Source organism: Symphalangus syndactylus, chromosome 12 (genome assembly GCF_028878055.3).
Source record: "Symphalangus syndactylus isolate Jambi chromosome 12, NHGRI_mSymSyn1-v2.1_pri, whole genome shotgun sequence".
Lineage (NCBI taxonomy): Eukaryota > Metazoa > Chordata > Mammalia > Primates > Hylobatidae > Symphalangus > Symphalangus syndactylus.
In genome coordinates this window covers 67,920,042-68,064,220 of record NC_072441.2, presented here as the reverse complement: position 1 = coordinate 68,064,220, position 144,179 = coordinate 67,920,042, and the positions used below count along the sequence as shown (strand labels likewise).

Here is a 144,179-nt window from a genome sequence, read left to right as displayed (position 1 = left end):
CTTGTTGAATGGCTTTGACAAAAATGCTGATAGTGATATGAACAATAAGATCCAGGTTGAGGTGGTCTCAGATGGAGATGAGAAACTTGTTGGGAAATGGAGCAAAGGTGACCCTTGTTATGTTTCAGCAGAGACTGGTGGCATTTTTCCCTGCCCTAGAGATTTGTGGAACTTTGAACTTGAGAGAGATGATTTCAGGTATCTGGCAGAAGAAATTTCTAAGCAGCAAAGCATTCAAGAGGTGACTTGGGTGCTGTTAGAGCATTCCACTTTATAAGGGAAGCAGAGCATAAAAGTTTCAAAAATTTGCAGCCTGACAATGTAATAGAAAAGAAAACCCCATTTTCTGAGAAGAAATTTAACCCTGCTGCAGAAATTTGCATAAGTAAAAAGGAGCTGGATGTTAATCCCCAAGACAATGGGGAAAATGTTTCCAGGGCATGTCAGAGGTCTTTGTGGCAGCCTTTCTCATCACAGGCCTGGAGAAATAGGAGGAAAAAAATGGCTTTGTGTGTGGAGCCCAGGGTCCCCATGCTGTGTGCAGCCTAGGGACTTGGTGTCCTGCATCCCAGCTGCTCCAGCTATGACTAATAGGGGCCAAGGTACAGCTCAGGCAGTGGCTTTACAGGGTGCAAGCCCCAAGCCTTGGCAGCTTCCATGTGGTGTTGAGCCTGTGGGTGCACAGAAATCAAGAATTGAAGTTTGAAATCTGCCTAGATTTCAGAAGACGTATGGAAACACCTGGACAACCAGGCAGAAGTTTGCTGTAGGGGCAGCATGCTCATGAAGAACCTCTGCTAGGGCAGTGTGGAAGGGAAATGTGGGGTCGGAGCCCCCACACAGAGTTCCTACTGGGGTACTTCCTAGTGGAGCTGTGAGAAGAGGGCCACCATCCTCCAGACCCCAGAATAGCAGATCCACTGACAACTTGCACCATGCACCTAGAAAACCCACATATACTCAATGCCAGCCTATGATGGCAGCCAGGAGGGAGGCTGTACCCTGCAAACCCACAGGGGCAGAGCTGCCCAAGACCATGGGAACCCACCTCTTGGATCAGCATGACCCAGATGCAAGACATGGAGTCAAACAGATCATTTTGGAACTTTAAGATTTGACTGCCCTGCTGGATTTCAGACTTGCATGGGGCATGTAGCCCCTTTGTTTTGGCTAATTTCTCCCATTTAGAATGGCCGTATTTACCCAATGCCTGTACTCCCATTGTATCTAAGAAGTAACTAACTTGCTATTGACTTTACAAGCTCATAGGCAGAAGGGACTCGTCTTGTCTCAGATAAGACATTGGACTGTGGACTTCTGAATTAATGCTGAAATGAGTTAAGACTTCGTGGGGACTGTTGGGAAGGCATGACTGGTTTTGAAATGTGAGGACATGAGATTTGGGAGGGGCCGGGACAGAATGATATGGTTTGGTTGTGCCCCCACCAAAATCTCAACTTGAATTGTATCTTCCAGAATTCCCACGTGTTGTGGAAGGGACCCAGTGGGAGGTAAGTGAATCATGGGGGCCGGTCTTTCCCATGCTATTCTCGTGAGAGTGAATAAGTCTTATGAGATCTGATGGGTTTATCAGGGGTTTCCAATTTTGCATATTTCTAATTTTGCATATTTCCAATTTTGCATATTTTCTCTTGCCACCACCATGTAAGAAGTGCCTTTCACCTCCCACCATGATTTTGAGGCCTCCCCAGCCTTATGGAACTGTAAGTCCAATAAAACCTTTTTTTCTTCCCAGTCTCATGTCTTTATCAACAGCATGAAAACGGACTAATACATACCTCCAGTTCAACTTTGAGACTACAAGATTTCTACTCGTTCTTATTGCTCTTACCTCTTAAATTTCTCCCACAGCAAACATCTTTTTTCTCAATGACACCACATTATTGTTAATTTGCTTTATCCCTCATTATGCACAGTCTTAGAATAACAATATTACCACCATAGCTTACTGAAAATAATCTAATTTTTTAAGTTTTTTTATTAGTTTCTTTTTTTTTTTTTTTTTGAGACAGAGTCTCTCTCTGTTGCCTGGGCTGGAGTGCAGTGGAACGATCTCGGCTCACTGTAAGCTCTGCCTCCCAGGTTCACGCCATTCTCCTATCTCAGCCTCCCAAGTAGCTGGGACTACAAGCGCCAGCCACCATGCCCATATTAGTTTCTTTTTTGCTTTGGGGTATAGGCACATGACTGTGCTTTAAAGTCACCTGGAATATAGTTTCTTAATGTTGTTTATGTGCCCAAATAGAGGCACATCATTAGACATTGCTTTTGAAAATTTAATTCATGTTTATAATATTTAAAATATTTACAAGTTTTCAAACTTAAGTTTACACAGAACATAAATTCAAAAAAGTCTAACTTCTCTATCCTTTCCTTATTCCCATCCAGTAACCAAAATTTAAAAAATGTTATGGCTTATACTTCAAAGCATTAAATATAAACATATATGTATGTGTGTGTATATGTGTCATCCATTCCTTTGTGAAAGTGGAATATTATACATACTTTTCTTCACCATGCCTTTCTTTACTTAACAATATATTCTGGCGATCACTCCAAAGTAGTATGGTAGTATATGGAGAGTCCTCATTCCTTTATACAGGTGCCTAGGGTTCCACTTATGGTCATAGCATGGTTTATTCAACCAGTTCTTTAGCAATGGATATTTGTGTTATTTTCAGTCTTTGCTATTACTAATAGTGCTATAATGAATTGCTTTGTGCATATATCTTTTCATAATTTTATAGTTGTATCTTTGGGACAGATAACTAGAAGCAGATTGTAAAGACAAAGGGTAAATGCATAAATAATTTTACTTGATTATGTCAAGCTGTCCTCCATAGGGGTTCAACCTTTTGTAGACACACCAGAAATTTATGAGTGCCCACTTCCCCACAGAATTGCCAACAGAATTTGTTACTAAACTTGAATTTTTGTGAATCTGATAGCATGGTTAAATTTCAATTTTCTTATTATGTTTAGGGTTGAGCATCTCCTCACAACTTAAGAGCTATTTGTACTGTTTTGGTCAATGGTCTATATTTCTAGCTCATTGTTCTATATGATTGTTGGCTTTTTTCTTCCGCATTTGTATAAACTATATTATTGTAAATGTAAGTTGCAAATATTTTTCCTATTTTATCTTATCTTTTATTTTACTTATGATGTATTTTCCATATAAAATTTAAATTTTTTAAATATCACAGTTTCCATCTTGTTCCTTAATCAGAGTTAGATTAAGTTTTCACTGCTCTTAGATTATAGAGGAATTCAACTATGTTTTATTTTGGTCCTTTTATTTGTATAATGTATTTGGAATTTATCCTGGTGTACAAGGTGAGGGATTCCATTCAATTTTATTTTTTCCATGTGGCTATCCTATTATTCTAACACTACTTTTTAAAAAGTTGACCTTTTCTGCCACTGATTTGAGATGCTGTCCTGATTGTATTGTAAATACCCACATGCAGTTGGATCTATTTTGAGATTTGTTTTCATTTGTTCTATTAGTCTGTCTGTCTATCCACACACTAACATCTAACTATTTTAATTATAAAGGCTTTCCAGTACATTTTAGTGTCAAGTACGGCAAGACCAACTCAATACTCTTCTTTTCCATACTTATTTATTTTCCCGCTGAACTTTATAATGAAATTGTCTATGTTCAGAAAACAATCTGGTTGCATTTTATTAGGATTGCATTGTATGCATAAATGAACTTAGAACTGACATCTTTACAAATTTGAGTCTCTCTAGACAAGAACATGGTATGTCTTTACTATTCAGGTCTACTTTTATATCATTCAGGAGAAGCTTATAGTTTTTCTCTTATAGGTTTTGGACTTTTCTTGTTGCTTTTATGCCAAAGTATTTTATATTCTTATTCGTTATCATAAATGGATTCTCCTCTTCCATTATGCCTTTGGGTTTTGTGTGTGTGTGTGTATATATATATGTATATTATATATATGTATATATATATTTGCTTTTGATTTCATGTTAATTTTTTCACTTTCTACTTGCTAAATTATTTTATTATTTTAATAGTTTTTCATTGATTCTTTTATATTTTCCAAATATATAATCATGTTACCTAAAATTAAAGATACTTTTACTTATTTCTTTCCAATTCTTATGCCTCTAATTGCTTTCTCTTATTTACACTGATTACTACCTCTAATGTAATATTAAATAGTCAAGACTTAAAACGTAACTAACATCAATGTCAGAAATGATTGTTCTATATTTAAAACAAACTCTGTCTCCAAGTGACACCTCTGGCAGTAAGGTGCTCTCAAAGGGCACTATGTGGTTTCAGACGGATAAGCCAGAAGCAGAATGCTCATATCAAAGCAGAGAGATGGCTGCCTAGCCTAGCCACAGGCCACCAAACACTGAAGTTGTTCTTGGGTTTATTATTCAGTAATTGTGGGTAACTGGCAAAAATGAAGGGAGCAAACCTCTTTTGTCAGATCAATTTGCATTAGGTCAAATCTCTGTAATAAATGACATATTCTATATCAATCAAGTGCTATTATTGCCCTGATCAAACATTAATTGATATATGCATTGGTACTAAAAATGGATGCTATTGTAACAAAACTTAAACATATAAGTCAGGGATCTCCAGAGCACAGGATTCAGAGGATATAAATACACAAGAGGAGATTTGTTATGGGAATTGGCCCATGTGATTGTGGAGGCCAAGAAGTCCTGTGATATGGCATCTTCAAGCTGTAGAACCAGAAAAGCCAGTGGTGTAATTCAGTCTGAATCCAAAGGCCTAAGAACCAGGGAAGATAATTATGTAACTCTCCATTCAAAGCCAAAGGCCTAAGGACCAGAGAGTAGTGGAGATGCTGGTGTACGCCCCACAATCTGAAAGCCCGAGAACCTGAACCTCTCTCACATCTCAGGGCGGAAGAAGGATATTCCAGCTCTAAAAGAGAGAATGAATTTTTCCCTCCTCTGCAATTTTTTTCTATCTGTGACCTCAACATATTGAATAATGTCTGCCCACATTGGGAGCTCAGATCTTCTTTCCTCAATCCATTGATTGAAATGCTAATCTGTTCTGGAAATAACCTCACAGATACACCCAGAAGTAATGTTTTACCAGCTATCTGGGTATCCCTTAACCCAGTCAAGTTGACACACAAAATAAATCATCATAAGGCAGTCCCTTGTCAACTTGGCACCCATATGCATCTACTTAAAGCATATTCAATCTCCAGATAAGATAATAACATAACATTAATCATTCCACTTAACATGTTACAACTATTTTTCATACAGCCAAAAATGCACAAATTCCTTACCTAGAAGAGGAAGTAATCCTTGAGTGGTGTTTAGTCTTTTCCTGATATCCAGTAGCTTAAATACTAAAATATGGAATTAACAATGCTTAAGTACTGATGCTGGGAACATAGTAACACCAGTAAATTCCATGTGCATGTGTCCACTGCTGCACTTCTTTAGCTGTGAAGTGAGCTCCTTGGTCAAAAGCAATGCTGTGTAGAATGATGGTGGATAAGGCATTCTGTAAGTCCATGGATGATAGTTTTGGCAGAATCATTGCAGTCAGGGAAGACAAATCTATATTCATTTTGAGTGTCTATTGCAGGAAGGACAAAACACTACCCCTTCCATGATAGAAACAGTCCAAAGTAATCAACCAATCTTTGAATTGCCTGCCAACAAAAATTCAACACTGTTTAAAATACGACAAAATCCAGTCAATACATCTTATGTTACATAATAAGGAAATAAGAGAGTAAAGAAAAGAAAGATATTTGCCTAACATATGTATATATACACACAAAATATATTTCTAACAAAATAAAGAGGAAATATTCATGACAATTGTAATCCTCATTTCTGTAACTGGTCATGTGGTTGTAGCTGGTATTTATAACTACCTTCTTCTACTACCCATTTTGTATTTTCTTTACCTGCAGCAAGCACCTCAGCTGGGTATGATTCTTCACCTGGTGGGGTAACATAAACCTTCAATTACTCAGGGGCTGAGCTATTCATAGTCCTGCCCGGATTAGGTTGTCATAGTTTTCCATTAACCTTAATCACAGTGCATGGTAATATTAAGAGATACCCTAAAGGTTCTCCTGTATTCTAGAATACTCTTCCTTAACTCCATTGTGGAATAGTAGTCCAGTTTCCCCTGGACTACTATTAATAGTAGTCGAGATTAATAACCCCAGCCAAAGCCATAACTTCCCTCTTGGGTTGTTTACTCAGAGGAATGAAGAGCCCAAAGTGGCCAGGTGGCAGTCTTAACTTCCAGTTTAATGGAATCATTGTTGTGTCTACTCGTAGAAGCATTCCTCCCTCTGAAACTATGACTTCTGGGATGGAAGAGCATAAGGTTGCAGAAACAGGAAGTAAAAGTTTTGCTAGTTGTTCACTAGTGGTAATAGTGAGTGGTGCCACTCCCATTTCCATCCCTTGATTATGAATCTGTGAGTCCTTGCTATCAGAGAAATAGTACCATATATTGGATGTTGATTCAGAGCATATACAGCTTCTGGAGAACCTTGCTTCAGCCCTGCAAAATATTGCTGTCTCACTGGCACTGTAACAGAGTCTTCAAAAGGCCATTTTTTTATTATATCAAGCCAGTTGCTTCAGGATGCTGGGAACATAGTAACACCAGTAAATTCCATGTGCATGTGTCCACTGCTGCACTTCTTTAGCTGTGAAGTGAGCTCCTTGGTCAAAAGCAATGCTGTGTAGAATGATGGTGGATAAGGCATTCTGTAAGTCCATGGATGATAGTTTTGGCAGAATCATTGCAGTCAGGGAAGACAAATCTATATTCATTTTGAGTGTCTATTGCAGGAAGGACAAAACACTACCCCTTCCATGATAGAAACAGTCCAAAGTAATCAACCAATCTTTGAATTGCCTGCCAACAAAAATTCAACACTGTTTAAAATACGACAAAATCCAGCCCTCAACAATATAAAATTCACTGTATCTAGCATCTACTCTAATATTGCTAACATACAAAAAAAAAGAAATAAAATGACCCATGACTAGGTCAAAAGTCAGCTAATAGACACAGAACTAGAAAAAACAGTGTTGATGACATTAACAGGAAAGACACTAAAACAACTATTATAAATATGCACCTTGCTATGGACTGAAGGAATAAAGATTTCACCTGCTTAATATGCAGATAATTATCTGATTTTTAAAATCAATTTAAGAGAAAATGGATGGTTTAAAACAAAATCAATAGTGTATTGGTCCTGGAGCTTCCGTTCCAAGATGGCCGAATAGGAACAGCTCCAGTCTGCAATTCCCAGAGTGATTGATGCAGAAAACAGGTGATTTCTGCATTTCCAATTGAGGCACCTGGTCCATCTCACTGGGGCTGGTTTAACAGTCTCAGTTCAAACCCTCAAGCTCTGAAAGACATCAGGGCAAGCCAAAGCAGGGCAGGATGTCGCCTCACCCGGGAAGTGCAAGGGGTCGGGGGATTTCCCTTTCCTAGCCAAGGGAAGCCATGACAGACTGTACCTGGGAAAACGGGACACTCCCGCCCAAATACTGTGCTTTGCCCATGGTCTTAGCAACTGGCATACCAGGAGATTCTCTCCCGTGCCTGGCTTGGTGGGTCCCATGCCCATGGAGCCTTGCTCACTGCTAGCTCAGCAGTCTGAAATTGACCTGTGAGGCTGCAGCCGGGAAGAGGGAGAGGTGTCTGCCATTGCTGAAGTTTAAGTAGGTAAACAAAGCAGCTGGGAAGCTCGAACTGGACGGAGCCCACTGCAGCTCAGCAAGGCCTACTGCCTCTACAGATTCCACCTCTGTGGGCAGGGCATAGCTGAACAAAAGGCAGCAGAAATTTCTGCAGAGTTAAACGTCCATGTCTGACAGCTCTGAAGAGAGCAGTGGTTCTCCCAGCATGACATTTGAGCTCTGAGAACAGACAGACTGCCTCCTTAAGTGGGTTCCTATCCCCTGTGTAGCCTAACTGGGAGACACCTCCTGGTAGGGGCTGACAGACACCTCATACAGGTGGGTGCCCCTCTGGGACGAAGCTTCCAGAGGAAGGATCAGGCAGCAATATTTGCTGTTCTGCAGTATTTGCTGCTCTGCAGCCCCTGCTGTTGATACCCAGGCAAACAGCATCTGGAGTGTACCTCCAGCAAGCTCTAACAGAACTGCAGCTGAGGGACCTGACTGTTAGAAGGAAAACTAACAAACAGAAAGGAATAGCATCAATGTCAACAAAAAGGACATCCACACCAAAACCCCATCTGTAGGTCATCAACATCAAAGACCAAAGTAGATAAAACCACAAAAATTGGGATAAACCAGAGCAAAAAAGCTGAAAATTCTAAAAACCAGAGTGCCTTTTCTCCTCCAAAGGATCGCAGCTCCTCGCCAGCAAAGGAACAATGCTGGACAGAGAATGACTTTGAAGAGTTGACAGAAGTAGGCTTCAGAAGGCTGGTAATAACAAACTTCCCCAAGCTAAAGGAACATGTTCTAACCCATTGCAAGGAAGCTAAAAACCTTGAAAAAAGGGTAGGCGAATGGCTAACTAGAATGAAGAGAAGACCTTAAAAGACCTCATGGAGCTGAAAACGATGGCATGAGAATTTCGTGATGCATGCACAAGCTTCAATAGCTGACTCGATCAAGTGGAAGAAAGAATATCAGTGATTGAAGATCAAATTAATGAAATAAAGCGAGAAGACAAGTTTAGAGAAAAAAGAGTAAAAACAAATGAACAAAGCCTCCAAGAAATATGGGACTATGTGAAAAGACCAAATCTATGTTTGATTGGTGTACCTGAAAGTGATGGGGAGATGGAACCAAGTTGGAAAACACTTTTCAGGATATTATCCAGGAGAACTTCCCCAACCTATCCATGCAGGCCAACATTCAAATTGAGGAAATACAGAGAACACCACAAAGACACTCCTTGAGAAGAGCAACCCCAAGACACATGATTGTCAGATTCACCAAAGTTGAAATGGAGGAAGAAATGTTGCCCTTGCAGCCAGAGAGAAAGGTCGGGTTACCCAAAAAGGGAAACCCATCAGACTAACAGTGGATCTCTCGGCAGAAACCCTACAAGCCAGAAGACAGTGGGGGCCAATATTCAACATTCATAAAGAAAATAATTTTCAACCAAGAATTTCATATCCAGCCAAACTAAGCTTCATAAGTGAAGGAGAAATAAAATCCTTTGCAAACAAGCAAATGCTGAGAGATTTTGTCACCACCAGGCCTGCCTTACAAGAGCTCAGGAAGGAAGCACTAAACATGGAAAGGAACAACTGGTACCAGCCACTGCAAAAACATGCCAAACTGTAAAGACCATTGATGCCATGAAGAAACTGCATCGATTAAGAGGCAAAATAACCAGCTAACATCATAATGACTGGAACAAATTCACACATAACAATATTAACCTTAAATGTAAATGGGCTAAATGCCCCAATTAAAGACACAGACTGGCAAATTGGTTAGAGTCAAGACCCATCAGTATGCTGTATCCAGGAGACCCATCTCATATGCAAAGACATGCATAGGCTCAAAATAAAGGGATGGAGGAAGATCTACCAAGCAAATGGGAAGCAAAAAAAGCATGGGTTGCATTCCTGGTCTCTGATAAAACAGACTTTAACCAACAAAGATCAAAAGAGACAAAGAAAGCCATTACATAATGTTAAAGGGATCAGTGAAACAAGAAGTGCTAACTATCCTAAATATATATGCACCCAATACAGGAGCACCCAGATTCATAAAGCAAGTTCTTAGAGACCTACAAAGAGACTTACACTCCCACACAATAATAATGAGAGACTTTAACATCCCACTGTCAATATTAGGCAGATCAATCAGACAGGAAATTAACAAAGATATTCAGGACTTGAACTCAGCTCTCGACCAAGCAGACCTAATAGACATCTACAGAACTCTCCACCCCAAATTAACAAAATATACATTCTTCTCAGCACCACATCACACTTATTATAAAACTGACCACATAATTGGAAGTAAAACACTCCTCAGCAAATGTAAAAGCACCGAAATCACAACAAACTGTCTCTCAGACAACAGTGCAGTCAAATTAGAACTCAGGATTAAGAAACGCACTCAAAACCACACAACTACATAGAAACTGAACAACCTGCTCCTGTTTGACTACTGGGTAAATAATGAAATTAAGGCAGAAATAAAGATGTTCTTTGAAACCAACGAGAACAAAAACACAACATACCAGAATCTCTGGGGCACATTTAAAGCATTGTGTGCAGGGAAATTTGTAGCACTAAATGCCCACAAGAGGAAGCAGGAAAGATCTAAAATTGACACCCTAACATCACAATTAAAAGAACTAGAGATGCAAGAGCAAACACATTCAAAAGCTAGCAGAAGGCAAGAAATAACTAAGATCAGAACAGAACTGAAGGAGATAGAGACACAAAAAACCCTTCAAAAAATCAATGAATCCAGGAGCAGGTTTGTTTTTTTGGAAAGATCAACAAAATTGATAGACTGCTAGCAAGACCAATGAAGAAGAAAAGAGAGAAGAATCAAATAGATGCAATAAAAAATGATAAAGGGGATATCACCAGCAATCCCACAGAAATACAAAATACCATCAGAGAATACTATAAAAAAAATGGATATATTCCTGGACACATACACCCTTCCAAAACTAAACCAGGAAGAAGTTTAATCTCTGAAGGGACCAATAACAGGCTCTGAAATTGAGGCAATAATTAATAGCGTACCAATCAAAAAGATTCCAGGACCAGATTGATTCACAGCCAGTTTCTACCAGAGGTACAAAGCAAGCTGGTACCTTTCCTTCTGAAACTATTCCAATCTATAGAAAAAGAGGGAATCTTCCCTAACTCATTTTATGAGGCCAGCATCATCCTGACACCAAAGTCTGGCAGAGACACAACAAAAAAAGAGAATTTTAGACCAATATCTCCAAAGAACATCGATGTGAAAATCCTCAAAAAATACTGGCAAACCAAATCCAGCAGCACATCAAAAAGCTTATCCACCATGATCAAGTTGGCTTTATCCCTGAAATGCAAGGCTGGTTCAACATATGCAAATCAATAAATGTAATCTATCACGTAAACAGAACCAATGACAAAAACCACATGATTATCTCAATAGATGCAGAAAAAGCCTTCAAAAAAATTCAACAGCCCTTCATGCTAAAAACTCTCAATAAATTAGGTATTGATGGAACACATCTCAAAATAATAAGAGCTATTTATGACAAACCCACAGCCAATATCATACTGAATTGGTAAAAACTGGAAGCATTCCCTTTAAAAACCGGCACAAGACAAGGATGCCCTCTCTCACTGCTCCTGTTTAACATAGTGTTGGAAGTTCTGGCCAGGGCAATCAGGCAAGAGAAAGAAATAAAGGGTATTCAATTAGGAAAAGAGGAAGTCAAATTATCCCTGTTTGCAGATGACATGATTGTATATGTCTCATTGTCTCAACCCAAAATCTCCTTAAGCTTCAGCAAAGTCTCAGGATATAAAATCAATATGCAAAAATCACAAGCATTCCTATACACCAATAACAGACAAACAGAGAGCCAAATCATGAGTGAACTCCCATTCACAATTGCTACAAAGAGAATAACATACCTAGGACTCCAACTTGCAAGGGATGTGAAGGACCTCTTCAATGAGAACTGCAAACCACTGCTCAATGTAATAAAAGAGGATACAAACAAATGGAAGAATTTTCCATGCTCATGGATAGGAAGAATTAATATCATGAAAATGGCCATACTGCCCAAGGTAATTTATAGATTCAATGCCATCCCCATCAAGCTACCAATCACTTTCTCACAGAATTGGAAAAAACTACTTTAAATTTCATATGGAACCAAGAAAGAGCCTGCATGGCCAAGACAATCCTAAGCAAAAAGAACAAAGCTAGAGGCATCACATTACCTGACTTCAAACTATACTACAAGGCTACAGTAACCAAAACAGGATGGTACTGGTACCCAAACAGATTCATAGACCAATGGAACAGAACAGAGGCCTCAGAAATAATACCACACATCTACAACCATCTGATCTTTGGCAAACCTGACAAAAACAAGAAATGGGGAAAGGATTCTGTATTTAATAAATGGTGCTGGGAAAACTGGCTATCTATATGTAGAAAGCTAAAACTGGATCCCTTCCTTACACCTTATACAAAAATTAATTCAAGATGGATTAAAGACTTAAATGTTAGACCTAAAACCATAAAAACCCTAGAAGAAAATCTAGGTAATACCATTCAGGACATAGGCATGGGCAAGGACTTTATGACCAAAACACCAAATGGGATCTAATTAAACTAAAGAGCTTCTGCATGAAAAAAAAATCTACCATCAGAGTGAACAGGCAATCTACAGAATGGGAGAAAATTTTTGCAATCTACCCATCTGACAAAGAGGTAATATCCAGAATCTACAAAGAACCTAAACCAATTTACAAGAAAAAAATAAACAACCCCATCAAAAAGTGAGCAAAGGATATGAACAGACACTTCTCAAAAGAAGACATTTATGCAGCCAACAGACACATGAAAAAATGCTCATCATCACTGGCAATCAGAGAAATGCAAATCAAAACCACAATGAGATACCATCTCATGCCAGTTAGAATGGCAATCATTAAAGAGTCAGGAAACAACAGATGCTGGAGAGGATGTAGAGAAATAGGAATGCTTTTACACTGTTGCTTGGAGTGTAAATTAGTTCGACCATTGTGGAAGACAGTGTGGCGATTCCTCAAGGATCTGGAACCATTTCTGGTCAATGGTATCTCTACCATTTGACCCAGAGATCCCATTACTGGGTATATACCCAAAGGATTATAAATCATGCTACTTGTAAAGACACATGCACACATATGTTTATTGTGGCACTATTCACAATAGCAAAGAATTGGAACCAACCCAAATGTCCATCAATGACAGACTGGATAAAGAAAATGTGGCACATATACACCATGGAATACTATGCAGCCATAAAAAAGGACGAGTTCATGTCCTTTGTAGGGACATGGATGAAACTGGAAACCATCATTCTCAGCAAACTATCACAAGGACAGAAAACCAAACACTGCATATTATCACTCATAGGCGGGAATTGAACAGTAAGAACACTTGGACACAGGGTGGGGACCATCATACACTGGGGCCTGTCAGGGGTGGAGAGCTGGGGGAGGGTTAGCATTAGGAGAAATACCTAATGTAGATGATGAGTAGATGGGTACAGCAAACCAACATGGCACATGTATACCTATGTTACAAACCTAGATGTTTGTATGTTACAAACAATGTCACAAACATTGTGCACATGTACCCTAGAACTTAACATATAATAAAAAAGTCAACAATGTATTGTAATGTTTATAAAGTATGTAAAAATAAAAAGTATGACAATAGCATAAAGAAAAGAGGTAAAAGGGAAATAAATAATGGTAATATACATGAAGGGTATAACATACGAAGGGTATAACACTATTAAATAATAGTGTTTTTTAATAATATACATGAAGGGTATAACACTATTAAATAATATACATGAAGAGTATAATACTGTTTGACTAAAATAAGCCAAAAATGTGTATTGTAAACCCTAGAGCAACCAGTAAAGTAATGAAACAAATAGGTATAGCTAAAGCCTATACCTTTCCAATAGTGGAAAAAAACATAAATCATAAACAAATACTTAAGCAAGTTTTAAAATAAAGGGCTGGTGGGGAACGTAGAAAACAAATTACAAGATGTTAGGTTTAAACCCAACTATATCACTAATTATGTTAAATATAACTGATCTAAGCACTCCAATTAAAATGGAGAGATTGTCAGATTTGACTTTAAAAAAGAAAAATTCAACTGTCAATCATCTGTGAAATACTTACTGTACTATAAACACACTGATAAATTAAAAGTAAAAGAATGAGAAAAAGTATACTATACAAAAAATAAAAAATAGAGTGTGAAGTGAGTATAAGAATGTCAGAAAAAGGAATTGTTTCAAGTATAAAGAGGAGCATTTCATAATGATAAAGCGATTAATTGATCAAGCAGATGTGCAATCTTAAATACATATGCACCTGATAAAAATTTTTTAAAGTGCCGGGCGCGGTGGCTCATGCCTGTAATCCCAGCACTTTGGGAGGCCGAGGCGGGCAGATCACGAGGTCAGGAGATCGAGACCATCCTGGCTAACATGGTGAAACCCCGTCTCTACTAAAAATACAAAAAATTAGCCGGGCTAGGTGGCGGGCGCCTGTAGTCCCAGCTACGCAGGAGGCTGAGGCAGGAGAATGGCGTGAACCCCGCAGGGCGGAGCCTACAGTGAGCCAAGATTGCGCCACTGCACTCCAGCCTGGGTGAAAGAGCGAGACTCTTTCTCAAAAAAAAATAATAATAAAATAAAATAAAATAAAAATAAAAAAATTTAAGTAAAAACTGATAAAACTGAAAGTAGAAATAGACATCCATTATCTTAATTGGAAATTTCAATATTCTTCTCTCAGTTATTTATAGAACAAGTAGACAAAAGAATCACTAAGGATACAGAAGACTTGACCAATACTGTTAGTCAACCAACCTAATCAACATTTATAGAACACATCACCCAACTAGAGCAGAATAGACATTATATTCAAGTACACATAGAACATTCACCTAGATTATACTCTGGACACTTAAATAGGTCTTAATAAATTCAAGAGTACTGGAATTACACAAAGTATATTCTTTACTGCAGCAGAATCAAACCAGAAATTAATAACAGAAAGTTAGCTGGGAAATCCCCAAACATTGGGAAATTAAACCATAGAAGTAAAAATAAACCATGGGTCAAATGAGAAATCACAAGGGAAATTAGAAAATATTTTGAACTGAGTGAAAATGAAAACACAACATATCAAAATTTGTGAGATTCAGCTAAATCAATGCTTAGAGGGAAATTTACAACATTACATGATTATATGAGTGGGGGAAGGGTCTTAAATCAATTCTCTAAATTTCTACCTTAAAAAGCAAGAAAAATAAAAGCAAATTAAATTTGAAGTAAATTGAAGGACACTGATAATGTAAATGTGGAAACCAATAAAATAAAAAAATGGACAAGTAATAACAGAAAAAGCTATGAAGCCAAAAGTTGGTTATTTCCCCATTGATAAGCCTGTAGTTTAAGTTAACAAATTCATTATGACTTGCCTGGGACTTTCTCAGTGTTAATACCAAACATTTCACTTTTCAGGAAACCTCTCAGTCCTGGGTAAACTGGGAGCATTGGCCACTTTACTGTAGCCAGATTGATTAGAAAAGAGAAAGAGAAAACACAAATTACTAATTTCAAGAATGAAGGAGAGACATCAATATATATCCGAAAGAGAGACATCTATATATATCCTAAAGACGTTGAAAGGATTATAAAAGAATATTATAAACAACTTGATACCAATAAATTTGACAACTTAGATGAACTGTACAAATTTCTTGAAAGAAAAAACACAATACCAAAGCTTACTCAAGAAGATAATTTGAATAGCTCATTATCTAAAAATAATAACAAAAATTTTAAAAAGAAGTTAAATTTATAGGTCAAAGCTTTTTCACAAAGAAGTTTCTAGATCCAGATGATTTCACTGATAAAGTCTACCAAACATTTTAAAAAGTATTAAAACCGGCCAGGAGTATTTGCTCACAACTGTCATCCCAGAACTTTGGGAGGCCGAGGCAGACTGATCACCTCAGGTCAGGAGTTTGAGACCATGGCCAACATGGTGAAAACCCGTCTCTACTAAAAATACAAAAATTAGCTGGGTATGGTGGCGGGTGCCTGCAATTCCAGCTGCTCGGGAGGCTGAGACAAAAGAGTTGCTTGAACCTGGGAGGTGGAGGTTGCATTGAGCCGAGATTGCGTCATTGCACTCCAGCCTGGGCAACAAGAGTAAAACTCCATCAAAAAAAAAAAAAAAAAAAAAAAAAAAGCATTAAAACCATTTCTACAGAAATGATCCCATAAAATAAAAAAAGAGAAAAGAATTTCTAACTCACTTTCTGAGGCTAGCATTGCTCTGATACTAAAAGGAGACAAAGACATTACAAAAGAATGAAACTATATAGATCAATATACTGCTTGAATATAGATGTCAAAATTCTTAACAAAAATTTTAGCAAATCCAATCCAGCAATGTATAAAATAGATAAGAAATTAAGACCAAGTTAGTTCTATCCCAGCAATGTCAGTTTGACTTAGCATTTAGAAATGATTAGTGTAACGCTCATCATATTAACAGACCAAAATAGAAAAAAACTCTATCTCAATAGATGCAGAAAAAGCATTTCATAAAATTCCACACCTATTCATGATAAAAATTTTTAGCAGCACGGGAATAAAAGGGAATGTCCTCAATCTGATAAAAGGTGTATAGGAAAAGCCTACAGCCTATGATACACCTAACAATGAAAACAGTAAAATATTGAATGCTTTCCTACTAAGAAAAAAAATGCTGTCCTAACACTTATTTCTATCTGACTGTGCTACACAATGATACAATACTAATATTCTGATCCTTTGCAATATAAGCTTGTGTGAGTATGACCCCAGACACAAATGGTTAGAACATTTAAGTCTAAATTGAGACTCCCTGACTTAACTCTCCCCTGGCCAACCAGGAAGAGACAATTCAGGTCTTCCTATGTGTAATAGGTTGCTCTTTCTGAAAGCAGCTACTGAGGCAGAATTTGGGGTGCTAATACCTATGAAAGGAAGGGAGAGAAAGCAGGATTTGGCAGAAGGAGAAGTCAAGCCACATTATAGACCCAATCAAATCCTGGTCAACCCAATGAAGAACACTGGAGCAAATACAACCCAGCAGAGCAGACCAGGGTGGCTGAAATAACAGAGCTTTCATATTCCCACCTCACTTAGTGAGCAGCTGAGGGTTGACCTAGGAAGGGCATGACCTTTAGCAGGGAAACTCTGCTGCTGAGGCAGCCCTGAGTTGCTGACAGCTAGAGGCTGCCTGATGACTATATCATGTGGCTGAGGAGAAGTTCTTTCCTCGAAGTGGGGATCTCTCTTGAAGTGGGGTGCACCTCTGCATCCACAGCATTGTATACCCTCTTAGAATGCGTCCTCGTGGCACTGCAATGTTACTAAATTATCCCCCACTCCTCCCAAAAGTTCATTTTTTTAAAGCTTATAACATATTATTTCAACGGACATTTCGATAGTTAAAAAAAGTGAAGTCTAGAAAGTATTGTCTTAAACAATGAACTAATATCCAGAATCTACAAGGAACTCCAACAAATCATCAAGAAACAAACAATCCCATCAAAAAGTAGGCTAAGGATATGAATAGACAATTCTCAAAAGAAGATATACAAATGGCAAACAAGCATATGAAAAAATCCTTAACATCACTAATGATCAGCGAAATGCAAATCAAAACCACAATGTGATACCACCTTACTCCTGCAAGAATGGCCATCATTTAAAAATCAAAAACTAGTAGATGTTGGCACGGATGTAGTGAGAAGGGAACACCTTTATACTGTTGGTAGGAATGTAAGCTAATACAACCACTCTGGAAAACAGTGTGGGAATTCCTTAAAGACCTGAAAGTAGAACTACCATTTGATCCAACAATCCACTACTAGGTATGTACCCAGAGGAAAAGAAGTCATTTTATATGAAAAAGATACTTGCACACCCATGTTTATAGCAGCACAATTGCAAAAATATGGAACCAGCCTAAGTGCCCATCAACCAACGAGTGGATAAATAAATTGTGGCATATATATATATATATATATATATATATATATATATGCATACATACACATACACACACACACACACACACACACCATGGAATACTACTCAGCCATACAAAGGAATGAAATAATGGCATTTGCAGAAACCTGGATGAAGACCATTATTCTAAGTGAAGTAACTCAGGAATGGAAAACCAAGTACCGTATGTTCTCACTCATAAGTGAGAGCTAAGCTATGAGGATGCAAAGGCATAAGAATGATACAATGAACTTTAGGGACTCAAGGGAAAGGGTGGGAGGCAGATGAGGGATAAAAGACTGCACATTAGATACAGTGTATACTGCTTAGGTGATGGGTGCACCAAGATCTCAGAAATCACCACTAAAAAACTTACTCATGTAACTAAACACCACCTGTTCCCCCAAAACTTATTGAAATAAAAAAAAGAAACTGTTGTCTTATGAAACTTGCTTTAATGATTTGAAACAAAAACCATTTAACATAATATCAATATTTAACTTGCAACTAGGTGCTACAAAGAATAATAAACTCAGTTATCTTATCATTATCTTCCATTTACTCATCTAAAGTGCGTAGTACACTCCTTCTATACACCAGGCACTCTAGTAACTATTGAAGAAACGAAAACAAATACAATACGGTAAGAAAAAACAAATAATCTAAAAGACATGCTTCCTGTCCTCCAGAAGTGTATAGTTTTCCATGTGAGGACAATAAGGAATTAAGCAACAATAAAGCAGTGTGCTGCCTGGACTTGGGGCAGATGGAAGAGAAGACTTGGTGGCATTTGAGATGGTCCTCAGGACAAAATGTTGGATAGAAAAGGATGGAAGGACATCTTAGGCAGAGTTGGCAACATAAGCAAGGTCGGAAGCATGCGTAATCCAGTTTGACTATTGTGTAGGATAGGACTGACAGGATGAGGGAAAGGAGCATAAAAGGCTGGCTGGGATGGCTTGAGAGTGGTCTTGAACATCATGCTAAGGAGGCTAGATGGATCCCATGGAGGCTCTGGATAGACCAACGCAAATCCATTCCTAGGACTGGACAGCTTGATGCATATGTCCTTCCAGGTTAACAGCATCCTTTTTTTTTTTTTTTTTTTTAATTTAAAAAAACCCAAACTTTCTTTGGTCCTTGTTTCAGGCCTTACCCCTACATATGTTTCAGGACTCTTGATTTGTTTTCTTTTCAAATCCATCATGTTCTTATTCTTCCATGTTATTTCTGTCCATGGCTTCTAAAAACATGACCCTCATCCCTTTGTTAAGCAAGACAGGGATTTCAGGCCACATCAGTAATAGCAAAATCTTTAGCTACAACAGAAACCCATCATCCTACAACAGAATACCATCATCCAGTGGGCAACAGACAAATATGCCCATGCCTTCATCTCGTCCTTCTCTTTTGACCAGTGCTGAAAAGAAGGGGTAGCATTGTCCCTGCGTTTTATGCTTTCTAGGTTTTGTTTTCTCTTTCAAATTTCTGCTCTCCTTTCAACAAGACTAGATACAAATACTTTATTTTGACACAATCCCTTAGAAATCAGGAGAAATCGAACGGATTCACTTAACTCAATCAATTTCTAGAAAATCTGCCTCTGAATAACACAGCTGATTTACACATGGTAAGTAAAACAGGAATTAGCAAATATTTTCTGAACTTGTAAAATGTTTTTAAGACACTCTGATGAGTCATTGTTTAATCCCTTCTCCCATAAATAGAATGAAATATCTTTGCCATGTTTCTCTTAAGTAAATATATTTTAAAACTGTGCCTACATAGTGTTCCAATTTTCTTTTCAGCTGTCTCTGTGAATGGACATAGCAGCTGGAATGAAGGAGAACACATCACACCTCAACTTTGAATTTCCTGCCTTTTGTTTTCTTGAATCATAGCCTTGATGTTGTTTAAATGGTGTGCTATGTATTTAATTTCATTCTTCTCTTCACAAAGACCAAACAATTTTTAAAAACCACCCCATCTTTCACAGCGGGTTATAAAAGTGTTCTTGAGTTGAAATTGAACTGGTCTCTTATTTAAACATATAAATATATATTTAGGCATTCTAACCCATGGTCATTTATTTTATTGGTTGACTACTTAAGCAGAAATGTATTTGTGCACATTTTATCCATGTCGTGTTCTTTGTATTTAAAGATAACACCGCTGATATTGGCTGCTAATTGTGTGCACAGATGGTTGAGCAAAGAACATGCATCTTCCAAGGTACATGTATGCAAAGTCTGTCCTTCACTGTTAGCAGACTGTGTTGTTTGTGACTCTCCTTCTTCTTCTCAGGTCCTCCCAGAAGAGCCAAAGATATGTGGAGTTAGAAGGGCATTTAGATATTATTAAGCCTGACTACCAGCTGAACCAGGCACCCAACACTCTCCAGCCTCTGCTTTAACTTTCAGTGTTAAAACATTCAACTCTTCAAAAAGGCAGCCCATTTCATTGTCACTTATCTCTAATTATTAGAAAATGCTCCCTTTAATTGAGCCAAAGATTTCCTTCATCTAACTTCCACCTATTTGTAGTGCCCTTTAGACCTACACAGAATAAGTACAGAGGAGTCTTCTCACATCTTCTCTTTTGTCTTCTCCAAATGAAGATTTATCATTTCCTTAAGGAGTTCCTCATTTTCCTGATAACTGCATCTGAACCCATATCAATTTGTCAATTTTCCCCTTTGATGTAGCTCCTGAAACTCCTGGTGTGGCCTGACCAATGTAGTAATACAGAGAAAGCCACACCTCTCCCTTTCTTCTTTAATTCTTGTATAACTAACTTATACTTCAAAGCTTTTATATATTTTTCACATGTAGTTAAGTAATATTTATTACAGCTAGTGTTTGTCTATTTGTATATTGGATCTAAAATGTAGGACTTTGCAATTAAATCTCATCTTGCTTCCTGCTTCCTATTTGTCCAGAGTTATTTTTGCCAGTTCTATCAACAAACACTTTAGTTTTCCCTTTAAGCTTGGTTTCATCTGAAAAGCTGAAAAACATAGCTTTTATGCCTTCATTTAAGCCATGGATGAAACATTGCATAGTGTTGGGCTCAATATGGAGCTCCTTGATCTGGTATCAAAGGCTCCTACCTCTCTTAAGTTTGTATTAATTTATTAATCAACTCACCCCATTAATATTCCTTCAGCCACTCATCTCTGGCCAAATATCTGTCTTATTCAAAAATATATAAGAGAAATTTTATCAAAAGGTTTACTCAAATTATGCTAAATCAAAACAACACTTTCTTGACCTACAAATTAACAATCCAATCACAAGTGGATTAGATGTCCCTCCTAAGTGCTTCAATAGCAAACTATACTTATGCTTGTTACAGCAACTAATATGTTGCATTGTAATCATGTATTTATGTATATTTTTGTGCCAATTAGATTTTAGGTTCTTTGGTGGCAAGGAGTAACTCTTTTTTATTTACCTTCATATTCCTATTACTTACTGGTGGGTAGTAGATACTCAATAGATGCTGGTTAAGTGAATGAATAAATTAAGAGTGGGATAATGTAATAGAAGAAGTCGTTTGGCAGGATAAGTTGAGTCTAAAGTGTCTGTACGTAAGTGGAGTAGATTTCCACCTTAGTAGGTTAGGTGAAATTAGGAGAAAGGGTTGCCTTGACAATATGGATTTTAGAATAATTAGGATTTTAAGTGAAATTAAAACCAAGACCATGAGTAGATTGCTTAGGAAGACAGTGTTGGGTGAAAATGACAGGGATGCAATAAGGCATATTGAATAAGGAGATGAAATTCTAGCGTGAAACTGCCTGAATATAAATAAGTTCTGCCACTTTCTTGGACAAGTAATAACCTCATGGGCTTCGTATTAGAAGATGCTTCTGTCAAGATGCAGCAGGAGAAGCCTGATTTCAGTGGCCAGAGGAAAGGCTAGGAGGTAAGCAAGAGGAGACAGCATGTATTGATGATTCTTGCAAAGGTTGACTGTTGAGGGAGAGAGGACAGAGGCTGAACATGGGAGGAGGTCAAGGAATTTATTTGCTTGTTGGTAAGACAGGCTTGATATGCACAGGGTTATAGGCTGGGGAGAAAGTAGTATTTGAGAACAAAAGAATTTGGAATTACAGAATAGAAAAAAGATAATTAGGTAAGAACGAGACCCAAGAATAAACAGGAGGTAGGAAGAAGTCTCAAAAGGAAAAAAGAGAGACCTCTGTTCCTCATCAGCCCATCACATCCTTGATTACAAAGGAAGTATGGTACTTATCTTTGTATAGCAAGTGGTTAATGAATGCTGAGGCCATTTTCTAGGGTAAGAAGAAAGGGAGATAGTATGGTGTGCATAGCTGTAGGTAGGTGAGGGCAGCAAGCCAATGAGCTCTGTATGCTCTGTGGGATGAGCAATGATGACATCTGAGAAAGAAGACTCTAGCGTTGAGTAGTGAGCTTGAAAAGAACAGTTGAGGGGGTACCCAGAGGGAGCAGACCAGGGTCAGTATGAGGATAATTAGTGGAAGCAAGACAGGGGTTGATTATTCAAAATGCAAACTGTGTTTATTGAGCACCTACTATGTGCCAGGCACTGTTCTAGCTGAACAGTAAACATAGCAGTGAACAAAACAGAGATTTTCCCTGCCTTCACAAAGCTCACATTTTAGTGGATGACATAATCAAGTAAACAAATATGGATAATTTCAATAGTGTGTTATGAAGGAGGTTAGCAAGGTAATATGACTAGACTAGACATTGACCAGAGGTGGAAGGGTATAGCATTTGCATGTACAAGTATTCAAAGAAACCCTCACTGAAAAAGTAACATTTGAGTTAAGCTGAAGGAAGAGCAGGGGGGTCCTGATTAACTCACTCTCAAAAGAGAAGAAAGAAAGCCTCGATTTGTAGGTTTGCTGATTTTCATGGTGTAAAATTACAACAGCCAATTTCCAGGCACTAACATACATGACATTACTGAATGCAGAGCTGAGAAGAAAGGCACACATTTAGTCCTGGATCTAGATGAAGAGCAGGTCAAAAGACACTGCAGCAGGAAGGAACTCAGGATGATTGGAAATAGGAAATAGGCTACTGGGGAGGGAAGAGTGTGGAGAGTCAGAGAGATTAGCAAATGCTAGATTTTCCACTTAAGAAGCTGGATGGTATTTTAAATGAAATGGTATTAAATCTAATTTACATTGTTAAAAGATCATTCTCATTGTTATGAGGAGGATGAATATGGGCAATAATCGAAGCAGGTAGCCATTTAGGGGTTATTGAAGTTGTCCAAGCAAGAATTAGAATGAGGAGGTGAGAAAGAAATGATGCAAATAAATTTGGGAACATATTTTGGAGGCAGAAAAGAGGAATTATTGGTGGATTGGACATTACAATTTAAGGAAGGGATCACAAAAGAATAATTCCTAGGTTATTATCTTGACCAACTGGGAGATTTCTGATGTCATTTATTGAAATGTAGAAGAGTGGGGGAAAATAGGTTTGGGTTTTGAAACTAATTTAAGATGCATATTAGGCATTCAAGTGAAAATATCAGGTAAGCATTTAGATACATGAATCCAGAACTGAGGGAAAAGATATAGATTTCCAACTCATTTGCATAAAAGATGACAGTTGAATGGCTGGACTGGTTGGAATTAAGTAGAGTGTGTTGGTAGAGTAGATTAATCCCTGAGGAGCTCAAGTATTTAGTGGTCAGCTAGAAAAGAAGTCAGCAAAGGAGACCAGACAGAATGAACAATGAAAAAAGAGAGAAATGGGTCATTGTGCTGTCACAGAAGCCTAGAGGAGAAAGTATTTCAAGAAGGAGGGAGTGGTCACTGTATTGAATGTTGCTGAAATGTCAAGTACCACGTAGACAGAGAAGTGCTCATGAGTGAAGCAACATGGAGGCCATGGATCATCTTGAGAAAAGACATTTCAGGCCCTGGTGATGCAGAGTGAATCAGGGTGATATCATCAAGTCTGACATGGCAAAGCAGAAGCTTACTTAGACTGCTCTATCCCAAAGGTCCTCTCTCCCCTGGAGAAGCTGATAGAAGAGAGCAGGAGACTAACAGGTTCTCTCAGTCCACCCACTAAATAGCTGTGCAATTCTAGCAAGCCAAGAAACCTCTCTGGACTTTCTTCTTCTCATCAGTAAAATTAGATGCTCTGAAATTCCATTTAATCATTTATTTATTCAGCAGATTTGCATCCAGCAGCTGTTCTATGCCAGGTCCTGAGTATGAAGAAGACCATGTCTCTGTCTCTGAATGATTGTCTCTGATGTACGGACTTGCATCATAAACTTTTTTGTGTATATATGTGGCTTACCGTCTCAATGACATGGTAAGGTCCTTGAAACTGTATCTTCTTCATCTTGAAATCTCCCATAGGCCCTCATACAGTGACTGGCACATATTGTGCACTTAATATTGGGGTCATAAATATAATGTTGTACTATTAAAAATATTTATTTTTTATGATTAATATACAAATCCTGACTCTGTCATTCATTATTTGGGCAAGTTACTTATCTTCTCTATGCCCCAGTTTCCTTAAGTGTAAAATTGGGATAATAACATCAAAATCATAATATATTGTGGGAATTAAAATGGGAGTCTGGTATATAATAAGCTATTATTCTTAATAATACATAGTCACGGTAGAAAAGCCAGAAAAAAACAAAATTTATAAAGAAGTAAACTAGATTTTTGTACAACTTCACAACTAGAGATAACCATTGCTAATATTTTGGTGTATGTCCTTCTCACTCTTTCTCTGAATGATGCAATGAGTTATATCTTGCACTCAAGTGGCTCAAATAGCAATTGTAGATGATGGTACTTTTATTGGAAATAGCATATAGAGCTCTTAATGTCATGTCTTTTGCTTTGCCTTCATGCAAAAGAGATGTTATGTCCATGCTATTACATTTTAACATATATAATAAAAACTCCCAATTATCTGAGTGTTTGCAGTTTCAATTCTAAGCATTTAATATACATTTTCTTATCGACTTGACATAATAATCCTTTGCCATTTTATTGATGAGGAAAATGAGGGTTAGGGAATGCGGCATTATAATTGTTCATTGGTATCCACTTCTGTCTTCTTTCTGCAGACATGGAAGTAGCTATGCTCTGCCATATGGATATTAGTTGTGGTCATATGAATTCTGTCCAGTGAAAAGGAAGCAGAAGTAATGTTGTTTTTCCTGGATAGGAACATTTAGTTGTTGATGCTTAATTCTCCACTTAACCTTTCTTGTGCCATGGTGATCCAGGAAACCAGTGTAGATGTGAAGGGTTAATGCTGAGCCATCATGAAGAGAACAGCTGTGCTAGAGAGATGCCCACACCTGTATCAGACTTTGCTTAAGCAAGAAATAAACGTTTCTTGTTTTAATCCATTGAAATTTTGAGATTGTTTTTTACTGCAGCGTAAGCTGGCCTATCTAGACCAATAGAGGGCACTTAAAAGACTCCCCAAGGCCACAAAGCTAGTAAGTAGTGCAGCCAGGATTTGGATCAAGACATGTGTGACCCAAAGCACATGTCTAATAGCTTATCCAAGAAGAGCCAGGTAAAGATTTTGTGAGAAACAGATAATAGACCTACTCTGGCATTTACTGTCTTCAGCTTTCTTATGTCACTGTGAATGTGATGATAATAGCATTATCTTTGAAGTTATGTAGGATTTCTCCAGGTCTGCACATATTGGGGAAAAATAAGCAAAACAAAATGACCTTATCACTGATGATGGGATAGATGTTTTAGACATGTGAGAATAAGGGAAAAAGTTATGTTAAAGTTGTGAAGAAAAAGAGGGCAGATAGCAAACATGGTAGAGTATCTCTGGGAAGCTAATTCAAGGATCAAAGTGAAAGAAGCAAAGGTGTTAAAATTGGTTAAGTCAAGCAGTTGGTTGAAAGGTTTGAAACACAGAAATTGCTGAATCCCAGCCAGGTTGAATGATTAAAAGAGGACAAAACAGGCAAAATACAAAATCAAGATAGTTTTCAGACAAAAACTGTTAAAACAGAATCAAGTCCTGTGTTGTATGAAGAACTATGACAGTAATCCCATAACTTGTGGAAAGAGTCCTTCACCACCAGCATCTAATTGCTGGCATGTCTTTTCCAAGAATGGAGGCAGAAGCTGTAGTTAACTTTTGTCTACTTCATCCTTCATAATGGAAGATCTATTAAGATTGAATATTAAATTATTCAAAGAAATTAAAGACAGCATCTTCTTATTGTCTCTTACCCATGAGCACAGTCTGATCAAATTAGTAATTTCTTAAAACCAGAACATAAATAGGAAAAGGAATCTCTTTCTTAGGTCAGCAGACAAGGAAGAAAATGGCTCCAACTGCCTATTTCCCTAATCCCAGGACAGGATATTTTCATAGTCCTTGCACTCTCCCTTTAGGGATAGATGTGATGGGTGACAAATGAGGTGTTAATGCCTCCCCCTAGACCAAAGTTTAGATGTTTGTGAGTCTCTGCCAAGGCTCTTGTCCAGGGAGAACCAAAGGAAGGGGATTGGGTCTTGGTGCATCATTCAAATAGAATGAATGTAGCATCAACTACAATAACCCTGGGCCATGGCAAGGGTTCCAGCATCTTCTAGTGCTCCTCGCCAGCTCCATTCATGAAAATTAGGCCTACTCCTCCCACAGCCATCTCTGCCATGGCTTCATCAGCACTGGTTTAATTGCTTTATCTAATATAAAACATTTATAATTAAGAATTTAAAAAATTGTATGGTCAAGTTGTGCTGAGCATTACAAGGTTGTCTCTAATGTCCTGACACTCTAAACCCATAAATTATCAAGTGCTAAACTCAAAAATGTTTACTCTACCTTTCCTATTTTGGAGACCGTCATAATATTGTATAAGGAGTTCCTCACAATAAGGATGTGCTTTTGCCATCTTGATGGAGACTCCTTCTGCTGGTACAGTGTGTAAAAGTACTGTGGTCCTGCATCAACCCTCCTTATGAGTGTAAAGAGAGTCCCATGTGGCTGGGCTCAGTGGCTCACGCCTCTCATCCCAGCACTGCGGGAGGCCAAGGCAGGAGAATCACGAGGTCAAGAGATCGAAACCATCCTGGCTAACACAGTGAAATCCCATTTCTACTAAAAATATGAAAAATTAGCCAGGCTTGATGGCATGCAACTGTAATCCCAGCTACTCAAGAGGCTGAGGCAGAAGAATCACTTGAACCTGGGAGACGGAGGTTGCAGTGAGCTGAGACTGCGCCACTGCACTCCAGCCTGGGTAACAGAGCAAGACTCCATAAAAAAAAAACAAAAAAAAAAAAAACAGAGCCCCATGTACTACAGATCTGTTTATAATTTCCTAGCTTGTTGGCCTAAAGCACAGCTTGGGTTTCCAGAGACATAGAACAGGCCACTAACTGGTGGCTTGGTGACATTAAGTCTCTCCAACTAAAAGTCACAACTTGCCTTCAGTCAGAGTTCTTGTTCTTCCCAATCAGCTCTCAGCATTTCTCTGCTCACAAAAGGAAAATCCCAATTTCTATGCTGGCAAAAAGTATATGAAGAGTCCACATTTGTTCAACAAACATTTATTAAACACCTACCGTGTCCTGGCCTTGTGCTAGATAGTAAGGGCTCAGACTCAAATTATACCTCCTTCCAAATAAGTAGTAAAAACTTGGAGTTGGATAGAACTCCAAGATCTGTTTGGAATTTTGGCTTTGTTTTTTACTAGCTTTGTGACTTTGTGCTAGAAACAACCTCTCTAAGCTTTTTTTTTTCCTATCTCTAAAACATGGACAATAAGAGTGTTCATCTAATTAGGGTCATGTGACTATTTAATGAATGGACATAGTGAGTTAGAACAGTGCCTAGCACATAATTAGATCTTATCAAATGTTAATTCTTCTCACTATTGTTATTCTCATCTTACAGGGAAGCTGAGAATGAGAGAAATGAAGTAATTTGTTAGTACGATCAAGAGCTAGAACAAACTAGGTCTACCTGAAACCATGCTAGATCCTGTTTTTCCAACATTAACATGTAGGAAGGCCTAAATGTTTTCCATCTCTCCATTCCAACATCCACATGGCTGTTTCATCCTAAACCTGGTTCATATCGCAATTGTAGGATGGCTGATGTGGAAGTCAGGACTATGTCATTCCCGGTTCCTGTCCACTTGGAGAAAAAGATTAAACCCATCCATGTGTCTGTCATTTGAGAGCAAGAAGAAACATTCACAGCAAACCTATCTTGCCATCACTTTGGTCAAAACCAGGTCACATGGCCATTGAGCCACTCGTTTATAGGTGGAGTGGAAATGTCCTCGGAGTTTTGGGCCCCTTGAAATTTTCAGGGCACATCCTTACTGATTTCCTTACTCACTTACTTACTTTATTTATATTCCTTATAACTTTTAAGACTGGAAAGATTTAAGTATGTTTAACTATCTGTAGTTCAAGCTGTGATCGATAATAGATTGTAACAGAGAAAGATGGTAAAAGTGATAGCATAAAGTTCCCATAAATGAGGAAGAGGATAGGAGCCAAAGCATTGGTGGGGAATGGGGCGAGTTGTTCTCAAGTGAGAGAGGGACCCCCTCCTCCATTATAACAGGAGACACAGAGCAGACGGGTCCCCATCTAGGCAGGTGACTGGCCAACCTTGCTCCCTTCAGAGGTCTGAGTCAAAGCCACCCACTGCAAACTTTTAGCTGAATCTACTTCCAAAGGGACAAGTTTTTTGCTGTCTAAGCAGGTGTGTAACCCACCAGAGGAAATGATTGAAAAGTGTGTCCTCACCCACAGTGTAGCATTTCCAGCTGGGCTTTTTTTTTTTCTTTTTTTTTTTTTTTTTTTTTTTTTATTATACTTTAGGGTTTTAGGGTACATGTGCACAATGTGCAGGTTTGTTACATATGTATCCATGTGCCATGTTGATTTCCTGCACCCATTAACTCGTCGTTTAGCATTAGGTATATCTCCTAATGCTGTCCCTCCCCCCTCCCCCCACCCCACAACAGTCCCCGGAGTGTGATGTTCCCCTTCCTGTGTCCATGAGTTCTCATTGTTCAATTGCCACCTATGAGTGAGAACATGCGGTGTTTGGTTTTTTGTCCTTGCGATAGTTTACTGAGAATGATATTTTCCAGTTTCATCCATGTCCCTACAAAGGACACGAACTCATCATTTTTTAGGGCTGCATAGTATTCCATGGTGTATATGTGCCACATTTTCTTAATCCAGTCTATCGTTGTTGGACATTTGGGTTGGTTCCAACTCTTTGCTATTGTGAATAGTGCCGCAATAAACATACGTGTGCATGTGTCTTTATAGCAGCATGATTTATAGTCCTTTGGGTATATACCCAGTAATGGGATGGCTGGGTCAAATGGTATTTCTAGTTCGAGATCCCTGAGGATTCGCCACACTGACTTCCACAATGGTTGAACTAGTTTACAGTCCCACCAACAGTGTAAAAGTGTTCCTATTTCTCCACATCCTCTCCAGCACCTGTTGTTTCCTGATTTTTTAATGATGGCCATTCTAACTGGTGTGAGATGGTATCTCACTGTGGTTTTGATTTGCATTTCTCTGATGGCCAGTGATGAGGAGCATTTCTTCATGTGTTTTTTGGCTGCATAAATGTCTTCTTTTGAGAAGTGTCTGTTCATGTCCTCTGCCCACTTTTTGATGGGGTTGTTTGTTTTTTTCTTGTAAATTTGTTTGAGTTCATTGTAGATTCTGGATATTAGCCCTTTGTCAGATGAGTAGGTTGCAAAAATTTTCTCCCATTCTGTAGGTTGTCTGTTCACTCTGATGATAGTTTCTTTTGCTGTGCAGAAGCTCTTTAGTTTAATGAGATCCCATTTGTCGATTTTGGCTTTTGTTGCCATTGCTTTTGGTGTTTTAGACATGAAGTCCTTGCCCACGCCTATGTCCTGAATGGTATTGCCTAGGTTTTCTTGTAGGATTTTAATGGTTTTAGGTCTAACATATAAATCTTTAATCCATCTTGAATTAATTTTTGTATAAGGTGTAAGGAAGGGATCCAGTTGCAGCTTTCTACATATGGCTAGCCAGTTTTCCCAGCACCATTTATTAAATAGGGAATCCTTTCCCCATTTCTTGTTTTTGTCAGGTTTGTCAAAGATCAGATAGTTGTAGCTATGCGGCATCATTTCTGAGGGCTCTGCTCTGTTCCATTGATCTATGTCCCTGTTGTGGTACCAGTACCATGCTGTTTTGGTTACTGTAGCCTTGTAGTATAGTTTAAAGTCAGGTAGCGTGATGCCTCCAGCTTTGTTCTTTCGGCTTAGGATTGACTTGGCGATGCGGGCTCTTTTTTGGTTCCATATGAACTTTAAAGTAGTTTTTTCCAATTCTGTGAAGAAAGTCATTGGTAGCTTGATGGGGATGGCATTGAATCTATAAATTACCTTGGGCAGTATGGCCATTTTCACGATATTGATTCTTCCAACCCATGAGCATGGAATGTTCTTCCATTTGTTTGTATCCTCTTTTACTTCATTGAGCAGTGGTTTGTAGTTCTCCTTGAAGAGGTCCTTTTTTTTCAATCAAGATTTGACATTGAAGAATGCGTTCTAAGAAGCATAGAGTGTTTAGTTTCCTCTTTGGATAATGCGTCCTCCTCTAATCACTGATACCTCATGACAAGCTCTGGCTCTGCTTTGGACAAAGTAACCCAGAAAGCCACAGGCTTGTGGGTCAAGATAAATTAAGAAAGCTAAGAATACACGGTCCACATTTATCAAAGTTCCATTAAAGAAAGCAATTTCCTCCAAAATATTTATTATTTACTAAGGAAAAACAGTAATTTCACGGCAGAAAAAAACCTGGCAGACACCAATTAACCAATCTATTAAAGTTAATATCACCAGTAATGAGACATACTGACTTCATGTACTCCTTGATAGGATGAACTCAGAAGGGCACAGCCCTTTCGTGGTATTCATGATGATAATGCATTGCCATGATCTAAATATGTGAAAACATCAGACCAACTCAAATCAAAAGACATTCTACAAAAACTGACTTCAAAAGAACTGAGGTTGTGCAAATGTCCTTCAACAATTGAATGCCTAAACAAACTGGTCCATCAAACCATGGAGTACCACTCAGCAAGAAAAATGAATGAATTATTGACCAATGCAACAACTTGGATGGATCTCAAGAAAATTAGGCTGAGTGAAAAAAAAGCCAATCTCAAGAGATTACGTACTGTATAACTCTATTTATATGATATTCTTGAAATGACAAAACTATTGAGATAGAGAACAAATTAATGGCTGCCAGTGATTGGGAGCTGGGGATAAAGAGAAATAGCTATAGAAGGGTGGCCTTGTGATAGAACTGTTCTCTGGTAGTGGCCATATAAATCTACACATGTGATAAAACTGCACAGAACTGATACAAACAGACACACACACACACACACACACACACACACACTGATACACACAGGTCCATGTGAAACTGGTGAAATCTGAAGAAGATCCATGTACCTCATCAATGTGAATTTCCAAGTTGTGATATTATGCCATAGTTATTGAGAAGTTACCCATGGGGGAAACTAGGTGAGGAATATAGGGATCTCTCTGTATTATCTCCTACAACTGCATGTGAATTTAAAGTTATCTCAAAATAAAAAGTTTTAAAAATATATGTTGAAGTTGTCAAGAAAAGATTTGGGACAATTACAGATTGGAAGAGACTAGGGAGTCATGATAACTAAAGGCAATTTGAGATTCTGAATTGGATCCTGAGCCAGAAAAAGGATACTAGTGGAATAACGTCTGTAGTTTGGCCCATAGTGTCGTCCCAATGTTCATTTCTTATTTATGATCAATATATTATTGTTAAGTATGACAGTAACACTAGGGAAAGCTAGTTGAAGGATATATAGGAACTCTGTACTATTTTTGTAAATTTTTCTATAAGTTTAACATAATTGCAAAATAAAAAACTAAATAGAGTCTATAAGAAAAGGTTTCTTCTATCTTAATAAAAATCTGATAACTGCTTTTTAAACATAAATTGAAAAGCTAGTAATTAGAGTAAGCAAAACTAAAAACAAAGTGAAAACAAAGGGCATATGTAATTTCATAGTATTTTTACCTATAGATTTCTACAAGGTTAGAACCATTGACAGCAGCTGTAATATAAAATCCTCTTCTATTTTTCCTTCCAGGTGACTCTACAGTCCGCTCTGTTAAATTTCCCCATCTGGTGCTCGTATCTTAGAGCAACTCTCTGCTCCTGATCGTCCCATCCTGTGAACGTGCTACCTCCTGCTCCCCTCACCTGCCCTTGGTAGTGGAGACCCAAGCTGGACCTGTGGCCATTTTGGCTGGTTCCAATGAACCCACCCAGGCTGTCTCTAGTCTAGAAGGGTGACCCACCATGATTCAGCACTCTTTTCTACAGGATGGGCTGAAATGCTCAGTAAAGATCCCACCACATATCATAAATATGAGATAGATTTCTCCACACCCCTGGTCTCAGTGTCACACTCTCAGGTCCAGGGAACTCAGAAAAGACAACTGACTCCCACCCAGAAGTTCCACTGTGCAGGCATGTTCTTGGGTTCAGCTTCCACCATATTCCTAGGCCAAGTTATCTAAACAAGCCAGGTTTTGCTTTGGAGACTTTTTTCCTTCCTTTAAATAAGTACTTTTCCAATCATGGAATTCAGAGGAGAGGTCACTTTTTCTTCATGGGAATCTGTCTGCTTTCTTTTTATGGTCATTTCTATATCGAGAAGGTCCTAGGTCCAGTAAGCCATGAGGTATTCTAGCAAAGCTCTGAGCAAGTATCCCCACGTTCACTTGCTGTCTTACCACCTCAAGTCTCATTCAAAGGCCACACTCCTCCAGTTCCCTTAGTCTCTGATTTTTCTGCTCCAGTGGAAACAAATACTTAATGCTACACCATTTGTTTCTACTTTGGGTTCTTATCTGTGCAGCTCTGGTCCACGGCTGGACTGGTCTGGTTTTCATCCATCTAACTGGAGAGGTTATAGCAGGATGGACAGAAGTTTGGACATAGTGGTCTGGGAAAACTTCTCCCATAAACCTGACTTGATGCATCTGTCCTGCTGGCAGCGGAGGCCCACCAGGCTTCCAGCTGGCTCTTCGCCTCTTCCCAGAGGCTCCATCAGATGAGGAGCTCCATCATATTCTTTACTCTGGCAGAAGCAGGCTTCCTGTCCGAGATCCACCCCAGAGAGCTAGGCATGTCATAGGCCAGGTATGCTGCGAGCAGTCTCCCACCCCAGCAGGTGCGTAAGGAAGGCCCAGACATTCAGCAATGAGAATCAGAGTGGGGGATCAGACTTGCCAGTCCTTGCTTCTTCAGACCCATTTCTTCCTAAAAACAACCCAAAAAATCCAGATCAGTTGGGTGATTCTAGCTTACAATAGTCTATTTTATATTTCAAAATAACTGGAAGATAATAATTGGAATGTTTCTAGCTAAAGAAAGGACAAATTTTTAAGGTGATAGATATCCCAATTACACTGATTTAATCTTTACAAATTATACAAATGTATGAAATTATCACATGTACTCCAAAAACTTGTACGACTATTATGTATCGATAAAAACAAAACTAATTAAAAACACAAGAAACAAAGCCCCCACATTCATCTTTGTCAGGTTATGTTAGGTGAACCAACAGAACTTAGAGCTAAGTTTCCAACATCCAGGCTCCTGAATAAATCCGTTCATTTTTATACAGAAGATTGGGCCTAGAACTTCAGGTGCTTTATTTTCAAGCCAAAGTCCTCTGACGCAAATGACTTTAAAGGAAATCTACCCATCCATCCAAATCCCACTGGTATAATGTTAAGAAAATCCACTGCATTAATATCTTAAGTTGGGGCTGACCAGGGGCATTGGCCATGAAGGAGAAGGGGAAATAGTCCAAGACAGGGAAGGAACTGGTTGGTATTTCAGGCCTGCCTCAAAGGTCTCTGTCACTTTGGTGAAGCTGCTGAGCTGAGAGGGTTTCCAGGTCTCACAGACCAACCTCTTCCCACTGGCAGTCTGTTGGCACTTACTGAAGGTTGGCTAATGACTGTCACATGGCTGCAGTTTATATCCCTGCCCCAGGGCTCAGAGCACACTGCAGCCACAGCTCCAGGTACAAAGTGGCACCAGGAGGGGCCAGCCACTGTGCTTTGCACCCAGCCTCTGCACCTTCTGGTGCATCTGGAAGGTCCTGAAGGAGGAGTTCCAGGGCCCCGGCTGCCATGGGCCCTGTAGGTGGGGGAAATACTTCATGGAACTCAGTGACATTTTCTTTCTGTTTATTCTTTATGTTTTAATGGAATTCTGTGGTCCAGACTTGGTTTCAGGCTTCATGCTCTCAGAGTCAGCTAAAGTACAAAGAGGGGGAAAAAAGAGAAAGTAGTGGGAAAAATTAGATTCTTGATTTGTGTCCAGATGGTACTGGACAAAAATAGACTCAGAGATTCTCACTGCAAACTTGCCTCTGGTATGAAGCTCCCCCTACCCCCCTTCATCTAAAATCTTCTTGGTAGAAGAGGGAATGGGAATGGGAAAAATACTGGGAACGTTCATTTTTCTTTTTCCCAGCCATATATTAAAAGTCTTGCACAGGTTCCAGTTGAGGACTTTTGTGCAACACCAGGAGTCACACCACATGCAGGCGCCTGGGGTGATGTGATTTCAACCAACTTGGAAGAGCCCCTCGGTTGCTGGCCTGAAGGCAGGATGGAGGGAGCAGTGTGCTCTGCTGGCAGCCCCAGTGTGTGACATGCTGGGAAGCCCAGCAGCAGCTGGCCCAGCTGTGGCTCTGAAAGGCCCAACCTCAGCCTTGCTAGGAGCAGAGCAGCCACCCACACTCCCTCTGGTGCCATGTTCATGGAGCTCACATCAAAAGGGACACAGGCCCTGGGGCTCTGGGCCCGCCACACCTGCAGAGAGCAGCAACATCCACAAATGTGCCATCCTCCACCGCTCAGAGAGAAGCTCACAGGGCTTTTTCGGTGCCTGCTGGAAGGCCAGGTACAGAATAGAGGGCACACAGTCCTCCTGAGGAGAGCACGGAGAGCATTGAGGAAGTCCACTTGTTAGAAACACAAAAACGTGACAGATTTAACAGCTCATGTGAGATTCCACAGAACATGGGCTTAATCGCAAAACCAAAGCGACCCAGAACCCCATCCCAGCCAGCTTGAGGCCATATCCCGTGTGGTTCTCTCATTCCAAAGCTTATCCCAGAATTTCTATCATTCCTGGATGTTCTCTGGGAGCTCAGTCCATGAGTTACCAAACAGAGAGGACGTCCTAAAGTCCAAGACCCCTCTCCATGGACTGGCAGCCCAGTGGTGGTCAATCAGATGCCAACAAAATGAACAGAGGCCAATTAGAAGGTGCTGCTTTTTAAAGCAGCTTTCTCACAATTGGGCTTTCTTCCTAATATTTAGGAATAGTTTGGTGCTGGAGCTGGGCATGGGAATAGAGCCAAGCATTTGAGAGGCAGGGACCAGGCAGATGTCAGAAACAAGAACCAGCAGATAGTCCAAAGAAGGCACCTGTCTGAAGGCCAGGATGCAAGGTGAGAGCTGCTGCCAGCCACCAAGACAGACACTGCAGGAGAAGCACAGCCCAGAACGTGGCCTCAGGCACTGGGGTTTAGATTTAGGAACCTCTTTATGGTTGCCTGTGGCCACATCTGGGTTCAGGCCCTGATGTCTTTCAGAGCTTGAGGGTTTGAACTGAGACTGTTAAACTTCCTTAATCCTCTTCACTTGTGTGTTAAGTGTTTTCTCAATTTCAAATCAGCATTAGGTGGAGCCTCATTGTATGGGCAATGCTATCAATGTATTTGAAAAGAGAATACTATTTTGTTAATCTTTTTTAAAAATTCAGCTTCTGGATTCACTGATTTTTTGAAGGGTTTTTCGTGTCTCTATCTCCTTCAGTTCTGCTCTAATCTTAGTTATTTCCTGTTGTCTGCTAGCTTTTGAATTTGTTTGCTCTTGTTTTTCTAGTTCTTTTAATTGTGATGTCAGGGCATTAATATTAGATCTTTCCCGCTTTCTCCTGTGGGCATTTAGTGCTATAAATTTCCCTCTAAACACTGCTTTAGCTGTGTCCCAGAGATTCTGGTATGTTGTGTCTTTGTTCTCATTGGTTTCAAAGAACTTATTTATTTCTGCATTAATTTTGTTATTTACCCAGTAGTCATTCAGGAGCAGGTTGTTCAGTTTCCATGTAGTTGTGTGGCTTTGAGTGAGTTTCTCAATCCTGAGTTCTAATTTGATTGCACCATGGTCTGAGAGACTGTTTGTTATGATTTCCATCCTTTTGCATTTGCTGAGGAGTGTTTTACTTCCAATTATGTGGTCAACTTTAGAATCAGTGCTATGTGGTGCTGAGAAGAATATATATTCTGCTGACTTGGGGTGGAGAGTTCTGCAAATGTCTATTAGGTCTGCTTGATCCAGAGCTGAGTTCAAGTCCTGAATATCCTTGTAAATTTTCTCTCTCATTTAACTGTCTAATATTGACAGTGGGGTGTTAAAGTCTCCCACTATTATTGTGTGGAAGTCTAAGTCTCTTTGTAGGTCTCTAAGAACTTGTTTTATGAATCTGGGTACTCCTGTATTGGGTGGTATATATTTAGGATAGTTAGCTCTTCTTGTTGCATTGATCCCTTTACCATTATGTAATACCCTTCTTTGTCTTTTTTGATCATTGTTGGTTTAAAGTCTCTTTGATCAGAGACTAGGATTGCAACCCCTGCCTTTTTTTGCTTCCTATTTGCTTGGTAAATATTCCTCCATCCCTTTATTTTGAGCCTATGTGTGTCTTTGCACGTGAGATGGGTCTCCTGAATAGAATACAGCACACTGATGGGTCTTGACTCTTTATCCAAATTGCCAGTCTGTGTCTTTTAATTGGGGCATTTAGCCTACTTTTACATTTAATGTTAATATTGTTACATGTGAATTTGATCCTGTCATTATGATGCTAGCTGGTTATTTTGCCTATTAGTTGATGCAGTTTCTGCATAGTGTTGATAGTCTTTACAATTTGGCATGTTTTTGCAGTGGCTGGTACTGGTTTTTCCTTTCCATATTTAGTGCTTCCTTCAGGAGCTCTTGTAAGGCAGGCCTGGTTGTGACAAAGTGTCTCAGCATTTGCTTCTATATAAAGGATTTTATTTCTCCTTCGCTCATGAAGCTTAGTTTGGCTGGATATGAAATTCTGGGTTGAAAATTCTTTTCTTTAAGAAAGTTGAGGCCGGGCGCGGTGGCTCACGCTTGTAATCCCAGCACTTTGGGAGGCCGAGGCGGGCAGATCATGAGGTCAGGAGATCGAGACCATGGTGAAACCCCGTCTCTACTAAAACATAGAAAAAATTAGCCGGGCGTGGTGGCGGGCGCCTGTAGTCCCAGCTACTCGGAGAGGCTGAGGCAGGAGAATGGCGTGAACCCGGGAGGGGGAGCTTGCAGTGAGCCGAGATTGCGCCACTGCACTCCAGCCTGGGCGACAGAGCGAGACTCCGTCTCAAAAAAAAAAAAAAAAAAAAAAAAAAAAGAAAGTTGAATATTGGCCCCTACTCTCTTCTGGCTTGTAGAGTTTCTGAAGAGAGATTCACTGTTAGTCTGATGGGCTTCCCTTTGTGGGTAACCCAACCTTACTTTCTGGCTGCCCTTAACATTTTTTCCTTCATTTCAACCATGGTGAATCTGATGATTATGTGTCTTGGTGTTGGTCTTCTCAAGGAGTATCTTTGTGGTGTTCTCTGTATTTCCTGAATTTGAATGATGGCCTGTGTGGATAGGTTGGGGAAGTTCTCCTGGATAATATCCTGAAGAGTGTTTTACAACTTGGTTCCATTCTCCAGTCACTTTCAGGTACACCAATCAAATGTAGGTTTGGTCTTTTCACATAGTCCCATATTTCTTGGAGGCTTTGCTCATTCATTTTCATTCTTTTTTCTCTAATCTTGTCTTCAAGCTTTATTTCATTAAGTTAGTTTATATTTATCTGTGCTTTATACTTGACAAAGCACTTTCACATTTCTTGTCTTTTTTGGGCCTGATAATTACTCTGCAAGTTAAAAAGGAAAAACTCCAAGGACCATTATGCTCCACGAGGACAGGGACTATTTTGTTCATTGTTGCAACCTAAGCACTTAGTATGTTGCCTGGTCCAGAGCAGATACTCATATATAAATACCTGCTGAATAAAGGGATGAATGGGTGGGTGGGTGGATGAATGGAATTTGCCTTAGGTTTCAAGATGGATTCAATTTCCAGTTCCACTTACTAGTGAGAAACCTTGTCTAAGTCTTTAAACTTTATTTTCCTCATCTATAAAACAGTGACAATGATATTGTTTCTGCTACCACAATGGAAAAAAGGACAGATTTACTTAGTGTCATAGTGATCAGAAATAAAGCCAGGGCTTGAAGGATCTCCTTATTCCTAGGCCATTGTTTGTCCCAATGTATATGGCAGAGGGAGGAAGAAAACTGTTGAGTCTTAATCTGTCAGGCACTATTTTATGAACTTTAAAATCCTCATAGCAGGGCCAGATGCAGTGGCTCACACCTGTAATCCCAGCATTTTGGGAGGCCAAGGCAGGCAGATCACTTGAGGTCAGGAGCAGCCTGTCCAACATGGTGAAACCACATCCCCACTAAAAATACAAAAATTAGCCAGGCGTGGTGGTGCACGCCTATAATCCCAGCTACTTGGGAGGCTGAGGCAGGAGAAATGCTTGAACCTGGGAGGCAGAGGTTGTGGTGAGCTGAGATTGTGCCATTGCACTCCAGCCTGGGCAACAGAACGAGACCCTATCTCAAAAAAAAAAAAAAAATCATAGCAACTTTATAAAGTATTATTATTCCCAATTTACAGATGAAAAAAATTAAGATTTAAAGAAGTAAAGTGACTTGCCCAAGTTTCCACACAGTTAGGATGGGATTAGAATGCAAGTCTACTGACTTCAAAACCCATTTTCTTTTGCCACCTGCAGTATTTTCATATTAGCTCACACTAAATCCAATGTTGGAGGCCTCCCAGGTTCCCCATCCACTTTGGAAACAAGATTGGCAATATCTGCCAGTGACTCCAGTCCTACAGAGAAACAGCCAACCGAGTGGTCATCATTATTTTAACTGTCGACCAACACGTAAAAACAATCTTGCAAAGTTGGAGTATTTTGGCAAAAAACATGGCTATCCATTGCCACATTCTAGATCATCAAACCACTTCTGGTTGCCTAAATTTTTAATTCCAGACCATTTGAAAAATAGCAGGTAATGGTAACCTTTATGAGACTGATTCTATGGAACCATTTATGGCCCAAAATAAATTTGAGGCATATAAAGATTTACTGTGGGAGTCACGGTGTAGGAAAACCTGCAGAAAAATGAAAACAGGGTTTGGTCTAAACCTTTTCATAGCCTTTCTATTATAGTAATTGGCTGAGTTACCTTCCATCCAGGAAGCAGGTATACAAAGCAACACAAGACTCAAAACTCTGATTCAGAATGTTCCAATGTGGGGCACACCTGTGCTCAGGAGGAAGGAAAGAAAAATGGGGTAGAGGAGAAAGAAAAAGCTTTAATCCTGGAACAAATGGAAACTCTTAACATGCAGAACTCAAACATGCCGGTCTCCAAGATGTGTTTCTCTATTAGTTAAAGCTCAGCTACAAGTCACAAAGAACTCAGCCTAATTAGCCTAAAGCCAAATGTTAATTTATGAGTCCATATAACTTACAGGTCTAAATGTTTGTATGCCCCTCAAAATCATATATTGAAGCCCCCAATGTGATGGTATTTGGAGGTGGGGACTTTGGGATATGATTAGGTATAGGTGAGAGTGGGGCACTCATGGTGGGATTAGTGTTGTTATAAGAAGGACCAAAAATTTCTCTCTCTCTCTCTCCTCTGGGCAATGTGAAGATACAGTAAGTAGGCTGCCAGCTGCAAGCTAGGAAGAGGGCCCTCACCAGAAGCCAACTATGATGGCACCCTGATCTTGGACTTCCCAGTCTTCAGAACTGTGAGAAATAAATGTCTGTGGTTTAAGCCACCCAGTCTGTGGTATTTTGTTATAGCAATGCCCACAGACTAAGGCATATGTCCAGCTTCAGGCACGACTGACTAGAGGGATCAAAGCTGTCCTTATCACCTTGTTAATCTGTCCCTGTATCTCAGCTCTGCTTACTCACCCAAGTCTCCATTGTCAAGAAAAGCTCATGCCCCAGTGCAACCCAAGCAGCTCCAACTTACATTGCCTCAGGTTCAAGTTGGAAGGACAGCCTACTTTGAGGTCTCTCCTTCTGTTTCAGAATTCCCAGCAGAATCTCATTGCATCTCACTGTCCCTGTCAGGGCCACATGCCCACTCCTGAACCGAGTTCTGTTGCCAGGGAAAGTGATGTGCTGATTGCCTTAGGCCTAGGCCACAGGCTTCACCCCTGAGCCTGTGCGTGGAGCATCACTCAAAGAACCCAGAATAAGGTGAGGCCACCAACTCATCAAAGGACATGGCAAGGGTGCTGAAGACACAAAGAGCACAGCCTACCAAGTGGCTTAGCAGAGGCTGGGTGGGAGCCAGATCTCAAAAAGAAACCCTCAGGACCAAGAAAATAGAGATACAGCAAATAAACAGATCAACCCTAGAAAGTAAATAGATCAACATCGGCAAATAAAACACTGACTTTTCCCAATAATCTTATAAGTGAGTTTGTTATTGAGCCTTGAAATATTTTAAACGGAATCATAAGTTAAAAAGGGAAATTTGTTGAGATGAAAATTCATACCTTATGTAGCTTAAGCTTCAAAACCCAGAACATGGGACTCTGTAAAAAGGTTGTTTGTCCTAGAGAAATGCTTTCCTATTAAATAATGTACAGGTGTGCCTCGCTTTACACTGTGCCTGTATTCGTAAAATACTGTGCGTAAACTGAATTTGTGATTCTTTTTTCAAATCTGGGGCACTGAAAGGGGCATTGCAAAATGCATTTTGATATGTGGAAAATCTCCCTATTTTCTCTGTATGTTTGAGTTGTGGCTTACTGGTTTTTTGTAAAGTGGAGCTTCTTGGTATCCTTACACACACACACACACACACACACACACACACACACAGAAAGAGAGAGAAAGAGAGAGAGAGATCGATCCACGACCCACTGGATATGGACAAGCAGTACCTGCAGAAGAAGCTTAAAAGTTTTTTTTCCTCAATGTCTTTTTCCATATGAGTCTGTCCTTGAGGGAATAAATCTTTAAATTCACTTCCCCAGAATCTATTCCTCCCCAGACAACAAATTTCATAAACAAATGGCCCTTCGGCAACTTGGCAGCAGAAAGACTCCAGGAGCGAATACTCCCCGAGCCAACAAACAAAATTCTGTTTCAATAATGTCTGTTTCCATCAGATCAAAGTTCAGACTTCTGAACATCTCAATGGTACCAATTAGCACAGCAGTCTGGCTAAGTTAAACAGATTTCACCGGCAGAATCTAATCCGGAGAGGTGGTGTCACAAGGACAGATGCCAAACTAGGCATATATTGTGGACTGTGCTGATTTGTTGATTTGGAAATTCTGTTTAAACTGTTGATAAAAGCTGATATTCAATCAGCACAAACTAAAGTTGTGCTGACTAGGAATTTTCTCTCAAATAGCCTGGGAACTCAGAGGTTTCCTTCAGCCAGGGGAATGCATGACAATTTTTTTAAAAAACAGCCTCTTCCAGCAGCAAAGCTCCAGGATATATGAATATGATAATGATATAAAATTCTAAAAGCAAAATGGCAAAAAGACGTATTTTTGGCTTCTGTATCATACGTCTTTTTTCAAGAGAAAAAGGAGGCAGAGCAGATTGTAAAGGACTTACAAGTGCTTGTCAGACCTTATTTCATCATCGCCTGCAAACTCCTTCAGGAAGGAAGCAGAGAGGGTCTTTCCTAGAAGGAGCAGGTAACTCTCTATTTAATGTGGTTGCCAGGGGCACTGGAGCTTCAAACCCAGGGAGCACCTCCCCGAACTGCTATCCTGATGCCAAGGCTCCTTCCATGGGAGTCACTCTGCTAAAGGCAGCTGTTCTTGGGAAATGCTGGCTTAAAGCTACTAACATGTAAAGCAGTGATGTCAGAACCTCACCTGAGAGGCAAAATTGATGATATTGGGCATTCATTATGGGAATTATCTCATTTAATCCTCCAAGCAACTTTATAGAAATGCATGTTTTATTAATATCTTTTTACAGATGAAGAAATTGACACACACACAAAGATAAAAAACTCCCTTGGGCTACACAGTTTCGGTTTAAGGCTACTTAGAGTTTGAAGAAGCAACAGGGTTGGGAAGCCACAGAGAGCAATGAGCACAGGTAAGTTTTACCTGCTTCACCATTGCCCCTGGGGCTAAGCCCCAGACAAGTCACAAGCACAGCTCTCTCTGTTTTCCCAGGAAGAGAAAGGGGACCCGACAGGGATGGGGTAGAGCGGGGGCGGAGAGTTCCCAGCAAGTTACCTGCAAGGCAGGCACTGGTGGAGTAAGCAAATTGGCTGACAACTTCCCATGCCAAGTCCCAAGGTGAAAAAGAAAGCGACCCCCTGATTCTCACGTCTTACCTTGTGTCATCTGTGAACAGCTCCCATCCTATGGACCTTTTTCACTTAAGGCCCAAAGGTTGAGAGAAGCAACAAACAGGAAAGGGATTCCCCACGGGCCTTGCACAGAATCAGACGTTGGCAAACAGGATCAAGTCCAGAACTAAGAATTACAGTACCTGATACTCTCCCCAGGCCTCCTCTCACCCCTATGCACCTTAAAGACTGCCATATGTAACATATTTAGGAACACGAAACATTCTCAGTGTCCTCACTGCCAGGAATTTTCTCTCAGCATCTATACTTTGCTTTGCAACCCTAAGCCAGTTCCACCATGGAAAACTCCTGGGCACCCTGGATGGGACAGACCAGGAAATTGCTGATTTCACCCTGAGCTCCCTCAGGCTGATGACCCACCTGTGAAGGTCTGATACATTGGACCAGAAAGCACTACAACATCCCAGAAATCCAGATGCTCTCCATTAAGATAGTTCAAGTTCGTGCTGTTAAGTTAATTTGTCCAATTACAAGGAAAACATTTGACTCTGATAGCTCTCTTTGCAACGTCCCATACTTCGAGGGATTAAAATTCCCTCTAATATACCAGAGAGGATGTACAGTTTGGCTTCCACTCAATGGGTTTCAGAATTCATTGGCTCAGTCATTTAGCAAACCTTTATTGAGCAACTACTATGTGCCTGGCCCAGGAACCACTGCTGGGCCCTTAGCACTCCCCACAGGAGACAGATAAATCATAACAATAGCAAGTGGCCATTTTTCAAAACGAACAGGCATATCTGGCACCATGGGAGCAGAGTGTGGGGTTCAAGGCATTACATTCTGCTCCACATCAGGGCTGACCTTCTAATGACCCGGAGCCCACTCAGGTTTTATCTGCACTCTGGGGTCCATTTTATACTCAGACTCAAAGTGCATCAGGATGCTTCCCGATAACATGAGACCATGCCACCCATCATACATCATCACATCTAGGGAAGTCCCTTCAGTGATGGAGGCAGTTGATTCGGGGACCCTGAGCATGTGCAGCCTGGCTGGGTGGGAGGAGCCAGCCCCTCTGCAGTCCTCCCCATGCTGAGGCCCAGAGACCTTGAAGGTCATGAAGGGGCCAGAGGAGAGTGAGTGCAAGCCAGCTTGCTGGATGCACTAGTCATTCAAGCAGTCACACTTTTATGCAATAAATATTTCTGCTGTGCCTAGTGTGTATCAGACATTGCCCTAGAGTTCGGGGCTGAAATAGGACAAATATTACTTCCCCACAGAGCTTACATCCCAATGCAGCAAGTCAGACAACAAATAAGAATAGCAAATGCTATTACTGTGTGCCTGCTCTGCCTGCTTCACATATTTCACCTTCACCACCAGTCTGTGAGGTAGGTGCTATTACTAACCCTCTTTACTGACAAGGAAACTGGGGCACAGAGAAGCTAGGTAATTTCCTCAAGGGAGCTAGCTAGGATGTGAAGAAGCCATGGATTTAACCTCTGTAAGTAATACAGAGCTCAGTTTTCAAACAACTACACTGCCACAAAATGTATCAGTTGCTTATACATTGTATTATATGATGATAAGTTCAGGAGAAAAAACACAAGGCAGAGAAGCAGGATAAGGAGTGCTGGGGTGCAGTGGGGAGAGTGGGGTGTGTATTTTTAATTACAGTGGCTGGGAAAATCCTCAATATGAAGGGTGCACTTGAGCAAAGACTTGAAAGAAGTGAGGGATGTCTTGGGGGAAACATCTAGGGGAAGATGTCATGGGGAAGAGCATTCTAGAGTGCTTAGGGAAGAGCACTGCTGGTGTCTTGGGGAAGGGCATTCTAGAGTAGATAGCAAGTGCAAAGGCCCCGAGGGCAGCATGCCTGGAGTGTTGAATGAGTGGAAGTGGAGGGAGAGGGAAGGTAGAATGAGGTGGGATCAGACAGGTAATGGGGCTGGGGGGGCAGTGGGGCACACCATGCAGGACCCTGGAGGACCCTGAGGAGGATGACATGGGCTATCCTTTGAATAAGATGGGAACCTGTGGTTGCTATTATGCTTTTGGCCAAACATTTCCGTTCTTCCCCTCTGGCCATATGATAGGATTGCCCGTTTTTGTCCCTTTGAAGCTATATATGGCCATACGACTTGCTCAGCCAACAAAATGAGAATGGAGGAGATATGATCACTTCAGGCAGAAGCTTTAAGAACCACTGTGTGAAATGCGCTGCCAGTGTTGCTGCTTTCAGTGACTTCAGGAGTCTCCTTCAGGCTCAGTTCTTGAGGGACTGTGATGAACAGAGCCCTTCTGCTCTACTTCATGGGACATGTGGTTTGAATGAGAAATAAACTTTGTTGGGTTAAGTCACTGAGATGTTGATGTTGCTTGTCATCTGAGCATAATCTAGCTCAAGCTGACTGATGCAGAGACCAAGGGAAGGTTTTGAGAAGAGAAGTTTTAGCAGGGTCAATCTGGCTGGAACTGGTGTTCAGAATAGACTGAAAGGAGACAAAGTTGGATGCAGAGAGAGCAGTTAAGAGAGTATTGCTATAATCCAGGTGAGAGATGAAGATGATGGTCTATTGGATTATAGTAACATGGGAGGCAATGAGAGGCAATCATGTTCTAGATATTCTAGTGGAACCACAAGGATTTGCAAATGAATCAGATATTAGGTGGAAAAGAAAAGTCAAAGATAACCTCAAGATTTTCAATGTGGACAACGAGAAGGATAAAAATGCTCTTGAGCCTCCAAACCACCTGCTACACACACACACACACACACGCGCGTGCGTGCACACACACACCTTAAAAAACAAACCCCAAACCCTGTTCCTTATTTGGCAAACAAAGGAGTTATACCTCTTGAATAAGCATTGCCCTTTACAGGCAGTTTATGTCAAAATGAACAGACTTGCAATAGAGGTTGCCTTATTGTGGATCGATTTATTTTAGCAACTTTCAATTCAAAGAAACCCTTGAAATCATATAGTCCAAGCCACTCATTTTATCTGAAGAAACTGGGGTCCAGGGAGATAAATGATCTTGCCCAGGTTCAAGTAGAAAATGAGTCGAGTTGATACGAAAATGGGTAGAGTTGATATCCAAAGATTCCTGACTGCTAGTGCAGTGCTTTACCTCCCGCCTCATGTCCAACCTGGACAGGGGATGCTCCTAGGTGTGCATAGGCCTTGCAGGGGATGCAGGGAGGAGAGGAGAGATATTTAAAAGGAGTGTTACCTCCTTGTACAGACCCATCCTGAGCAGGCCTTAGCAAATATCTTCCCTTAAGGTGGCAATTATTTCCATCACATCAACCTTGACTTCATTTGTCCTGATCCAAATACCAAACCTGAGAAGAAAAAGTATTAAAAGAAACTAAAAAAATACATCCTGCTGTGTGTGTGTGTGTGTGTGTGTGTGTGTGTTTGACACCTACAAAGCATGGAACACATTCAGGTCCCTTCTTCACTTTGTCTTGTTTGGTGTCTTCTTGCCCTGCCAGCTTTGTGCCATTCTTCTTGCAAAGCATTCTTCAAGCTGCTCCGCATGGGTCGGGCACAGCTAAAAACAGACAGTGCCAACACATCTCTTCATATCCTAGCACAATGTATCCTAGCACACTAACTAGAATCATTTGTATTATGCACTTCTATGTCATGCTTTAAATTTGCGAGATGCCTGACTATAATTTTTATTATATTTTTATTATTAGTTTTACCTTTTAAAACAGCTATTTGAAACCATTAACATTGGAGCCCTTCTCTGGCTTTTTGCAAACCTTGGACAATGCCCATTTTTAGTGACTATTGTTGTAGACCTGCTCTGAGGTCTAGGGAAGCCAAACAACCTTTTTATAGTTAGTGATTGGAGATTTCCCAGGGGTGACAGAGTGGTGAGAGGCAACAAGGAGTTTAGACCTGAATCTCTTCTTCTAAGAAGAAGGCAAAGAATAACCTGAAGAGGAAAATGCTACAAAAGAGAGTCACAGTGTTAGAGGCCAAATAGCACTCCTCAGAGCCATCAGCAGCTGGAGGGACAGCTTATAATGTTTACCAGGCCCTAGTATTGGAAAAATGTGTAGACTAAACTGAAATTGTGTTAACTTTTCTTTCTGAAGTTTAAATGAATATCTGCATTACATAAAAGTGCCAAAAAGTATATCAGAGCCTATAAAAATGTTAACTAAGACAGGGTGTTTCCAATGAATTTGTTTTCATTGGAAAAGAAATGTCCCCATAAAAGGCATGCTCTGTGCCTCATTTCTCTATTGAGAGATCTGCAAATACTGCATTTGATGTGCAGGGTAAACCTCCCTTCCTTCCAGTGCAAACGAATTTTGTCTTTCCCTCCATATGTGCAAGGAGTGTGGTGGAAAGATCACTAAAGCTGCAGTTGGAACAGTGTGACATTGTGTGCTGTTCCTGGACATGAGACCTGTTTCATATATTAACTGCATTCTAAATTCCATTAATGACAATGCCATATGTGCTTTCTTTAGTTTTACCTCCATATATACCTTTATTCCACCTTAACAGATCCCAGCTGTTATTAAAGAAAGTGGTTTAAGTCCCATCACAACAAATATTTCTCTACAACGAATAATCCCAAACAATAGCCCATTTCTTGGAATAATTTTACTCAACTCAATTTAATGACTATATTTGAAGGCAAATTCTTCCAAGTACTATACTCAGTTCAGCTCTGCTGATGCAGAGATGAAAAAGAAAGGCTGAATACTCTGCGCCAAAGGGCTCAGTATTTGAAATGACAAAATTCCAATATAACAAAGGAACTGTGGTTATCCCTTGAACTAATACAGGATTCCAAGTGGGAATGGTGGTTTTATCCTATAGATGCTTTAGATTTTATTATTTTTCTTCTTCCATTTCTGCAGCTTTTTGTCAGGGACCTATAGTTTCCAGGTTCCGTTTCCGGGATAGGAGTTCTTCACCTCCAGTTGCTCCTCTGCCATAACACAGACTTACTTATTTCCAAGGAAGACTGAGGAGGCCTCCTTGTCACTTTAATCAGGTCAATCAGGTCTGACAGTGTGATATTAGCATAGATACCATACAACTGAATTGGGATTTATCTGCACCAAAGTACACATCAGATGCAGAGTTTAAATCAAGCCTTTGCCCCACCCTGTGGCATTGGTGGCAAAGCAGCCATTTATTTCATCCCTGTCCGGTAGAACTACATCACACATAAGAGCTTTTCTCCTCAGGCCTCTTGTGCAAGCATTTTTTCCCTCACCACAAAATGTTTTTCTTTTTTAAAAAATGAACTTGTTGCTCCAACCAGCTTGGTTTCTGGCTCTGGGTCCAGAACTTGAGGGTAAATGGTGAGGTTGAAATGTGTTTCTAGATTCTGCGGTTTCAAAGTGGTTACTCTTTCCAAACCAGGGTGGGCCCTCTGCAAAACTGTCAAGTTGGCGAAGTCTGCTTCTCCCCCTCGTTGCCCCTAGCTTGGTCTGAGCAGAAGGAAATGTGTCTGTGGAATCACAGGACCCCCTGACTGAGCACTCACCATATGCCAAGAAACATTCCAAATTCCCTTACCTGCACCATCACGGTTAAACCTCTCCATCCGCATCCTTAGCAGGGTTCTTCCACCTCTGAGGAATCTGGTGCTCAGAGAGGTTAAGTAACTTGCCCAAGGTCATAAAGGTAGGAAGTAGCTGAGGCAGGCCGGACTCACATGTAAGATAAAGAACCTCAAAGGCCACAGGCCCAACTCTGTCCCTTTAAAGCCTTCTATCAAACTCCAGCTACATTCTTTAGGCTACATGGTACAAGGACATGCTATCTTTTAAAAAGACAATGCAGAAAAATTTTTGGCAAAATATATAACTCAGCTTCATAGTCAATATATACATATATATAATTCAAGTTATTCACAGTCCACCTGTGACAGCAGAAAACCCCAGGTCTCACTTGCTCCCTGGGACTTGAGTTCATAGCTGGAGACGTTGCCATTGTAGGCAGTTCAGGGCATACGCTTGCTTGGTGGGGCCAGAGAAGCCTGTCTGTCAGGAAAACGCCTTCCCCTAATGCACTTCCTTCTTAATTAAAATAACATTTTGAAAGTAAAATTATACAGTGTGTAGAATAAACAGTACAACAATAGCTGTGATTAATCTGTCAGAGATTGTATAATGTGATGCTAATAGGAAGAAATAAACTCCTGCTAAAGATCAAAGTCATCTCTGCACATGGGGAACTTTTAAAATTAGAATGCAGATAAATGAATCTTCAAACTGAAAAAAAAGAGATCTGCACTCTGCAGGCTCAAAAAATGAGGGAGAAAAGACAGCCTGAGGACTTCCCACAGCCCAGAGGAGCTGGGAGCCTGAAGAAGGAGTTCTGGTCTGAATCCTTGCCTTCTGTTTTTCCCAAGCATCTGGCAGCCTCTCTTTCTTTAACCTTGTGACAGTCACTCAAGCGTCCCTTAGTCTGCCCAAATACCGCTATAATCCCATCAGGCTCAGCCCATGAATAGGCACGTGTGCCTGGGTGTGTGTGCTGGGGGGCTGTATGGGTGGAGCATGTGTGCTGGAGCTGTGGTGGAAGAGGAGAGACACCCAAGTCTGTGCTGTGTTCCCCCTGCACAGACCCTCTCATGTGCCTTACACGCAGGTGTCATTTTCATTTACAAGCATTGGACTCAATGAGCAAAGGGGCTGGAATTAGGAACTCAAATCTTGTGGTTCTAAAGCCTAGGCTTTTTTTATTTTGTTTTGTTTTGCTTCTCTTAGGGAAAGGTGTGTCCTAAGAAAGTATGATTATCCACAGAAAGGCAAATAAAGAATCTAAGAGTGTGCATGTAAACACATTGTTAGGCAGCAATTAAGAATGGAATACCTACTGCATGCAGTCATGATGTTAGGTGCTGGGGATGCCACGGCCCCTGCCACCCCAGAGAGTAGCTTGTAAAGGAGTTGGGGAGGAGAAGTGGGACAAACAAGCAGATAGGCCTTTATAATACAGTTTGTAGACTGCAGAGTGTTGTGGAGACCCAGTCAGAGGGGATGATGGGGTCACAGAGGAGGACACCTAACCCAGACTTGGGCAGTAAGAAAGTCACATTTGCACTGAGGTCTCAGAAATGAGGTGGAGTTGGCTTAGTGAAGGAAACACAGAGCAGAGAGAACATCCCAGAGGAGGAAGGAGCATGTTGCAAAGGCCCAGAGACGAGATAGAGCATAATTCATGGAAGTCAATACAGTCTGTCTGTGAGCAATCTTAAAACCTAAGCAAAATGATTTCAGGGCCTGCACATTGAACTTGTATTCTCCCAAATATCTTCTTCACTCAGTTTACAAACTATCTCCTTCATCTTTCGAATTAGCTCTGTTGCCCACTGAAATGCAAATACTACTGTAAGAACCAGTGAACTCCAGTGGTTTCATCTCAAGGCCAGTGAGTATTCTAGGCCATTTACTGAGGGCAGGATTGAGACCTGAAGATGATCGAAGGTCCCCTAGGGCAAGGCAATTTTTGCCAGACTCAGAATTTGGCAGAAGTTGAAGTCCTGCTCAAAGCAAGCCTCTTGTCAAATAAGGAGTGATACATGTTTCCCATTGGCTATGTAGCAGCTCAGCCTGTAATTCCACACAACGGAGGCACATCTCCAGTACCTGAAGGGGACCCGGGAACCCCCCACTTGTCCAAAACTGCTGCTTACATAAAAGTAGTACAGCTTTGGATTGAGCATGGCTGAAGGGACACAGCTAAAGGTCATGGTGGAGTTAAATCTGCCAGCACATCTGAGTGACAAAGAGAGTCTTCTTAGCTTCTACCATGCTGACAAAAATTGATTTGGTTCTTTAAGAATTTTCCCAATTATTAGTCTGTAAGGTATAGTACTGAGAGCATGAGCTTTGCAGACTGCCTTAGATCATTTGTATTGCTATAAAGGAATATCCAAGGCTGGGCAATTTATAAATAAAAGACATTTATTCAGCTTAGGATTTTGAAAGCTGCACAGGGAGCATGGCACCAGGATTTGCTTCTGGTGAGGACCTCAGGAAGCTTCCACTCATGGTGGAAGGTGAAGGGGTGCTGGCATCACATGGGGATAGGAAAGATGCAAGAGAGAGGGGAGGGTGGTACCAGATTCTTTCAAACAATCAGAGCTCATGGAAACTAATAGTGAGGCTTCACTCATTACTATGAGGACGGCAAAGGGCCAGCCATGAAGAATCTGTCCCCTTGACTCAAACACCTCCCACCAAGCCCCATCTCCAACATTGGGGATCAAATTTCAACATGAGATTTTGAGGGGACAAATATCCAATCTGTGATATAGATACAGACTAGGTTAGCTATTTGCTAGTTTTGTTCAAGATGATTATTCAAACCCTCTGAGCTTAATTTATTCATCCATATGAAATGCATTTGTTGAAAACCTATTGTATTTCAGGTATTATGATGGGTACTAGGAGTTTAAGGTTCCTGAAAATTTTATAGTTTAGTGGGGATAGCAGATTGTTATTTATTGTACAAATGTGATAAGGAATGCATAGGTATTCTCTTTCACATTTCCCAGTTGTGTGATCCCCCTCGATTCCGCAAGGGACATATGATTTTCACAGGGTACCCTTGGGACTGTTGCAGCTGGAATGCAAAGGGAAAATGTCCATATAATCTTTAGCAAGACATTTCATAGCAAGACAGTGGTTTTGAAAGTCAGTCATTCTTGTGAAAGAAAAAAAGGGGGAGGGATTCTGAATTTCTTAGCTCTCACAGATTATAAAGAGCCAGGCTTGGAGACCTTGATCATAGAGTTTTACTATAAGCTATTATGGTAGACAGAGCTCAGGATGTGACGTAAGAGGAGTTCTGGTTGAGAAGAGAAGAAAAAAACACTGTTGTTCAGCCCAGAGAGGAGAAGAAGAAGAAGGAAATGAGAAAGGCAATGTGGTCATCCACCAGGGTACCCAACTGCTCTCACACTTTGGCCTGCACCTCAAGGTGGAGAGTGAGTGTTATAGAAATAAACAGGAACGAGGGAACCGGGTAACACTGGAGCGAGTGATCTGTTTCCCTGGGTTTTAGCCTCTGGGAGATGCCCCATAGTTGGTATGGTGCCAACATGGTGGACAGTGAGAGTGTGGCTTGATGGGGAGGTAAGTTCTCAGGGGAGACTCTGAGATGATGCCACTGGCTGCCTTCAGCCTGTGTGCAGTGTGCAGAGACAGCTAGCCTCGACATCATTCCTGATCTCCAAACTCCATATATTGCACATATGTCCTTGAGTATTCCATGGGCCCAGCAAAATCCTAAATTGAAGACCCCTGCTTCCCAGGCCACTACATAGGCCCCACCTCTGGATGCTCCATCTCCATAGCCAGCACCATCATATACCTGTCAAGCAAATCAGGAATCCAAAGGGCACACAGGAGACCCTTTTCTCACCCTACCCCTGCATCCAGCCACTCCCCGCTTCCTGATGAATTTACACCCTAAGTTTTGTTTGCATGCTTAGCTCCCAGTGCATGGATCAGGCTGCTGCCATCACTGTTCACCCTGACTATAACTACCGGCCCCAGGTGGTCTCTCTGCATTTGGTTTCACCCTTCATTATCTATGCCTTCCTCGACGTTCCCAGTGACTGATCCAGCAGTATCTCCTACCACGTCATGCCCCACCAGTTCTGAATGAGCTGCAGTTTCCCACATGCAACATACTATCTCACACTTGCACACCTTGGTTCAAAGTGTTCCCTCTGTCTCAAATGAAGTCCTTCCCAGCATTCTTCTACTGGCCCCTACTCATGCTTCAAAGCTTATCTCAGGCAATATCTCATTTTAAATGATTTATTGAGCATGTGTTTTGTGCAATATGGATGGCTGCAAAGCACCTAGAAAAGGCACACAGTCTTGATTTGCGGGATCAGGGAAAGCACCTGACCAGAAATGTCATTGAAGATTCTCAGAGCTGAGTTTCAAAGGAAGAGGAAACGGACAGGTGAAGGAGTTGGGGGAAGGCTAAAAGTTTTTGAAGCACTGGAAACACCATATAGGACCTACTGCTTCTGAAATGAACTGAAGTAAATTCACCATGGCAGAGGCTAGAGCAAAGAAAAGAAAGTAGCAAGAAAAGAGGATGAAGGGGCTGGAGGAGCCAGATGACACAGAGCCTCATAAGTGTCTTCAAAGAATATGGAATTTATGCAAAATGCAATGGGATGACAACAAAGGCAAAGCTCTAAGTTGGTTGAATTTCCCATCTCCCCAGCTTCTAGATCCTCCCTTACAGATTTCTTATCAGTTTATGTGTCTGGTGCCCCATTGGATAGTAGGTTCCTATATAGCAGTAATCATTTCTTCTTGATCTTTGTTTCCTTGTACCTAACACAGATTCTACCCCAGGATAGGATTTTAATAAATGCAGTGAGCTCAGTGTCACCATTGAAGGGACAGAGATCTACCCAGGATGTGGCAGAGCCTATCTATCCCAGACTCCTGCATAGGAGCATCACAAATGAAAGTGTGTGGTTCTTGCCTGCCTCAGCACCACAAAACCGTAATTGCCAACATGATACCATGTGACAGGAAGGAGCAGCTGTGATGCTATGAAGGCAAACTTGATCATTGGGGAATCCTGCCCCAGAGGTATCTCTTGGGTGGCCCCGATAGGAATGTACCAACTCCAGGGCCAGGGAGGGTTGTATAGTGAGGACCGGATGGAGGCACACTTGCCTTGGCTGTAGGCTCGTGAGGGACACTGAGGGTTTGCCCCTGTGGGAGAGGAGTGAGAGAGCCTCAGGGAACTCTGAAGAAAGCACCAGTGAAAGCCACAGGGTCACCAGGGGTTCCTGTGAAGACCAGTTCTTGTGGAGACTGGAGTCAGACCAGTCTGAAAAGGTGGAGGCTCACAGCTGTTTGAATCGGGACAGCAGAGGAGAGGATCCAGTCCCCAGAGGGCTCACCTGACTCTCCTTGCACCTAAGGAGATCACTGACTTGGTTGGCACTGCCTGTCTCTGCATCTGTCTCACTCACCTGTCCTGCAAACTCACCAAAATCACAACTGACTTCTATGGGCCCGGCATATAATATACATTAAATAATGCACATTTATTAAATAGGTGAAGCAAATTAATATAATTTAAATTCCATGTGTCTACTGGGGACTACTAGAGAGGGGAGGAAGGAAGTGGGGCAAGCGTTGAAAAACTAACTGTTGGGACTATGCTCACTACCTAGGTGATGAGATCAATCATATCCCAAATCTCAGCATCAGGCATTATACCCCCGTAACAAACCTGCACATGTGCCCCTGAATCTAAAATAAAGTTGAAATTATAAAAAAAATTTCAAAATAAAAAATTCTATGTGTTTATAGCCTGTTTTGTTCATTTGCTGAATCCCCAGCACCTAGAATGGGGCTGGCACATAGCAGGTGCTTGAAAATTGTTTAACATATTCACTTCATATAATGAAAAGTAATTATTATTATTATGGCTCAAGGAGGGTCAATCTTTCTCCTAAGGACACACCACCTAAGAGGACAGATGGGCTAAACCTTACCAGTTCCAAACTGGTGACTTTCCTGGGCTGCAGGAAAAGAGCTGAACTGTCCTGGGCCCACGTGGATTTCCTGACCTTTCAAGAACGGGATCTGTGGGGCAGCTGCCTGGCTGAGTTAAGAGCAAGGGCTTTGGATGGAGGGGCTGAGAGTCAGAGGAGAGACAGAAACACAGTCCTTGCCAGGGCCTGTGCAGGTTCGCTGAAACAAGAACCTAGGTAGTGCTTTGCACGTAACACTCAAAGTGTTGGTGATTAAAAGAGAGGCCAGAGTTGAAACTATGCCTGGAATTATAAAATTAGTAGAAAAACACCTGGAAGAACAAGAGTGGAGGAGAATGTAAAGCCCCAGGACTGAGCTGTGGGAGGCCCATGAGTGCAGAGGGCAGATGAAATCAGAGAGGTGGCTAGTAAGCCAGGATAGTACAGTCACAGGAGTTCTGAAAGGAAAGTTGTAGACAAAGGAGTCATGAATAGAGTGGACTAGGACTGGCAAAGTCAGCTGAGCTTGGCTGAAAGGAGGAGGAGGCATGGCGTTTAAAAGCAAGGGATTGGGTTCAATTCTCTACTCAGCCATTTGGCTAGCTCTGAGACCTGGGAAGTGATTTACCTCTCGGAGTTTCATCTTATCTACAAATCAATAGGACTGATTAATAAGGCTAGGAAAAATGCCTTGCCCAGTACTTGAAATAAGGCAGGCACTAGCTAAATGCTGCTGAGCTTGTGTTGGTGTTGGTCGTGTTCTTGCAACTAATGACCTTTAAAAAAAATTATCAGTTCAGTAGGGAGAAAGGAAAGGAAGGGGAGGAAGATGGGAACTTGGTTGCAGAAAGTTTGGGGGGGGGTGTGCAAAGGAAATGATGGGTATAGGTTACTTTGCTGAGGAATTTGGTAGTGAATGGAAGTTAAGAAATCCAGAGTTTGGGCTAGCAGTTTCTTTAAGAGAGAAAAGGCAAGTGAATGTTCACAAGCAAAAGTGAGTGAACTAGTAGAGATGGAGGAACTGGAGATCTCAGGGAGAAACAGCAAAAGCCAGGAGCAGGCCATAGGAGTAGGCAGGGATGGCCCAGAGGAGAAGGGGGCACCCCTGGCTCTCTCTGCACCCTGGCCTACTTTAGCTCCTATACCAGCTTTTTCCTGCAGCCTGAATTGATCAGTTTTTCTCCCAGCCTCTTTCAGGGAGTGTAGTCAAAAGAAGGCTTGCTTAGAAGTCAAAAAGCCGGACACTGGCCTTGTGTATTTGGCTGAGCCTTTGTCCTTCCTGAGCCCTTGTTTCTTCATCCATAAATAAGGTGGCTGGATTGATCAATTCTGTGATTCTGTGACCATATCATCTCACTAAGCATTATGAAACATTTCCTCTTCTGAAGTTCTTCTTCACTCTGATTAGAAGGAAGAGGGAAAAAAATCTTTAAACGGAAGCTATCATTCCTCTAGCAATTGGGACAATATTTCTGTGTTTCACATGAAGAACTAGCAGATCCAGTGATTCCATCCTTGCTGGCAGATCTCTGCTGAGCCTGCTGGTGTTTTAAATAGCACATGCACTTTGTCCTGGCCTCCTGGAATGAAGCAAGGGAGAGGCCAGGGGTTTGTGCTAGCTGACTGTTGCTGTTGATGAGGCACTCAATGGCTGCAGGCTTCTAGATCTTCAGAAATAACAACAATTACTGTACACGCCACAATCTCTCCTCCAAGTCAGCAAATGCATCAGCTGCTGGTTATTTTGATACCCTGGATAAAAAGCTCTTTCGAGAAAATCTAGTACAGAAAAACATTCTTATCCTCTGCTTGTCTGCACCATTCCTCTGGCCGCTGCCCTCTCAGCTGTTTTTCATTCCTATGAATGTAGCTGGTCCAGGCCTGGAAGTCCTTCTCTCAATGACCCAAGAGAAGGACATTTCTGTTTGAACCTTCTTGAAAGTGGAAGAGGCAGGGGAAAAGGCACCTGGCTGTGGTCTCTGTGCCAAAGGCAGGCTGATCTGGAACCTGCTGGAAACCAATCCAGTGTTGGTGGGTTGTCTGACAGTCACAAATGACTCTGACCGTTGTTGGATTCAACAAGTGTTAACTGAGCACCTACTATAGGCCAGGTCCTATGCTAGGACCTAGGAAAACTGTGATAAACATGGCCAGGGACTAATAATCAAGCCCCCACTAGAACATAAGCTCTCTGAGAGCTGGTACCACTGCCAGCACACAGTGCCTGGCATATGGTAGGTTCTCAATCAATAATCTTTGGAGTTTTTTTGTGTTTGTTGTTTACATGTTCTTATTTACTCAAGATCCTTGAAGTCCAGGGACAGAAACAGAGGGAGTTAGGGGCAGAAAGGAGTTCTCATTAAACCAACATGTGCAATAAGAATATGACCAACAATTTAGGGGGTGAGGATGGAGCATATAAGCAAACTTATACTCTGCTTACATCACTTAAAATTTCCCCCTTACATACCACATGGAAAAGAACCACAAGTGCCCCCAATCCTTTTGTCCTTCTGAATGATGCCACAAGGACACATACAAAAGCTCTGCATTCAACAACCAAATTCTCTGTTATTCTAAAAGTTTAATTTCATACCCAAATTCTCAGGCAGCTGTTATGTAAGGCTTGGGGCTAGTGCTTTCCAAACAAGTTTATACATGACATGATTGATGGATGAATTCATCCTGTTGTCTGGAAATTCTTTTGTTTAATTGACGATGATAAATTTCCTAATGGATCACCCCGACTATGATACTACTTTTGTAGAAAGGGCCATTCACGGTGTTGCCTGGCCTCTTGCCTTCACTTCCAAAGTGTGTTCATACGCCAGCCTGTATCTGAACAAGTCAGAATTGGACAAGCCTAAGGCTGGGAAACAACAAGGTCACACCAAAGCTAAGGCTGACTTCCCATTCCAGGGCTTTTTGCCTACTTCATCCTTCTCAGAGCATGTGTAAATGGAATGAACTTTCTTATGGAAGCAAACGTGAAAATAGAAAGAAGTAAGGCCTCAAGAGTCAAGGGAGTTGGAAATGCCTAGTCAGGGCTTCATCTTGCTCAAGTGCCATCCATTAGGGGTAAAGGACCACCCCCGGACTTAGGACAGGAATCATCTGCCTCACTAAATCCCAGTTCCCTGGAGGGTGCACTTCTGCTGAGTTGCACTGGCTGGTGTTACCAGCAATAGGGAGATACTGTGCCCCACCTTCCCTCCCTGTTACTCTCCCCACACCCACTTCTCTGTGGCATCCATACAGGGTAGGAGTCCAACCCACCTTTCTAAAGGAGGAAGTGAAGGCACAGACAAGTTCAACACCGGAGGGAGTGGGGCTGTAAATTTCCAAAGAGCTATGAATCCCCTGGAATGCTACAATTAATGATGAACATTTGGTGACAAATTTGACTTCAGGGGTATTTCTCCCTTGCTCACTTTATGCTGGGGTGGGAACAGCTCTGGCAGAGGGGCAGGGGAAAGTCAGGCAAGCTCCCCTGTCAGGCTGAATCCAGGGAACTCAAGAAATTTTGAAGGGTCAGGAAGAATTTGTGTGGGGCCTGGAGTGTAGAGAGGGGGGCATGGGGGCCTAGGCAGAAGGTTTGCTGGCTATGTCAGTCTGGGGTCACAGGCCCCTTGCAAAACTGATGAAAGCTGCGGACCGTCAGCTCAGAAAAGAATATTAGCATTGCACACAGTCGCTCGAATCAGCCTACAGTTTCAGAGGGACCAAGGACTCCTGGAAGTTCCTGGAACTCAGGGCCTTAAGTTAAGGTCCCTGGTCTAGCTCCTGACTCCTGAAGTCCTCTGCCCCTTGTCCCCGTGCCGGACTTGCCAGTGCCTGGGGGCCTTCTAGCTGGTTCTGCAGCCGCCTTCCCTTGTCAGAGGAACTTGGGCACCTGCCCCTGGCGGAGCTCCCCCTGGGTGCTCACCTATCCTGGGGTAAGGAAAGGCGCCCCGAAGAAAAGTTTTCTTGGACGGCGCGGGGAGCAGCCGATGCCTGGGGCACCGAGGGCGACGCCGGGCAGACCAGGGAGGCACTGGCGAAGGGCAACGCGCGGGGGCAGGGCGGAGAGGTGAGGGAAGCTGCGAGCAACTCCGCCCAGCCCCAGCCAGTCGGTCCAACGACCCCTGCCGGTGCCCCAGAAAATCCCCCTCCCGGCTTTGCGCGCGCGGCCCCTCAGACCCCAGTGGGTTTCCCTTTGACCTCTGAAGGTTTAAAGTCCTTCTCTGGCTGGGTCTGGCCAGCCCTCCAGGAGCGATCCGTCTCTAGTCCCCAGGACCCCCTCCAGCCGGGCACCACCGCCCAGCCACAGCAGGTGCGGGGCTGGTGGTGGGGAGGGGAGGGATGGGGGCCAGGATTTGGAGCGTGTGACTCAGGAGTACGGGAGGAGGGGCTAAGAATTCAAGAAGCCTGTGTGAGAGCAGCTCCGCGCTCCGGCACAGCAGAGAGCGCTGGGAGCCGGAGGGGAGCGCAGCGGTGAGTCAGGCTGCCCCGAGCCGATCCCGAGAGGGGCGCAGCGCGGGCGCGGGCCGGGGTGGCTGGGCTTCGCGGGAGAGTTTGCAAGGATACCGGCCTGGCGAGCTCTCTGGTTACCCCCGAGGCTTCCGCGGGCCGAAGAGCAGCCCTGAGAAATGTCCCGAGTGGGTGTGGGGGCGCGGGACCCTCGCGGGAAGACGAGTCGGACCGAGGGAACAGCGTTCGTTCTGGTCATGGAGTTCCTAGTCCCGGGATGGCCTGCAGTCCAGGGAGCAGCCCTGGCGCCTGCAGAAGCCCAAGGCCATGCCAGGGTCTAGCTCGAGGGCTAGAAGTGGATAACGCGCAAGTGAGGGAGAGCGAATGGGCGCGGAGAGGGATGCGCCGGCAGCTGGCGCGCCGGGGCGGGAGGAGTGGCGGCCAGCACCGCGAGGGGAGTGCAGAGCGCGCGGGCTGAGGTGAGCGCCGAGTCAGGAAAGTGCTGTGCGGGCCCCCAGGTAGGGGGACAAGCGGAACGGGGCGCGCTAGACCTGGGGCAGTTCCCTCAGCGCGTCTCGGAAGGGCTGGGAGTCGTGACTGAGAGCCCCGGGGGTTAACGCAGGAAGTCTGCGAGCCAATGCCGGGGTCCGTCCGGCGTACCGGGGCCCTCCACGGAGCCGCGTTGGACAACCTCAGGTCGAGGTCGCCAAGGTTCAGCCCTGACACTTGGGTCACACGCTTCATCTCCAGCTGTCTGCTGCCAGGTGTGGGAGAAGCGGGCGTGGAAGGTTGGGGCGGGGAGCGCCTTGGGTTCAGGCGAGGAGGATCTAGGGGAGGGAGAGAGGACTCAGGGGTCAGGGAGCTGCAACTTTGAGCCAGCAGAAACAAGCAGCTTAGCTCCCTCTAATTACAAACCTCCTTCTAAAAAAAAAAAAAAAAAAAAAAAAACCTCCGAGATTCTTAAGGAAGGTGTTTCGTGCTTGAACTTTTTCTTCTCTTGTGATTTGAGAGATTAAAAAAGAGCCTGCTTGCTAGGCTGGTTTTTCCAAGTTGTTCCAGGTTGGAAGTTGTAACAGTTCGAAGGATAATTTATGAGTGTTTCATGCATTAAAGTGTATTACAGCAAAGCCTTTTGGGTGCTGTGGGTATTAAGAAAAACTTAGTGCACGTTCCCAGCTGGAAACCAAAATAGTGCTCTCCTGGGCGCCTCTGCCCCATCTGTCATCCAAGGCCAGTGGAAATCCTGTAGAAAAGGCACTTGATTAATTGTCCTGGCTCCATCCTCTTGGCACACCCACTGCCAGTGCCAGTCCCCTCCTTCTCAATCCATGCACAGCCAGATGCACTCTGCAAATGCAGAAATGACAGTGGAGGCCCCATCGGTAACTTCTATCCAGGGTCTTCAAACTCTTGAATCCCTCAGTTAAGTCTGTTGGAGGGGAATCTTTCCCTTTCTCGAGGCAGTGCAGAAGGCAGCAGCCATTGGCCCCTGCCAGCCCTTCTTACCCTGTGTTTACGGTTTCCTCCTGAATGTCTGAAACTTTCTCCCTCTGCAGAGTCACAGAAGAAAGGCTGTATCAAACCTGATGGGTTTCTTTTGTTGAATAAGTCATACGTCAACCTGAGCAACCCAAATGTCAATTCATGATGGGCAGTGTTCCCAGAGGGTCAGAGGAGACGGGCAGGTCTGGGGGCTGAGACTGGCCTAGCTGGAACTGACTCACACAAAAAGTGAACATTCCTCTTGTTGAGGGGGGATAGGGTTAATGCCACATGTCGCCAAACTCCTACCCCACTCTTTCCCCAACATCTTTATGCAGGTGAAGGGAAAAAGGAAGCACCAAAAATGGGAAGCCGAGATCACTGGGGCATGTGAACACTAATTTGACAGAAGTATAGGAGCACCTCAGAGGATTTTAGAACCAGCTGCTGGCACCACTGCATTTCCGACAGCAGCCCAGGCCCACCAGAGAAATGGACTGGGCCCACTCAGGGCAGTCATCCCGGTGTTGGTGACTCTTTCCCTACTTTTAACCCATACCAAGGAATGAGGTTCTTGCCTTCTCCTATTGCCCACCCCACAACTCTCCTGCCCCAAGGGCCAGTGGGAGCAAGGAATGAGGCTTCACACTCTCATTCTCTTTCAGGGAGAAATCTGTGCCTTGGACAAGAAGGGGGCCCTGGCTGCCGACATCAGCAGGGAGAGTAGGGTAGGGCAGGGCAGGGCTGGAGCCCGAGGGAAGTTTCTCATCATTACCAAGATTAAACTGATGAAAAAAATCACACAACTTTACTTTTTAAAGAGTGCTGAGCACTCCTGCTGCTCATTGATGGAGTGCTTTACTGCAGTATCCTGCATCAGAGCAGCAGGGAAACTACACAGAGATTCAGCCACTGCTCTTCTCTACTGGGCATGGAGTAGGGCCAAGGCCCAGATCCCCAAGCAGATGTCAGTGTCAGACCCGGGAGCAGAGGCTCAGCCATTTACCTTTTCCCAGTAAGAACTTTCACTGGCTTCAGAGTCTAGAGCAAGCCTTAGAGACCTTTGCTGGCAGCAAATTCTCTGCTCTCAGGAAGCAGTGGAAGGTTTGCTGACGGCTTGCATAAAATCTCTGGATATCTGTGTGCAAACAACCCATGCTCCCAGAAAATACCTTTCTGTGGCACAGAAAGAGTTCCTGTGTGTTTCTTTCACTAGCACCTCTGATCTCACAAACCATCAGCTCTCAGGCTTAGCCAGTTCTGAGAAATCAATTCTGTGGTGGACCATTTTGAGAAAACAGTGTACAGTGGCATCGGGTAAATAAATGAGGATGAAAGACCCTTCCCCAATCCATTCCCATGAGACATCGCTTAAGATCCTAACTCCAAATAGCAGTGAGGCCAGGATGATCCTGAGGCTGATATGTGAATGGAGAAACTGAGGCTTTGGGGTCCTCGGTCTTTTATTGGGCTGTGCAGAAGCATGGAAACGTCACTATTTGAGCCAAGGAGAATAGACCTTCAGTCACAAAGTTTAGTGAAGACCAGAAGAATGAAAACATGCAATGGAGAAGACTTTCTGGTGGTTCATGATGTTTTCATTGCTCCTCTCTGGGCTACTTTACATGCTTTTGAGGCCTCAGACTATGACACAGTAGGAATCAGATTAAAATGTTAGGATGATCCCTTGATATTCTTCTCCTATATTTTAGGTAAACTTCCTGTTATAGTTTCCTCACTTGTGGGAAAGGAAGGGAAGTAGCTTTGTGACCTTGAGCAAGTCGCTAAACTTCTCAGGCCTCACTTTCCCAACTCATTAGGCAAGTATATTGGATTGATATTGTTTGTGAATGGAGCAGTCAGCATTTTAGGACAATTCTTGGTTAAGTGTGACCAATCTGCACAGTGCAGATAGTTTAGTATTCCTGCCTCACCTCCTAAATGTCAGAAGTCATAGTGACAACCCCAAATGCCCCTCATAGAGGGCTAAGTGTATTCAAAGATAATGCTGCTCCCAGTTGAGAAGTCTTTTGGAAATTACCAATAAGGGCCCTATTGTTGGAGTTTCTGTGGTTAATCATTAAATTGGGGCTCCAGAAGTCAATCCCTGGGCTTCATCCTCCAAGAGCCAGCAAATCAGACTCTAGGCCACCATCGGCAAGGACCTCAGTGCTGTAGTCCCACCAGGTGTCATCCTTTGCCTTTTGTGAGTGAAATGGACTACAAATGACCCATGGGAAAAGAAAACCAGAAAGAGTAAGGTGAAGGGACAGGTGCTATTAGAGCATGGCAGCTTCCTCTCTGCCATATGTTATTAAAAACACAGGCAGACTGCATGCCTGTGGAGTCTGCAGCATTGGGAGGAAATCCTTCCCTCCTTTGCTAAGTGGATCACGCTCTGGCATCAGGAGGTTCCTTCCCTGAAGCAAAAGCCCCCAGCACTGACCACATTTAATAAAACATGAGTGCACGTTGACATCGAATTAATACAACTGTGCCCAAGCTGTGAAAATAAATGAGAATTGATAATGTGACATTTCACTGAAAAAAAGTAGGCTAGCAACACTACACTTGAGGGATGGTGCTTGTGGCACTGGGTTTATTCTCAAGTAGAATAGCTCATTATTCTCACCTCTGCCTCAAGGTCTCATTGGGGGACAGAAAATAGAACTATTTGTTTATTTATGGTACATAGGGTTAAAATGAATAATGTCTTCAGAGGGTAGGAGGGTATTATAGGAACATATGCTTACTACTCATGCCCAACTCATTACAAGTAGAAATGAAAAGGAACTGCAGAGCTTGGTGCTGATTTCAAATGAGGGAAAAAAAAGAAAGAAAAGAAAAGAAAGAGAGAAAGAGAGAAGAGAGAAAGAAAGAAGAGAAAGAAGGAAAGAAAAAAGAAAGGAAGGAAGGAAGAAAGAGAAAGAAAGAAAGAAAGAAAGAAAGAAAGAGAGAGAAAGCGAGAGAGGGGAGGGAGGAAGGAAGGAAGGAAGAAAGAAAAGAATGAAAGAAAGAAGAAAGAAATGAAAGAAAGAAAAAGAAAGAAAGAAAGAAAGAAAAAGAAAGAAAGAAAGAGAGAGAGAGTCTTAAGGAGCTCCCTCCCCAAATGAGGTTGATCTGATGATGAAATCTGTCAGGTGGAACTAGCAACAATGCGTTTGAATTGCCTAAGACTGTAGCCAATGCATTCACGTGCGGGAAGTCTTTTTTTTTTTTTTGGTAGTACTATTAGTCAGAGTTAGACAGTCAGGATTTCCCTGAAAATCCACCACTAGGCTAAGCAGATTGAGATGTTTTGACACTTTTGGCACCGCCTGTGGTGGCTTCTGCAGGTGGAGAGCCCTGCAAATGAAAGAAGCTGGCTATGAAGTCAGTGGGAATGAACCACCCAAGTTTCACACAGAAGCCATTCCACATTGGGCAATTTCAATCCACTACTACAGGAATAGTTTTCCAATAACCACGAAGTATTTGTTATCAGTACAGATGGGCTGATTTTCCCATTTCTTTTGGCTGCTCCTTCAGTAGTCAGAGTTGGTGGTATAGGTCACCTCCCCTCTGTGTGCAGTTGCTAAGTGAGCCCAGGGAGGATGGTCTCAAGAGCTCAGCCCTTGCCCAGGTTAGGGGGTGGGGGAGACTGCCCTAATTTCAGTTCTTCATCATTACAGATGGATTACAGCCCTCATTAGTAACAGAGTGACTTGCATGTCTCACTTGCTCAGTCTAGTGAAATGCCAACCCATTTTTGGATCTGAGCAGACCTGGCTGAGAGGTCAACAGATTGAGGTACTGCCTCATTACTATGGATAACTATTTATTGAACCCCCATTGTGTATGAGTGATGTCAAGCAGGACTGACTCCCTTTGGATTATGGAGAACACTTTCAGAAAAAGAAGTCACACTGTTTCTAGCTGCCTGAGAGGTGCTGGACTAGATAAGCAGGGGGAAGGACAGAGCACTCCAGGAAAGTGGAGACATAGGAGGGCCTCTCCTGTCCCTAAGTTTTCTCATCTGTAAAACAAAGATATTAGTAGTAGCTATGCTGTCATCTGGCTGTTGTGCACATTAAGTGGGAAGGCGTAGGCAGAACAGCAGCACAGGCCTGGCATGAGGTGGGCACCAATGAACATGAGCTTCCTCCCCTCACGTTCTCCCTTGGAAGGGCTGATCTGAGGGGAGCCCCCACTTCATGGTTGTTGTTTTTTTATTTCAGGTAAGATAACATCTTTTTTGTATTTTTTTAATGTATCTGTGCATATAAAGCTTTTCTGCATTGGGAGGAGACATCTTTTTGGTTGCATTGAAGACTTCTCTAGGAATTTACTCACTGATATTTTGACCTTCTGTAATTAACATTCTCATTTTGATAGAATTTTAACCAAATATTTCATCTTGCGAATTATCTTAGCTTCATAATGTCTGGGTAAGAGAAGACTCACAGAGGTTCTCCTGTAATTTTCTTTCAGAGGCAAACTGCTCCTCAGACTTTTATTTCAGAAATGTTATGCAATGCTCTCTAAATAAGGCATTTCTTGAGAGTGACCATGTTTGCTGGCAGCTTTAAGAATGTTTTGCTTCCTTACTCCACGTAACAACTCCTCTGTGTCTTTAGGATTTTAAATGTCTTAGGAATTCTTCAAGTTTACAAGAAAAGAAAGAGAAAGTGAATTTTGCTATGGCAGTGGGGCATTTGTGCTCTCCCAGACCAAGAACCAAGGGTTAAGCAGCTGTTGCTGAACTACACAGAACCTGTGGTTAAAGGGGAAGATAGACCTCGCCCCACAGGGGAGGGGGCCCACCATATATCAGGCTACTGGATAGATTTTCTTCTCTCAATTAGCATTCTTATTAATATGCTACCTGGGACACTGGGCACCGTGGGGACTCAAAATAAATATAAATCATGATCCTGCCCCAAGGAGCTTGCTCAGGAGTCATAACTAAAAGGCTTAGGGGCTCATCAGAGAATATGAATGAGCTGAGGCCAGAGATTGCTGGGGCTGTGAAAAACTAGAGAGGCTATGCCTCATTGTTAAGGGACAGGCCAACCATTGCTGTAAAGGATTGTAGGTCCAATACAGATCTCTTCAAGAACTTTTCAAGAAAAGCCAAAACTTTGAGACTGAAAAGCCAAAACTTTGAAATTTCTTCACTTTCCACGCATGGGTACAGACCAAACAAAACTTGTCTGCAGGTTTTTTAATCTTCTTATGTAAATTAACACATGGAGTAATTGCAAGCAGTATCAAAACTGGAACTAGTAGAAGTACTAATTCAGTGAATATATGACCTCCAAGAGGGGACAGGTCTGGATGTCAAGAAGACTTTCAGGGAGGCTCCTCGGGGGGCAGTGAGAGGCTGTCCCATAGGCAGGTAGGATTTTACAGGAGTCCTGGCACACAGTCAGATAGAACTGGATTTAGGTCCAAGTTCACTTCTCATTAGCTCTGTGAGCACATTACTTAACCCCTGTAAGCCTCAGTTTCTTCATCTGTAAAAGGGAATCATGATGCCAACTGATTTTTGAGGGCAATTGTGAAGGGGAAAGGAGAGAGTGCTGGAAAGTTCTTACCGCAGAGTCCGGAATGTAGCCAATGCCCAGTAAGCTGAGGCCCCCTTCCCAATGTGGACCCCCTCATTGACATTGCAGACAATTGCTTTTCAAGGATTTCGAATTGCTTTTTCTGCTCCAGGAAAAGCACAGGGGGTCTGGGTTGTTTTTCTCCTCTCCTGCCCTCTTCTTTCTTCTCCCTGAGGCCTGTGGCTGCTTGCCCAGTTGCCCTTTGTCAGAATCCCACCCTTTAAAAACCTGACCTGGGCCACAGCAGAAAAACACAACCCTACTCAGTAAGGAGGAGAAGTACTCCAGGAGGCTGTATAGACACGCACGGCAAATATTTAAGGAATTCTTAGGAATAAAAAAAATTCGTAAATCTGGATTTTTGCATGAGGCCATCACAGGAACATGTTTTCTCAATTAGCGTGCACATTGCTTGGAGTGAAGTCACCGAGTCCACAGCCCATCAGGGCTGACTCGAGCTTAGCCACCTGATCAGACTTCACTTTCCATGACCTAAATGTGATTCAACCAACCCTGCCACTGCCCCTAGCTGCTGAAACAAAATCATCCCTGAAATCCTAAACCAGGGCGGAGATGTACATGCTCCTCTGAAAAGCAATCTAATTTCAGATCCTGGTTGTATTCACCCCAAATTGAGAAAGACAGCACTACTCTGGAGGGTGGATTGACAGAGTCCCCACAACACCTTGCATGTTTCTTTTCTCTTACCATTTATTGTTAGATGGCGACTGTGTGTAGCCTTTCAGAACAGATGCGTTCTTTAGGTTCTGAAAACAGAGAAAATAGTTTCTTTTGCTAAAGCATACATCAATTGCCTAAAATATTAGCAGTCAGTGCCTGAGATGAGTGATTATATATTCTGGATGGTTTCCTGGACTGACTGTTTTCCAAGCAAATGGCTTTGTCAGATATTTGTAATTTCTGAAATATTTTATTAATGATGTCCTCTTGCCAGAGGGATGGTCCAGAGTACACAATTAGCTGCATGCCTCAGAAGCGAGATGCTGCCCAGCATCCACTAAGATCAAGCAGGAGTTCAAGGACACTTCTAATCAACTGCCATAGAGCAGAGAAAAGAAAATGTTTTTACAAGTTGAAGGCCGGGTGTGTGGCCCATGCCTGTAATCCCAGCACTTAGGGGGCTGAGGCAGGAGGATCACTTGAGGACAGGAGTTTAAGGCCATCCTGAGCAACAAAGTGAGACCCCATCTGTACAAAAATAAAAATAAAAAAATCAGCCAGGCGTGGTGACATACACCTGTAGTCCCAGCTACTAAGCGGGTTCAGGTGGGAGAATCACTTGAGCCCAGAAGGTTGAGGCTGCAGTGAGCCATGATCATACCACTGCGCTCTAGCCTGGGCAACATAAGTGAGACCCTGCCTCCAAAAAAAAAAAGAAAGAAAGAAAAAAGAAAACAAAATACAGGTTGTGAAATCAACTTAGTGTGCAACTCTTATTAGGGAAAAAAATGAAAGAGAATAGAGTAACATTTTCAAAAATTAATATGCATTGCATATAGCAAGGGAAAATTTTTATGAAACTTTTGTTTTAGTTGTACTGTATGTATGTACATATATATATATATGCAAACTGGCTCATGATAGAAAATGTATTTTTTTACTATAAGTCATAGTCAAAAAAAGTGTGAAAGCCACTGGCATAGACAACAGCATGATTTCGAACAGCGGATGGCTCTGAAGCCAGGCAAGCTTGGGGTTAAGTCCCAACTCTGTGATTTGCAGTTGTGTAATCTTGGACCAACTTTCGTTCTCTAAGCATCAATGTCCTCATCTGTAAGGTGAGACTAGTTTCTCCCTTGTATAGCTGTTGTGTAGATTAAGTGACAAAGATATATGAAGTACATCTGTGAAGTACATACATAGATGTATGAAGTACATACTATGAAGTTCTGTGCCTGCCACCAAGGACACCCTCAGTAAATGAGAGCTGCTGTCATCATCTGCCTTCCCCTTGCCCATTCCTCCTCCTTCTCTTCTTCCTCTTCTTCTCTTCTTCTTCCTCCTCTTCTTTTTCCTTCCCCTCTTCCTCTTTCTACTTCCTTCTCCTCCTCTTTTCCTCTTTTACCTCTTCCTCTTCCCTCTTTCTTATCTTCTTTGTAACTACTGAACCTCATCAGAACTATTGACATGTTTTTATCCCTAAGGTTTGCTTTTTCTCTGGCAAACACAGCAAAGAAGCAACAATAATCATATCTTGTCTTTGGCCCCACCTTCTGCACTGTCTTTCTCCCATTTCATGCTTGCAAAGCCATCTTTCTGTGATTCTCTTCCCCAAGCATGACCATAACAGTAATTGTCCAAGGGGCACAGGACATCCTCCTCCCTATCACTGGGCACTGACAGTGGGTAGCATGGCCTTTCCTGGCCTTGCCACTGGGGTAAACGCTTTGGTCCTAGTGTGGGTTCAGTGACTTTGGAAGGAGCTTCTGATCCCACAAAATCATATCCTTCCCCTTCAGTATATTTTTATAAGAACAACAGGGCTAAGATACCATTAAAATATTGATATTGTCAAAATTCTAAAGAAGTTTCTGCCCAGAGCAGAGAGTCTAACATTTTCTCCTGAGCGAGGCTCCAGGCTGCCACAATGCGGAGGGTTTCAATTTCTCCCCTGGTATAAACAGTTTAAAGGCTCTTAATGTGAATGCTGGAGCTGACACCCTCAGGTAAACCCTGATCCTAACTCCAGCCCTCAACCCAATGGGCAATCTATCACTGACCTCGGACCTTTGGTTCCCAGTGGAGGGCACGTGAAAAGTGACCCACACCAAGATTCTACCTTAGGGCCACAGAGGTGACATGTCCCAATTTTCTTGAGAGCCTGGCTAATGTAGCCTCTGAGGACAGATCAGTGATGACAAACTGCCTACCTCTTAGTTCTCATGGAAGCTTAGCCTGTCCCCATTCTGTATTCACCCTTGTTCCCCCAGGGCTCATTCCAACTCTCTCCTAGTAAAATGCCCTCCCACTGGGCCCCATTTTCACTGCTAGTACTCATAGAGGATTATTAGTGACATCTCCTCTCAAATGCTGAATTCCTGTCCAGACCAAAGATTTAATGCTGCTTTTTAGGCACCTAAGACGTCTCTATTTGAGGTTGCAAGGTAGTGGGACAGAAGGCGAGAAAAGAGAACTGCTTCTAGGGATAATGTTCATCTTTTTAAGTGTATCCTCTTCTCTCCACCGCTCATTCCACTATTGCCTGTAAAATTAATGTCGCCAAGCCAGTTGCACATTTTAAATAATATTTATAGCAGAAGAGAGACATTTGTCACATCATGCCCTGCCCCCACCTCCCAAGCAGGTGGATGATATTGAGCCAAGCACCAGGGAGCTGGAGTGGACTGCAAACAAGCCAGCAGAGAGATGTTTAAATTCATTGCTATTGCACCTGTTTTTGAAGGAAAAAGCAAATGCTGACTTACTTTTTTTGTGCTGAAAAGGTGGGGTGGAGAATGTATTTCCACCCTTTCTGAAAATTGCAATGACAAATGGAATCAATTGCCCCTGAAATGACACACCACTAAGAATGTTTCTTACGCATGAAACGAATTACCTTTCTTTTCACCTGGGTTCAAGAGTGTTGTGTTTGTGTTTTCACAGGGAAAGTGTGAACGCTAGAAATGTTTTCGTTTTCTATTTTGAAGAGGTCAGACTCCAAAGCTTGACTTCAGATTTCATGCCCATGTGTCAGCATCTCTGTGTCTTGGAAATGAAAGAAAATATTTTGGGGGTGGGGTTTTCAAGTGCTGTTGTTTTTGAACTTTTCCAAAAAAGAACAGGAGATGTCAGAAAGCAGAAAGCTTAATAAAGCAACACAAATATGTTTCAAAGGTTCTTTTTAAAGCATCTTTATGATTAAGCCAAAAAATAATAATTTTAAGTTGACATGGTGCACAAAATGTTCATCTTCTAGTCATTTTGACTTCTTAAATGACTATGAACCTATTACAGAATTCTGACCAGCAATATTGGTGTTTAGAAAAATCTGTTTGTATCTTCTTTCTTGAAATAAGATACAAACTTTTATGGTTTGGGAAACATAAAAGTTTTCCCAAACTTTTGTGGTTTGGGAAACAGATTTTCAATAATACCTAGATTTAGGAGATGAGGAATTTATTCCTGATTCAGAATCTTACTAGTGGTATAATTTAGGCAAATTACAGAACCTCTCTGAGCCTCTGTTTCTTAATCTGGAAAATGAGAATAATGCTACTTCCCCTGCATATCTGTTAGGGCTGTTGCATTAGATATGGTTGATGGATGGGGAAACATCTTGGTTGTAGACACAGAAGGTAAGATGGGAAAACCTGGACCAGGAGTGTGAAACTCCAGGTGCTCGTGCTGGTTCTGGCCTTAGTTGCATGAGGGATCTTGACAGTCAGTTGCCCTGGTATTGAGCAGTTCTGGCTCCTCCTGGGCCATTCCAAATGCAGTAGAAGATGTAGATGCACTCACATAAACTTGGGCAGAGATGAGGTATTCCTGCCATGGTCAGAATGGAGGCCTGTGCCAGGCATTGAGGGGAACCTTGTGAGGCAGAGGCCAAGAACACCACAGAAAAAGCATGAATGTGGAAACAGGCTTTCCAAGGTTCCAGTCCCAGGAGTCATGCTTAAAATGCATGTGATGGAAAGCAAGTTGCTATAGTGCTCTGATTTTCAGTTTCTTTGGCGTAAAGTGGGATCAGTAGCACTTATTTCTTAAAGATTAACCAAGGTGGCTTTTGCTCAATCATTTGATTGTCTAAAACTTGGATATAGTACCTTATAGTAGTTTAGTACCATTGCCACCACCATTGAACACAAACGAGTGCCTGAGGAGCTCCCCAACTACTCAGTCTAAGGCAGATGTAACAACAGTGCCAGGACGCCTCAGGAATACACATGTCCCTTCCCTGTCTCTTCTCCTAATGTCCCGTCTCCCTCATTAGTCCTCCTCCCTGGCCTCCTTTGCTGGCTTCTCCTTATTCTCTGAACCTCTAAATATGGAGTGCCCTGGAGCTTAGCTTTCCTTTCTAGATCGCCCTCTTCCTGGATGATCTCATCCTCCCCAGGCATGAGCTACCATCTACGACTTCCGGATGTTCATTTCCAGCCTGGATCTCTCCCCTGGGCCCCAGACTCTTACATTCTACTGGCATGTCCAGTTGGATGTCTAAAGGACATCTCAAATTTAGAATTTTTTTACCCCCAAACTACTTTTCTCCTAGTCTTCTCTAATTTAGATAATGATATAATTATTCCCACAGAATAATCTAGAAACCATCCTTGATTCTGCCTTCCCTCTCACCTTTTATATCCAATTCACCAGCAAGTTTCTTGGCTTCACCCTCAAAATGTAGTCAGAATCCAATCACTTCTTACAGTCCACTGCTCCCTCTTTAATCTGGGCCAGGGTCACCTCTCACCTAGACCTCTTCCTGCGTCTCTTGCCTCTGCTGTTGTTTTTCTTTTAGGCCAACAGCAGCCAGGGTGCCCTTTAAAAATATAAATTGCAATGGTTTTTCCCAGCTCTGAGCCTCCCATGGATATCCATTATATGTAGAATAAAATGATCTTGCCATGGCTTTTGTTCAGTGGTTCTTAAATGAAGGTGATTTTTCTCCTAGGAGAAATTTGGCAATATCTGTGACCACCTCATTTCTGTGGTCATAAAGGAGATGGTGGAGGCTTCAGGGGTGTTACTGGCAGCCAGTGGGTAGAGGCCAGGGGTGCAGCAAAACAACATGCACAGGACAAGCACTTGCAACAAAAAAACCTTCTGACCCAAAATGTTGATAGTTCTGGGGTGGAGGAAACCTGCCTTATACGATCTGGACCCTGACCATCTCCAGCATCTTAATCGCTCCTCCCCTTGTGGTTGTGTGGTGACCACACTGACCTTTTTGCAATGTCTTCAACATGCCAACCTTGTTACTGTCTTGGGGCCTTTGCACTCACTGTTTGCTCTATTTGGGACACTCCTACCCACAGGTCTTCACATGGTTAGCTTCTGATCGACATTTTTAGGTCTGTTATCACCTTTTGATCATCCTAATCTAAAATATCTATCCTACCCCCACCAAGTCCTGCCACTCTATTCCCCCACCCTGCCTTACTTATTTTTTAATACTTAATTTTATGATTTGTTTTCTTATTTTATTATCTGTCTCCTCCACAAGAACATAAGAATGAGGGCAGCAACTTTGCTGTGTTCATTGAGGGATCCATTCATCATGTAGTAGGAGCTCTATAAGTCTTTGTCAAATGAGTAATTCAACAAATAATTGACAAGGATAGCACAGACATGGCCTATGACAGAATGTTAGGAGAAGAGATCAGCGTGATCTAGCATTTCAGGGAATGCTTTCTGGAAGAGACCTGCCATGGGCTGCCCTGTGAGTTTCCGGAGTACCCCACCCCTCCAGATGAGCTAGCCCTAAAATGGAGAAGGGCTTCCTCTCAAGCATATATGCACCCACTGTAGCCTTCTTGTAGAGACAGCTGTGGATTTTAACCTGTGGTAGGACAGAGACCCAAGCTGTAGGGCTCAGGGGTCCAGGCTCTGACGGAAGAGAGGAATCAGGAAAGAAAGTGAGTAGGAGAGAAGCAGGGCCAGGAAAGAGAAGCCGAAGCTCAGGTTGGCTCAGGTCAGGAATGGAGCCCAGTATAGAGGGAAGGAAGGGGCCGGGGAAGGACAGCTCCAGAGGAAAATCTCTGGGTTGGCTCATCCTGGGGTGAGGATCCAATTGAGGAAGCTATGAACTGGAGGGCAGATAAGGGGCAAAATCAAACCTTTCATGTAGCCTGGCAGAGACAGAGTCTGTTTAGACATAGTGACCCATATAGAGCTGGTACCACATGAGAAACATGACATTATGACACACACAGTTCCAGGACAGTCTTGATTCCAAATGCCCTGACCCATCATCAAACATTGATCTTGTCCTTCTGTTTTAGAAAGTCATGACAGTAACACCACATGTAACAGTGCTTAGCAATACCAGGTGATGGGTGCATGTTCACTTCTATCCAGGTGAGCCCCTTGTACCATCTCAAAATAATGATATTGATGTCCAGTTCTTAAGGGAGATGAAGTGAGCAGGGCAGGTAATAGATCATATTTCCAAGGTCCCAGGATTCCAGGTTATACAAATTCTGGGGTTTGCAGATCACACAGTCTTCCACGGGAGAGGGATGCCTGGTGGCATGTACACAGCTCTGGTCATCCTGGCACTGTTTACAAGAGAAAGGGTATGGTCAGGGTCTGTGCCCTCGGGGCCACCTCAGGACACTTACTCATAACTCTGGTTCATTTTGCTGCCTGGATCCTTCTGAGGAGATGACTACATGTGATTAGCTGGCCAACACCTCATTTTATTAGTCTGTTTTAAAGTTTTAAGGTAACACACCTAAGATGCAGACAGCTTACTCCAACCTAGCAAAAATGTCGTCATGAAAATTTACAAGGTCTACAGAGTGATATAATGGTGATGAAATTCAGATGTGTCAAATTACCCTCATGTTTAATTTAGCCTGACTCAGTCCATAGAAATATGGATTTTCCCACAGATGTAGTCTCATAGCTGCCTGGGCACTGTGTGCTTTGCAGGGCTGAGGCTATGATAAGGTTGCCTGTCCCACAGCCTCAGAAGTCATAAAACAGCCTGTGCTGACCATCCCTTCCTGCTTCCTCAGAAAGCTGCTGACAGGCCACTTTGTCTTTTCATTCACAAAACCCATCTGCCAACTGGTCTTTGGGATCCCCTTCCATCATTAGGTCCTCTTCTTGGTAGACAGATTTGATACTCAAACTTCTGCTCCGTTGAAACATGATCTCTGGATCTTCATTCCTACTAAGAAATACAGGGCTGATGAAGGCTCAGACCCATACTCATCCCAGGGGCAGATTCTAAGCAGCTGTCAAGTTCTCTCAGTTAGCAAGGTAATAAACCCCACTCAGCAACAATGGAACAAGCAAAAGCCTGGCCCTCATCTTTCCTTCTTGCTAGCAATGTGACTTTCAATAACTTGTACAAACTCCCTCTGATTCTCAGCTTCCTGAACTGAGAATTATTCCTAAAACCAGAATAATAATAATACTCCCTTATAAAGTAGTGATTATAAGAAGAGAACATATGTAACACTTAGCACTGTGCTTGGCACATAAAAGCTGTTCAACAAATGGCAGCTATCCTCATTATATTATTAAAATCTTGGGAAGTAAGATTTCAGACATCAGTCAATGACTCATGGAAATGTTTTAGAGCTTGAGGTCTTTGCAAAGTGAGAGGGCAGGAGAGTGGAGTCTAAAACACGGGGAGGAAATCCCCATGCAAGGAATGCAGAAGGTCGTTGCCATGGCATCATGGTGACTGACCACTCATTTGTGGGCTAAGCCCCAGTAAGCCAGTGCAAAAAGGGAGTAATAAAAATGTTGCTATAATTATTAAATATAGCAATGCTTATAAAATGGCTAACATAGCTCCAGGCACACAAGCCTCAAAAAATGTAGAGTTGTTATCACAACCAGTCTTCCCTTGCTAGCTCCTTTGTCATTTTACGCTGGTCAAGTCACTATTTAGACAGGTCCAACCTGGGTTCCTAAGACACTATTTCACAATTTAGGGGGGACAGTGCAGCCCCCACCCCAAAGGTCTCTTAGTGTCAGAGGGCATTTATAGCCTCCAAAAATCACTCCCACAGATTTCTGGGGCCCACTCCTCGTAGCCTCCAGGTGGCTTTGTCACATTTAAAGGTAATGTCATGCTATGCACAGAAAGGGAACAGCCCCTTTCCTTTCTTGCCATGGGCCTGGAGTTGGTCCCACCTGGCTGTCACCCTTCATTCCTGGGATGGTCATGAAAGCAAGGGATCTGTATCCCCTGAAAGGAATTTATTCAGCACCAGCAAAGGGCAAGGCGCCCAGACTTAGCTTTTGCCATGGGCCCTGCCAGAAAGTGCTGGGCAGGGACAGAAAAGAAATTCCAGAGACAAGGTTTCTCTAGTGTCCTTGGACTTGGGGAGAAGTAAATTGTAGAGTTGTGTCATTTATGATCGAAGGTACCAAAACTTTATAAAATGCCGTGAGGATATCTTGTCTGTGTTCCTAAGCAAACAGAAAAATGGAGAAACATTTTGGGTCCACCAAAATTGGTAGTTAGGATGAACTCTTACTGCAAGGGCCACGTCTATCTCAAGCTAATTATGCAGCAAGTATGACTGCGTCCTCACTGTGTGCATGCGCTACTCTGGGCTTTTGGGGGCTGTAAGAACATTTAAGACTTACACCTGCCCATAAGGGGCTTGCCATCTGTTTGATGCTTCTTATTTCAGTTTTAATTATGAGGAAGACTTTAGCCTTTTGAGAAAAGAATCACTGGGATGAATCTAATACTATAGGGCTGGCTGTCAGGCAGATTCTTTTATGACCCTGTGGCCTTGGGCATGAAAAGGAAATGAAAACATTTCATTATGAGGTTTCTTCTCCCCTCCTGCATGCTCTACCATCTGCCCTTGGCTGTGACACACACACATCATGCAAAAGTGGAGCCATTTCTGAGGCAATGGCAAACATTAAAGAACGGCAGTCCTTTCAGACTCAAAAATCCATAGAATCCTAGTGTTGAAAGAATAATGAGAAATGATTCAGTCCTTTTGTTTATAATAAATGCAAAAAAAAGAAGGAAAGAAAACAGAAAGCTGGTGGATGAAGTTCCTTGATTAAAAATCACAGTGTTAGTAACAGCCCACCCAGCCCAGGGCTCAATTCATTTCTTCCTCCCATTCTTTGATCAACTATTTATGAAGCACCAACATTGTACCAGGAGCTGTGCTAGCCACTGGTGACATAATAGTGGAAAAAAACATACATAGTTCTATCCCTCCTGACAGGGCTTACAGACTAGCCAGGAAGATAATTAGTCAGCATGCAAAGAAATGGCCATTTCCACCTGCTAAGTGTCATGAAGGAGAGTTCCATGTGCTGCTCCATACTGCATCTTAGTGGGCAGAGCAGGCTTCCTGGAAGAAGGGATGATTCATCTGAGGTCTGAAAAGTGCGCAGGAGAAGGAGAGGAAGGATGCTCCAAAGATAAAGAGAAGTCCTCCAGGGAAATGTCTCACATAGTGGTGGGCTGCAGCCAGCTCACACAGGCTCACCCCTGCTCCACCATAAGCTTCTCTTCCCAACTCCACTCCCAGTGAGGCCACACTTCTAACCTGGAATTGGCCACACTAGGGATAATCACACGGCAGAAAGTAGCAGATGCTCCAAATTAGGGCTTCCACCTCCTTCTGCTTTGTAGAGCCATTTTTTACCAACACTTCATGGGCTTCATATACAGTGGTCCCCCGCTTAGCTGTGGTTTCGCTTTCCAAAGTTTCAGTTACCTGGGATCAGTTGTGGGCCGAAAATATTAAATGGTAAATTTCAGAAATAAACAGTTTATGTTTTAAATTGTGTGCCATTCTGAATAGTGTGATGATATATTGAGCCATCCCACTTTTTCTGCCCGGAACGTGAATCATCCCATTGTCTGCTCTCTAGGCTACCTGCCCCTTAGTCACTTAGTAGCCAGCTTGGTTGTCAGATTGACTGTCACTCATTACCCACTTAGTCACTGGTTTGGTTATCAGATGGACTGTTTCAGTATGGCAGTGCTTGTATTCAAGTAGACCTTATTTTACTTGATAATGGCCCCAAAGCACAAGAGTAGGGATGCTGGCATTTTCTTATAATTGTTCTATTTTATTGTTATTGTTTTTTATCTCTTGCTGTGCCTAATGTATAAATTAAATTTTATCATAGGTTATGTAGGTTTGGGGAAAAAAACATAGTGTATATAGGATTTGGCACTATTTACACTGGGGGTCTTGGAACATATCCCCTGCGGATAAAGAGCAACTATTGTATTCCACCTGTTTTCAGGCTGAGGGTGACACAAACACTGCCCTTTAAGCCACCAAAGGCCTGGTCCTGCTCTTGCAAAAACTCTACCAAATGCCTGTTCCCAGAAAGGCACTGTCAACAAGTGACTTGGACCTTGGGGCTGTTTGTTTCAGACCCTGGGCCATCTGGCTTCTCCCAGGATCCAGAACATCCCCACGAGTTAATACCAGGCAGCTAAGAAAGAGCCTGTTCTTGTGGTCTTCGCCACCCCCTTGCCATCTAATGATATTTATCAACCACCCACGCCTGCTCAGTGCTGTATAAGACACTTGGCCAGGCAGATCTCAAGTCGGGCTTTGACCCCTCAGGAATTCAGGGCCTGGCTGAGGCTGCCAGGCTGACATTGTTCTTCCTTAACATAACGAAGAACTCAGGCCATTGGGGGCACAAGAACGAGGGCTGGGTGCCCAGCTGAGGGCATGGTTTAGGAGATGGTACTGCTGCCACTTTTTGTTTGTTTCTAGGCACCAGAAATGCCACGTGAGTAGGGGTTAGAGTTCATACTGTGTATGATTTGGTCAAGTTTTAAAAACAACTAATGCTACCACCCTTGTACCCCCACTACCATTCCACTTCTCCAGAGAAATTTGCCAAAAGAAAAGGTGAGTTTTGAGTTCTTACTAAGTCTGTTAGGAAGCAAGGATGAGCAGCCATCCCAGAGGCGAGGGTTTTGCAGTAGCAGTGTCTTTCTTTCCAAACTGTGTGTGTACAGGTGTGTACATGAGTATGTGTGTGTGTGTGGTGTGTGTGAGTACATGTACACATGTGTGTGCTTGTGTGTGTATAAGCATGTGTTTGTGGGTGTGTGTCTGCAGTGCATACAGAATGTGGAGAGCAACAGTGTCTGTGCAGTGGTGCAGGGTGCGAAGGAAGCAGCCAGATAAGGCTATGAGATGGAGAATCTTGAAGAAGAAGGCCAGTCACCGGGTCTGGTTAAGAAAAGAAACCAGGCATCCTGGATGGACAGAATTCCCTTCCCTCTGGTCATCTCTCAGCTCCGTAAGGGAGTGAGTGACTCTCATTCTTGGCCCATGCTGGAGAAGACACCCCCTGCACTGTGGAACTCAACCATTTACTATGCTCACCTTTAGTCAGACTTAAATGCTGGGTAAGACCTGTATGTCTCCCCACCAGGACTCTAGTGAGAGCCAGGCAGGAACGTACAGAATTTGAATCTGGGGAGTCCCATGAAGCCATTCAACAGCATCTGTCCATAGCTCTGGTGTAAGCTACACTTGGGCCAACAGTGTGTCTCCAGGAGGCTTCCACCCAAAAGCAAGAATGAGAAGTGATTCGGGTGGCATTTCCAGCTATTGATGGCTAGGCTTGAATTCATTCTGATTGTCAGCTGCATGTTTGGGAGTGGGGAGCAGGTAGGAGTGGGCTCAGGGGAAAGGCTCCCGGAAGGGCGTACTGTTGGGAGAGTAGGGACAAGCAGGTGGGCTGCCAGGGAGGTGGGGATGTGGTGATGCAGAAAGTTGCTATTTGAAGGCTCTGCATAGAGTAGAGAGGTAACAACAAAGAAGAGAGGTGGCTGGAGATCACAGAGTATATAGGGGTGGAGGCTGGTGCAGAGTGAGCAGACAGACCATTGGAAGGTGGGTGGACATGAAGATGGCCCTTGGCTGCTTTGCAGAGAAACTTTACCCCCTCCCAGGTCTTGCTTCCTCCTTCACCCTATGCTGTGGCCTGTCAGCACAGCTCACATGCTACTCCTTTTCCTGACACTGCCTTGGAGTCAGGGGTTATCCACTGACCCCATCCCCACCACTGGCAAAGTATAATTTGAGGGTCCTGGCCCAGACAGTGAGAGTCAGTGAGAAAGCCTGGAGGGGAAGCACTGTCCAGTTCTCGGTAGTGAGACTGTGGGCAGTCACCATTAAAGCTGTGCAGGTTGTGTCCTGTCTAGGGCATCTAGCTAAGGGGATGAGCAGGGGCTCAGCTCACCAAACCATGCCCCTGGCAAGGAGCGGCCTCTGCCTGAGAAAGGGGCATTTCTTCTAATTCACATGAAGCTTCCTTAGGACTTAGCTTCAGCCCCCATTCTGGGAGCCCCTGCAGGCCATGGAAGGGAGGCCCCAAGAGAGAATGGAAAGGCCAGAAAATGAGAGAGAGCATATACAGTGGGGTCCCAGTGGAGGGGGCAGCCTTTGGAACAGGGAAAGGTGAAGACCAATATTAGCCACTTTACAAGTCACCGAGAGTCAGCCCGGGGCTATCATTTTACTACACTGAAATGCTTGTGGTCTGAAGATGAAGGGATGTTTTCCTTAATGACATTGAAATAATTAACTTGTTTATGTTATTATGCTCATTGTCTAAACATTGTTCAATAAAACATCTTATTGCTGATAACTTTCCACATGTTACAGTAAACACGGGACTCCTGCCAGCGGCAGGGATGCATTTCAAGTTACACAGTGAGCACGGTGTTTGCTTTGCTGCCAGAGTCACTTGACTAAGGTCTCCTGACTGTAGCTTGGCCGCAACTTCTTATCAATCCCAGGTGAAGAGCACTCTGATAAAGAGCAAATTATTCTCTGTGGTCAGATCCCCAAATACGTGGGTGACAAACACAGTGGCATTGTTTCCTTGACTGAGTCTTGTTTTCCATGTGTAGGAGGAATTCCAGACTTGAGAATTCTGCATCCAGACTTCATAGATTTCTTTTTTCTAATTGAGACAACACAACTAATGATAAAGAACAATACCAGCCTGGCTTTTAAGCTCCAAAGGCTCTGGGTCAAAACCTGACCTCCATATGAATTGGAGAGGGTCCAACAGCAACTACTCCCTTCTGTTGTCAAGCTAGGCCGTGGGCTCCTCCAGACTAACTTTCCGTTGGCTTCTGGAGCATGGAGACAGAGCAGATGTGCCTGCCTGCTAATGCGCTGTAGGATGGAACTGCTCGCCCAGCTTATTGAAATCAGATGCACAACACTCGAGCTGCCCTGCAAACAGATGGTGGCTCCACGCAAGCGCCATCGCATTGGAAAATTACAAGGGCCATGACTCCAACCCCTCTCCACCATGTAAAACTGCATTTTTTTTTTTTTTTTTACCAACTGGGTAAGAGAAAGTCCTTCTCTTCTCCATACATCCACTCTGAGGGGCCAGGCCCTTGTGAAATATAGCACTCCTAGATCGCTAAAGTAATATGAAAATTTGAATACCATGGACAATTCTGGAAGGATGTACCCTAAATATTAACAATCATTATCTCTGAGTAGGAGGGAATTGGAATTAAAAAGCAGCATGGCATATCTGGACTTGTACACACTTCTTTGAGAAAATTACACCCAATTCGCAAAGAGTATTCAACTTGTCAGAAATAAATTCTGAGATTGTTTGGAAATTCTTTTTTAATATGCAATATCCCTTAACAAAATTTTATCTTAAAATTCTAGATAAGCAACTATTTCAAGTGGTCTAAATTTTGAGTTTAATCTAAATTATATTGAATTTCTTTGAGAATTTCTAGGTTAGAACTATGTAATCTGAGTAAAACATTAAGTTAGAGTAAGTTTGTTGGTTGATTTTGGATATTTACATAAGCAAACATGTATATATAGCTTCATTTTCGTCCTCTGTGCAAAAATTAAACAGCTCTATTCATAGGGCTATTATGAGCATTAAGTGAGACGATCCATTTAAAGTATTTACCACAATACCTGACTATACAAGATATATAAGAAATTGTAGCTATCATTAGCTATGTAATTTTCATTTTTTTTAAAGATGACACCAATTTCTGCAAAAAAAAACAAGTGGACAATCAACAAGGAGATATCAATTGGCTTATTTTCTGAATAGATGTGAGTGCAAAACAAATATCCAGGGCCCCTACTCAAGTCCTCCAGCCCGCATTGGCTCTTAGATCTCTTCCCAGCCAGCCCTAGAGGTAATGAATGCTTAATTTGGTGTGGCAGTTTAGGATTAGAAGAGAACTTAGAGATAACCAGTCTGGGTCATTTTACAGATGGTGAGATTGAACACAAATGGGTGATGACTTCCCCATGTCACAGAGCAGCAAAGACAAGACTGTAGTGCTCTGACCGCTCCTCTTTTCACTCCGACAGATGGTCTCTCTGGTTGATATATAACGACATTGACTCCTGCTATTGCCTTTTACTACATTGTGATATCACACAGCACATAGCACAGCCCTGGGTGCATAGTAGGTACTTGATGAATGGTTTGCCTAATCCACTGATGTGCCAAGTGTATGCTTGACAATCTAAGAGGCAGGAAGTCAAATAAGACAGAATCCCTTCGGGAAGCTTCAAGAGACTGACAAGGAAAGTCACAGCAGGGGACGAGGGGGGGTCTTAGAAAGGGGAGATTTGTTTAACTTCCTCGACAGGAGAATGAGAGTCAGAAGTCGAATCATGTAATGAACCTCAGCGAGCTCGTTCTTCCTACTCCCTATGCCAGACAAGTCCCAATGCTACTACATATTTACCAAATGTACATTTATAGCCCTTGACTTCTCCCCTAACTCTACATGTCTATATCAACTGCCTATTCAAATTTTCCATGTGTATGTCCAATATAAGATATCTCAAATATAGCTATCTCACTATATAGGTATCTCAAATTTGACATTTTCAAACCTAAACTCTTGATTCTGCCTTCAATCCTGCTCCTCCTTCAGTGTTCTCCATCTCAGTAAATCTCACCTCCTTTCAGCTGGGTGCCAAAAGGCTTGGTGTCATCCTCGATCCCCCTGTTCCCTCACTCCTGCACATCACAGTCTGTCAGGAAGTCCTTTTGACCCTATTCCTCCAATACATCCCACTTCCACTGTCTTCTCACCTCCTCTACATTGCCATGAGGCCCCAGACCATCACCTCCCACCTGGATAATTGCAGGAGCTGCCTAACTGATCTTCCGTTTCTCTTCTTGGTCCCCATTGTGTGTGCTCAGCCACAGTGCTCCTCTTAAAATATATCCAGTCATGTTGCTTTCCACTAAAAATCTTCTAATGGCTTCCCATCTCCTTAGAAATAAAGTCCAAACTCACCAGGGTCCATAAAGCCCTATAAAAGCTGGTTCCAGTTGCCCCTCAGCTGTCATCTCCTAACACTCTGCCCCAGCCACAGGGGCAGGTTTGCTGTTTTCAGCCAAGCAGGTTCTTGCCTCAGGACCTCACACTGGCCATTCACTCTGCCTGGAATGTCCTTCCCACATTTCTGCATAGCTTTCTCCCACACTTCATTCAGGTCTCTTTGTAAACATTGCCTCATCAGAAAGACCTTTCCTGACCAAACTAGCGCTTCAACTTATAATTCCAAAACACTTACTGTGCTTTATTTCTTCCAGCACTTATCACCAACGGACATTTCCTGGTAATTTGTTATTTGTCTTCTGTCTACCTCCACGAGAATTTAAGCTCCCTGAGAGCAAGAATTTTTCTGTTCTGTTCACGACTATATCCCCAGTATCTAGAATAGTGCCTTGGTGCGTAATAGTTGCTCAATATCTAGTTGCTAAACAAGTGAATCAACAATAAACTTTCATTCTGTATTTCAGCTTAGTTGTTTGTGTGCTTATCTATTACCCCTACTAGGCAGGTCTTATTCACCTGTAATTCCTGCAGTTCCAGGCATGGTGCACCTGCACAGAACAGGTGCTCATTACGTGTGTGTTGAATTAAGTTGAGCAATTACCAAGCACTAGCCACAGATTTTGTGACTTAAATCCAGTTTATACCATCTACAAGAAGCATGCCCAAAGGGTTTGTTAATTTTCCTGAGAGATAGTCCCAATGTTTCATTAGAACTTAGGCAGCAGCTCTGGGAAGAAGTAGCCACACAAATAGAGCTTTGTGTGATGGGGAAAACAGGGAGGTGCAATCCCAGTCAGAGCTGTTAGCAGCAACCCTTTGCCAGGCCTGAGCATGCAAAGCCAAGCTCTGGGGAGAGCAACAGAAGGGTCGATTGGATCCGAGCCAAAAGGTCACAGAGTCTGTCTTGGAGGAGAAGGGTGTGCCATGTGTCACAGAACCATGTAGACAAATTACAGCGAGTCAGACACACCAAGATTTTTGCTCCTGTTTATTTCTGCTACACTTCTACAGAATCAAACCACTTGGTTCCTTGACTTTGGAATCATGTCCATTTGTTTAAGGTAATGGACTGGGGTCTTCCACCATGCCACCCTCAGGACCCGCATCCTGAAGTCCTGGTGTAGGCTGTGCTATAATGTGGTCTTTTTAATAACTGGCTCCTTTGGAAGGAGTTCAGGTGCAGCCCAAGTTATACAAATTTCAGGGTTATAAGTGGGGCTAGAACATGACACAATGTACTAGGAATTATTTTACAAATTTATCTTAAAATCAAAGCTACTTGCAAAAATGGATTTACCTCTGCCCTCAACTGTTTCCTCAGGCTCAAATGTTTAAATAGAAATAATTGGCAAAATATGTCACTGTCTGCTTATATTTTATCCTCATGGCAATAGAATGTTACTCAACTCCCCAGGTCACTATCAATTATTTTTAAACTGCTTTGCCTTTTACTAAAAACTCTTTAGTATCTGGAAGATTTGTTTCAAAAGCTGATCAGAAAACAAACAAACAAACAATTATGCATTTCAAAGATTTATTAAACTAAAAATGAAAAAGCTTTTAATAAAGAAACTTACTATGATGAGTATTTCACTTTTACCTTTTTAGTGGGTTGGTGCCCACAAGTGATCCTTGTCATTGCAAACTATGCCAGGAAACCCTCCAAAATTAAAGCAAGGGCAGATTTACAGAAAAACAAACAACAGCTGTCCCAGTTCATTTAAGGGTCTGGGCCAGCAGCCTGCTGAGAATTCATCAAGCCCAATTGAGCAGTTCAAGGCAAAAGACATTTAAAAAATAAAAGTACAAGCCCCTTGGGAATATTAAGAAAAGACACATCCAAAGATTTTCAAAGATGTGCATCCAAGGCTCGAACCATTACAACAGACCAAAGCAGTACTCTCTAAACCAGAGCTGCAAAACGGCCACTTATGAAAGCTACTATGTGAGACATCAAAAGTATTCAGGTCTTTCCTTCACACACGACTGGCTTAGAGGGACAGAACTTTCTTTTTCCTCTCTCTATAAAATTCCCAAACCACAGTTTTATGGGCTCTATTACACCGTTTTTCAAAGCATTGGTCAACTCAAAATGCCATTTTCTTTGAATGGTTTAGATGATTCTCAATACATTTTTGGTATATTGATTCAAATAAATGTTACCAAATCCTCAGTAAAAAATGTTTCCATGGTGAAATAAGTATGATCTCAAACAAATGAAATCTTAGAGATTCCCAATGCATATGGAGAGCTCTGAGTAAAGAAAGCTGTTTCTAATCCAACAGTTCCCAAATATGTTTGACCATGGAATCTTCTTTTTACTAACCCCTTTTGACATTCCAGGGGTGGGAAACACTGATTTAAACATTTCTGTGACTTCAAGGTCAAGATTAAGGTCTATTTCCTACTGAGATCATTCATTCACCTATTAAGTAGACATTTTGTTAGTTGGCTTGTACAGGCCAGGCTCTCTACCTAGACACCAAGGCAAATAAAAAGAAAGTGCTAAGATCCAGCAACTCTGGTATCTATCAAGGTAAAGCAAAAGACAAAAATGTACATAAATATCAGCATTTTCATGTGATACAGGCTTCTGTGAACCCCTTCATTGCTGACAGTATGTACAGCACAATTTATATCCCAAGTTGTTCACTAAGTATTTCCTGTGCCTTTGTCATGTCTCTTCTGCTATATTGTTTATTACTTAAAAACAAAGCTCATGCCTTATACTTATCTAGTATTCTCTGTGGTACCTAGCATGAGATTGGACATATAGTAGGTCATCCAGTGAATACTGGTTGATTGACTGATTAAGGACCAAACTAGATAATCACTTGAGTCCTTTTCAATTTTGCAGTTCTAAGAGTCGTTTTCAAATATTGGTACAATCTTGTGCCTACAAAATTACGGTGAACCACAAAAGTATTGAATAATTCATTAGCTCTAGTTTACCAAGAGATGTCTTAATGCCACAAAAGTCACAAAATTAATGCATGCTGCCCCACCAAATAGACAAGCAACAGCAAACTAAAGCAATTTACTCTCTACTTACAGACACAACTTAAGTGTTAGAACTTAAAATTTAGTGATTTGACCTTGTAATCAGAGAACAGTCAAGTTCTGATTTTACATATGGGAATCCTGGGAATCAAGTGAACATTTAGCTATTCATTGTAGAATTTAATACAGATTAGGGTGAGCCACAATTGGTAACACTTGGGGAGTTGTTAATTTCTTGCTGGCAATTTCACTGTAACTTCCCTTCATAAATTTCAGATTTAAACTTAGCTTTGTCATCCAGATCTTATGCACATTTATTTGATTTACATATGCTGAGTGGCTCCTAATTATATGCTCAGTAAACAGACAGCACCTCTGATGCTTTATGTATTTGAGAATTCTTCAGAGCCACAGAAACTTAATTTCGTAAGTAAACAAGGAAGTGAATTTAGTGAGGATAAATTACTTCAGGCTTTATTATGATACACAGGATTTCTCAACCTCTGTACTACTGGCATATTGGGCCAGATGATTCTGTGCTGTGGGAGGCAGTCCTGTGCATTATATAGCAAGTGTGCATCATCCTTAGCCTCTACCCACTGGATGCCAGTGGCACCCCTCCTACCCTCTTACCAAAAATGTCTCTAGACATCCCCAAATGTCCCTTGTGGGAGGAGTAGCAGAAATTAAATTTCTGTGGCTCTGAAGAATTCTCAAATACATAAAGCATCAGAGGTGCTGTCTGTTTACTGAGCACACATTTAGGAGCCACTCAGCATATATAAATCAAATAAATGTGCATAAGATCTGGATGACAACTCCAAGTTTAAGTCTGAAATTTATGAAGGGAAGAGTGGGAGTAGAAGTCTCTCCTGGTTGAGAGCCACTGATGATAAAAGAACCCCTTCTGACTAAAGTCAGTTTTAAGACTAATGGTAAGTGAATTTTCAATTTTGTGGATTATCAGTTAGTATGTTCCCAGAGAATGAAAATCAATGCTTTCTGTGCTTTGAAACTAGATAAATCTGTCTTCTTTTTAGCCTATGTGTCTTGGGACAAGTTATCTAGCCTCTCAGAGTCTCAACTCCCTTGTTTGCCCAAAATAGAATACCTACTTTGCATGTGGTCTCAAGCATAAGTGAGCCATACACTGAAAAGCTTCTAGTATAATGCCTGGCAAGTACCAGGCATGTATTAAATATTTGTGGTCCCCTTCCTCCTCCTCCCACTCAGCCTGTTACTCCTCCCATGACCCCTCCCCACGCCCCTTGCCCCAATGCCTGGGATAAACACAACCAATATATATGCTTGGTGGATTCTTTCCTATTTTTCTTTCCATAGCACAGATAATCAAAAGCTGTCATATATGCAAACCTTATGTGAGCTTTGGAGAACAGAACAGCCTGAGTCAACAATAAATAAAGGAGAATCTGAGTTCTCAACCCGTAGCATTTCATGCCCAAGAACTTCCAATTACAGGAAATATGTCCACACACATTGGACGAATTTATCAGTTTCTTATTCTCTGTCCAACATGGTAAGACTGTAACTTAACCAAACAAAGGGCCTGCTCACAGGTTGACCATGTTCCTTACCCACACCCCCAAGCCATCCAATAGACCTGGTTTCTTTCTCAGCAACACTGACTGGAGCAACACTGATTGCCCCTGAAAAGGCCCAGGCTCGGCACCATGGTGGGAACAGTAACATGAAAATGTATCTGGTATAGTCCTAAACCTGAAGGATTTGCAGAAAGGGCACATGGAAGGGCTTATGGACCTTATGTTCATTATAAAGGCATTATAACAACATTACCAGCCATTTGGAAATTGGGAAAGAAAGGAAGGAGATCACCCAAAGTTCTAGCACTAAATACAACTGTTTTCATTTTACATATTTACTTCCAGGCCTGGTTTCCACATACATGTGATTTCCCTTGGCTGCAACAATTTCATACATATTCTTCTTAACCTGTTTTGCCCCCATACTGCACTAGATCACAGCATTGTCCTTGATTCTTACTGTCTTCACAGTTTTCACATTTAATGACTGCATAGAAATTCTTGCAGAAGATTTTCCACAAAGCAACTAATTAATTATCCCTTTATTGAGGAACACTTGGTTTCTGACTTTGCAATTATAAATCATTTAGTAGCAGGAAAAAAGTCATAAATATAGCTTTTTCTCTCTCAGGACATTTTCTTAGGATAAAACCTCAAAAGTGAGATTAGTAGGTTAAAAACAATGGGCATTTCTACAGTTTTAAATATAATATTGTCAAATTATTTTAAAATACATGATTCTGTTTACAAAAGCTATTCATAGTTTGCTGAGAATGATGGTTTCCAGCTTCATCCATGTCCCTGCAAAGGAACATGAACTCATCCTTTTTTATGGGTGCATAGTATTCCATGGTGTATATGTGCCACATTTTCTTTATCTAGTCTATCATTGATATTCTCACTCATAAGTGGGAGTTGAACAAGGAGGACACATGGACACAGGGAGGGGAACATCACACACCAGGGCCTTTCAGGGGGTCAGGAGCTAGGGGAGGGATAGCATTAGGAGAAATACCTAATTTGGTGAAGGATTGATGGGTGCAGCAAACCACCATGGCACATGTATACCTATGTAACAAAACTGCCATTCTGCACATGTACCCCAGAACTTAAAGTATAATAATAATTTTAAAAGCTATTCATAGTTTATTTCAAAATATTTATAAAATATAGAACGGTATAAAGAATAAAACAAAAATCACCCATAATCTCCTACTTCAACTACTGCTAACACATATTATATTTCCTTCTAGTCTTTATTCCCCTGTGTCTGTCTTTAATATATGCATCTATCTAAAATTACTTTTATTATCATATTACCAAGTCCTGGCTTCCTAAATAAGCAGGTACTAGCCTGCCCTAAGGCAGTCAGATGAGTAATTCTAACCAGCATAATAAAGGGGTCTTATTAGAGTGCAAAGAATGGCTCAAAGGCTACCTGATTGCTTCAGGTATCCCAGCAGCCTTCTCCACGTCATTCTGCTAAAGATCACCTATCTTCCCTCCTTGCCAATAGGACTGTCTAGCACTCCTGTTAAATGGAGGCTAACTGATCACATACAGGGGCTGCATTCTAAAATCAATGTCTGAAAGGCCTTTGAACTATAACCAAATTTACCTTTGAAAATCCCTGAGGAGGGACCCGTGTTGGAGAACCATTAGTGCCTCTCAATAAGTCCAACCAGCTAGTTATTCCTCCAGTGGAAACTAGTAGCTCTTTCCTGGGTTGAGCACAAGACGAAGTAGTTGGCTTACAAGGGGCCATATTGTTTTAAAAACACAAATCTTTAACACCAATATCATGCAGAATGAAAGTTGAATGGGAACCAACTCTGACTGAAGAATGGTATATTCAAGTCTCAGCCTCACATACTCATTTGTGGAATGACACTAACAATCACCCTTACTATTTAAGTGGTTCTTCATTTTCACTCTTTCTTTCTCTCACTTTCTATCTTCTTTCCTCCCTTCTTTCCTTTCTTCTTTACCTCTTTCATTGCTTCCTTTTTCTTTCTTTTTATTTTTTTCTGATTACATATAATTGAATCTACACAAATTTAATGCTCTTATAACAAAAGGCCATGACAGTCATTCATACTGAATTGAACACTGCTCATGACAGAGAATTCCACCACAACTGGCAGCCCATTTTTTTTAGTTGAATATCATTAGAAACCTCATATTGAAGTAGCACTTGCCTCCCTTCCAGTTCTGCCCACTGTGTTTCCTGTAATGATGGAGAGCAGCTCTTCTCAGACTCCCTGTGAAAGGCTTCCTGAAGTTCTAACATCCCTACTTCATCCAACCCATTTTTGTTACGGTGTGGTTTTTCAGGTGCCTCACCTTCCTGGTTTGCCTTTAACACCTGCCACTCTGGGAAGAGAATGACTGTGGGTCTTGGGCAGAGCCTATAGCCTTCATCAGCCTGTTCACTGACCAACTGCACAGCAGTGACAGGGGCATGGCAGTGGCACAGAGGAATAGTGGAAGCACATCCCTGAGACAGCCTCTCTGCAGCCCCAGCTCCAGCAGCCTGCATCCCAGATTTATGGATGGCACCTGGTAAAGCAATGATGCAAACTCAATGTGAAATCCAAGTACATCATCATCTATCTCTGTGTTTCGTTTGGGGTTTTATTAATGACAGAGAATGTGATTAAACAAAGTTTATACTGTAACTATCTCCAGCTGGATCCAAGCATCAATGGGAAACCCCAATTCCCTTAATGTTGTCCTTGTGTCCTTTCTACTCACAATTTCTTTTCCAAGGCGTTTTCTCTGAATCTGATAATGGTGAGGTCATACAATCTCATTTATTTTAAGAGACAGTCTGGCACACCCAGCCCAGTGGCCCTGCAATGGAGGACTTTTGCGTTGGAGATGCTGTGAGCCCTTGGAAATGGCCTTATCCTAACCTATGAGATGAAATCACTGTATCATTCTGCCAAGGCAATGTTATCACTGGGTTTGGGCTTATATTTGAAATTTTTCCAGCAGAAATAATATTCTAATAGACTAAATTAAAACATCAGCATGAATAATCTTGTAAGATTACCAGAAGCCAGTTCAGTGAAATTTGGGTTCTTTTAGTAGAGTTGTTGCTTATTATAAAATGGCTATGATTACCTATTCCTTGGACTTTTTCTCTATGGAAATTCAGGAATCACATCTCACCACACAAGCTGAGTACTGTAAGTCTGCTTGTGATTTGTGCAGTGATTTCTTCCTCCTCACCAGAGCTGAGGTTGAGATTATGTTTAAAGTCTTTTCTCAGTCTCTGTCTCTTTCGCTGGTCTTTCTCTCAGCTTCGCTCTCTCTTGCTGACATTGCTCCTTTGCCCTCTGGATCTCCCTCCACACCCCCTTTGCTTTCTCCACTCCCCTCTGTTGTTTTCCTGCTTCCCCCACTTCTCATTTACTCTTTGCTCTCATTCTCTTACTCCCCTCCTCTCTCAATTGCATCCCACTATAGCTCCAATGTTCTCTTTCTACTATTTCAGTTTTCCTCTACAATAGCATGAGGTTTCCTAAGGGTAAGACAAATCCCAGCTCACTTAGTTTGTTCCAGTGCCTATAGGTGTTGGGGTGGTCTCATTCCATCTGTTCAGGACTCATCCATTCATGCCACCACACTCAACAAGCTCCAAGCTGATGGAAAATGACACAGCCATTTCTTCCTCTGTCCCTGATCTGGGCTTAGCCCCAGGTTGGCTCCTAACGGGAATCACCAGATCCAGCACCAGGGCCAGGGCCATCAATCATCAGTACCAATATTGTCAGATATCCCATAGTGCCCAGTGGTGACGGGGCCAAACTGCATAATTAATGGCCATGGTGTGCCCTTCTGATGTGTCTGCAAAATGTCACTATTACCCTGTAGGTGACAGCCATTGTTCACTGATGAAGAGCCTTCCTCTAATTTGCACCATCATACTCACTATTCTTGAGAAGCTAAAAGAAGATGGTGGCTTTATCTTTTTTAAAGAGAGTTTCTAGAGGCAATGGGCTGGTGGGCTAGAGCAACTTCCAGAGTTTCACCCAGTGCTTGCAATGAAAACTACCAATTTGCTGTATACATAGCAACATAATTCCTAATATTAAGCTATCTACTCAACTCACTAGGGCAAATCAGAAGATGGTTCTTTCTCTTCTGGCTATGTTTTTTGTAGTATGAGATTTTTATTATTCTAGAAAAAGACCATTTCACCTGCTAAAAATGAAAGCAAATGCCTTGCCTAAAACAAACAAATAAACAACATACCACTGATGGTAACTCAACCTCCTCTTTTTTGCCTTGTGATTTACTTCTGTTATATGAAGCACTCACTGCTGAGAGCATGAAGCCTGGACAATTGAATCCTGATTGAGCAACTCACATGAATTCTGGGAAATAAAGTCAACAATTCACAAATTGAATCCACTTCTGAATGTTCATCCACCAAGGACTCTTGACATTCAATCTCTTTGCATTTCTGCTCAATGTTTATTGCTTTCCACTCGTCCCTCAAACCAAAGTCTTTGCTTGGTAATTTCTTGTTTTAGAAAGTGACAAACAGACCAAGCAGAGAAAACACTGTATATTTTGGACTAAAAATGAAATCATTAGGGTAAGTTTCTATTCTTGTCGACTGGAATTTTACTCTGGTTTTGATTAAGCTCAACAAAGATATTATATTTGATGCTTTCCTGTAAATGTATGAGATGGTTTGCTATTGCATGTCCATGAATGGAAATATTAACAGTCTCCACTTGGCTCCATCGGCCTCTGGCTTGGTATTCACACCCAAAAAACCAATCAACAGAGAATCACATCCTCAGCCCAGAGTGAATAGTTTCTATCTTGCCTGCAGTTTTTCTTCACAGTCTCAGAATTAAGAGTAAGTCGTATCCAAAATGCATAAAATTAAATGGAATAGCCACATTCTATTTCTATAAATTTCTCAGTAAGGAACAACTTCACGTTTCTAAACATCTATCTTTCATGGCTACATTTCTATCAGATTAGTGGGTCCTTCCAAAATCTGTTCCTTGGTGGTTAGATTACTTCATGAGGAGGGAGCTCCCTCAAGGATATAAACAAAGAGAATGTCATGACAGATAAGCAGAGAAGCCAAGATATTTTACAAACTCAAAAGGGTGTGCTGATTTTTTAAAAGCAATCAGGTATATTCAAGCATAGAAGATGCACAGAATCCCACCTATACATTATCCATATCATGGAAGCGGAAATCGACACTCAGAGCAAAACCCAGAGGACAGAACTGTTGCTCCCTTGAATAGATCAGTTTTCTGAGCAGTGCAGAGTAGGGTTAAAAAGGAGTGAATTGCAGAGCAAGGGACCTGGGCTGTTGTCCATCATGCCACCCACTCAACAGTGTGACCTTCTACTTCCCCACAGCACTACTGAGGTAAAGTTTCCTTATCTGTCAAATGAAGACGATACTAACCTCGAAAGATTTTTAATGAGTATTTTAAAAGGAAACAAATATATATAAAGTGCTTAGTATAGTGTCTGGTACATAATACATAATACATATTATTGAGTATTAGTGGTAGTAGTTGTATTCATTTCTAACCCACAGTTTATGCTAATGAAGTAATTAACATATTTTAACACACAATATTATATTACATTTAATTTCATACATAAAATATAGGTCATTCTATCCTTATTAATACTTCTAATACAGCCTAAGGTGGAGGCCGAAGAAGACTCGGGGATTTCTATCCTATCCCTGCCTTTTCTTCCCACAAACCCAAACTCAAACTCACAATTTTAGCATTCTCACCCTAGTGACCCAGCAGTCACTAGGAGGCCCCCACTCAGTCTGAACAGTGGCTAAGGAAAGAAGCTTTCTAGGCCTCCTGCTCAGACAGCTGTCCTGCCACTTCTCCTGCTGGGGTGGAAGGGCCGGGAGACAGCCATGCTCAGGGCCTGGCCTTTAACTCCCAGAACTCCTCTCTTACAAGTGGGAGTCGTTGCTGCCATGGAATTGGACTAGCCAGAGGAGTGCCTCCTTCTGGAGGCTGAGAGGAGAGGTCAGAAAGGGCATTCCCTTCTTTTGGAGGCCTAAGCACAAAGTCTGCTTGTCTTCATATGTGAAGAAATTGAAAAACTCAACACGGTCTGCAAAAATTGTGCACCTACATTTAATAGATTGCATCAGGCAAATGGAAGAGCCTGCCTCATTTTGGAGGACCAAGGTACATAATTCCTTACCTGGTTTTAAAAATATGGCCAGGCGTGGTGGCTCACGCCTGTAATCCCAGCAATTTGGGAGGCCAAGGTGGGCGGATCACCTGAGGTCAGCAGTTCGAGACCAGCCTGGCCAACATGGTGAAACTTCATCTCTCCTAAAAATACAAAAAAAAAAAAAAAAAGAGCCAGTGTGGTGGCGCACTCCTGTAATCCCAGCTACTCAGGAGGCTGAGGCAGGAGAATTGCTTGAACCCAGGAGGTGGAGGTTGCAGTGAACTGAGATCATGCCACTGCACTCCAGCCTGGGCAACACAACAAAACTACATCTCAAAAAAAAAAAATACTTGTGTGTGTATGTGCACATATCTATATATAAATGTTCTTGTGACCATTACAGGTATTGCTCTTTTGAGATAATTCTAAGATTTATCAAGGTCTAAACTGAAAAATGTTATAACCAACATTATTGGAAATACAAAGCTGACAAAAGAAAAGAAAAATCTCAGGAGAAAGAAAGGAAAAAAACAGCCCCAGAATGAGTGCTAGAAAATAGTATAATGAAATATATGGGGAATCAGGAATATTGATTTCTAGACCCAACTCTATTTACCACTCAGTTGGAGGTTATATGGACCTACACAATTCATTTAACTACTCTGGAAGAGACTAAATGACCTCAAGGCTCAGCTATCTTCTGCCTCTGGTGATTCTACTGATGGCCTATGAGGAGGTCTTGGAGAACATTGGTCAAACTTCCATGACTCCAAAGTTCTTTAACCCTTTGGAAGTGATGTGGATGATGACAATGGTGATGATGGTGGTGATTATGATGATGGTAGTAATAGTAACGGCAGTGTTGATGGTGGGGGTCGTAATCATGGCAATATGTTGGAAGTGGTAATGCTGGTGGTGGCGATAGAATGTTGGTGGTGAGGAAGTGTTGGGGAGGATGGTGGTGATGATGATGACGGAGGAGGTGGTAGTGGTGATGGTGATGGAGAAAGTAGTGGTGATTATGGTGTTGGAGGAGGTGATGGTAGTGATGGTAATGGAAGAAGTGGAGGCAGTGGTGGCAGTAGAGGTGGTAGTGGTTGTTGAAGATAATGCTGCCATGCTCTATGGATCTAAATTCTATACTTGACCTATCTAAATGCTGTGATAGATTTCAGAAGTGGGCAGAGAGGGAGAGCACTTAGGTCCTGGGACTTAATGAATACAGGTGCACAGAGAGCATTGGTACTGGTCTTTGCCCATAAGCATCACATGTGCCTTTTGAAGTGATTCCTCTGTTTGGGACAATACAGGCAAAACCTACATGCTCAGGCAGATACACAGTGTTCTACTGTTGTGAAATTTTTGGTGTTTGTTTGTTGAGGTTTTTTCTTAAATTTTAATTTATTTTTGCCTTTTATTCCTCCAAAGTTTGAATCCTTATTTTGAGAATACAGGAATCAGGTCTGTGGAAAGAAGGAAAAGTTGAAATAGCTAAAAAGAAAGCAGGGCTGAAAGTGCTGAACACAGATGAGGGGACACAATACAGGGAGATGACAAAGGGGAAAAGCATCCTCACACACACAAGACCAAACTGTGGTTTAGGCAGAGCTTAAAAGTAACTGCCAATGCACAACCACACAGGATAGGTACGTGGCCCTGGGACAAAAGGTGAGAGCTGGAGCCAGGCCTGGTGGCTGCGGCACAGAGGGAGCTGGGGCAGTCAGTCTTGCGCCCACCTTCCTGGGGACAAAAGGCGACACTCTCTAGACCAGACAAGGCAGAAAGAGTCCCTGGAGGGCCTTTGAGGTGCAGCTTCCTTTACAGACAGAGGCCTGGTGCCAGGAACTCGGCTGATTCACAAAGAAAGAAGTGAAATGCTAACAAATGGTTTTCATTATCATCGTGCAGTCTCCACCCTCATTCTGTATGTGTGCTGTGTTTTTTTCTTTCTTTTTTTCATCTTTTCATGGGTTGTAACTAAACAATGAGGTGATTGCCATCCCAGTGGATTGCACAACATAACCAGCGGCTGGGTTGGAGCATAACCTTCTCCAAGGAAATTCTGGACAAGAAAAATGAACAAGCTGGAAGTAAGGAGGATGTCTGTTTTGCACAACACCTATGTACACTTTTAGTGCTCATAAAGAAAGTGGAACGAGGGTCTTAGATTCTTAGTTCCTCTGCGGCACACCTGTCAGCCCACCAATGTGGCACTCTCCTTCTTAAATAAAACACTACGTAGCCAAAGTGAAAGGGAGGCTCACCCAGTTATCCAAGAAGGTGAATTGGGACCACTTGTTATTTCCCAGTATAACATGAAATAATGATTTACTTGGGTTGAATAAACTGGCGCAGCTGTGGGAAGAGTCTTCAATTCCTTTCAATAAACATTCATTAAGTGCCTACACTGGGACAGCCCCATGGATAGAAATACTCCTAAGACCTCAAGAAGTTAATCCAGCAGATGCCTAAACTTGTCCCAAATCCCTGGATAACCAAGTATAAATTTGATCATGAGGATACCATCCATGTTGTATTCTCCTTGTGATTCACTTTTCCTGCAAGGCAGCAATTACTTAAGCAAAGATGCTATTAACTTTACAGTGCCTGGCAAGTTTTAGTGATAGCTAAACATCACAGCGCCCTGATGAACACAGCCATAGCTGGAGCAGCTTCCTCCCTCTGACTGCGACATGGCTGAAGAAAATGGATATTTCAAAAACAAACGTTTCAGTTTGTTACTCAGCATCTTTGTTGGCAAATGATTGCAGATAATCGCCCCACAGCTGCAGGCTGAGCATTCTACAATTGCTCAGTTCCACTGAGCATGTGCATGGCCAGCCATTCCAATCACGACTGGGACACAAAGCGGCGATTTCTTCCTGCCAGAGAGGGCCAGATGGGGGCATGGGATGAACAGGAGGCATCACTTTCTCTTCTGCACCCAGATCTGCCAGTAACTAGCTGCCTGATTCTGGCCAAATGTCTTTAATGATATTAATAAGAATAGCTGATACTTACGTAGCACCAACTAGGTGCCAGCCACTGGGCTAAATGCTTATTCAATTTAACCCTCTCAATAATCCAATATGGAGGGTATAATTGTTCTGATTTTTAAGAGAAGATGTTGAGGGGCAGAGAGGTTAAGTCTCTTGCTAAAGATTGAGAAGTGTGGTGATTGTGTGGCGACTGAGAAGGAAAACTGTCTGCCCTCATCTCTGGAATTGCTAATTACCCACAATGTTCTGGGTCTCTAGAGACAGATGCTCTCTGTGGGTCTCTCGTTAGCTCCGGAGTAAATTTCCCTAATGCAGACTTTTTATTTTGTTCATGTTGTCATTTTCAAATAAACCTTAAAAGAAGAAACACTCGAAGACTGGGAATATTCTGAAATATAATTATATGAGAATCAAGTGACTTTAGAAAGGACAGCAGGTTTTCATCTCTCCTGACCTTTCCTCCCGAGGTAATGAAAGAGCTAGATGAAACTCCTTAACATAAGCTCGAAAATCCCTGTCAAATAGCCCTTCATTAGAGTTAACCACCCTGATGGCATTCCAGCATTCCCCATAAGTCATATGTGTTACTGCATAATAGGAGCCCATAATGGGACTAAGATAGTTAAAGCCATGCACAGGAAGTAGCTGAAACAGCACAAAGCCCCCTGACAAACACACTCATGGAAGTAAATTCTTCATTTCCAGCTTTTATCTTTGCCTCAGGTTACCTAGGATTTGCATGTGCTGCATGCCTGAGCAAAGCTGGGCTGAGTTATCTCTTTCATGCCTTGAGTCAGATTTTCTGGGTGTGAAGTCAGCAGACAAGCCAGGAAATGTCAGTGCAGAAGAGCAAGGGAGCTCAAGACGCGATGGCAGCTGTCACTCCAGAGTGGTGTGGAGTGGGACAGTATCTGATGTGTCCTCAGATTTGGTTTCCCTTGGGATGTGTTTGGTGCTGACTGCTTGTGATCCATGTTTTCTTGGATGCAGGTTGGTTGAGGTGCAGCGATTTTTGCAGTGAAACTGAAGTCCAGCTGCTCAAACAGAAATGGCCTCATCTAATGGACACTTTGATGAGTAAGGGTGGCATTTTACTCGAATCCTTACATTCAAGTCCCATGACTCATCCCTTATCCCTCCTTAATTGAAGGATGGACTGCCTGCCTTTTTTAAAGCACTAGAATCCCATGTGTCAGTTAAGCCAGTATATTTCCTGGTCTGTTCCAGGGCTATGAATCTTTACCTTGTCTTAATTTATGAAGTTACATCTGAATTGCATTATAGACTTATGTATTGTAACATTTCTTGACCTATTGCTTAGAAAATATACCACACACTGAGAGGAAAAGGCTAGCTCAGGAAGAGCCGAGGACATTCAATTCTATAAAGCAAATAGAATAAAGGGCTTGGATCTGAGTGTTAACATTCGCTGGCACCGTTTTGTTTTCTTTCATGCGTTCAATCCTAGGTGGTCATTCAAGGTCTGCAGTAGCCTGGAGACTCCATAGGTGCTGTTATGATTATATGCGAACCTGAGAGTCGGTTGTTCCCAGTAGCGCTGTCTGCTATTAGTCCTAAGTGTGGGAACAATGGACCAGTGAAAGGCCAAAAGCATCACTGAAATAGATTTTTTTGTGTGTGGTTTAAGGATTAGCCAGTTGGAACCAAGGAGATGTTTTCTTAGGGTCTCAGAAAAGTTTGAAAAATTATTGGATTGTTTTTGGCACTCAAATATAGATTATAGATGTATTACTAGTATTACTAAGCTGATGGGCTATACTACAGGGACTATTATTTAGCCCTACATTCTTGCAAAAATATTCTGCCCTCAACTCCGTAACGGAAGGCTGCTGTATGTTTAGATGTCTTATCTTCCACCACATTAATGTTGTTGTAATTACCCACACTTTGAAAACCTCCCTGGGGTGTGGGCCGTCATACAACTCATGAATTCCTCCAGTCAGGTAAACATGCGGATTGTGTTTCGCCACACACAATAGAAGGCCACTCTCATTCATAGCAAGTGCCCTTTGATTCTGAAGCTGAGGTCAGCCAACCACAACAACTTCTTCCTACCTACAGCTGTCTGACTCTCCGGGGAAGTGCTAGAAAGGGTTTTGTAATTTACCCACAAATTTCCCAAAGAGCCATAGGACCATTTCCTTTTTAAGAAAATTGCCAGGGCACTTTAGAATTGTCAGCATTGAAACTTTTCATCAAAAAGAATAGCAATTTCACTGAACCTTAATGTCTTCCTAAGTCCTTGGTACCAGATGTATTATTTTCCTATTGGATGTGCCAAAACCACGAGATAGTTAAACACATCAAATCATCTTGAAATGGCCAAAGTTGATTTTTCCCTCAAAAAAGAGCTCCTTGTCAGCAAACCTCATATTTATTTCATACTAGAAAAGATTTCAAATTCCTTTTCCTGTTGTGCACAGACTCAGGGTAAGGACTAACAGAGAGAGGGGAGAATTGAGGGGAATGGCTACAGCCAGGAAGATCACAGTAGTCACACCAACAATTATTCTTATTTCCTCAACAACACATCCTTAATCTAAGACATTCCTAGTGAGTTTCCCTACTCACAGAGCTCTCCTGGGTGGAAACTAGGAGAAAGGGGGCTGTAGCCGCCCTGGCATCTTCAATGTAGTGATCGATTTGGCTATTACCAAATAGTGGGTTGGCGTATTATTAAGTCCAAGGACCACGTGCTGAAATTTTGAATACCAAAGATTTGGGGACACGGCCAAAAAGACCTCTGGGACCACTCCTCCCATGTGCTCCAAAGCAATGGCTAGTCCCAAGAGCATCTTGCACTACATCAAAGATGCCAGGGCAGCTGCAGCCCCCTTTCTCCTAGTTTCTGCCCAGGAGAGCTCTGTGAGTAGGGAAACTCACTAGGAATGTCTTGGATTAAGGACATGTTGTTGAGGGTATAAGAATGATTGTTGGTGCGATTGCTATGATCTTCCTGGCTGTAACTATTCCCCTGAATCCCCTCTCTCTGTTAGTCCTTACTCAGAGTCTGTCCACAATGGGAAAAGGAATTTGAAATCTTTTCTAGTATGGAATGCAACCATGAAGTTTGCTGACTAAGAGTTCTTTTGGGGGGAAAAAATCAACTTTGGCCATTTTGAGATGATTTGATGTGCTTGGTAATGGCCTTAATAATGGTCAATAATAGGCATTGCCAGAGAACATTTTAAGTGGCATGCAAGGAGGAAAACAAACAAAGACTTTCCAATTCACAAATGTCAATTATATCTAGACAATTGGGCGTGGGTCAGGCAGGAGAGACAGAGACAACATTCCCCAGAGAGTTTGTCAACTATATTCTCAGACCTTCTTGTGGCTTATAATGTGACCACACCTGAACTTTATGTTTTCTGAGATATATTAATTTCTTGATAATCTCTCTTAATTACTAGCTTATCAAAGACAATTCCAAGCTTCCCATTCATCCTGTGCAGCTGGGGCTCCCAGCCCTGGCTTTATATTGGGATCACCTAGGGAGCTTTACAAATTCCTGATGCCCAGGCAGCACTCCAGGTCAATGAAATCAGAATCTCTGAAGGTGAGACACAGGCAGCAGGAGTGTGGAAAGCTGCCCAGGAGATTTCAAGCTACAACCAAAGTTGAGAACCACTGCTATGGAGGATTCAGGGACAGTAGAAAGGGGGAGCCAACGAGGTAGACAGACTGTCCCACAAAGTCTGGGTGTGGAGGGATTAGGGGGATGGTGATTGACAGAGTTATCGGGTTTCAATAGCTGTGGCTAAGGCCCATTAGTCCCTGACAAACGGTCGGCAGAGGCACAGTTTCCTTAAACTATACACTGATTGAATTTTGAACAGTTTGCCATTAATCTAAGTTTCATGGCTGAAATTGACCAAAATATTATTGATCAACCTCAGGGGTCTTAAGAAGAACCCTCTCTCCTCTAGCTCTAGCAGGCTCAGGGTTTGTTGGACATGGGTTCTGAGATGATAAGTCCTAGGAGTATGGTCCAGAAGAGGGAAGACGCCCACAACATACCTTTGACTGTTATATGGAAAGTTACATTCAAGTGGGTGGTCTACAGCAGTGGACTGGCTCTGGGTTGGTGCTTTGTCTTTGCACTGGATACTTCACCCCATGAGGAGGAACAAGGTGGAAGCCCTAAAGCAATGGTTCTTAAACTTATGTGACTATCAGAATCACCTGCAGAGCTGGTTAAACCACAGATTGCTGTGTTTCATTCCCAGAGTTTCTGATTCAGTAGGTTTGTGGTGAAACCCAAGAATTTGCATTTCTAACATGTTCTAAGACATTACTACAATACTACTATGGAACCACACTTTGAGAACCACTGCTTTAAAGCATGAAACCCAGGACAGGACAAGCTCTAGAAGAGGTACATCAGACTTTATTAGGATTCCTTTGTGCCCTGTAAGAAAGAATAGAACATGATCCTGAAATGAGCAGGGATTTATTTCCATGCATTTATCAAAAGTGTGAGAGCTTATTTCTGTTTAAGTGATTACCCTATGAAAACAGACAGGGTTTTAAAAATAGATATGCATTTGGGTTGTTTGTCCCAATGCCTTTGCACTAGAAATTTGTAATATTTAAATTGGATTTAATTTTAGAGCCTCAACCTTCATCAGCATGAGACTAAAAACAATGACAACAATATCTATAAAAATCAGTTACAGTTTCATTATTGTGGACAGAGAATTTCTCTCTGCAGTAGTAAACTGCTTATATCAACACAGAATAAGACAAGGACAAAGGCATAGGAAATGCTGGACACAGTTTCAAATATAGCAATCAGACATCCAGATGAGATTGGCAGGAGACCCTGGCCCTGGCATGCACCAAGGTGACTTAGTCCAGAAATTGCAGATACAGGGCCAGGGAATCTATTGTGGTTGGCTTATAGTAGACACACTAAGAATGCAGATCTTCCTAGGAATTGTGGAATTTTTTATTTAAACCAAACTTCCCTCTTCTTCTAGTCATCCAGATTGGAGGCCATCCTACTTTGTAGTGGAATATCCAGAATATTTCCAGAGAAAGTCAATATTATTTCTCTGGTTGCTCCACTGATTAAAAGCGGAGGCTTTTTGTGTCCTATAGGAAGAAGTTCAGTGGGCAGGCCCCAGAAGTGGGTACTGCAAGTCTATTAGCACCTTCTGATGTGTAAGGCCCATTCTGTACTCCTTTCCCCTCCCCTACTCCTCTTGCAATGCCATGGTGGACCTCCACCCAGTTCTTGAACCCTGGGGCCTTTCCTTCCCTTCTTCCCTAATGAGCTCCTATTCATCCTTAAGAACCCTGCTCAGATGTTACCTCCTCTATGAACATGTCTCTAACTAGTCTGGCCAGATAAAACCAATTTCTCCTTCCACTGTGTTTCCATATCATGTCACATATACATCATACTTATCACACTGTACTTCAAATGTTTGTTTACATGCGTGCCTTTTCCTATCTTTAGATTACTTGCTCTAGGAAGTTAAGTATTATGTCTTATTCTTCTTTGTGTCCCTGGCACCTAACACCTAACACAGTGGCCAGCACAGGACTTGCAAATTTAAGTGTTTAATTAATGAAATAAATGAACCCCAATTTTGGGGTAAGAGAAAGCACTACTTAAGCATCTAGTAGCAATGCAGCCTGGAAAACATTCAAAGTCATGGAATCTCAGATGATCAGAGCCAAAGGGGACCATAGCTGTCATCTGTACCAGCTTCTTATCCTATAGAGAAGAAAGCTCAAAGATGAACTGAATCTCCTCCTATAGAGGAGAAAGCTCAGAGTGAACTGAATCAGAATGCAGGTGTGTGGGTTCCAGCCTGCAACCTTTCAGGTTTAGCCAAACACCCAGATGAAGAGTTTATGGACTAGATGAAACCATCTTCCCATGAGTAATGGGACCAGATAATGCCCACCTCTTACCCTGGGGACATGCCATTCTCCCTCTCCCATGGTAAGTCCAACCCTGGGAGAGCATGAAAATGTTCTTTATCACAGAATGTAACCTTTTAAAGAGTGTCTGAGTATGCATTTTCATCACTAGGCTTCAACCCCAATTGAGTATTGAAGGTTTTTCTGGTACTTTCTGGAGCAAGAAGACTATTTTGAGCAGGATGGGAAAGGAAGAAGAATGGAGACATCCCAGGGCTTAATTTCATGATTTCTAGTAACTTGAAGATCACTTCAGAGGCTCTTGCTACCTCCCCTGTTCTCCAACTCCTCTTCGTGGTTGGAGTTTGGGGAGCCATGGTGGCTTCTCTGACATTTGTTTTCATAGCACAAGCTGAGAGGGAGTTGGATGAAGATATGTGGTGGGGATCCACGCTGGAAAAATATATCACAGGGAGAAGATTTTTTTGAAGTTGAAAAGAGAATACGGACAGGAAAGTTAAGATGCCATTCTAGAACTTTATTGGGAGGACATCTCCACCCAACAACAAATTCTGTGATAGACATAATCATTCATTCATTTATCCATAAATATCACCCTCCTGTTCAAAGCCCTCCACTCCCTTCCTAATATCCTGAGGATAAAACCATAGCTCCTTGCTGTGTCTCTGTAGACCTGGCTCTTCCTGGCTCTCCAGCTCATTTTCTAGGTCTCGTTCCTCCATGCTCAGAACCTTTGTCTTGTTTCTACCTCAGGGTCTTTGCACTTGTCCTGCTGCCTAGAATCTTCTCTCCCTCATTCTTTCTCATCCTCCAGATCTCAACTTGAAGGCCATCTCCTCAGAGAACTCCTCTCTGAGCATCCTGTCTACAGTGGCCCCTTGATACATCCTGCAGTTGCTCTCTATCATCAGACCCTGTAATTGCCTTCATGGCATATAAAGAATCTGGAGATATCTTGCTTATTTACACAAGACTGTAAGCCCCATGAGAGCAGAGGCCTTCTTTGTCTTGTTTACTGCTGCTCAGCACCAAAAACAGTGCTTGGCACATAATTGGTGTCCAGACAATGTTGTGAATGAATGAAGTGCCTACATAAATTACATGATAGAAGTGAGAGGAGAATAGAAAAATTCCATTGTTTCTAGAAACTACAGCCTAAAATTGATTTTTTAAAATTGTATCAGCTCCATAGCTTCCAATCCTAAAATCTGCCTTTCAGTGTGGTACTCTGAGATTCCTGTCTGATTCTGTGAGGGCTCCACATTCTCTCTCAAATGGTCAATCTGTCTTATTTGTCACCATTACTCATCTGCATTTTTATCAAAGCACCAACTTGCTCTGAATTGTCAGGGATTTTGCGTCTGTATAATGTATTTTAGGCTGGTTCAGAGTTGGATGTGCTACGTCTGCATGTGTAATGTACTGAACAATTTCCATTTTGATGCCAGATTAGGGATCTGCTGGGGCAAGACTTTGGCATGTGTCTAGAAACACCTGCACTAGGTGCAAGATCAGCCATGGACTGTGTCCAGGCTGAAACCAAAAGGTATGGTGCAAGAGTGAGAGGCAGGTGCCACCACAGGACCATGAGAGGCCAAGCCCTGGTAAATTTTGGTAGCCAAATTCTAGCTCCTTCCTGGGCCTTGATGCTGGTAAAATCCCAGAACTCAAGGAAATGGAATTTGTCCTATTGGCACATGCCTCCCCACTGTGTGGGGCACAGGAAATATGGTGAGGTACCAGTCTAATGCCAGCTCTCCCCCTCCACAGAGTTTTGGCCAGTGGTCGTGCAGTCCAAGGGGCTGGATGGCATGCTGGACCCAAGCTCAGCTCAGCGTCCGGACCCAATAACAGTTTTACCAAGGGAGCAGCTTTCTATCCTGGCCACACTGAGGTAAGTGCCTAAGGGACCTTGGCCTTGCCAAGGTCCTCCCTCTGCAGCTGCCAGAAGCAGGAGTCCCAAGTGACAGGACCTGAGAGGGCAAGTCAGAACCAACTGCTGAGCAGCAGGGGCCTGGAGAAGCTTTCAGTGGTGCAGCAATGCAGCTCCCCTAGCCCACTCAGGAAAGGAAATCTTTTGTGCCCTCAGGTTGGCCCCATGGCCCCCAGGGACATATCAGAAGTCTGAGCTGCATCAAGGGTCTAAAGTTGCCAAACACAGGACCTCGAACAGAGAGCGTCAGTCAGACCCTCCACACAACTCTCTGGTCCGACTGAGCAGGGAACTTGCGAAATGGAAGGTTCACAGCCACTCTCTTTGGACCCTTCACCGGTGGAGTAGAGGGGTGGGGAAGAGTTCCAGATCTGCACACGGGAGGTCTGGCTCTGAGTTCCACTTCTGTTTGGTGTGTACCTGTGATGCAGTTACTTAATCTTACTACATCTCTGGTTTCTCATTGTTAAAATAGGAATAATACAGCCAACCTTCCAGGTTTCTGTAATGGTTAATTAGAAAATTATACCCAATAAATAATAATTACTACTGTCTCAGCTCATTCATGTCAAGGTATGTCTCTTAGAATTCAGATCAGTAGATTTGGTTCCCATTCATGTATCCAGCACACCTGCCCTCCAAGAGCCCAGTGACCCCATAGGCGCTGATACCCGCTAGTGATTTCTGGTTGCAATATTTCTATCATGGGTATTTCAAGTGCTTTTAGATCAAGTCTACATGGTGCCCAGAAACCTAATAAAGCAGATATGAAAACAATTCAATATCTAAATGTTCCCTAATATCTGGATTTGTGGCATCAGGAAGGTAAAACTTACAATCTGTTGAATGGAATTTTCATTTCGATGTTGGGGGATGAGTAAACTCAATCCACCACCTATCAGTTACAGTGTGCATATGGCTTCAGGCCTCTTGCCCCTAAAAGATAGCAAGGCTGAGCTCAAGTCAGATGTCCACAGACTGGCCCTGCCACTCACTGGCTGCAAAAGCCCAAGTCATTTAGCCTCTCCAAGGCTCATTTTTGTCTTCCACAAAGTTAAAGAATTAGGCTAGACTCGTGGCTCTCAAAATGTGGTCCCCAGACCAACAGCAACAGCATCATCTGGAAACTTACTAGAAATGTAGATTCTTAGTGTCCTCCTACCAGACCTACAGAATCAAGCATTCTGGAGATGGGGCTCAGCAGTCTATAGTGTAACAAACTCACCAGGTGATTCTGATGCCCTGAAGTTTGAGAGCCTCTGGACTTGAATCTCTGATGTACCTTCCAGGCCATGCCTCCTCCCAATAAATCCTGTCTGGGAGATGCTAACAGAGGCTCTGGATTTTACTCTGTCGATGCCTCTCTCTGTTCAGCCCAGCCCAGGACACCTCTGAAGTACCTTGCTGGGGAAATGAGGAGCCACAGAATTCCTCCCACACTCCCCACCAGCTCCAACCCCCAAGAGTATTCGAGCCTTTACAGCTGAAGACAGCAGCCAGTTAACATTTAGAGTGAAGGCCAAGCGTAAAACAAGAAATGACCCTTGGCCCACTCTCAGAATGTGGCGAATGAGATGGAGGAGGAGGAGGCTGGATTTCCTTGGCCACAAGAATTTCCTCTCTCGCCAACTGTTAGTGACCCGGGTTCACGTATCCCATCTCTAGCCCGAGAATCACTCGCAGCTCTTGGCATGGCTCTCTCTAAGGCAGGAATTCTCTCACTCCCTTCTATAACACATCTCCCCAGGAATGGTTGCCAAGCCTCCCAGTGCCATCAGCCCTCCTAACCACAAATATTTGGGCCAGTTTCTTAGCTCTGTCCAGCAGCTCCATCCCCTATTCAGGTGAGGCCAGAATCTTTGAAGATCATTCACCTAGTGCAAAGAAATTTATCCTATTATTGGACTGTGTGAACCACTGGAAATCCACAGAATGTACCGCTGGTTCAGAAGAGGGCAAGAGGGCAGGGCAGCCCATCAGTGGCTGGTTGTAAAGGCATCCCAATGGGCTGCCCCACTCTTAGTCATGGATCTTCCGTTCTAGGTAGGAGTAGGACAATTAAAGAGCATTCTCACATTAAATAGAACATGTTCGTTCATATGAGCCCCTAATTGCATCCTCCCCAGCTGATCATTCAGCTTGCAGAGCTCTGCTTAGTAAAGCCACACAGAAGGCTGTCATCTGTTCAGGAGAAAGGCTTCAAAGGGTGTTTTTAAAAAATAAATAAATAAAACTTCTCCCCTGCTTCACATCAACCAAAAATAAAAAGAATGTTCTTTTCTAAATGGTGCATTATATCACTAGAATAGAAAATGTACTGAATTTTTCTTTTATCCACTGATCATTTTTAAGAGTTTTTTAAAACTTAAAAGTTTATAGGAACACACTCTCATGAGTAATTAAATATTTTTTAAAAAAACTTTAAACCTAAAATCTAAATGAGAGATATATTTGAGACATTTTCAAGTCTTAATGAAACATTCTGCCCTTGATACAAATCTCCATTGTGATTAAATGTGATACCATTTGGTATCTTGACTGTGAGTGGAAAAGTAGTGTTAAGAGTGTAGGAACTTTGTGAAGTCAGTTCAGTCAAACCAGCAGATGCAAGGCAGGGTAGAAAACTTCATAATTGCCTGAAATGAAAGAATATAATAGTTGGAAGGTACCTTAAACATCATCACACAGATGGAGAATTAAGGAACACTGGAGGCAGGAGACTTGTCTACATACTCACAGGTTCTTAGAGGTGGAGTTACCTAGGAGTTCTAGGTCACCTAGAGGCAACAAAGATGAGTAGGACACTTTGCTGCCTACAGGGAGTTTGTCCTCTAGAAGGGAAGATAAGAGAATACAACAGCCCTAAGAGAATATAAAGGGAAGGCTTTAAGAGCTAGAGAAGGGGCCGGGCATGGTGGCTCACGCCTGTAATCCCAACACTTTGGGAGGCCGAGGGGGGCGGACCACGAGGTCAGAGATCAAGACCATTCTGGCCAACATGGTGAAACCCCGCCTCTGCAAAAAATACAAAAATTAGCCAGGCGTGGTGGCATGTGCCTGTAGTCCCAGCTACTCAGGAGGCTGAGGCAGGAGACTTGTTTGAACCCGGGAGGCGAAGGCTGCAGTGAGCTGAGATCAAGCCACTGCACTTCAGCCTGGGCGACAGAGCGAGACTCCATCTCAAAAAAAAAAAAAAGAGAGAAAGTAGTTTGTTTGTCTCAGAATTCTCAGAATTAGAAAAAGCTCCCCAGGGAAGGCAGCACTGAAGTTGTTGAAGGACAACAGGAAGGATTCCACCAGCAGAGGTGGAGAGCAGAAAAGGCCCTGAGAGGGTAGGGGAGCATACCTGGAAGGGAAGAGTCTGAAAAAGGGCAGTGGTGGGGAAGCTCAAGCAGGAACTGCCCCCAGGAGATTTGTGCGCTTGGAATGCAAACTATGTGAGGGGAGTAGAAGGAGGCAGGATCCCATTGCCAGGCAGAGCAGTCCCTACTGGCTTACAGACAAGGCACTTGGCACCAGCTCCTTTGAGCAGGGTGATATGATCAGAGCAGGCTTTAAGAAGCTAAATGGGGTGGCCAGGGATAGGAGGCACTGGAAGAAGAGAGATGAGGGTCCAGGACATCAGGTGGGAGACTGTTCGCATGACCTGAACTAGGGACCCAGAGATGAGAATAGAAGAGAAAATGCAGTTTCAAGATAATGCTACCAAACCAGAACCAAAAGGGCTGGATGGAGGTCAGGGAGGAAAAAGCAGAGGGATAAGCAGAGGTATGGAGCTAGTGGATGAATGAATGATGGTTCCAGTAACAGAAAAAGGAAACTGTGAAGAAGCGTGTTTAGGGAGATGAGGAGAGAAGATCAAAAGAGATGGTAGCTGTGAAACTATCATCAAATAGTACAAAATGGGGCTGTTGCTATTGTATGCAGAGAATGAAGATGGGGAGGAGATGATCCTAATTAGGATTATGAGTATGAAGATTTTTGTTTTGGATGTCTTGCATTTAAAATGCCAGTATCTATGGAGAATTGCCCTCAGGAAGCTGGAGGGCAGAACTAGCTTCAAAAGACTAGTTGATTAGAGATCCAGGTATGGGAGTCAATTGCACAGAAATTTCGATGGGCTCCTTAGAAGAGGAGGAGCCCACCAAAGGAGAGACCAAGAATGAAGTGGGAACCTCTGGTAATGGGGAATAGGGAGAGGTATGTCCCTTATGTCCATCGAAACCCTTTTATTTAGTTAATTTCATTTTCCTCTCAAAATTCCAACAAGCGTTACTAATTTGGATATAAGGGGATGAATTTCAGTTTTCTTTCTTCTCCTTTAATTTATCTGATAAGAGATATTATGTACCAAGAAAAACAAAGAAATGAAACATGAAAAGGAGCAAAAGTAAAAGGTTTAGATTTGCTGCCAACTGAATATTCAGTCCTCTAAGAGTTGATCAGACATTTACCTGCAAGACCATTAGCCAACAGATCTGGTAATGGCCAAAACCCCAGATATGCCATTGCCTCCTTTGCATGGTCAGCTGAAGAATTGGAGCAAATAGAAACATTCTTCAAAGAAACCAAAGAGAAAAGAATTTGGTGATTTCCTTCTTGGTATCTCACCAAAGAGCTGTCTATTTCCAGCTGAATAAAAGCACAGTATGGAGGAGAATAACGTGTTGCCTTAAAACAGATTAGAAAAGCAGTGTGTAGCCATATGCACAAAGGCCAAAAGAAACCACGCACTGTGATGGAAAGAAGGCAGATGGCAAGCTTCTCTTGCCACTCTCATTCATTCTTTGTTTCATTCATTCTCCTTAAATTTTTTGAGTACCTACTACATGCCAGACATGGCAACTGGCCCTGGAAATATTGAAATGCAAATTATGCAGTTTGCAAAGCACTCTCAGGGAGACAGACAAGTTAATGATTATCCACAACCCTAGGAGAGGTGATAGGGTTATGCACAAACTGCTGTGGAATACAAGGGATGGAGTGCCCAGATACACAGGTGGATGAGACACGGCTCCACCCTTGAGTATCTCACTGTCAGGGTGAGACAATAAAAATGGCTTTGAAGGACGTCTGAGAGAGGTAAAACCAGCAGTAGAAAGCACAAAAGACAAAGTCCTTGACCACGAGGAGACAGAAATAATTCATGATTTACACAAATTTTGTGAGAACCTACTTCATCCTAACAACTACTCTGGGAGATACTGTTTTTTGCCCACCTCCGATCAATGGGAACACTAAGGCTCTGGGAAATTAAATGAGTTTCTTCTGCTAACAAGTAGTGGAGTAGGAATCCAAACAAGATTTTCTAACCCCTAGACCCAATGCAGAGTTCTTGTCATTACACTGATTTAGTAGGAGAGAACACACACACTCACACTCACACTCACATGCACACATACATATGCACATACAATTATGCTATTCTGAAGTGCAGAATGGCAAAAGATCATTTTTGATTGGAGTGATCTGAGAAGCCTTCGAGGACTAGGTGGTATCTGTGTAGAAAGGGAGCAGAATGACCCATAAGAGTGGGAAGCAGAGATGGGAGAAAGGACAGAACTGGAAGTTTGTAGAACACTCTTACAGGTGATATTTCTAATCCTACCTAGAAGATATATGGAAGCTTTACAGAGAAGCTGACGTTTGCTACACATCTACAAGTATGCACAGGAGCTCCACAGAGGCCAGTGAGAGGCCCTCCAGGAGCAGAACTAATTCCACAATTACTTGACCAAGTTGGGGGATTATTTGTGGGGTAACTGCAGTGCAGTATGGAGTCCTCTTGGGGACAGATAGATCCATACCATTTGATCTATAGTCACATAAGAACAAATAATAAAAAGAAAAGACATGCTTAAGAGTGAAAGAGAAAGGGAGGGAGAAAAGAAGGAAGGATGGATGGAAGGACACTAGCTTAGTAAGGGGTCAACTTTGGATTCTATTTCTGGTTCAGTTTTCATTTGTGACTTCAGTGTTTTAGTGTTAGTTCATTTTCTGTGAATCAGTTTCCTTATATGTGAAATAAATATGATAAATCCTAATTGAACTCACAGACTCATGAGAAGATAGAAGTGAACACATTTTAAAAACATCACACAAAGAGGAACTATTATGTGGTCCACGTTTATATATGTGGGGTGGTGTCTGAAGAGGTGCCTGGACTAAGATGGTCCCAGAGCCACAAGGTTTTTGCCAAACATGATGCTTTGTGAATTCATAACAAGGGCTCCGAGTCACCAGGTCTTAGAGCTGACCCAGTGCACTGTCTGAAAGGGGGTACCCAGTGCTGAGGCTTCAAGACATGTCCCCAGCAGATCTTCCCAGTGCCTTCCCAAAAGATTCAAAACTGTTGAGCAGGATAGCACCATCACATCAAGGCACAAGTGCCAGGGAGAGGTGTCAAACTCTCCCCACCGGCCTCCCTGGTACACACATGGACACTTACCACCTCCCTCTGCTGCCTTAAGCGTCAGAGAACTCAAGGGACTCTGTAAGTGATGTTTCTAAGCTCATATCGAACTACTGGGCAAAATTTCAGGGGCTCTGTCACTTCCTGGAGAAGCTCGGATGGAGTGACCACACATCCACACTGCCTGAGTCAGCCCTGGCTTACGCCTGTTGTCCCAGTGTAACCATTGCTAGCACACCCCTTCCCTCTCAGAAGTGCCCCAGTTTGAACAAAACCTATTTGTGATCGCCTTGGGAGGTCAACTCTGAGGAACCCAGAAACCGCCTTTTGACTGCATTTAGTACTCCATGAAGTCACCCTCATTTCTTTTTCATTCCAGGTGCATAGCGTAATGTCCATGTTGTTCTACACTCTGATCACAGCGTTTCTGATCGGCATACAGGCGGAACCACACTCAGAGAGCAATGTTCCTGCAGGACACACCATCCCGCAAGCCCACTGGACCAAACTTCAGCATTCCCTTGACACCGCCCTTCGCAGAGCCCGCAGTGCCCCGGCAGCGGCGATAGCTGCACGTGTGGCAGGGCAGACCCGCAACATTACTGTGGACCCCAGGCTATTTAAAAAGCGGCGACTCCGTTCACCCCGTGTGCTGTTTAGCACCCAGCCCCCACCTGAAGCTGCAGAAACTCAGGATCTGGACTTCGAGGTTGGTGGTGCTGCCCCCTTCAACAGGACTCACAGGAGCAAGCGTTCATCATCCCACCCCATCTTCCACAGGGGCGAATTCTCGGTGTGTGACAGTGTCAGCGTGTGGGTTGGGGATAAGACCACTGCCACAGACATCAAGGGCAAGGAGGTGATGGTGTTGGGAGAGGTGAACATTAACAACAGTGTATTCAAACAGTACTTTTTTGAGACCAAGTGCCGGGACCCAAATCCTGTTGACAGCGGGTGCCGGGGCATTGACTCAAAGCACTGGAACTCATATTGTACCACGACTCACACCTTTGTCAAGGCGCTGACCATGGATGGCAAGCAGGCTGCCTGGCGATTTATCCGGATCGACACGGCCTGTGTGTGTGTGCTCAGCAGGAAGGCTGTGAGAAGAGCCTGACCTGCCGACACGCTCCCTCCCCCTGCCCCTTCTACACTCTCCTGGGCCCCTCCCTACCTCAACCTGTAAATTATTTTAAATTATAAGGACTGCATGGTAATTTATAGTTTATACAGTTTTAAAGAATCATTATTTATTAAATTTTTGGAAGCATCCTGTGTGCTGATGCTGGTTATTTTTCTCAGTAAAATCATCTGCAAGTCTCAGGAAGATGCAGGGGGAATTGTCCCAAGCACCCCCTGGCTCCTTCTAAGGCCCACGTGTAACCTTTACCCCACCCCAGCCAGTGCTGCAACTTCAGGAAAGGCTAACTGGTTTCAGGTGTTAGCCTAAGCCAGGCATGATTAGCAAAGGAAGCCTGCTGGATTGCAACTTTGTTCTACATTCCAGAGCCAAAGGTACCTAATCATTGGATTACCTGCCTACGGCCTGGAAGCATGGGCCCTGGTCTCCTCCCTTGGAAGTTAGTGGAGCCTCATCAGGAGGCAGATCACCACTGGGCATGGGGCTGCCCTGGCCTCAGAGGCACAGTCTCAGTTCTGGGGGCACTCAATAGACAGGAAGAGGCTTGCACCAAAGATCTGTGAGCTGCTCATTTGTAGAGGGAGATGTGCTGTCTGGAAGAGTTGTAACAGAGTAACCTCACGAGGCCTGTCAAAGTAGATCTGGTTTCATGTTCAGCTGGCCTTAGTACTTGTTTTATCCCTCAGCAGCCTCCTGCAGAAAGACTGCATTACCCCAAGAAAACATTAGTGCCTCCAACACTCTTGCAACCCACTAACAGCCACAGTAGCAACTTCCAGGGGCCCCACCGTCGGCCCACAGCCAGGGAAGCCAGAAACGGGAAAGAACTTCTGAAAACGTTTTTATTCTTAATTGGATGATTTCCATAAGTGACCAAAGGTGACTGGGGCCGTGGGACCTGCAGAGAAGAGGGTGGGGCAGAAAGACTAAGTAAATGGAGTGAGAACCAAATAAACCTGGAGATGTGGAGGACAGGTGGGCCGGCAGGGAACAATGGCTTTCTGCTTCTCCCAAACAGGGGAAATGAAACAAGGATGACAAAGAGAACGCCAGAGGCGGATGTGAAGAAGGGGAGGGGAGGACAGAGGAGGAGGAGGAGGAGGAAGGTGTGATCTCTCATCTTTACCAGCACTCTCCAGCCCCCAGGAAAGTTAGCAACCTGGGTGGTTCTTGTGGGGCTTTTTGAATGTGCTCATAAACACTGACTCCATCCAGAGCATCTTAGACAGGAGTGAAGGTGACAGACGGACTCCAGGGTTAAGCCTGGAGCAGGGCTCCACCCAGCCTCACACGACCCCCTTCCCCTGCAACTTTCATTTTGTATTTTCCCTGAAGCCACAATTTTACCCCAGACAGCACTTATATTAAGACAGAAAATTTCCCATCCTATCCATCCTGTCTCCCCCAGAGGATGAAATGCCTACACTGGTTTTCAAGAGAACAGGCCCAAATTGTCCATCCGAGAAAAGAGCAAATGGTCTTATTCATTCCCTCTGTAACTCTCACTGTCCGGCCCCACCCCCAACCCCATCCAAATAGGGCAAATTAGAAACGTAGGGAGCTTTGGCATGAGAGCCATTTGATTAGGGTAGAAGCATGATGAAATGTGCCCTGTTTATTCTGTCAGAGCCACGGCAATGGGAATAAAGATTTATGTTCAAGAAACACCAGCTAGAACATTCTGTGCTGAGATTCTAAGTGAGATAAAGGCCTCAGGGAGGGAGCCCTCCCAGTGATCTGTGTCCAATGCCAGTGGTCTCAGCCACCATCCTAGGTGCCCCTACAAAGTTTCTGGATGCCTTTTTTTCTCTTAGGACTGGACTTCGGGCCTGGGATGTGGGGAGAGGAGTGGAGGGGGAGGGCTTCAGGAAGCTCCCCATCAGGAAGGTTGGCTTGTGAGCAGCTACACCAACAAAGAGGGTCCTGGAGTGCTGCCCGCGGCACTGCAAGACACTGGGACATCTAAAAAATGTCTTTGGCTCCCCTGGGCCGCCGAGAGGGAGGACCCTCTGAGGGAGCCCAGAGGCTGAGGCCCTCACTTCCATGTGGGCTGCTCTCCTGCGTGTCCGGTAAGAGGAGGGCCCCTCATCCCAGGACCACCGCCACCTTCCCAAAGGCACAATCTGCTCTAGGCGGAAACACTGGAGTCCCAGCGTGGGAGCCAATGTTTTCACACAATATAAGGGATATCAGTTTGGCTGATCGGCGTCGGAGCCTTCCAAAAACAACCCCGCGCCCGGTGGTTTCCGCAGCTTGGGCTCTGCTCCCGCACACGAGGGCGGGGGAGTCCTGGCTTTCAGACCCACCCGGGCTGCCCCAGAAAGGCTGACCGGGATCGCCAGGGCCCCAGCCACTTCAACACCGAGAAAACAGCTTCAAACCGCTCACTATACTCTGCTGAGGAGCGGCAGCAGCACATTTTGCAAAATTCTCCTTCCTGTGCCTCACTGAGATTTTTCTGCCTGGGTTCCCCAAAAGCCCAAAAAGTGAGAGCAGATCCGTCTCCTCTCGGCAACTTCCTTTGGTGGAAGGCGTCCCCCACCACGCCCAAGAAAACTAGCGCCCGCCCTGGCTGTCCGCCCTCCTAGCAAGGCTCAGGCCCCGGCCTGGAAGACCGCAGGGTGCCTGACTCTGGGGTACACTCAGCTGTCCCTCTGACGCCCTCCACCAACCAGGACGCCAGCCTCCCCAGCCTGACCCCCTTCCCTGCTAATAGAAAGCCCACCATGGGGACAGAGTTTCAGCAACAACCCAGCAGCTATTTGCATTTCTGTGAAACAGGAGTGTTCCTCCTAAAAGCCTTACCACTTTCTCCTCAGCATCATCCACATCATGGGAGGAGGATCCGCCCAGAGCTGGAGTAGAGGACAAAAGGGCACCCGGGTCTCGTGGCCGCCCTGTCCGCTCCTTGGAGGAGAGACAGCTGGGCAAGAGAAGCGGAGCCGAGTGGAAGTGTGGGCTATGGAGAACCCAGGGGCCTGGGAGTCTTTCTCGCACAGGCCTGAACGGAACAGTGGGAGGCAACGGGTGCTCAGAGTTGAGGTCACCAGCCAAACCCAGCGCCGAGGGAGCAGCCCAGTGTCATGGCACAAACTCTGGGCTTGGTGTCAGCAGAGCTGGGTTCTGGCCCCAGCTCCCCCATTTCTATCTGTGAAACTTTGGCAAGCAACAGTTCCTCTTTGAGCTTGGTTCTTGCAGCTGTGAAATGAAAATAATCATTCCTATATCCCAGAGTTGTGAGCATGAAGCAAAACCAAGTATTTGAAAGCAAACAGTCAAGTCCTGTGCAAGTGTTAGGCAAAGTAATTTATTCCAAACTTAACAATTCCTGTGTTGATTATAGGAGAGAAGCAACTATGTTGGTGCTCACTAAATATTTGTTTATTGGCACATGTATGGATTGGATAAGGGCAACCCTCTGGTCAGTGGACATCATGGAATATAGATGTGGCATAGCCAGGCCATGGAAGGTAGATAGATAGATAGATAGATAGATAGATAGATAGATAGATAGATTAGATAGATAGATAGATAGATAGATTAGATAGATAGATAAATAGATAGACAGACAGATAGATAAATAGACAGACAGAAAGACAGACAGACAGATAGATAGACAGACAGATAGATAGATAAATAGATAGACAGACAGATAGATAGATCAGGCATAGCCTGCTTTTACCAGGAGGGTAAAAGAAAGAATGGCAGCTATTCAGCTTCAGATGCCTGAATCCGGGTTCAGGTAGGCCACCTGGATTCTAGTGATTCCAGCATAGTGGTAGGCTTTGGAGCCAAACAAGTACTTCTGCTAAGGCTGTGTAACCTTAAGCAAGTTGCTTAACATCTCTGACAATTGACATATGGAAACTCTGATGATTTCTTCATCTGTGAAATATGGATGATAATAGTGCTTTTCTCAGAGGGCTGAGAGATAATTTAATGAGATAATACACCTAAATATACAAAACTACCTAGCACTTAAGAACTGTATAATAAATTTTCGTTTTGAAAAGTAGATTAACTGAGAACCCCTAAAAGGATGTTGGAATAGAGCGGAACAACTTTCCACAAGGCAAGGATGATTATGGACAGTTTTATAGATGTATCCTAGGTTTATTCCATGACAAGCAATGCTAATAGTGACCTTAGCATTTATTAAGAGCTTGGTGTGTGCAAGGCATCGCACTAAGCACTTTTTGTGGATTAGCTCTGAGCAATCCTCTGGGTTCTAAGACAAAAGACTATCTTAAGGCAAGCGTCGGGGAAGCCTGTGCTTTCTGCTTATGTGCATCAATGCCAGAGAAATGCTCCACAGTTCTCTGGGATGTGTTTACTCCCCCAGCCCTTGGCAAGTTTGTAAACCATTGGCTCTGAAAGTTTCCACGTGTCAAGCACGTGGGATCCGTTTTGCTCTAATTCACTTGGGTTTGCAGCTGAAAAGCTGTTACCTTCCCAAAGTTCACCTGGGTGTGTGAAGATAGCTCAGGGGGTCCAGGGCCAAAAGTAAGTTGGGCAAATCTTCCCTCCATAGCAGCAGCCTGCAGAGAATCCCTCCAATCCAGAGCTGCTCCTTCAAGTCAAGGATGCAGCACATCTGTGTTTCTTCAGCACCTGGACCCAATCTTGCATGTGGCAGGCAATCAATGTCCTAAGGAAGGGAAGACAGAACTTAGTTTCCATCTTTTTCTCCATCCCCACCATCCCCACCCTATCTCCTCCTATCCCCTGCACCTACCTTGTGTTAGCCATAAATGCGTTAATGGTCTCAGTTGAAAACAGGGTCCTCCCTGAGGCATGTGACACATCTGGGTAGTTTTCAGAGGCTGGTGTCAAGAGCAAGATCAGACCATCAGGGATAAAGCCTGGCCTCACCCATAGCTTGGCTGAGTGACACTGGACAAATTACTTCTCTCTCTGCACTGCAGTTTTCTTATATGTAAAATGTAGGTGAAAATAAGAGAACCTACTTCATTGTATTGTAAGGCATTTGGTCCAATGTTTGGTACATAATAAATCATTGTACATGAAACATATGTAAATATACAGTACACACAGCTACATATACATATATGCACAGAAATAGACACAATATACAAACATACACACACAAGGATAGTGTGTGTGCATATGTGTGTGTGTGTGTATGTGTGAATAACCCCTGGAAGCTAAGAAACAGCCAAGAAGTGCACATTCTACACTCACATGCACCCACCCACTGACTTAAAAACACAGGGCAACACACAAATCCATCCAATAAACATTCTAAACAATGGCTACAGTAGTAAGAAGTAATCCAATGGGACGTGTAAGCCAGGAAAGACTTCCTGGAGGAAACAACTTCGAACTATGTGCAGAAAATAAGTTGAGTGAAATTATTGTCCTGTGCTGAGACTTACTCCAGAATTACGAACAAGGTAAAATCCAACCAAGAGGCTGCCCAGCCCCAGTGGGAGGGAGACCGCTAATAGAAGTGAGAGTCTCTGTCTATTCTCTCACTTTGTTCTGAGCTACAACTGGCAGAGGAGTTAGCTTCTCCTGCAATTACAGACCTTAGAAAAATTCAGAGAATAACCCTGTGAAATCCTGTAGGAAGACACAGTTAAAGTCCCCATACGGTTTTCACAAAATCTTGTCTCTGTTAAGACCAAACACCAAAGAGCTGGTCAAATATCTTCCTGAAGATGGGGCCTCCTCCAGCCATATCAGCTGGGTTTCCTCTATCCCCAAAACAAAAAGAAAAAAAAGGTTCTCAGTAGACAACATGCACCTCTGGCTCCAGGGGGAGACTTGGGTTGGAGAGGCCAGCCCGGTGCCTTGGCTAACATTTGGTGCCACAGCTAAATGCAGCCTCCAGCTTAGCGGCCTCTCCCCCTTTATCTCGCCCCCACCATTCCTTTCACTTTGACATAATGAAAGTGCAACTTGCACACTGTCTCAAGATTGCATATGATAATTGGAAACATGTGTCTGAGCTGGCATCCCTTCAAAGGGCTTTGGAACTCTGACTTGGGCTGTCTTCTGATTGCAATAGCAATCCCCCAAGCTGGCTCTCCAGTCTTCACATTCCTTCAGCTGCACCTTAGTGTTAACTCTTGCCAGGAGAAGGCTGTTGCAAGCAGAGCTCATTCCTGAGCGTCTGCAGAGGCTGGCAATAACGGTTTCCTGAGTGCACAGCAAGGCTCTGGGCTTGGCATCTGGGCACTGACTTTTCAGACAGTAACAGCAAGAAACAGCAGGTCCATTTTCCTTTTTGCAGAAATGGCACATTGACGAGTTGACACCCAGGCAGAGGCCTGGGTCTTTTGGGGCATTGCTTGGACTCTCAAGGGTTGTGATGCTGGACCCTATCTAATCCAGCAGGGTGCTTTTTTCCTGAAGAAAATATCAAAATGTCATTATGTCACCAGGAGACTCCTGAGGGAAGTACAGAATCAATGGTGACTCCACTACAATCACCCCAAGCTGTGTGATTGACAGGTTAGGCCAAGGGGACCTTATTCAATTCAGCAGACACTGACTGCATATCTGTGATGTGCAAGGTGCCATGCTAGGCCCAGAGTAGACACAGGAGTAAGATGGGGCCCCTGTCCTCTGGGCTTTTACATCCCAGTTGGAGACTGAATAGAGGATTGGCTGTTACTTTCAACTTTCAGTCTGGATATACCCGTAGACCACATACCCACAGCACACAGAGGCAGCCCCAACACCCTCTGGTGTAGGCAGCAATCACCCGGCCCATCTCCACACACATCTTGGCCTCCACCTGCTTATTGCTGACCTGTTCCCACTCCTGTCTCAAACCTACTGAGTTCCAAACTCTCAGCTGGCCCTGCACCCCTAACCCTAATCCTGCCCTGGGATCTCTATGGAAGTGTTTCTCAAACTTTCAGGTTCACGTCAATCAGGTCTGATTCAGTAGGTGATGGATGGGGGACTAAGATCCTGCATGTCTAACAAACCCCTAGATGACGTACACAGTGCTGCTCCAGGGACCGCACTTTGAACAGCGAGGTCCTACACCACACGTGGCTCCCCAGTGGTCTCGACCCGTTCTTGCTTAGGAACTCTGACAAGACTTATTTCTTTGGTTCTCAGGCCAACTGGCCTTGACAGAGCAGTCCTGGCTTGAGCTCCACCAGTGGGATTCCAACCTCTGCCTTTGTTAAGGAGAAGTCAGAAAGAGGCCCGTCTGACTAACATCATACTGGGGGAAAACGTGGTGTGGATGACAACCAAGTCCCAAGAAGGTAGGAATCTATCCCAGAAGGAAGCTGGAGGTAGAGACATGGGTAGGAAGGAGAGGGTGTGTGTCAGACCTTGAAGGTGTGTTTGACAGATAGGCAGAAAGAGCAAGGCACCTGCTACACAGCACCAGCCTTGGTCCTATTTGTAGAAAAAAGACTTGGTGGCAAGCAAAGCACAGCATTGGAGGCCTGAGGTGGAGTTTTTCCCTCTTGAAATAAATCTGAGCAAGCGTTCTCTCTTCTGCTATCCTGCTTCTTCTTCTTCTTGACAGCAAAAGAGAGAGTCCTCCTCCTCAGTGTCAGACATCTTGGACTGTCCTAAAGCTTCCCAGAGGGGCTGTTTTTACTGCACCCGGGAGAGTTTACATAACACTTAAATCAGCAATGGTTGTAAAAATGAAAAATGTCACAGTTCAATGTGTAAAACAAGTAGCTCCCATCAGTTTCAGAGTTTGTCTTCCTTCAGCTTTAAGTAGATGAATTCTGTAGTCAAACCATGTCAGGAGTCATTTGAAGCATTTGAAAACCCCAAACCAGGCCTCCTGATGGCCATATGTGGAGTTTCCACCTCAGGCTCTTACCCTCAAAGGGCAATATACAGTTTATTTACAGTTTGTCGTATTTGAAGAATGTCCTTTAAAAATAACAACCAGTTCTATTCCTTCTTTCTTAAGTTGGCTCCTTTCTCAGCCTATAACAGTTGTTTCTGTAATCACAATCTCTCTTTTATCCATTAAATAAAAATATCACTATTTTGAGCAAAAGATCATGAACACAATAAAAATGAGGCTTATGATTGTCACAAAAGAAGCTTAGCTGGAAAAAAATGTTGCAAAGAATTCAAACCACCAAAAGTTTATCAGAAGAGATGGCCAACAAGTTCTCTGAATTAATAGTTGCTCTAAGCAATAAAATCAAAGTAAATGTTGTCTGTGTATACCAGAAATCGCATATTCAGATCACTCTTTGGTTTACAGTTAGGTATCTGGTGCCACAGATATGCAGCCTCAGGTGGTAAATATAAATTTATCTCTGGAAAATATGTTGTTTCAGAGACTGTTTGAAGTTTTTTTTTTTTTTTTACTTTTATTTTACAACATGATTCTACACAGAGCAAGAGCCAGAAGACCAAAATCTGGGCAAAACTCCCCCTAAATCAGTCTTGCTCAGTTTTTCCAGCAGCCTCTGGATTCAGCACAGGCAGGGATTCCAGCTGGGAAAGTTATCAGTTTGCTGCTGATTTTCTTCTTCTGTGCTTACCTTTCACTTGGGTCATTTTCCTGATTTTTCTACACATGTTCCAGGATGCCTTCCCTCAGCCTCCTGTCAGACAAGACTTCTTTCCCATTGAGCAATCACACAGGATAAGATTCATGGCTGGGGAAAGTGATGATAGGACTGAGGTCTATGAGCAAGAGGGCCCAACATACATCAAAGGGCTTGGATGACTCGTGGTAATAAAAAGCAAAACTCTATTCATTGAGAGATTATTCTACGTAGACTTTAATCATGGCTTTATTCACTGTGGTTTGTGTGTATTTGGTGAGTCATAAAGGTTTTTAAGAGAAAGAGGCTTTTCAATATTTTTCTTCATTATAAAAGCTTTGTCTTATGTAAAGCAATAAAAACACAATAAAAATGGAATATCCAGATTCCAGTGGAATGAGGGAAGAGTGTCAGAAAAAGAAGGTGATATTTAAATTGGAATCCTGGCTGTGCCACTGAGGAAGACAGGCTCAACCCATTGACATATGCAGACCATCTGGAGCATGGGGTAAATCTCAGTGCTATTTTCTTTTAACTGCAGAGTTCAGGTGTCAAGTAGTGGCAGGTTCAAAAAAACACAGTAAGCACTACTGCCCTCAACACACCCACACAAGCTACGTATTTACTTCTGCCCCTTATTGGCTGAGGGTAAAAAAATAAAAATAAAAAAACCTATTCCATCTACTCCATTAGGCCATGTTGGCTCAAACTACAAATTCACCTGTTTGTTGTTTTTTGAATTTTTATGAATTTATATTTTGGTGGGGGAGAGGTAAGTATGGCAGAGAGGTTAGGAGAATAAGGGAATAAGGTACAAGAGCAGAATTCCTTGGTTCAAATCCTAGCTCCCCTAATTAATAACTATGTTGCCCAGAGCAAGTTACCTAAGCTGTGCTTCTTTATCTGTAAAATGGAGATAACCCTTTGCCTCAGGGTTTAATATCATCTCTGTAAAGTGCCCAGAATATTGTTAGTTGACAACATTACCTTTCTCTCACACAGAAGTGAACTCTATGGCTTCATTCCATTAAGGAAACCAAGAAGGACTAGAGAAAGGAAAGGTAACCTATGCATCATAAGTTCCAATCCCGAGAAGGAGAGGTAGAAAAGGAGACCAGAAAGCAAAGTGCTAAGAGAAGAGACCATCTGGCTCACTGTTGGACAGCCTGGATGCTACAGTGAGTTTTTCCTCATGCTGAACTAAACATCTTTCCTCAACATTTCCACCTTTCACCCAAAGTGTTGTTTCTGGAACAATACACGGAGTTGACCCATGTCCTTTTCTATATGACAAATCTTTGAAAATAGCTATTATGTCCCCATGTAAGTGTTTTATTTCCCAGGCTAAGCATTCCCAAGTCCTTCGATTATCCCTGGATGACGGAGTTTCCAGGCCCCTTCCCATCATGGCCAGCCTTCTCTGGACACACTCTAATTTCTCCATGTTCCTCTTAAATGTGGTGTCCAGAAGGAAACACAATACTCTAGATGTGGACTGACCAAACACTAATTACAATGGGACTATTAACTCCTTTGATCCACAGAGTATATTTCTATTAATGGAGCCTAAAATTACACAAACTTTTTCGGTGGCCACGTCACACTACGTTTTCATTTTGAGTTGATGGTAAATTATAGCCCCTTTGGTTTTTTGTTCTGTTGTGTTGTGTTTATTTTTTACTACTGTATGATTTAACCAGGACTCTTCTATCTTGCATCTTGCCAGTAATTGTTTAGCTTAAACACAGAAATCTGGCTGACTAAATGGTGAGAGTTACGGTCTTTGTGGGCAGGAACTATGTCTAGCTCATCATCATCATGGCATTCCCAAGTCTAGCACATTACCTGGCTTATCCATGTGGTAGCTGTATCTTCTACCTCTTGCCTCCCATCATGATGACAGCTTAAGGAATAAAGGCACAAAGAATGTACCAGACAGAAGCTCAATCTTTACTCCTAATTCTAGCATTAGCCCCAAATCCCTATGACATCTCCCACCCTGGCAACTCAGAGTAGAGCACCTTTGTAGGACTTTAATGCCTTTATTTCAATAAGCCTATATGATGGCAAACTCAACAGGGAAGGAAGAGGAAAGGAAAAAAGCAAATCTAAAACAGGGGATGAATAAAAGACTGTTTGCTCAGTCCAGCTCCATGTCTTTTTGCCTGTCCTTCCCACCAAGAACTCCACCACTTCGATTTGGGGCATTTTGTGAGGAGGGGGGAATCCTTGAGCTCCCCCTAGAGGTTAGAGTATGGGACTAATAAGAGATGTTCAGTACTTAAATGATCACTGATATTGTATTCTTTCTGAATCTTAATCCAATATTCCAACATATTGATCAGTCCTCTCAACTATCAGATAATTGTGAGTTTAAGAAGGATTGGGCCAACCTGGGGCTTCTAAATGAAATACTATTGCATGTGACCTTGGTCCAAGGAAGTCACTGCAAACTCATTTTGCCTGAACATGAACTTCCTTACCTTGTTTGCCTACTCCTGTCAGCTTTGGACCCCAGGCAGCCTCCCACACACTTCCAGGCTTTGCATTTGCTTAACTTGGACTTCAGAATTATTATTCATTCACTTGGTCATCCAAGTCAAGGGCTGCATAGGCGCTGGGAATACACTAGAGAGAAAAATCAGACATGGGAATTATAATCTAGTGAGAGGAAAATAACCTACAAATAAGAGAAGTTGTAGCCAAAAGAAGCACATAGGGCCCTGAGCACCACGATAGGGGGCTCTGACCTTATTGAGGAGGAGAAAGTGATGTGTGAGATGAGAAATGAACACGATCAGCTAGTTAAGGATGGGACTGAAGTGAAGGAATTTCCAAGTAGAAGAAATGGCCTTCTGCAAAAAAACCTGGTACATAAGGGAGCCTAGCAAGTACCAGAAGCTGAAAAGAGGCCAGCATGGCTAGAACAGAATCCAGAGAGAAGCTCACAGGAAGATAAGGCTACAGAAGAGAGCTGCTTGGCTTGTCACCAAGACCTGCCTCCAGATTAACTCTGACCCATGACCCATGCCTTTTGAGCATGACTGTCACATAATTCTTTTTTCCTTTGAGACAAAGTCTTGCTCTGTCACTGAGGCTGGAGTGCAGTGGCGTGATCTCGGCTCACTGCAACCTCCACCTTCCAGGTTCAAGCGATTCTCCTATCTCAGCCTCCTGAGTAGCTGGGATTACAGGCATGCACCACCACACCTGGCTAATGTTTGTATTTTTAGTAGAAGTGGGGTTTCACCACGTTAGCCAGGCTGGTCTTGAACTCCTGATCTCAAGTGATAGCCTGCCTTGGCCTCCCAAAATGCTGGGATTACAGGCATGAGCCACTGCACCTGGCCAACTGTTACATAATTCTTAATCTGCCTTTTCCATTCTGTCTGCAAGAATTTCATGAAATACATTGTCAAATACTTCAAGGAAATCAAAATACAGTATGTGCATATTATGACCCTGATAGAGTAGTGATCCTATTACAGATCATAGGCATAGTATTTCAAGGTTGAGTGAAGATTTTTTGTTTGCTTTTCTTATTTAACAGGGAATGTTTGGACATACTTAAAAGCATAGGAAGAAGTCAAAGAGGGAGAAACAATGGGTGCTAGAGAAGATGGTAAAGTAGGGGAAAAACAGATTCCTTCATGAAGAGACACTAGGTGCCTCCCTAATATCTTTTTATGAATAGTTTCATTTATGTCTTTAAAATCACATCATTCAGCAATACTTTTTATTTGTTCAATTTTTTCTCTTGTAGGTGAGAAATATCAACTGGTGACCATGCAATCTGAAGCCTACTTTTCTCCATTCCAGAATTATTGAATACCAGCTACTCATCTGTAACCAAGCAGTAGCACCCTCTACTTTTATTATTCATTCATCTAATCACCCATTCTTTCAGCAAATATGTATTAAGTTCTGTTTATGTACTAGACATTGGACATAAAAAATATTAATAAAACAGAGTATTTGCCCTCAGAAGGCTCACCAACAAGTGACAAAATAGTAGGTGCCCAGGACACAATTAATTAGTGATGGCTAGATGCAGATGTAAACAAATGGTAACACGAGGTGAGAGAAAGCTCTTAATTCTGTGTATGGAGGAGAGGAAGGCCTTTTGTGAAGGGGTATTTGAGCTGAGACTTGGAAGATGAGTGGGAGCATACTACCAGTGCAAGAGGAAGGCCCAGGCAGAGGAGACAGCATTTGCAAAGTCCTGGAGACAAAGAAAAATGTGGAGTAGTCAGTAGCTGAGAGAAGGTAGCTTGGATAGAGTCCGAGGTGGCCTTAGGAGTCCAGAGAGAGATGAGGCTGGAAGAGCAGGTAGGATTCACTCATGATAGGTATTGAACTCTGTTTTCTACAATTTAGATTTTATTGGCTAGGCAAATGGTGAAGCTCCAGTTTGCATTTTAGAAAGACTGCTCAGGCAACCATGTAAAAGATAATTTCTAATCATAAAGACCTGAAGAGAATTTTAACTCAACTTGACATCAATAACTGATTGGTTCATCTACATTTGGCAGTATACACACAGTGCTGCCTTGATTTGTTTGGAAGAATATCTAAATCTTAATTACAATCCAGAATCTCTGGAAAAGATGGCTGGGGTTAGCTCAGTTTTTTCTTAATTGTGTTCTACAGAATGCTAGTTCTATAGCGTGTTAATAGGTGCTAAGGGGTGTAGGGGTGGAGGAATGTCTACCAGTTATATTTTAGGAAATTATACTTTAGGTTATTACCCTTACGGAATAGAGTGGCATTATAGGTAACCCAGAAAAGATAAAGCAGAGAAAGTGCTTCTGTGTTTCTTCAGAAAACATCAAAGAAGACATATTGCAGGAAGCTGTAGATACAGACATAACCTCTTGCTTCTTTCTCTGTGATTACTTTCCTTGGACTAGTGCTAAAATGGGCTGATATTGATATTCTCTGAGCACACAACTACTCATTGCAGTTCTAACTTCAGCTGGGTGGCAGGGAGAAAATTAATTTATGATTTGAGAATTTGCTGTGCAGTTGATTAACCCTCCCCTAGAGAAGGGGCCAGGGTGTGTAGATGGCATCAGCCAGGCTGATCAGGGTGAGCAGAAGATTCAAGGGGTCAGGATAAGTCAGAAAGAGGAGGGACCAGGGAAGAGATGAGTGAAGAGATCCAGGACTTCAGTGTTAAACAATGACCATGGGAGAATGTTTGAGTATCAAGATAGAAATGCAGAATCTGACATTAGACCTGGGCCTGAAAAGATCAGTAGGATATTAGGTCCCAATTAAGGTAGAGACAGAATAGGAAGCTGGGAAAAATATGTGAATGAAACAAGAAGGTCTAGGCTTTTCTCCGTGAATGGAGATGGGTAGCTCAGAGCATCTTTTTATAAGGTGCTGTCTGTGTGATATGGAAGTGGTGGGGGGTTACTGTGCATTAAAGGCACAGCACCTGGGTAGGAAAGCAAGGTCATATACCTGGACTATAAGTTACTGGGCAGGAATCATTTGATTCATTTTAGTTCCTGCAGCATCCAATACAGAACTTGACACAACAGTAGGTGCTCAGTTAAGATTTATTGAATAGATGGCTAAATAAATTCTATAATTTAAGCTTTCCTCCACATCACCAACCAATCCCTACCTCTGTGTTCCAAAGGAGATTCTACTTTGGCACAGTGTTTCTTTGTAGAATGACCCTCTGAGTCTTTATCCCAACAGAAAGATATGAAAACCTATGTTCATTAAGATGTAGGCTTCCTATTTCAGTAGAGAAATGACACCAGTTGGCAGAGCTATTTCTGGTGGAACACCGAAAGTGGCACAGGGTCTGAATGTTTGTGTCCCCTCAAAATTTATATGTTGAAATCTAAACTCCCAAGGTGATGCTATTAGGTGGTAGGGCCTCTAGAAGATGATCAGGTAATAAGGACAGAGCCCGCGTGAGTGGAGCTAGTGCCCTTCTTTAAAAAGCCAGAGAGAGCTGCCTCGCCCCTTCCACCCTGTGAGGGAACCGCAGGAAGGCACCATCTATAAGGAAGCAGGACCTCACCAGACACTGAATTTGCCAGAACCTTGATGCTGGGCTTCTCAGCCTCCTCAACTGTGAGAAATAAATTTCTGTTGTTTATTAGACATGTGGTTTAAGGTATTTTTGTTAAAGCAAGCCAGATAGACTAAGAGTCTTGCTAACCACTCCTCTCCCTCTTTTTACTTCATTCCAACACTAGGCTGGACTTCCGGGAAGCTAAGCAAGCAGGAAACATGGGCCCAGAAGACAGCTTACTGAAGAGGGACCATGGGAAAAGTTTAGCAATGCTTCCAACTTAGACTTATTGATCAATAATTTTGTTAGACAAGACGAAACCATAAAAATAGGTAATATTGTGTTATTTTGTTAATTTTTGCTTTTTCCCAGCTTCTATAATCATGGAAGAATTTGAGCATGATTGTCTTTTCACATAAAGGGAGGAAAGAGGGGTGTATGTCTTGAATGGTACGTGGTTCACATTGTGGCTGATCCCTACACCAAGTGCCCAAGAGTAGAGTCGTATAACTCACAGGCAAAATGCCAGTGGGTTGAGAGTATAAGAAATCTAACAGTGCCCATTTCCTACAGAGCAGCAAATGGCATTTCAGAGCAATTTTCATGGTGTCATCTTTTCCAAGGTTTATGTACACAGGGAAGATGGAGGGAACTTCTAGATATATTTGCAGGCATATGAAAAAGACAGAAACAAGGGTGGCTGGCACTCAAAGCAAAAGCAAGTTGATTCCGTTGCATAACAATGTGAAACTACTAAATGTGAATGCACTTAATGCCCTAAAATGTGCACTTAACAATGGTTAAACAAGTGATTAAAATGGTAAATTTTATCTCATATGTATTTTACCACAATAATTTATTTAATGAGCAAATAGAATGAGGGGAGCAACTTGATTCTTTATAACCTGCATAGAGGGAAGGGAGCAATGGTGCAGATGGTTAAAAAACATCTTTATTTGGTTTTGGATGGCAACATGGGAGCCCATGTATGTGGCTGGTAATGTTCCTAGGCATGTTCATCTTTCTCTTGGGCACACGCCATCTGATAACAAGAGAAGAGAGTGCTGCAGTGCACTGAGTAGCATGAAAAGAGGAGCAAAAGCTACTCCTGGCCATGTGTGGTCTGCAGAGTGACGGGCAGTAACTGTACCACCACTGGGCAGAAAGGCCCAGCTATCTATGCACTGCCCACACAGCTGATAATCCCCTGGCCCATAGCATGTGTGTGGGGTCCGGCCAGGGCTGTCCTACAACATAGTAATAGGCAGAGACTTCCGCATGCTCACACCCAAGGTCTTGCCCTCAGAAGCTCTGTCCGTCTCTGCCTCGGAAAGGCTGGCCAAGGCGTACTCAATTCAGGGGCACTCCCTGTCCTGCTCAAAGACAAAACAGTGACGAAAGTGACAACACTTTATGTCTGCAGAGTAATTTATAAGAATAGCCTTGCAAAATTCTCCAGCTTCAGTTGGTGTTTGTCACTTGCTGCCTAATGTCTTCAGTCCAACATTAGTGATAGAACAATATCAGGTCTGACCAGGAAAAGGGCTTTTTAGCCTCTCTCTTCTTCTTAAAGGGGGCCTCCCTTCCAACTTAAGAAACATTAGTCAAGCATCGACTGTGTATTCTGTGCTAGATCCTGGGACCACACAGAGAAATTAGATAAGACCCCGAGGTCGAGGCATTGCCATCCCTCAAACCTCAAGCCTCATGCCTCCTGGTTGTAACCTTCCCTAGAGATCTGGGGCCCAAGAGATGATTGTTTCCCAGTCAGTCCCTTGACAAGTCCCTTTGCCTCCTCAGGAAATCTCATTCCATTTCACTCTCTTCCTCTGGCCTTAGCAGAAACTAACACTTCTTGAGGACACTGCTCTCCTGTCTTAGTCAGTTTGGGCTGCTATAACAAAAATACCATAAACTAAGTAATTCATCGACGACCGAAATTTATTGCTAACAGTTCAGGAGCCTGGGAAATCCAAGATCAAGGTGCCAGCAGATTCGTTTTCTGGTGAGGGCTTGCTCTCTGCTTCACTGATGACACCTTCTCTTGGTGTTTTCACATGACAAAGGGTCAAACGAGTGCCCTCAGGGCTCTTTTTTAAGGGCACAGTCCCATTTATGAGGGCACTACCCTCATGACTGGATCACCTCCTAATTACCTCACCTTTTAATATCAGCACATTGGGGATTAGGTTTCAACATGTGAATTTTGAGGCGATGTAAACATTTACCATAGCATCCCCCTACCACTCTCTCCATAGTTTCTCATTCTTCCATTCCTCATTTACCTCAAGCTAAGGTGGGGGTAGAGAGGGAGTAGCACTGGGCACCCATTGCTGCCTCCAGGCCATCACTCCTCCTGCCTCCTGTGAGAGCCTTTTCTCCTTTATGACTTTACCATGATGCCTCACTCCTCCTCATGCCACCAACTGTGAACCTCCAAGGTACTGAAGAGAACTTAAGTAACATTTAAAAAAATGTTACTATCATCAAGTCCTGTGAGTTTAAGCTCTTAATTTTCTCAGATCTGATCCCTCTCTCTCTGCAACCACTGCCCTGTTCAGACCCTCATCATCTCTTGCCTGGAACACTGCTATAGCTTCCTTACTACTATATCTGTAGCCGGTCTTGTTGCCCTCGTATCCACCTCCTCTTCCTTTTTAAAACAGAAATATAACTGTCATACTTCCCAACTGATCGTGACTTCATGGTGATACTAACATGTATTAAGGGCTGACATCATGTGAGACACTGGGCTAAGTGTTTGATAGGTTACTATGATCGACCCATTTTACAGAAGAAGAAACCACAGATGAGAAATAGTCAAGATCACACAGCAATAAAAGTCTCAGATGAAATTCGTAGACATAACTCTCCAACTCTAGAACCTAAGCACTCAACTATCATGTGTCATTAATGCCTCTGCTCTCTCCAAGCACAAAGGAGGATTTAAGGAAGCCACTGCCTGGCCTCCTTAATGTTAGAAGCAGCCATGTTAGCTGCTTTGGTCAATGAGAAGTGAGTGGAAGTGATGTGGATCATGTCCCGGTGGAAGCGTTTCAGCCTGTGTGTAATTCTCCATGCCCTCCTTCTCTGCTGTGGTGAACCCCAAAACTTTGTGTTGAGATGATGAAATCATACAATGATAGAGCCCTTTTCTGCCTGGGTCCTGAGAGACCATTATGAGTTGAATTTTCCATCAAGCCACAGGGTTAAAGCATAAACTAGAAATAAGCCTTTGTTTGGTAAACCTTTCGGCAATTGAGATTTCGTTATGCTATAGAGAAAAAAAATATATACTCACAGTGTAACTTAGCCTATCTAAATGAATACAAATATACCACCTCACTTCGGTTCTAATAACCAGGCTCTTGTTGCAAACTCCTTCTCATACTTCAGTTTTTAAGTATTTGCACTTACTAGCTCTGCAAATTCAAGTAAGTCACTTACTTCTCTCGATCTTAGTTTCTTCCTCTATGAGGAAGTAGAAGACTGAATTAAATTTTAGGTAACAAACACCAACAGAGAGTTGGTAGGTACCAGGCACCATGCCGGATGCTAGTTGATACCAAACCCCCCTCCTATATCTGATAAATAGCATGAATCTGTCCTGACCAGCTGCCTACGACTGTCCTCCAGAGACGGTCTGCTGGAAACAAACCTGGAGCAAGCCCTGGCTCTGCTACTATGCATGATACCTTGGGCAAGTTATTACTTAATCTGTCTGTGTCCATTGCCTTATTTAGTAAAACAAGCACATTTGTTGCTACCTACCAGGTCTGTTGGGAGTGTTAAATAAAATAAAGTGTGTGTGCATAACTCCATAGTTAAGTCTATTGGTGATAGAGGCAGATAGATCTGGTTCTAGTTATAGCAATCACCTCTTACTTGCTGTGAGACCTTAACCATGTTACTCAGGCACTTTGTACCTCAGTTTCCCCACTTATGAGGAGAGAATAATAAGGGGTACCTCTGCCTCATTGGGTTTTAGTGAGAAATATTGAGCTCTTGACACATAGTGGCACTCAAGAAAAGTTAATTGTTCCTAAGAAAGCTGCTTTACACATTCTAGGTTGCTACATATCTATGTATTGAAACTCACCACAATTATTTATTGAATGGGTATTTCTTCCACCTTAAAGATAGGGGCTGAGTCTTGTTCCTCTTCACCTCTACAGTGCCTGGAAAGTAGACAGACTAAATAATTGTTTCGGGATTAAACCCAAACACATGCATCACATTTTCTATTCTCCTCTTTCTATCATCCTGAAGAAAACTCAATCTCTTGGCCTTAGAAAGTCACAGGCTCATCTGGGGGACTGTCCAGTTGTCAAAGAAATCATTCTTCAAAATGAAAGGGGAAGGAGCAAAAGCGGAGGGAGCAAAAGAGTGACGAGCTCCCCAAATTGCCTAAGTCTCTGGGTTGTGTTTTTCTGCAGTCTGAGAGGTTTGGTTTTTGATTTAAAGAAACAAAACAGTTTCCAAGAAAAACTCATTTTGTTATGATTCAAAACCATTTAATTTGTGATATTATTTCCTCTGCTGAGCTTTCAACTTTCTACATCCCTCTGGGGCTAAATAGCTCAGGGGCTGAGCGTGCTCTTGCGTATGTAACTTGGTGCTCCTCTGCAGACCACCGCTGGCTGCAGAGCCCTGAGACGCAGTTCATGGAAATAAATCACAGTCCCTACGGACTTTATCCAGATGGACGTCAACAGCATCCTTGCAAGTGGACCCTCCCACGCCTCTTAATCATGGGCTTTTCCCTGGGGAAAGTGTAGGGTCGTCTGTGACTACAGCCAGTACAGCCAAGCTCAGGGCTGTCAGATGAGTGTCTCTGCATGGTTTTGTGGCAACAGTTGGGATTGTCTTATAACATCTGAGGGAAAAATCCATGGAATCCCACATAGAGTGTCTTTGTCCTCACAATTCACAACCATAGAGAGCACCTGCCTTTCCTCAAAGCCCCTCCACGCTTCGAGGTGGCCAAAAGAAAGCTCTTCCTTCACCAGCTGGCCATGTCGCACGTCTGAAAACTGTTCCACAAGTGGCCTAGTGCCTTTTGAGGCTTGTCTTGAATGGAGGGAAAATTCCACCTGGATCATGGAATTCACTGATGTAAATTCTCTCAGGCAGGAGGAAAGCGCCCCCTTCTCCACACCAGCACAGCGAGGAGCAGGGCTCAGGCACCAGCATTTTTCTTACTACTTGAGAGCCTCTTCAGGCCAAGGGGAGGATGCTACATTAGAATCATTTTTTAAAATCTACATAAGGCTGAAATTTCTAGAATAATTTTCTAAAAAATGGACAATTTGACTTGGAATGGAGTGAAATTGTCATTGGAATTTTTCAAACACCAGGCAGAAAATACATAGAAAAGATTCAGACAAACAAATATTGACATTAGTTGGTTAGTTATCCCTTTCAATCCCAAGATGCTATAATTGAAGGAAAATATTTTCGCTTAGCAACAAATACTAAAAGCCTGGTATGTGCACTGTACTCCTTGAGGTACCATGAGACACGAGGGGATGAGAAGACACAGTCCTTGTACTTAGCCTTACTCAGAAGGTAAGATATCTGTATCAGGCAGGATCACTTAGCTGATGCTAATTTCAGAAACTTAAAACTATAAATGCCTAAATTCCTATGTATGTGAGGTGTCTTTCATAAGTCATGGAGGAGGCAGGGCTCTGCTCCACATCCTCCTCATTCAGGGACCCGGGCTAACAGAGGCTTAGCTTTGGGGAAAGCTCCAGGTTACTGCAACAACTGGACAACAATAAAGGGCAGTATGTAATCAAGGACTCAGTGAAGAAAGTGCCACATTACAGTTTGATGAATGAATGAATGGGAAATTCAATGAGTTGAATAATCAAAAGGAAGATTTAGAATGTGGCTACACCATTGAAAGGAGAGAATTAAGTAAATGGGAGGCACAGAGAGGAAAATAGCATCTCCAGAAGAAGTGAAAATGACAGAGGAAAGTGGGAAGAAAACTAAAATTTATATATCACCTATTATGCTCCCAGTGCTTTGTAGAAAAGTTCACATTTTATGATCCTCATTTTACAGATGATATTGGGTCTCAGAGAAATCATGAAGCTTATTCTCCTATACACATACTTCTAATAAATACAGAGCTGGCTTTCAAATATAAGTATCCTTGGCTCCAAAGCGTGTGAAATTTTCTACACCACAAGAATATAATAAGCATTATATTTTTCCAGGACCATGAGGAGACTGGATTGTCTAAAGCACCCCTAGGGAACAGTGAAAGATAAAGTTAGAGAATTTGGGCTGTGGGCTGAGTTTGGAACTGATCCGTAATCAATGAGGCATCACTGACATTCAATTTGTGTGTATATTACATGCACCTCTTTCAGTAACACTGCAGGAGTTATCAGTATCAATAAAGTATTTCCTCCCTTCTAGGAACATACAAAGCCTTAGGAAATAAGAGTTACCCTGTAATACAGGCAGAATCTGCTGCTTCATAGCACAAACAGAAGTACAAAGGGTAAAGATGAGAAACACTCTACATGCAGGGGTAAGTGGCAAGGGAAGAAAAGGAGACAGGTGGCCCTGGTGCTCCCAGGAAGCTAAGGAGAATGGCCAAACCCTTAAGAGTAACTGTGCCTTCCCCAAGCCACACTGGCCACAGTAGGACCCAATACAAGAATAACATTTCCCACCAGATATTCTCTATGATTTATTGCATCACTGGGGGTATTTCACCCGTGCTCTGAAACCGAGCCTTCTTGTCTACCACAGAAATGGTCCATCATCTTTTTCCTCGCATTCACTCCTTCCTCCCTGCATTTTCTCCTTCCTCTAGCTGAATTACAGTATTGGCTGACCTGGCTCATTAACAATAATAATGATAATAGTAACTGCTAACAATTACAAAAGACCAACGATATGGATCAGATACGTTGTTTCATTTACACCTTGCAACACCAGATGAAGAACCTGAGACTCAAAAAGATATGCATCTTATCTGAGATCACGCAGCTAGTAAACGTCAGAGCCAAGATTCAAACCCAGATCTTTCATTCTGCACAGTACTGCTTGGAGACTAAGGCCTATTTCTTACAGCAAACAGAGCACAATGCCTGGCACAGAGAAAGAAAAACAACCATGGAATACTATGCAGCCATAAAAAATGATGAGTTCATGTCCTTTGTAGGGACATGGATGAAACTGGAAATCATCATTCTCAGTAAACTATCGCAAGGTCAAAAAACTAAACACCACAGGTTCTCACTCATAGGTGGGAATTGAACAATGAGAACACATGGACACAGGAAGGGGAACATCACACTCCCGGGACTGTTGTGGGGTGGGGGGAGGGGGGATGGACAGCATTAGGAGATATACCTAATGCTAAATGACGAGTTAATGGGTGCAGCACACCAACATGGCACATGGATACATATGTAACAAACCTGCACATTGTGCACATGTACCCTAAAACTTAAAGTACAATAATAAAAAAAGAGAAAAAAAACCCCTACATTACTTTATCCACTTTAGTTCCCTGAGGAGTTAGTTTTTTGTGTGTACATGTTATTGTTAAATTATTTTTAATATTAAAAGATGACTATGGATTTTTACTAAAAAAAAAAGAAAAACAACCAATGTTTATTGAAAGGGTTAAAGGAATAAAAAATCAGACATTTGAAATCACATTCCTGTAGTGACAAATATATTTTCAAGAGTGAGGAATGCATGTTAATGAATTAGGAGATCTGAGTTGGTGAGACAGGGGTGTAAGAAATGTTGATAGTAGGCACTGGAGGCCAGAAAGTAGAGGTGGGATTTACTGGCATCTCTAGCAGGCAGCACAGTAATTCTTTGAACAGTGGGGCAGGACCTTCACTCCAGTAGTGTGTAAGAAGGCGAGAGGTGGATGGGGGCAGGAGATATGGTGGTAAAATGAGAACCTGGACTAGGGTGGAGACAGTGGGAAGAAAAGTATCAGATACTGCAGTGCAAATCAGTGGGATATGGTGGAAGATTAGACATAGGTGATGAAGGAGGAGGAGTAAAGGATGACACCAAGTTTTCTAGGTGGTGTAAATTTGGCAAGAAATTTCTTGCCATTGCAATATTGCATGGGGCATATTTTATAATAATACTGTGTAATTTTTTTTTTTTTTGAGACAGAGTCTCGCACTGTCACCCAGGCTGGAGTGCAGTGGCACGTTCTCAGCTCACTGAAACCTCCACCTCCCAGGTTAAAGCTATTCACCTGCCTCAGCCTCCCAGGTAGCTGGGATTACAGGCGCCCACCACCAGGCCTGGCTAATTTTTTGTATTTTTAGTAGAGATGGGGTTTCGCCATGTTGGCCAGGCTGGTCTCGATCTCCTGACCTCATGATTCACCAGCCTCAGCCTTCCAAAGTGCTGGGATTACAGATGTGAGCCACCACGCCTGGCCAATACTGTGTAATGTTATAGATCTTTACCATTTCTAAAGAACCCCTGCACCCATTACATTACCTCAATCTATTTTACAAATGAAACAAGTAAGACTCAAAGGGTCTCAAATAGGAATTACCCACCCCAAAGCCCCCTTTTCACTTTGGTAACCAATTCTTTTTGTACAGACAAACGGCTAGGAACAAAGATATCCATGTAGCAGATATAACTCATTAAAGGACTTAAAGGAACTTAGTTCTGGAACTTAAAGAAAAAAAGTTCTGGAAGAAGGAACCAGATACTGTATGTTCCCTGTTGAAGACTGAATGAGAGGTCAATGCACACTCAGCATTCAGTTGGATGGTTTCCTGTAGAATAAAGACCGACTTGTAGACTCTAGAAGAAGGACGTGTGTCCAGCCTGAAACCAGGCACTATGGTCTCAACACCTCTGAAGAAATGAAAATCATGAGAAAAAAAATCCTGACAGGAGGGGAAAGGGCCGCATAATGTTGCAATCTTTAACAAAATAAAATAATCACATGTTGTTGGTTAGCCAAACCCAACATCCTTTCTGCAAACCCTGTCTTTAAAGCAAGGGACACAGCAGGAAGTCTTCAGGATTAAGAGGGTGAATCTTAAGTCCAGCTTCTACGTGGAGAGAGCATTGCTGTTCATGAGGTTCATGAAGGTTGGACAAATAATGACATAATCCCTTCAGATGGATAATAACTAGCAGAAAAAGAAGAGACATATTCTTCATGCTCCCAACCCTAAATGAAACACAGTGTTTATCAGTTCCTGTCAATGTTTTTTTAATTCTTTTTTCTTCATTTTTTGTTTAATCACTGTGTATGAGAAGTTAAAAAATAAAGACACTTTTAAGGTTTAATTCAGAACACTCGGTATGCAAAGCAACCCCAAAGAATTCATTCTGACCTGTGGCTGGAAAACAGGATGCCTTGGTTAATTCTTTGTATCTAACCTACTGGAAATTTTGTTCACAAGTCTGTCTTTTCTGCGGAATAAGGTCTGTCTTGCAATCAGGTACCACACACTTAGCAGATATTAGCCCATAAAAGATAAAAACTCAAAAAATGAATGTGGAATGACAATATATTTTAATTCATCTGTGGAACATAAATTAACCAGGATTACTGTTTGCAGTTATCTGAACTATTTTTTCTGTTCCTGCTCAAAGCCAAGTGGAAGATACACACATTCTATGCCAGCAAGTTCCTACCAAATTCCTCCTCAATACTCTCTTCTAAGTTGCCTCCCGAAGAACAAGGCCCAACAAAAGCATCACGCTTGCTAGGGCATTGAGATTTACGTAACAGACTTTGCAACTACCCCTTTCTGTAAGTGTGTTCCCCAAGAAGCTGCCATAATATGAGTTTTTCTACACACACAAAAAGCACTGTGGCATGGGAGGTGGTAAGTATGGCCTGTCTCCACCCTTGCCATGGCCAGACCTGTTAATTGCCTTACAATTATCCTCAAGTCATTTAATATGGGTCAAATTATTTCCTACTCTAGATGTTAAGATTCCCGAAGATGTGGGCCTGGTTTTTCTGTTTAAATGTATTATCAGGACCAGGAACACAGAAGCCTTAATTAAATATATGCTGAAATAGGAGAAGGTAGGGGTGGAGAAAAGGCCCCCATGGGTGGAGACAAAGAGTTGGGTCAGGGGTGGGCTTTCTCCTTTGTGGTAGAATCAGTTGTCTGTGGCCCTGGATTTCAATAGCACAGGAGTTCTGGTCATCTCCATGAAGAAATTAGGGTCAGGCCATGGAATTAAAACTGTTCTTTACACAAGCACAAAAATCTTTTAAAATATTTAATTGAAACGGATTGCCACATTTGTTGAAAACAGTTCTTCACTTTAAAAAAAGCAGCTTCAGACAGCCTGTTTAGATTTCCAAAACACCTGTGCCTATAATGCTTGGAAACTCACACTCCAGTGTATGGAAGCTGTCTCCAATAGGGCTGTTGCCAAGCTGCTTAGAAAATAACTAAAGAAGAAGAATCAAACAAACTCTCCAAGTAAGTGTTCCCTTTCTACAGCATGCACACTTGCTTGGTTTCGCTTTTATTTTATTTTCTCCCCAAATGGCTTTGTTTGCAAGGCCTTCTTCATGCTGTAAAAAGAGATGGGCTAGAGGTGAGTGGACTGGGGTATGACAATGGGTGGCAGCCTCTCTCACTGCCCCCTTTCCAGGAGTCAGTAGACCAACTTCCAAATGCTCCTGTGCATTTTCCTCCAGACATAATATAAACTCATGAGAATTTTTCTTCAAAGAAAATTCTCCCAAACCTACCAGACCCACAGAATGGCAAATCTCAGAGTTAGCAGGGGCCTTAGAGGGCATATACAAAGACACCCCTCCCCATGCAGGGATTTTCTTGTCACCAGGCTGGCCTGGCTAGGGGCATCTCCCCTCTGTGGGGGGCCCTCCAATAACAGGAGCTCACCACTTCCCAGGAAATCCAGGTCTCTTATTCATGGTCACTTCCCTACATTCACCCAAATTGCTTCCCTGTAACTCGAATCATCAGACCTGCTCTACCCTGTGAAGCTTCAAAGGATAAATCAAATAAATCCCTCTTTTCCATGGCAGACATTCAAATATGTTAAAAGAATTGTCAGGCCTCCTTGGAGTCTTCCCTTCTTGGGGCTAAATAGTCCCCATTTTCTAATAGCAGCCTGCACGTGATGGGATTGTGGGGACATTCCCTAGTCATTCATGCAGCCCCACTTGATATGCTCCCACTTGAAGATAGCTTGCAGACAGGCAGGACACTCCCTCAAAGGAATGAAATCCTCTGAATATGGTCTGCTGAGTACAGAAAACACTCAAACCATCACTTCCCTTAACCTTTGTTCTTTAGAAAACCAGAAAATCATAGCATTCTGTGGTTTATCTGTAGGTTTCCCTCATGTCCCCCTCCATGTATTAACTGCTTTTAACTCACCTTCACCCTATCCTGGACTTTATAGATTTGTTGAGGCATAGAGCTGACCTTGAAATTTTTTTAGAGCTTTACCTCTGAAATGTTTATCTTCACAATTTAAATGCTTCATTTAGCCTGTTGAAATCTTTTGGTACCTTGACTTTGTCATTTAATATATCATCCATCCCTCCCATCTTTGGGAAGAAAGTGGCTTGTGTGTCTTAATCCAAGCCCAAGATTTTTTTTAAAAAAGTGTGTATTCATTAGGTTCCAGAACAGAATATACAATAATTGCCAACATTTATTGTTTTATTGTTTACCATGGGCAGGCACTATTAAATGCTTCTCATGAATTTTCACATTTAATCTTCATATCAATACTAACATATAGGTATCATTAGTATCCCTCATTTATTGATGAGGAAACTGAAGCATGGAGGGGTTAAGCAACTTGCCCACAGTCATCCAGCTAGTAAATGGCAGAGGCAGGATTTGAGACCAGGCAGTCCAACTTCAGAGCCTTTGGTCTTAGCCACGTTTCTATATTGCCCCTGCTTGCAGACATCGAGAGTCTTCCCTCCACCTTGACAGCAGTAGTCCAACAATCAGTGCTCTTTAGGAATAACTGGGTTGACCAGCTAAAAGGCCAATATTTATACTATAATTTAACCTATTTTCGTTCATCCTTCCATAAATATATTATAAGAAACTCTATCACATGCTTTCCTGAAGTCAAAATGTACTGTCTATAGCATTACCTGGATATGCAGGTTCAATCACTTGTCAAAGAAAATGAGTTCAGTTTGGAATGATTTGTTCTTAGAGAACTTGTGCATATGCTGGTACTTGCCTGCTTTCTGGGCCCTTTAAGCCTGCCTAGCTTGCCCCACATCACTACCCCCAGCTGTTGCTGGTTATTGCAGAGGGCTATTCTTGCTTATTCTAGTCTAGTCCATTCTTGCTCCAAAACCCTCCACTGCCTAGTCTAATTCCTTGGTGTTCGAATGCTACCTTTGATCCTTTCTTCTGAAATGGTGTATCTATATGTTTTTAATTTAATTTTATTTTATTTTATTTATTTTATTTTAAGTTCCAGGGCACATCTGCAAGTTTGTTACATAGGTAAATGTGTGCCATCGTGGTTTGCTGTGCCTACCAACCCATCATCTAGGCATTAAGCCCAGCATACATTAGCTATTTATCTTGATGCTCTTCCTCCCCCCTTTCCCCATAAGTATGTTTTATAAAACATTCTTTCCACCAGATAATAGGTTTTGGGTTTTTTTAAGGAGTATTCTTGGTTAAATAAAATTAAACTATTTTATTTACTGCAGAGCCTTTCGTATGCTAATGTGCATTGTGAATCTCTGGTTAGAGTGACATTCTAGAAAGAATTTCAAATTAGTTGGCCAGGGAATCTGTGCTGTCTCTGCCTCTCTCTCTTGCTCTCACTCTCACTCTTTCTCATTCTTTTTCACACACACACACACACACACACACACCCTGTGTAGAGATATTAGGAGTATGTTATATAATATGGGTATATTTGGACATCAATAACTACTTCCTTGTCTAAATGCACACAAATCACCAGTTTGTGAATGTGTTCTAGAATTCTGTCAAGGAAACAGAGAAATCTAACCAAGTAGTATTAGAATCTATATTTTCCTATTTTCTAAAAGAACACAATATTTATTTGTCTCCATATGAGTGGGAATAAACTCCTATGAATCTTTTTAAGTCCTCTAGGATACATTTTTATTGAGCCTGGAAGTTTGAACTGAGAGTGACTAAATGATCTCTTATTTCTTCTTTCCTAAATCAGGCCTCAATGTCCCCTTAACAGTCTCTATGCTTCCCTTTGTAGATTGATTTTTTTCTTGCTCTCATTTCAAGCGTTGCTCAAACATCATGTTCTCAAGGAAATAAAGACTTTGCTGACCACCTTATTTTAATTTTCAACACCCTCCCAATGGGTTCTTCTTGCCTGCTGCACAGATAAAACCAATTTACTGAGATAGCAGTCTTGCAATAGAGAAAGAGTTTAATAAATGCAGAACTAGCCAAGCGATAGAACAGAAGTTTATTCCTGAAATCAGCCTCTCCAAGAACTCAGAGGCTAGGGTTTTTATGGATAATCTGGTGGGCAGGGGGCTATGGAATGGATATTGCTGATTCGTTGGGGATGAAATCATAGCGGTGTGGAAAACAGTCCTTGTGTGCTAAGTTAGCCTCTGGGTGGGGGCCATGGGACCAGCTGAGTCATGAGTCACAGGTCTGGATGAAGTCAGTGGATTGCCAGAATGTGAAAGTCTGAAAAACCAATCTTAGGTTCTACAATAGTGATGTTATCTATAGGAGAAATGGGGAAAATCACAAATCTTGTGACTTCTGGCCCGGAGCAGTAAGGGATTATAGAAAAGCAAGCTGGAGAACAATAGCTGGTTATCATTTAACTATGCCTACATCTTAGCAGAATTTGGGCCCCTCCCATAATCCTAGTCTTGTCAGCTTTTATTTGTTTTACAGAGGCAGTTTCAGTCTCCAAACAAGGAGGGGTTCAGTTTTAGGGAGGGACTATTATCATCCTTACTTCACAGTTAAACTCTAAATTCCTTGCACTAAGGCAAGTGAGCATAGTACCAGCATCTTGAGCAGAACTCAGCAGGATGGAGCGAGAAGTTGCCTGGCTGCCTCATCTCATTAGCACAACAGAGTGGAAGTGCTAGTGGAGTGAGTTAGACAAAGCAAGGAAGAGAGTCTTCCAGTGCCTAGAGCTACTTGCTACAGAAATTTTAGGCAGAGGCAGCCCTCAGTTCTATTCCTTTCATCAGCCTTGTAGTAGAAGCAAAAAGTGCATCACTATGGAGCAGGAGTGGAATTTCTAAGATTTGAGATCCTAAGAGAGAGGCAGACCATACCATTAGTTCTTTGGTCTAGCCAAATTCCTTAGATTTGATGACTCTTCAGAATCCCTCCTACTTCTTAAGATGTGGAAGAGCCAAGGCTTGGTTGTGGTCTGAATTTTTTCCCTAAAAAATTAATATGCTGAAGTCCTAACCCCAGTACCTCAGAATGTGACTATATTTGGAGATAGGGTCTTTAAAGAAGAAAATAAATTAACATGAGGTCATTCACTAGGGTAGATCCTAATCCAATAAAACTGATGTCCTTGTAAGAAGAGGAAATTAGGATACAGATAGGTACAGAGGAAAGACCATGTGAAGACACAGGGAGAAGATGACCAACTACAAGCCAAAGAAAGAGGCCTCAGAGGAAACCAACCCTGCCAACAACTTGATCTCAGACTTCTAGCCTCCAGACCTGAAAAAATACATTTCTGTTGCTTAAGCCACCCAGTATACGGAACTTGTTATGGCAGCCCTAGCAAACTAATACAGGCTTTCTTCTCTTAGAATAGTACTCCCCAACCTTGACTGCATATTCTAATCACTTGGAGAGCTTTAAAAAAATTCCTGTGTCTGGGTCTCAACCCAAAACAAATCAGAACTGCTGGAGTGGGATCAAGTGTTGATAGTTTTATCAGGGTTGTGAAGCACTGCCCTAGATGGCTCTAGATTTACAGTACCACCCCTTATTACACATTGATTTTCATTTAGGGTGGAAGAAGGAAGCCAGGGACATGCCTCCTAGGGCAATAAAGATACTTTGACAGACTCCCTGGTTGAGAGTTTCTGCCCTAGCATCTGGCAAATAGCAGATATCAGACTCTATACCATGGCCTCACCATTATTGAACACTTAATTTTTCTTCATCCTTAGCAAGAGTACATCTTTAGAAATTATTTTTTCAAGAAGGTATATAAGTAGGTATATTTTCTGAGTCCTTGCACATCAGAAAATAGCTTTCTTTTACCTTCACACATGGAAGACAACTTGGCTGTGAAAATGCACTTGAGTCACAGCTTTTTGGTGTTTACATACGTATACATTGCTCTACTACCTTCTGGTAATTAGTGTTGAACAGTACACATCCAAGGACAGCTTGATCTCAGTTCATTTGCAGTATATTGTTTTTTCGTATTGTCACTTGGGTAATTCTTTTTTTATTCTGTAATTCAAAATTTTGGTCAGAAAAATCTAGCCGAGAATCTCTTTTCATTGATTTTTTTCCCCTGGAACACATTAAATCTTTGTAATCTATATACACCAGTCTTGTTCAGAGCAGAAAAAGGTTATTCTATTTTTTCTATTGCAACCTTAATTATTTCTTCTGCTCATTTTCCCTGGACTCTTCAGAAGAATCAATTATCCAAATGTTAGAGCTTTTATTGGTAATTAATTCATTCAAAAAATATCTATTGAGTGTTACAGCATCCACTATTGATTGCCTATCTAAAAGCCATTTCCCCCTTCCTAAATGCTCATGGAACCTCAATTCTTTTCCCAGTATTTGTTCTTCTTCCAAATGACTTAGGTTAATCCTGCTTGATATAGGCTAATCATGGTGTCTCTGTAAATTTTGTCAGTTACTGATTTAGGGAGTAGTTTCAGTGGTGGTTTATGGACTCAGTTTTGCCCAATCATGAGAGAAAGTCTCCTGAGGGGCTTTTGGAACATATGTGTTAATTTCATAAAAGAGACACAAGAAAAAGCCAGTTCTTTTTTGTTTCTGTATACTCATCAGGGACCAGGGAATGTAGCCAACTTGTCAATAATGACAGTGTGAAAAGGTGTAGAGAATCTGAGCTCCTAATGATGTCACTGAGCCACTCGATCAATCTTGGGCCCACAATACCTCTGAAATTCATGATTTATAAGATTAAAAAATCCTATTGTTGTCTAAGCTAGGGTTTGGCAACTTTTCATAAACATTGTGTCCTTTACAGGCCATATTTTCTCTGTAGCAACTCCTCAATTCTGCCATGGCAGCATAAAAGCAGCCATAAACAAGACATAAGGGAGTGGCTGTGTGCCAATAAAACATTGTCTTAGTCCATTCGGGCTGCTATAAAAAAATACCATAGACTGGATGGTTTATAAACAACAAAAATTTATTTGTCGCAGTTCTGGAGGTTGAGCAGTTCAAAATCGAGGTACTAGCAGATTTGGTTCCTGATGAGGGCCCAATTCCTAGCTCATAAACAGCTAGCTCTCTTTTTGCTATAGCCTCACATGGCAGAAGGGATGAGGGTCTCTCTAAGGTCTCTTTTATAAGGGCACTAATCCTGTTCATGAGGGCTCCACCTTCAAGACCTAATCACCTCCCAAAGCCCCACCTACTAATACCATCATCCTGGATTTCAACATATGAATTTTGGGAGGCAATAAACATTCAGTCCATTGCAAACATCATTTACACAACAAGCAACAGCCTGGATTTGACCTGTGGGTTGTGGTTTGCTGACCACTAGTCTAAAATATTTTGACTAGGACTTTCTGCTAGACACAACTGACTCTACCCTGAAGGATGCAAATATTATGTTGCAAACCCTGCCTATACTCTGGGCAATACGTCATGAATCAGCTAGAGTTTATGAATATTACAGACTAACCTCCAAGGCAGGAGAGGGAGAAAAGCAAGCAGGTGATCACACCAGAGTATGATAAGTACTCCAATAGGGTAATGCAGGTTGCTGTGGGAACACAAGAGAAAGGAACCAACCCTAGTTCTGGAGATGTCCAGGAAAGACTGAGAGAGTCAACTGGACCCATCCAGATCTTTCATCTTCTCACATCAGTTTTATGTCTTTGTCTCTTTTATCTATCTTTTGGAAAAACTTGTTTGTTCTTCACATTATTGATTCAATTTTCAAAACTGTAAAATCATCTTCTTATTGTTTCTGATATGGATTTAAATTCCACTATTGTGTATTAATTTTCCATAATTAAAAAAAATTATCTCAGCCCCTCCAAATTGATTCTATGCTCTTTATTTCGTTTCTCAGCCTGCTGATTTTTCATCCCAGCCTGTTGTCTCCTTAGAATTTTCTGCTCCTTTTTTATAGAAACTATGTCTTCTTGCATTTCACTGAAGATCCCAAATAATTTGCTAGAGTTTTATTCTGAACCTTTCAGTATATCATTTTCAGAGGAATGTTCTTTCATTCTTCAAATAAAATACATTGTGCCATATGTTAATATATAGTATGTGTAACTTATGTCTACTATATAAAAGTATTTATTAAATAAGTACACATGCAGGCACCTCTTTCTTTTAAACATAGAACATGATAATGTCTTAGTCTGTTCCTGCTGCTATAACAAAATATCTTAGACTGGGCAACTTATAAACAACAGAATTTATTGTTCACAGTTCTGGAGGAAGTTCAAGATCAAGGTGCCAGCAGATCTGGTGTCTGGGAAGGACCTGTTCCTCATAGATGGTGACTTGTATGTGTCCTTACATGGCAGAAAGGGCAAACGGTGTCCCTCACTTTCATAATGGTATTAATCCTATTCATAGGGCTCTGCCCTTATCACTTAATCACCAACTAAAAGCCTTACCTATTAATACTATCTCATTGGAAATTAAGTTCCAACATATAAATTTTGAGGGAACAACAACATTTAGGTCATAGCAATCAGTGTATTTGAAAGTCCATGTAAGCCTTTCCCCTTATCCCTGACCCTGAAATAACTGAAATTGCTGTTAATTATGCTCTTGCTTTCCGTTATATGTTTACCATAATTAATACATCCCCTAAAATAAGTTTGTTTGCCTTTTTAGATTTATATAAATTGAATCATACTACATGTATTCCTTCATAATTTTTTATTTTTTATTCAATATGAGGTTCATCTCTATTGGTGCATATAATTGTCATTCACTCATTTTTACTTTTGTGTAATATTTCATTATGTAAGTGTACTATGATTTATTTACCCATTCTAGTGTTGATGGACTGGCATTATTTCCATTTTTGCTGTTGCAAACAATGCTGCAATCATAGTCTTGTTCGTGTTTCCTGGGGCACCTGTGCAAGTTCTCTAGGAAAGATACCTTGGTGTAGAATTCCTATATCACAGGACATTCATGTCTTCAACAATACCAAGGAATGCCAAATGGTTTTCCCGCGTGCTTAAGGCAATTATACTCCAGCCAGCAGTGTAGGAATATTTTTTTTGTTCCACATTCTTCAAATGCTTAGTATTGTAAGATTTGTTAGTTTTTGAAAATATAGCAGATATAAGTGCTACCCAATTGTGATATTACTTATGTAGTTGAACATCTTTTCACATTTATTAACCAATCCTATTTCTTCTCTGTGAAAGGCTTGTTCATATGTTTTGCCCATGTTTCTTTTTCTTATTAATTCACAGAATTTTGTTCTATAATAGATATTGATTATTTATTAGTTAATATGTTGCAACTATTTTCTAACAATTTGGGGCTTATCTCTTTTCTTTACGGTGTCTTTTGAAAGAAAGAAGTTTTTGATTATGATGCGGTCAAATTTATAATCTAATTTTATAAAGATTTCCTCGTATGAATATTGTTTAAGGCATTCTTTCCCACTCCCAAAATTAAAATATATTTTCTATATTTTTCATTAAACATTTCGTAGTTTCCCTTTTTCAGTGGCATCCCTATACTTATTTAGAATGTGTGTC

The 144,179-nt window shown here is 42.4% G+C and overlaps 1 protein-coding gene across 2 annotated transcripts; it reads left to right on the top strand.

Moving 5' to 3' along the window:
* The first annotated feature begins 58,417 nt into the window (after positions 1-58,417).
* On the top strand, positions 58,418-110,809 carry NGF (nerve growth factor). 2 transcript variants are annotated; one of them, XM_063628037.1, is made up of 3 exons: positions 58,418-58,461; positions 102,965-103,088; positions 109,919-110,809. In XM_063628037.1, the coding sequence occupies exon 3, from the start codon at positions 109,931-109,933 to the stop codon at positions 110,654-110,656; it is 726 nt and encodes a 241-aa protein (XP_063484107.1). In that variant the 5' UTR covers positions 58,418-58,461; positions 102,965-103,088; positions 109,919-109,930; the 3' UTR covers positions 110,657-110,809. The 2 variants fall into 2 exon arrangements, with proteins under 2 accessions (XP_063484107.1, XP_063484106.1); XM_063628036.1 differs by lacking the exon at positions 58,418-58,461 and adding an exon at positions 96,339-96,355.
* Positions 110,810-144,179: the final 33,370 nt, after the last annotated feature.

What these genes read in the sequence shown, in the direction of transcription:
- NGF (XM_063628037.1), top strand. Translation starts at nt 109,931, where the DNA reads ATGTCCATGTTGTTCTACACTCTGATCACAGCGTTTCTGATCGGCATA.